The sequence below is a fragment of the Odocoileus virginianus genome, chromosome 12, assembly GCF_023699985.2.
Source record: "Odocoileus virginianus isolate 20LAN1187 ecotype Illinois chromosome 12, Ovbor_1.2, whole genome shotgun sequence".
NCBI lineage: Eukaryota > Metazoa > Chordata > Mammalia > Artiodactyla > Cervidae > Odocoileus > Odocoileus virginianus.
This window is the reverse complement of record NC_069685.1, coordinates 33,623,187-33,767,365: the sequence shown is the minus strand read 5'-3', so window position 1 is coordinate 33,767,365 and position 144,179 is coordinate 33,623,187. Positions and strand designations below refer to the sequence as shown.

The window sequence follows — 144,179 nt, the reverse complement described above, 5'->3', positions numbered from 1 at the left end:
CAATTTATAAGATTGCACATAATTTAAAAAATACAATCTGATATACAGAATATGGACATTACATGTTCATTTTAAACAACTAAATGGTAATTTTTATATTGAGTAATCTGCCAAATATGTAATCACTAGCAATTATTAGTTGAATTTATTGTATTTGTTGAATGATTTTGTTAAAGAGCTTCCCGTGTGGGGCTTCCTTAGTGGCTCATAAAGTAAAGAATCTGCCTGCAATAAAGGAGACCCAGGTTCAATGCCTGGGTCAGGAAGATCCCCTGGAGAAGGAAATAGCTACCTACTCCAATTCCATGGACAGGGAGTATGCTGGTCTGTAGTCTATGGAGTTGCAGACACAATTGATCGACTAACGCTTTTACTAAACAGCAGCAAAGAAACTGGTAAACTAAGTTCTAACAATGTGATATTATCTCCTGTCAGTTAAAAAAAATGCAACACCTTGCTTTATGAAGAAAAACAATCAACAGACACTATACAGTTATATTTAAGGAATATATGCAGTTTAAGGAATTTTTAAACTATTAGTGGGAGAAAATGGATGACAAATTAAATATTTCTTTACTATAGGATTTAAATATTAATATTATGTACAGGATACAGTTTTTTGCCTAAAAATTGATATTAAACTAATGAAATTATCATAGACACAGAAATTCAGAAAAAACAATATAGTTGTTATACAAGAAAACAATTTTATTTAAGTTATATTCAATGGTGCATATCAATTATGAATAACAGTACAATGTTACTAAATTTTGTATAAAATCTTAGTCAAGAAAGCACAATAATAATATTTCTTTTACAGAATGCTTCTTAAATTATTGAAAATAGTTCTATGAAGACATTTCATCCTGAATAAGTAAAAGCATTCTGTTAGTGAAATATAAGAAAGAAATTAAAAGTTCTAAACAAAGAGAAATAACATATTTTAAAGTGAGTCTTAAAGATAAACATGTTTTATTTGCTATGTTTACTATTGAGCATAAAATATCAAGGCAAAGTAGTAAAGAAAATTTGTAAGAAAACATTAGAGTAATCAGATGCCTTCAACTTAAGTAACAACTCTGTGCACACATAATGCAATGCTTTGTTTGGTTATTTATTTATTTTTATTTCAAATCAGGCCATATTACTGGCACAATGTTTTATATATGTACTCCAGACAAGTGACAAGTTTTGCTTAGCTGCACAATATATGTTCTAGAATAATCATAGCTGACTTCACTGAGCCGCTTTCTTGGTTTCAGGTCAGAGACAACCTGCCTTATTACCTATTTCTGTGTTCAATTAATAGTTTCAGTCCCCTTCTTTCATTATCATTTTAACATTTAATCATTCCTAATTAAACCGGAGTTGAGGATTCTTAACACTCTCCACCTCATTTATTACAGAAGTTTCTATTTTTTCCTACAAATGATATTGTATTTGCTACAACCTTAACATTTTCATGAACTATTTTGACAAAGATGTATGACTGGATACTAATTTAACTTTAACCATGCTTCATGTCTATTTCCAAATATGAAAGAGAAAATCTTCTATGGCTTGCTTCTAAGTTACAGATTTTTCTGCCTGAAATATATACATGAATTAGCTTCACCAATATTGTCATATAAATAAAGCTAACACAAGCAAATTTTGCTATGAGGAGCTAATGATCTGAGCCACAGTCAGCTCCAAGTCTTGTTTATGCTGACTGTATATAGCTTCTCCATCTTCAGCTACAAAAAATGTAATCAATCTGATTTCAGTATTGACTGTTGATGCCCATGTATAAAGTTGTCTCTTGTGTTGTTGAAAAAGGGTGTCTGCTAGGACCATTGAGTTATCTTGGCAGAATTCTGTTAGCCTTTGCCCTGCTTCATTTTGTATTCCGAGGCCAAACTTGCCTGTTACTCCAAGGATCTTTGGATTCCTACTTTTTGCATTCCAATCCCCTATCATGAATAGGACATCATTTTTTTTGTTAGTTCCAGGAGGTTTTCTAGGTTTTAACAGAGCTGATCAACCTCAGCTTCTTCAGCCTTAGTGGTTAGGGCATAGTCTTGAATTACTGTGGTGTTGAATGGTTTGTCTTGGAAACAAACCAAAATCAGTCTGTCATTTTTAAAGTTGCACTCAAGTACTGCATTTAAGACTCTTTTGCTAATTATGAGAGCTACCCCATCTCTTCTTTGGCTTAAACTAAAGAAAGAGGAGCAAACAACTAGGCCAGTTAAGTGTGACTTAAATCAAATCCCCTATGAATATACAGTGGAGGTGTAGAATAGATTCAAGGGATTAGATCTGCTAAAGAGAGTGCCTGAAGAACTATGAACAAAGGTTTGTAATATTGTACAAGAGACAGAGAATACCACCATCCCAAAGAAAAAGAAATGTAAAAGGAAAAGTGGCTGTCTGAGGAGACTTTACAAACAGCTGAGAAAAGAAGAGAAGTGAAAAGTAACAGAGAAAGAGAAAGTTACACCCAACTAAATGCAGAGTCCCAGAGAGTAGCAAGGAGAGACAAGAAGGCCTTCTTAAATGAACAATACACAGAAATAGAGGATAGCAACAGAAAGGGTAAGACCAGAAATCTCTTCGAGAAAATTGGAAATATCAAAGGAGCATTTCATCCAAAGATGGGCACAATAAAGGACAGAAACAATAAAGACCTAATAGAAGCAGAAGTGATCAAGAAGAGATGGAAGGAATGCACAGAAGATCTTAATGGCCTGGATAACCACAAAGGTGTAGTCTCTCACTCAGAGCCAGACAACCTGGAGTGTGAAGTCAGGTGGGCCTTAGGAAGTACTGCTGTCAACAATGCTAGTGGAAGTGATGTAATTCCAGCAGAGCTATTTAAAATTATGAAAGATGATGCTATTAAAGTGCTGCACTCAATATTTCAGCAAATTTGGAAGACCCAGCAGTGGCCACTGGACTCTAAAAGGTCAATCCTCATCCTAATTCCCAACAAGTGTAGTACCAAAGAATGTTCAATCCACCTGACAATTGTACTCATCTCCCATATAGTAAGGTTATGCTCAAAATCCTCCAAACTAGGCTTCAGCCTTACTTAAGCCAAGAAATTCCAGATGTTCAAGCTGGGTTTATAAAAGGCAGAGGAACCAGAGATCAAATTGCTAACATTCATTGGATCATAGAGAAAGCAAGGGAATTCTGGAAAAAATATCTACCTCTGTTTTATTGACTACGCTAAAGCCTTTGGCTGTGTGGATCATAACAAACTATAGAAAACTCTTAAAAATGAGAATACCAGGCCATCTTACCTGTCTTCTGAGAAACATGTATGTAGGTCTAGAAGCAACAGTTAGAACCTTGTGTGGAATAACTGACAGGTTCAGGATTGAGACAGGAGTACAAGGCTGTTTATTGTCACCCTGTTTAACTTATATGCAAAGCACATCAGGTGAAATGCCTGGCTGGATGAGTTACAAGCTGGAATCAAGATTGCTGGGAGTATCGACAACCTCAGATATGCAGATGATACCACTCTGAAGTCAGAAATCAATGAGGAACTAAAGAGCTTCTTGATGAGGGTGAAGGAGGGGAGTGAGAAGGTTAGCTTAAAACTCAATATTAAAATAATAATAATAATAAGATCATGGCATTTGGTCCCATTACTTCACGGCAAAAAGAATGGGAAAAGGTAGAAACAGTGAGAAATTTTCTCTTCTTGGGCTCCAAAATCACTGGAGATTGTGATTGAGCAGCCGTGAAATTAGAAGATGATTGCATCTTGGCAGGAAAGCTATGACAAACCTAAACAGCGTGTCAAGGCTGTGGTCTTTCCAGTAGTCATGTACAGATATGAGAAGACAGAGCACTGAACAAATGACACTTTCAAATTGTGGGGCTTGAGAAGACTCTTGAGAGTGCCTCAGAAAGCAAGGAGATCAAGCCAATCAATCTTAAAGGAAATCAACCCTAAATATTCATTGGAAGGTGAAGCTCCAATCCTTTGGCCACCTGATGTGAATAGCTGACTCAATGGAAAAAGAAAAAGCCAATCAATCTTAAAGGAAATCAACCCTAAATATTCGTTGAAGTACTGATGCTGAAGTTGAAGCTCCAATCCTTTCGCCACCTGATGTGAATAGCTGACTCAATGGAAAAGACTCTGATGCTGGGAAAGATTGAAAGCAGAAGAGGGCAACAGACAGTGAGATGATTGGATGCCATAACAGATTCATTAATGTACACAAACTTGGGCAAATTCCAGGAGATGGTGTGGAACAGGGAATTCTGGTGTGCTCCAGTCCATGGGGTTGCAGAGAGTCAAAAATGACTTGGCAACTGAACAACAATAACAAAAGAGCAAATTTTAGATCTTAGAGAAATGGCTTGATAATAAATGTAAAGGAGGAATTTTGTCATTTGACATGTTTGTTATTTTACTAATTATAGAAATATTTTTGAGCACTTTTGAGCCAGTCGCTATAATAAGCACTGGGAATGTGGTTGTAGTAGAGAGAAAATACATACCACATTAACAGAATAAAGGACAAAAACTATAAGATTATCTCAATTTATGTATAAAAACCACTTGACAAGATTAACATCTTTTCATGATAAAAACAAAAAAATTAGGAATAGATGGAAATTGCATCAATATAATAAAGGGCTTCCCTGGTGGCTCAGATGGTAAAGAATCTGCCTGCAGTGCAGGAGACCTGGGTTCAATCCCTGGGTTGGGAATACCCCCTGGAGAAGGAAATGACAACCCACTCCCATATTCTTGCCTGGAGAATTCCATGGGCAGAAGGGCCTGGTGGGCTACGGTACCTGGGATCGCAAAGAGTTGGACATGACTGAGCAACTAACAATAAAGATTAGGTATAAACATCACAGGTAACATCATACTCAATAAGACAAAGTTTTTCATCTAAGATCAAGAGCAAAGCAAGGAATCCCATTCTTGCCATTTACATTTAACATATTACTGAAGGCCCTCGCCAGATAAATCAATCAACAAAAAAGAAATAAAAGCTCCCAAGTTGGAAATCAGAAAGCAAAACGATACCTGTTCACAGATAATATGATCTCATATATGGAAATATTTCAATTTCAAAACATGAGAAATCTATTAGAACAAAAAGACACATTAAACAAAATTACAGAATACAATATCAACATGCAAAATAAGTTGTGTTTCTGTAAAATAAAAGTGAACAATCTGAAAATACATTATAAAAACAATCTCATTTATTCAATATAATAACATCAGAAACAATTAAATACTTTGGAATAAACTTAATCAGGGAGGCAAAAAAACTTGTTCACTAAAAACTACAAAACATTGATGAAAGAAATTAAGATAGATATAAATACAGAAAAAAATCTATATTTGTGATTTAGAAGACTTCATCTTTTTAAAATATCCATATTACCTCAATGATCTATAGAGTCAATGCAATCCCTATCAAAATTCCTTGGAATTTTTCCAGAAATAAAAAAAGAAAAGCAAATATTTACATGAAATCTCAAGGGACCCTGAGTAGCCAAAACCAATTTGAACAAAAGAACAAAGGCAGAGACCTCACACAACCTAATTTCAAACATATTAGAAAAGCCACAAAGGCAAAAGACTGTCATTTTGGCATGACAGATGTATAGACCAATGGAAAAGAAGAGACAGCCCAGATATAAACCCTCACTTATGCAGTCAAATGACCTTCAACACAGGTTCCAAGACCTAACATGGGAAAAGGACAGTCTCTCCAACAAATGGTGTGGGGAAAAACAAACTGAATATCCATGTGTAAAGAGTATGTTGGAACCACCTTACACCATATACAAAAATTAACTCCAAAAGGATTAAACACCAAAATGTAAGATTGTAAATACTTCTAGAAGGACGTGCAACGGGAAGACTTCATGATATTGGACTTAGCAAAGATGTCTTTTCATACGACAGTAAAACACAGGCAAGAAAATGAAGAACAGATAAATGAGAATACATCAACTTTTAAAGTTTTGCTCAACAAAGAATACAACCAGCTGAATCAAAAAGAAACATGCAAAGAGAGAGAATATTTGAGAATCATATTCTGATAAAGAGTTAATATTCAGAATGTATACATCCTACAACTAAAAACAAAAAAAAAAAATAAGGAAGAAATTTGATTCAAAAATGGACAAAAGACTTAAATAGATATTTCTAAGAAGAAAATATACAAATGACCAATAAGTATATGAAAAGATTCTCATCACTAACCATTAGAGAAATGCAAATAAAAACTACAATGAGAAATCACTCATAGCCATAAGAGTCACTATCAAAGCAAACAAAATAGAAGAAGCCCACAGAACAAAAAACAGTGTTGAAGATGTGCAGAAATTGGAACACTTTTTGGAAACCTAGTGCATTGTTGATAGGAATGTAAACTGGAGCAGCTGCTATGGAAAACAGAATTGAGGTATCTTGAGAAATAAAATATGTAATCAAGATGTTACCCAGAAATACCACTTTCAAATACATACCCATAAGAATTGAAAGCAAGATCTTGAAGAGTTATTTGATATCCAGGCTCATGGCAGCATTATTCACAATAATCAAGAGGTGGACATAACACAAAAGCCAATCAGTGAATACAAGACTGTGGTCTGCACATACAGTGGGATTATTTCCAGCCTTTGAAAAGCAGAAATCCTGGTACATGCTACAATATGGATGAAACTTGAAGACATTATGCTAGGTGAAACAAGATAGTCTTATGAAGATAAATACCATATAATTTCAGTTCAGTTCAGTCGCTCAGTCATGTCTGACTCTTTGAAACCCTCTGGATGCAACACGCCAGGCCTCCCTGTCCATCACCAACTCTCGGAGTTTACTCCAACTCATGTCCATCGAGTCGGTGATGCCATCCAACCATCTCAGCCTCTGTCGTCCCGTACTTCTCCTGCCTTCAACCTTTACCAGCATCAGGGTCTTTTCAAATGAATCAGCTCTTCTCATCAGGTGGCCAAAGTATTGGAGTTTCAGCTTCAACATCAATCCTTCCAATGAACACCCAGGACTGATCTCCTTTAGGATGGACTGGTTGGATTTCCTTGCAGTTCAAGGGACTCTCAAGAGCCTTCTTCAACACCACAGTTCAAAAGAATCAATTTTTCAGTGCTCAGCTTTCTTTATAGCCCAACTCTGACATCCATACATGACTACTGGAAAAACCATAGCCTTGACTAGACGGACCTTTGTTGGCAAAGTAATGTCTCTGCTTTTTAATATGCAGTCTAGGTTGGTCATAACTTTTCTTCTAAGGAGTAAATGTCTTTTAATTTCATGGCTGCAGTCACCATCTGGAGTGACTTTGGAGTCCAAAAAAGTAAAGTCTGCCACTGTTTCCACTGGTTCCCCATCTATTTCCCATGAAGTGATGGGACCAGATGCCATGATCTTACTTTTCTTAATGTTGAGCTTTAAATCAACTTTTTCACTCTCCTCTTTCACTTTCATCAAGAAGCTTTTTAGTTCTTCTTTGCTTTCTGCCATAAGGGTGGTGTCATCTGCATATTGAAGGTTATTGCTATTTCTCCAGGCAATCTGGATTCCAACTTGTGCTTCCTCCAGCACAGCGTTTCTCATGATGTATAATTCCACTTATATAAGGTGTCTAAAGTAGTCAAACTCATGGCAGCACAATGTTGAGTGGTGGTTGCCTGAGTCTGGCATGAGAGGAAATTAGGCATTTTTCAAAGGGTTTAGAGTTTCACTTCTTTCCTCCAATGCAAATGTTTTAGAAATCTGTTGCACAACTAAGAGAATATAGTTAATACTACTAAACTGCATAGTTAAAAATGTTTAAGATGCTGAACTTTTTGTCATGTAATTTTAAACACAATTTAAAAGTTCATCCTTAAATTTATCCTTATCTTAGAGGAGAAAACTATTACTTTCAAGTATAGTATCCAGAAAAGGTTAAAACTAGGCTCCACATAAAATTCTGCCTTCATCCAGCAACTATGATTTTTTCCACCAATAGTTACAATTGTGTCTCTCAGCAAAAGCCCAGGTTTTTAGACTGGATCAGTGCAACATTTTTCTTATTTGATTTGTTTTGCTTTTTTCCCATGGGTAAAGATTTCCCTGGTAGCTCAGACGGTAAAGCGTTTGCCTACAATGAGGGAGACCCAGGTTCGATCCCTGGGTGGGGAAGATCCCCTGGAAAAGGAAATGGCAACCCACTCCAGTATTCTTGCCTGGAAAATCCCATGGACTGAGGATCCCGGTAGGCTACAGTCCATGTCTTCGCAAAGAGTCGGACACGACTGAACGGCTTCACTTTCACTTTCACTTTCAAAGACAGTGGCAAGGTAGCTTCTGATTGATGTGACTCCAAAATTTATAATTTCTTCTACTGTATCATATATTTTCAAGAGTTTATTTCTAGATAGTAAATATATGCTTACTAGTCATGGACACCACCATATAGCTTTGAGGATCACAAGTAATTTTTAACTTCATGAATGGAGAAGGCTGATGTCATTGGTGTATTCTCTGCCCTCGTGAAAACTAGTTCCTAAATGGAGTCTAGTAGACACAAGATACCACTGTGTCTATATATGCAGACTAAAGGATGGCAAAGGTAGAGAAGGAAAGGACATAGCTGACTGACGATAGTATCCACTAAGATCCACATTTATTGCCTAGGCTATAGTAATGTCTATGATTATTGATGCTTGACTAGAAAATAAATGCACTCTCTCATCTAATTATGCTCCTTTTCCATGGCATAGAATCCAGCCAACCTTGATGGTAAGAAATTCCTGATTTGACTTTTTGGGCAATAAAAAGTCATGCTTTTCAGGTTTACCATCATTTTCCTTATCTTACACTCACCTCATTGCCGCCTCGGAAACTCATTCTTTCAATTGAATTTTTCTCAAGTTAATGTCTGAATGCTCTTATTCTCTAATTTTCTTATTTTCATTTCTTCTGTCTTCTTTTTTATTCATAATGTAAAAGTTATATTTTTCTTTTTTGATATATATGTATTTTTTTCTGTGAAACTATAGTTTTCTCTATCTCTCCTGTGACTTCACTGACCATGACTTTCCTGACCCTTATCTCATCATCCTCCTGCCCCATCTGCAGCCTTATTTTCTGGAGCATTTCCCCTCTGCTTTCACACAAGCTCTCTTACTTGCTTCCCAGAAGCATAGTGTTTAAACAAATATGCAGAGGAAATGGCAGAATAATGACTGGCATGCTCTCAGAATTAAAATGTTCCTATAATGACTATAAATATTTAGGCTTAATTTAATCTGCCTTTTGTCCTAATCCAAGATACAAATGATTAACATCAAGGATCTTGTCAAAATAAAGCCTAAAGCTAGTTACTCTTTTCTTCTTTTTACGTTGAAAAAAAGTGGAAGTGTTAGCCACTCAGTCATGTACGACTCTTTGTGACCCCATAGGCTGTAGCTTCCTAGGCTCCTCTGTCCATCTAATTCTCCAGGCAAGAATAATACAGTGGGTAGACATTCCTTTTTCATTGCAGGTAGATTCTTTACTGCCTCAGTCACTAGGGAAGACCTCTTTCTACTTTATATTTTCTCAAATACACACTTATAATACCATTTAACATTTATTTATTTTTGACATTAGAAGTGTTATTTTTAAACTTCATCCAAACAAAGGATGGAAGGCTGGACACAGTGTCAAAGAGGGCTTGTGCACATGAGATTTGCATTCCTGCTCAAGGAGCAAACATTTGGGTAGTTTGGGATTCTGTCCATCCATATGTCCAGTGGCCATGCCCACCTGCCCTGATGGAAGACCAGCCACCCTGCGCTGCAGACCCACAGTACCACTGACAGCTGAGTATGTGCCACCCCAGAGCCTTTGCCCAATGAGGGTTTACAATTCTGAAGATCATTTTGGAGCTTGAAATGTAGTTTTCTAGTTATTAAAATGTTCAGACTTTGCTAAGTTCCTGGTGAAGTCATAAGGTAAGTTAAAGGGACTTTGAAACAATTCCCACTTATTTTTAAGATCTTGGTTATCTTAAAAGAACAATTATATAATATGTAGCATAATATTACATATACATATATATGTGTGTGTGTTGGTAGTGGTGGTTTAATCACTCAGTCATATCTAACTCATTGTGACACAATAGAGTGTAGCCCACAGCCTCCTCTGTCCATGGGCTATCCCAGGCAAGAATACTGGAGTTATATATATACATATAACTTTGTCAACAAGGGTCCACATAGTCGGAGTTATGGTTTTTCCAGTAGTCATGTATGGATGTGAGAGTTCGATCAAAAAGAAGGCTGAGCACTGAAAAACTGATGCTTCTGGACTGTGGTGCTGGAGAAGACTCTTGGATTGTAAGGAGATAAAACCAGTCAATCCCAAGGGAAATCAATCCTGACTATTCATTGGAAGGAATATTGCTGAAGCTGAAGCTCCAATACTTTGGCCACTTGATGTGAGGAGTCAGCTCATTGGAAAAGACCCTGATGCAGGAAAGATTGAAGGCAAAAAGAGAAGAGGGTGACAGTGGATGAGATGGTTAGATAGCATCACTGACTCGGTGGACATGAATTTGAACAAACTCTGGAAGATAGTGGAAGACAGAGAGGGGCCTATGATTCGGCAGGTTGCGAAGAGTGGAACATGACTTAGCGACAAAAACAACAGCAACAAATGTATACATTTCATACATATAAGCTGTAAGGAACTTTATTACTAAGAAGAAAAAATAGAGTATCTGAGCATCTAGTAGACCAGTTATTTTACATTCATTTTCTTTTACATTAGTACAATATCATTTCCATTTGTACTCCACATGCATTTCCATCAGTGTCACCATCACTCCTATTCTGCAATTAAGTGATCTTGTTTTTAATTCCACTGGAACAACTTCACTATTAAGTATTATGTTTGCTCCTAAGTCTTGGCATTCCTACGCTTTCAAATTTGTCCAACTACTTGTTATGCTGGTAGTATGTTTAGTCCAAGGAACTGCCTCAAACCAGAAGTAGAGAAATAAATGCCTTGAATTTGCTTTGCAGCTTCCCATTTCCAAATATTCTTATGATATCACCCATTGACTGAACTCAACTGGAAAGCCCACTAATGTAACCAACTAATATCTTAAGCTCAAGAAAAAAAAAAAAATAGGGGGAGTTGGGTAGAGTGCATCTGGAGAACCAAAGGCAAAATGTTCACCACATACTCAGTAGCTTTTAGAATATGTTTCTTTTTTTTCCACTACTTATTAAATATCTATGAGAGACTATTATTTAGAGTTAAATGATTTTTTATTAAAAGATACTATTTTTGAAGACATTTAGATTTAGGTAATTTCATTTTTCTATTAAAGATTTCCACAGAAAATATTAATCAGAAAGAGTAAAAAGCATAGAAGATAGAGGAGAAAAATGTCAAGTAACATTTATTGTTAAGAAATTGGAAAAAAAATCTTCAAATAGTCTACACAAATATAGTGAGAAATATTTCTTTAATCTGAAAGCAAAAATTAGATTGAAAAGTATCAGTTTCTCACAATTAAAAGATACATATTTTCATTACAATATACTTATATATATATATATAGCCCCAATACAGGGCTGAGAAACAATTTTAATTTTTCATAGATTACATGGAAATAAAAGACTGGGTATTCATTTCCCAATGCAGGTCTTTCAAAGTATAACCAAGCTGTATAGTATAAAATGTCTATTTATATGTATGTGTGAACTGTGAAGTATGAAAGTCTCTCAGTCATGTCTGACTTTTTGTGACCCCCATGGACTATATGGTCCACAGATTTCTCCAGGCCAGAATATTGGAGTGGGTAGCCTTTCCCTTCTCCAGGGGATCTTCCCAACCAGGGATCAAACCCAGGACTCCTGCATTGCAGGCAGATTCTTTACCACTGAGCAACGAAGGAAGCCCATTTATAAGTATGTTCAACTGTTACTTTAGAAATACCTGGAATTCAAGGTCTAGACTATTGAACTGGTTTACAGAATATATTTAGTACACATTAAGGACATGATCTTGGTTGTTTGTCCAAAGTCACAGAATAGAGTCCCCAAAATTCCATGAGCAGAGGGGATTTCAGCAAAGTGTATAATCTAGATTTCAATTCCCTCTTCCATAAAGTGGAGAAATAATATTGTGCAACTATGTGTACACTGCATAGCACATTACCTGGTAAATGATAGAAAGGTAACAACAGATACAACAATGGTGGTGGTGTAATTATTTTTTGCCCACTGATGGATTAGATAAACACTAACTTATTAAGATTGATGTGATAGCTTCTCTGTGGATACTATACTCATTTTATGTACCAGCAAACCATTCCCTTTATAGCCAAGTTGTTTCTTGAAAGAAATTTTTCTTCCCATAATTTGTCTTTTTTCTTATATACAGGATTTCCTCATAATTATTTATAGACTTTTCCTTGCTTATTTACATTTCACTTATGTTGACCATAGTGTTCACTTTTTCAAAGTACAGATATATATATATATATATATATATATATATATATACACATATTTAATGTACTCCCTTTATCACCTACTCAGAGAGCTCAATAAAATATCTGCCTTTATGCTTTCTATCACTTTCATTCCATTTACAATTTAAAATTAAAAGACTGAGACTACAAAGTTTCACTTATATAAGATGAATAAGTTCTAGAGATCTACTATACAGTGTGGAGATGCAGTTAATAATACTGAATGATACAATTCACTAAGATAATAGAAGATCTTGTCTTAAATGTTTTTATCATAGATAAACAAGTATGTATGGTGGGAGAAAATTTGGAAGTGATGGGTGTGTTTATGCCACCCATTGTGGTGATAGTTTCATGGGCATGTGTGTGCATGCGTGCTCAGTCACTTCAGCAATGTCAAACTCTTTGCAACCCTATGGACTGTAGTCTGTGAAGCTCCTCTTGTCCATGGGATTCTCCAGGCAAGGATACTAGAGTGAGTTTCCATTCTCTCCTCCAGGGCATCTTCCCAACCCAAGAATCGAACCTGCGTCTCCTGCATTGCAAGTGATTCTTTACCTGTTGAGCCACCTGGAAAGACCTTCATGTTCAACTAATGATCTCCAAATTCATCATCTTGTATGAATTATTAAAAGGCTTTTGTATATCATTCATAGCTCAATAAAGTGGTTAAAAAGAGACAACTGCTGAATTTGATACTCAGAGGTTAGATACTGGATTTACTATATCTAGCAAATGTATTTATATTTACAGAAAGTAAAGAGCAAATTTAAAATATGAAGGGAGAAGGAACAGTCCTAATAGCAATTGATGCATATAAGTAGAACTAGGGCTTCCTTGGTGGCTCAGTGGTAAAGAATCCACTTGCCAAGGCAGGAGATGCAGTTTCAATCAGTGGGTTGGGAAGATCCCCTGGAGAAGGAAATGGCAACCCACCCCAGTACTCTTGCCTGGAAATCCCGTGGACAGAGGAGCTTTCCTGATTTTTTTTCCAGAGAAATATGTTTATTCCCCATGTTACCTTGAATATCATTTCTTGATAACATGGTATTTCAGTATTATTTACCTGCTAGTGTGATTTTCTTGATTTTCAAAGAAATATAAAGAACATCAGCATTATTTACTTTGACAACTTGATCATAGTAACCTAGGGCTTCTAACCTTCATTATATTAGTATATTGTGCTGATTGTATGGGAAAATGATAGGCACCAAAACAACTTCTTAAAATTATTGTTTGTGCTGAGGGATAGATGGCTTGCTGTGTAGAATAATATAGAAAAAGAGAGAAGAAAAATCAATTGTGAAAATATTGGAGCATATGAGTTTCTAGGTTAACAGTTCGCAAAATTATCTGTACTTTTAAGAATAACCTACATAGCTAGGAATTCTGCAGATAAATATAAATTAGCATCTTAGTATTTGAAGTGTCCTAATTGACAGAAAAACATCATCAGAGAATCCATAATAATTGAAACAACTTTCTTTAAAAAAAAAAAAAGTTCCGAGGCCAAGAACCCAATCAGAGTATCTTGCACATATTAGGGCCTCACATTCCCAGTCATGCTAGATCCAAACACTGTAACCACTGCTAATTCCTCACTCTTCCTCATAGTGAGTACCAAGTCCTATTCAGTTTATATCTGTAACACTGCTTCATTCAGCTTGTAATATATGCTCTCTCTTCCTCTCCATTGTTTCTGCCCTAGTTCAGATTTTCAATATATTTCCTGAGATGATTAAAAACTAACTGGTGTCTCTGCTTCAAGTCTTTCTTATCTTCATTCCTTTCTACACATTTCTCCCAAATTAATCTTTGTAAAGCATTGTCCCCTTCATATCAGTATCCCACTAAAAAGCCTGTCATGGTTCCCCATTGCTCCAGTGACCAGATAATTTGTCATCCAAACAGGAATACCTTTGAGAGTAAAAGAGTCATGATTAGTCACCCTCGGGCAACAGGATTATCCTGGCTGGATGGAGAAGTACGGTCATTCTACTCACTGACACAAACTGCCCATGATACTTTTTTTTTAATTTATTTTAATTGGAGGCTAATTAATTTACAATATTGTAGTGGTTTTTGCCATACATTGACATGAATCAGCCATGGGTGTACATGAGTTCCCCATACTGAAACCCCCTCCCACCTCCCTCCTCATCCCATCCCTCAGGTCATCCCAGTGCACCAGCCCTGAGGGCCCTGTCTCATGCATCAAACCTGGACTGGTGATCTGTTTCACATATGACAATATACATGTTTCAATGCTATTCTCTCAAATCATTCCACCCCCGCCTTCTCCCACAGAGTCCAAAAGTCTCTTCTTTACATCTGTGTCTCTTCTGCTGTCTCGTATATAGGGTCATCATTACCATCTTTCTAAATTCCATATATATGCATTGATATACTGTATTGGTGTTTTTCTTTCTGACTTACTTCACTCTGTATAATAGGCTCCAGTTTCATCACCCTCATTAGACCTGATTCAAATGCATTCCTTTTAATAGCTGAGTAATATTCCATGGTGTATATGTACCACAGCTTTCTTATCCATTCGTCTGCTGATGGGCATCTAGGTTGTCCTCATGTCCTGGCTATTATAAACAGTGCTGAGATGAACACTGGGGTGCATGTGACTCTTTCAATTCTGGTTTCCTTGGTGTGTATGCCCAGCAGTGGGATTGCTGGTTCATATGCCCATGATTCTTGACAAACTATTTATCTATTCAAAATTTGTACAACCTATTAAGACAAACTAAATTAGTTTATATCCTGACCACTCATCTCAGTCTTACTCACCTCAGTAAAATGTGGATTGTTAGCTGTCAGTTTTCTATGATAATAAAATAAAATAGTGTAAAAATATTGGGATATCTCTGACAGTCCAGTGGTTAAGATTGCACTTCCACTGCAGAAGACTCAGATTCAATGTCTGGTCAGGAAGTAAGATCCCTCATGCCACACAGTGTGGCCTAAAGAAAAAAAGGAAAAAAAAGAAATATACAACACTCAAGTAATGTTACTGTATTATTATCTGTTTTATCCAATAAATTTCATTAAATACTACAGAATACCTATTCTCAACACAGAACACTAGCTATCAATTCCATGTAGGTAGTTTTACTCCTCTTGACAGCTTTAAGCAATAAATAATTAGAATGTTGCTTAATTTTGTTTAGATAAGTCTCTATAGAAATTGTCTTCATTGAGACTTACCCTTTAACTATGATTAATCTAAAATAAGATCAAGAAAGTAATTATTTTGAATGTTTTTTAGGTATGTACAGAATGCATTGGGGTATACTTTGTTGAACTTACCACTGCAGATTATGAACACAATACTATTTTTAACAGTGTTGTGTGTACAAAGTTAAATTGTAAATTTTATTTAAATTGTTATATCATCATATTTTTCTTAAAAATTTACATTTCTCTCTCTTTAAAAACTTACCTTTAGTTAAATATGGCATTTGATGTCCCCTTCATCAAGCAATTACATACATGTTGAATTATATCTTGACTAGGAAGAAAAAAATAAAACCCTTACCTCCAGGAATATTTCTGGTATGTCTCAGAAAGATATTCTGCTACTTATCCTATAATCAATTCATTATTTCATAAGTAGATTTATTGAAAAGTACCCAATGAAATATGTTTGATCTAATTTCAGTTATATTATCACTATGCTTGACTTCCTACTTTTGCATTCCCGCCCCCTATAATGAAAAGGACATCTTTTTGGGGTGCTAGTTCCTCTTGTATGTCTTCATGGAACTGTTCAGTTTCAGCTTCTTCAGCATTACTGGCCAGGGCATAGACTTGGATTACTGTGATATTGAATGATTTGCCTTGGAAATGAACAGAGATCATTCTGGCATTTTTGAGACTGCATCCAAGTAGTGCATTTTGGACTCTTTCGTTGACTATGGTGGTGACTCCACTTCTTGTAAGGGATTCTTGCCCACAGTAGTAGATATAATGGTCATCTTAGTTAAATTCACCCATTCCGGCCCATTTTAGTTCACTGATTCCTAAAATGTTGATGTTCACTCTTGCCATCTCCTGTTTGACCACTTCCAATTGCCTTGATTCATGGACCTAACATTCCAGGTTCCTATGCAATATTGCTCTTTACACCATTGGACTTTACTTCCATCACCAGTCACATCCACAACAGGGTGTTGTTTTTGCTTTGGCTCTGTTTCTTAATTCTTTGTGGAGTTATTTCCCCACTGATCTCCAGTAGAATACTGGGCACCTACTGACCTGGGCAGTTCATCTTTAAGTGTCCTATTTTTTTGCCTTTTCATACTGTTCATGGGGTTCTCAAGGCAAGACTACTGAAGTGGTTTGCCATTCGCTTTTCCAATGGACCATGTTTTGTCAGAACTCTCCACCATGACCCATCCATATTGGGAGGCCCAAAATACCTGGAGCAATAGGCAAATTTGGCCTTAGAGTACAGAATGAAGCAGGGCAAAGTCTAATAGAGTTTTGCCAAGAGAATGCACTGGTCATAGCAAACACCCTCTTCCAACAACACAAGAGAAGACTCTACACATGGGCATCACCAAATGATCAATGCTGAAATCAGATTGATTATATTCTTTGCAGACAAAGATGGAGAAGCTCTATACAGTCAGCAGAAACAAGACCAGGAGCTGACTGTGGCTCAGACCATGAACTCCTTATTGCCAAAATCAGACTTAAATTGAAGAAAGTAGGGAAAACCACAAGACCACTTAGGTATGACCTAAATAAAATCCCTTATGATTATACAGTTGGAATGAGAAATAGATTCAAGATATTAGATCTGATAGAATGCCTGAAGAACTATGGATGGAGGTTCATGACACTGTACAGGTGGCAGGGATCAAGACCATCCCCAAGGAAAAGAAAAAGATATTCCCATTTGAAGGCCGAGTTCCAGAGAATAGCAAGGAGAGAAAAGAAAGCCTTCCTCAGTGATCAATGCAAAGAAATAGAGGAAAGCAATAGAAAAGGAAAGAAGAGATCTCTTCATCAAAGTTAGAGATACTAAGGGAATATTTCATGCAAAGATGGGCACAATAAAGAACAGAAAGTGTATGGACCTAAAAGAAGCAGAAGACATTAAATAGAGGTGGCAAGAATACACAGAAAAACTATACAACAAAAAAAAAGATCTTCACACTCAGATAATCACTATGGTGTGATCACTCACCTAGACCCAGACATCCTGGAAAGCAAAGTCAAGTAGGCCTTAGGAAGCATCACTACAAACAAATCTAATGGAGGTGATGGGATTCCAGTGGAGCTATTTCAAATGCTAAAAGATGGAACTACCACACAATTACACTCATCTCACACGCTAGCAAAGTAATGCTCAAAATTCTCCAAGCCAGGCTTCAATGGTATGTGAACCATTAATTTCCAAATCTTTAAGCTGGATTTAGAAAAGGCAGAGGAACCAGAGATCAAATGGCCAACATCCATTGGATCATCAAAAAAGCAAGAGAGTTACAGCAGAACATCTGCTTCTGCTTTATTGACTGTGCCAAAACCTTTGACTGTGTGGATCACAACAAACTGCAGAAAATTCTTCAAGAAATGGGAATACCAGACCACCTGACCTGCCTCCTCTGAGAAATCTGATGCTGGGATAGATTGAGGGCAGGAGAAGAAGTGGACAACAGAAGATGAGATGGTTGGATAACATCACTGACTCAATGGACATGAGTTTGAGTGAACTCCAGTAGTTGGTGACGGACAGGGAAGCCCGGCATGTTGCAGTCCAAGGGGTCACAAAGAGTTCACGTGACTGAGAAACTGAACTGATCACTATGCTGTGAATTTAGTTTATATTCAAACTCCATTCCCCACAGATTAAAATCAATTTAGTAAGAATCCCTTTTCTGTATTTCAGTTTATCAAGTTATATTTGGTAGTAATGGCATTTTTCATCTTTTCTTGTTTCCTTAGATATTTGATATTATAGAATAAAATAGGCATAGTGTCTTATTTTTCTCTTTTAAATTCTCCTCTCACTATGTCCATATTAGTGGAGTATTAATTCACAGTGATCTTATAATGTTATGTCCTTTTAGAAAGGAAAACTATATATTTTATTATTCTGTTTATATCAGTTTTGTTTTATGTTTATGATAGTAAAAAAATTATATTTTTACTTTGTAAGATTTCTCATTATTCAGTTCATGGTTGATATTCACCCTCAAATGTCTATGCAAAATAATAAACAGGTATATTTTATGTTATTAATAAACTGTACCAACCATTAGAACTCCCTACAAATGTCCTTTGCTTCAGTAGAGAAATGTATAATGTCATAAATTTTTTTAAAAAATCTATGATACTGTGTATGTAAATACTTTTTTATATTACTCTTTCAGAGATTGCTATTTTAATATTCTGGAATGCTCTTAACAGTGTACAACTGAGCCACTTAAACACTATATCCTGTCAGTTTTAAATGCTATTTATTTATTAGAACCTTCTCTTAATGGCAAAGAAACATTAATCCACACCTCTCTTCATTATTACAAATTTCAAATCAATAGTGCTTTAAATATTCATCAGTTTCCTCTTATAAAAAAAAGTCTAATATCTTTTGGGTCTGTATTCTGCATTCTTGAACCTCCACGTTCACTATAAGGGTCAAATCTAGTACAAAAGTCTGAATGTGTATGATAAAAGCAACCCAATACCTGCAAACATATTGGTTGAAATTCTCTATGAGAATTCACTACTTGCTTATTTTCAGGCTAAGTATTATTGGAGATACATAATTTCTTAACTAAAGTATATAGTTATTATGATAACCACATATGGATTGACATATTTTCTGATTAAACTATAAACATGAAGTTTGATTCTAATAGTTTTTAATTTAATGGAACTGTAGAATCCTAGTGGTGGTTGGTACCTTAGAGGTCCTTTGTAAGAAAAAGTTCTCTACCACATCTTTCTTGTATATTCATCTAACTTAAATAGCTAAGGAGCAAGGTCACACAAGATCTCTTTATTTGGGAAAACCTTAACTGTTGAAACAAGTTTAAAGAATAATAAAATAGACTTGGAGGAATTCCCCAGCCACCCAGTGTTTAGGATTGCACACTGCCAGGGACTGCAGGGGATTCTGTTCCTAGTTGGAGAAATAAGATCCCATATGTTAAGCAGTAAAAATAACAGTAATTATAATAATGTCAGTTATCTGGACTTGCTTGGAGTTTCAAATAATAAGGCTCCCTCCCTAAAAAAGAGAGTATATGTATATTCTCTGGGCTCTGTCTCATTCTGCTCACTTAAAGAAACCAAATTCCTATCCCTACCCCCATCAAGAATTGCTCAAGGATTTATAATATCAGTTGCAAGATGTCATTACTTATCTATGAAATGTGTAGAAGCAAAGTCTCACCAGGATTGCTTTTCTTTCTTTTTTTTTTTTTTTTTGTTTAAACCCTCAGTCACTTTTGGGGCTTTGGTCTTTTTTGCTATCTCCATTGTGGGCCTGATGACATTTTGTACACACTGCGATGCTCAGCCACAGATTTTCTTGATAAGTAACGCTGTAATTTGATTCCCTTCTATGCAGAGTCCATTACTCAATAAGAAATAACCCATCATTGTGAAGGAAACAGGGCCAGCAAGGCCTACCTCATTGGGACATCTCAAGTAAAAGTCATGGAAAAGTTCCTTTTGGAATTCTATAAAACAGTATTTGATTTGTTGGTAACTTCCTATATCATACTGAGTAATACTTTCTAGGAATGTATTTTCTAGAAATGTGTTGTATAGAAACAAAGGTAATATTAGTTTTCACTATTTTATGTTTGGAAAATGACTGTGGTGATTCTTTATGTAGAGAGTGAAGCGAGAAAGAGAACCAATATTCTGGAAGCAAGAATCTATGCAGACACAGGGGGTCTAACTAATTGTCTGATATTATTACTTTTTATTTACTAGAAAAAGTACTTTCACCATAAGTTATTTAACTATTTTTTGTTGAATATAATTGGCATACAACATTATGCTGGTTTTAGGTGTACAACATAATGATTTGACATTTCCATACCTTATAAAATGAGCACCATGATAAATCTAGTAACAGTCTGCCCACATAAAAAATATATTACAATATTACTGACCATAATCTTTATGCTGTATATTGCATTCTGGTGACTTATTTATTATATAACTGGAAGTTTATATCTCTTAATCTCTTTTTTCTGTCTTCTTTATGCCTTCTACCCTCTGAAAATCATCTAATTGTTCTCTGTATCTATGAACGTGTTTTAATTTTATTTAGTTTGCTTCTTTTGTTTTTTAGATTTCACATATAAATGAGAATATGCAATATTTGTCTTTCTCTGTCTGACATTTCACTTAAAATAATACCTTCTAGGTCCACTTATGTTGACACAAATGGCAAGATTTCAATACCTATGGGTGAATAATATTCCAATGTGTAAAAAAAATATGCTTTATCCATTCATATATCAATGGACAGCAAGGTTGCATGGCTACTGTAAATAATGCTACCATGAACATTAATTTTCAAATATCTTTTGAATCAGTGTTTTTGTTATCTTTGAGTAAATCCTCAAAAGTGAAATAGCTGGATCATATGACAGTTCTACTTTTAATTTTATAAGAAGCTCAATATTGATTTCCACAAGGGCTGCACCAATTTATAGTCCTACAAGCAGTGCACAAGGGTTCCCTTTTCTCAACATTCTTACCAACACTTGTTTGTAGACATTTTGATGATGGCCATTCTGATAGGTGTGAGGTGATGCATCACTGCGGCTTTGAATTTTCCGATGATCAGTGATGTTGAGCATCCTTTCAAGTGTCTTCTGGCCATCTATATACTTTCTTTGGAAAAATGTCTATTTAGGCCCTCTACCATCTTTTTTTATTCTGTTGCTTTATGCCATACATCAACATGAATCAATATGAATATATGCATACCTATAACCATAGGTATAGGAGGTTCTCTTCCCTCTTGAACCTACTCCCACCTTCCACCCCAAACCATCCCTCTAGATTGTCACAGAGCCCTGGTTTGAGTTCCCTGTGTCATGTAGCAAATTCCCACAGGCTATCTATTTTACATATGGTAGTGTGTATGTTTCCATTTTGTAAGACAGTTGCTTGTATTTTTGATGTCTAATTATATGAATTATTTGGATATTTTAGACATTAAATCTTTATCAGATATATCATTTGCAGATATCTTCTTCCAGTTAGTAGGTGATCTTTTCATTTTGAAAGTGGTTTCCTCTACCTTGCAAGGATTTTGTTTTTTTTTTTTTTAGTTTTACATAGTCTCATTTGTTTATTTCTGGTTTCGAGTCGCTTGTCTAAGAAGACAAGGCTAACTAAAGCAGGGAGAAAGAGTCATGAGAATGATAATTTCAGACAGGGTAAGCCACCTGATGTGACACGTTGACTAATTGGAAAAGCCCTTGATGCTGGGAAAGATAGAAGGCAGGTGGAAAAGAGGACAGCAGTGGAAGAGATGGTTGGATGGTATCACCGACTCATTGGACATGAGTTTGGGCAATCTCCGGCAGATGGTGAAGGACAGTGAAGTCTGGCATGCTGCAGTTCATGCGGTCACAAAAAGTTGGACATGACTGAGCGACTGAACAACAAGGAAAGGAGACCTCTTTAAAATGAAATATTTCCTAGAGACCTGAAAGTTATGATCAAGAAAGTCATATGGTCTCTTAAGGGCAAGGGTTTCAGGAAGAGAGGACAGGACTACTTAGCAAATTTCAGAAATAGAAGAAGCCATTGACTTATGTGGTGAGAGAGGAGAATGATGGAGACAAATTCTGCGATACAGAAAAACACTAGGAGGAGGAGGGTGAAGGATGATGCAGAATAACTCAGGACAGAGAACATAATTTCAACCTAAAACATTCCCTCAGGTTTCATCTTGAAGTTCATACCAATAGGATCATAAAATGTTTAATCTTTCTAGTTTGGTTTCTTTTCCTCAACACAATGTTTTGAGATTAGCGCCTGTTGATTAGTTATGGTGGATTATTTCTTATTGATGGGTAGTTATATATTGTAAGTTATATCACTAGTTTTCTACTTTTCTGATCATAATTATTATTTATAGTTTCTGCTCTGAGATCTGTCATGAATAAAGCTGATATAAGTGCTGTTCAAGATTGTTGACATATAATTTTTAGCTTTTCTTAGTTAAATACTATATTTTCTAGGGCTGTTATAGAAAAGTGTCACACATTAGGTGGCAATGTATAATAGACCATAATATAAATTTTCTATGAGTAATAGAACTTTTATCCTATTTAATTTTTTCAAATGTGTACTTCTAACATATAGAAATGTAATTGATTTATATATATATACATATATATATTGACCTAGAATCCTAAGAACTAAAAATTTCCTCATTTATTGTAGCAGATGTGTGTACATATTTAGGATCCCTATATAAACAGACAAGTAATCAACAGTTTATTTGTACTCTTTATTCATTCTACTTATTTTTCTTGAGTTATTTCTGGTAAGTGTTTAAATAGAAGATGGGAGGATAAATATTAAGGCATTTTCTCCCCCTGAAAATATGGGGAAATGGATCAATGTTGTTTCATCAGACATCAACGTTGTTTCATCTACAAAAGGCATTTTGTAGATGCCTTTTGAAAAATTGAGGATATTCTTCTATTACTTTACTGAATATTATTTCCTAAGTCATAAATATCTGTGTAATTGTGACACCTGTTTTTTTGTGTATCAATTGAGGGAGGCATGTGTGGTTTTTATCCTTTATTCTGTTAATGTGATGAAATAGTTTAATTAAATTTAAAATATAAAAATATTATTCAACCCCTGAAGAAACCTAATCTTTCATATTGTATCATAGTTTTATCATTATATGGTGAGAAATTTGATATCAGTGTTTCTGGAAGCTTTTTTCCTGCCCCTTTCTTTTCTTATAACATCTATCCCAACTTGGAAAAGAGAGTAAGGCGGGCTTTACAATGTGAGTTTGGCAGAGCTATTTGCTGCTCTGCTTTGAGACAGTCCATGGACAGAGAATGTTTTTTCTTTTTTAAATAATGAACACAAAATCAGCATTTGAGCCATCCTGCTCTAAAATTTTCACTGTGGGAAATATTTTGAATAGAAATTTAATTATTAAGTAGATATATTTCTAGTTATACTTTCTATGACTATTCCTAGTTGTTTGCCTTCACTTCCTTTTCAGCTTTTAGTTTAACTGCTTTTTTCCCCTAATGATAAAATCCTTTGGAAGTGGCCTTATTCTTTTTCAGTTTCAAATTAAATATAGCAATAAAGCCACAATTAAGAAGGATATTTTGTAACCCATGTTGATGATCTTGATCTTTATATATTTTTCATGTTTAACATTGACAGTGTAATTTCTGAATATGCTTCAGAGCACTAAATATTGTCAGCATTTCCTTAAAGACTAAATCATAATTTCATTTTTCCTCATTTGCATCATGTGTTGTTGAAAGTTAGTCTCTGTTCAAAATGAGCAGAAATTTTATAACAAAACAATGTTTATTTTCTTGTTGAGTGATGTATAAACAATAAATTGGACAAATCAATCTCTCATTGCATTGATTTTTTTCTAATCTCTTCCAATAAATTGTCAATTTCTCTTACCTTTCATTGTACCACTTGGCATGTGATAGAAAAAGTTTTGCTCCTATATAAATGACAAACTGTAGCAAAGCTCTATGTTTTTATGTGTTTCCTCTTTTCTCAGGTTTCCTAGACCATTGTGTTTTTTCCATGCAAGGAAACATAAAATTGTACACATTTCTCAAATGATAAATATCTGTTTTATTGTATTAATGTAAATACCCACTACTATTTCCAAGCCTTTTGTGTACCAAATAACTTTTGGTTTCAATGTCATACAAAGTATGCTTTTTTAGTTGAAATTATACTAGTGACAGTTAAACTTAACAGATGGAGTTCCAAAAATGTACATAACTCCAGTGAAGTATGGACAATGTTGACTTCCCTGGCAAAATATCCCATGCACATGTATTGTGACTGCTATGGGTATATTAATAAAAGTATACTAACAACTGGTAAGATTTTAATATGCAAACTAATTGTATTTAATTTTTCAAAATTTACAAATTTTAATTTTTTCTTGTCGTATGCTGCTAAGTCACTTCAGTCATGTCCGACTCTGTGTGATCCCATAGACGGCAGCCCACCAGGTTCTGCCATCCCTGGGGTTCTCCAGGCAAGAACACTGGAGTGGGTTGCCATTTCCTTCTCCAATGTGTGAAAGTGAAAAGTGAAAGTGAAGTCACTCAGTCGTGTCCGACTCTTCGAGACCCGATGGACCACAGCCCACCAGGCTCCTCCGTCCATGGGATCTTCCAGGCAAGGATACTGGAGTGGGGTGCCACTGCCTTCTCCGTCTTGTCATATAATAGTAGCTAAATCATCCCAAACATGGTTCAAGCTATTAGTAACCACTGCTATTAGAATCTTGTTCTTGAATTTAATAGAAATGTCTTTAGGGTTGTAATATTTAACATCATATTTCCTGTTACTTGGTGTAGTTAGACTTTATTTTGTATAATGGTTTCTTGAATTGATTACCCTAATTTAGTTTTGCTTTTGAATAATTGAATTGTAACATGCATTTAAACTATTAAATAAGTCAGTAAGATTTTTTTTAAAGATGTCAACTGCTCCCCTTCCATTTATAATTCCCTCAACACACTTTATTTGTAGTCTTTTATCTGATGCTTTTGAACTAATTTCTAGATACTAAGTATGTTTTTATTTCTAATTATCAGATTATTCTTCATTTAAAATCTTTGTTTCATTTTTGTTGTTTTTGCTTTTCATGTTGGAAGTTGAAGATTCAGCTGATTATTACCCAATACCCAACTAGTACACACAAACACACACACAGTTTTCATCTCCTCAATATAGTTTAGGTATAATATTTATTTGATCAAAATTCAATGATTAAAAGCTAGGTAGTTCAAGATTCCAGAGAAGTCCCTCAGATGTGGGGACCAGGCATCTGATAAGGGGGCAGCAACCACCTGATACTGACACTTTTAAAAAGTGAGAGCCTATTCTCGCCATACCAGTCTGGATGCTGGAATGAACAAATGGTACTGGATAGATGCTGGCAAAATCAGAAAACAATACAAGGAAAGAGAGTTGCTGCTGAATTTATCCTGCCTTCTTATCTCCTTTATGCCTTGATTTATAAAAACAGCTGTGATCTTGGATACATGTATCTTTTCAAATGAAAGTTTTCATCCTTTCTTGAGGTATGCGTGGAGTTCTATTTACAATACTCAAGCTGTGAAAAGAACTCAAATGTCCCTTTAATGACAATCGGTGTTAATATAATGTGGTTTGTATATGCAATGGAATATAACTCAGTAATGAAAAATGAAATATTGCCATTTGCAGCAATATGGATACATCTAAAGAATATCATACCAAGTGAAGTAAGTCAAATAAAGACAAATATATGATATCACCTATATGTAGAATCTAAAAAATAATATACATTTCTTTATACAAAGCAGAAACAGATTTATAAACATAGAAAAGAAATTTATAGTTATTGATGGGGAAATGGAGGTGGAGGATGGAAAATGAGAAATATGAGATTAACATACACAAACTATTATACATAGAATAAGTAACAAAAAATTTACTGTATAAAACATGGAACTATATTCAGTGTCTTATAATAATCTATGAATAAAGTAGATAGGCAAGGTTTACTATATAGAATAGATGAATACATTCAATATCTTATAATAATATGTATAATGTGCATATATGTGTGTGTGTGTGTGTGTGTGTGTATACATATAATTGAATCAGGTTACTGCAAACCTGAAGCTGACATAATGTTGTAAATCAACTATAAGTCATTAAAAATAAATAAGAATGTCCTTTAATAATACCTAAAAATTTATTTAAAGCACCAGCTGTAACCATCTATCTTCCATCAGAGTGACACAAATGACCATAGATGACCCAGATATGCAGGGTGTTAAAAAGACAGATTAAGAGGCATAATATTTACATTTTAACAAAATAATCAAATTAGTTAAGCTAAGTGTATACCTAAATATCTGGATGTCAAACATATTCTAATATGATTTCAAATAAACTTTTCTAGTTTCACTAATATAAAAAAAAAGAAGAAGAAGAAAACGTTTTTAACCTTGTAAACAGACTATCAAGTACCAATGTGTTCTTTCAAAATGGCTCCTGCATTCATTTCATCCATGTTACTGCCTCCGTCGGTACCCTGCTGCATGCATTATCATCTAATATTTGCATTATTGTAATATACCACAGAAATAGGACTCCTTTTGTTACTGTTGTCTCTGATCCAAACACACACTACAGCTACAGGAGAGTTTGTTAAACGTCACTTTCCACATATCATGCAAAATTTTTGGTGACTTTGCCCAAAATATACATTTTTCTAATATAAGGAAGTTATTTCACCCTTTTTCTGGGTATTTTCTTAAGCTCTGTCTTCCAGTTCACTAGTTCTTTCTTCTTCATTGTTTAATATAGTGAAAGTGAAAGTGAAGTCGCTCAGTCGTGTCCGACCCTTTGCGACCCCATGGACTGTAGCCCACCAAGCTCCTCCGTTCATGGGATTCTCCAGGCAAGAATACTGGAGTGGGTTTCCATTTTCTTCTACAGGGGATCTTCCCGACCCAGGGATGGAACCCAGGTCTCCCGCATTGCGTGCAGACGCTTTAACCTCTGATCCACCAGTGAAGCCCCATTGTTTAATATACTGGGTATCAAAATTCAAGTATTTACTTTCATTTCTTGATGTTGTTGCTGGTCAGTCACTAAGTTGTGTCCAACTCTTTGTGATCCCATGAACTACAGAACACCAGTATTCCCTACCCTTCACTATTTCCTGGAGTTTGCTTAAACACATGTCCATTAAGTCAATGATGCCATCCAACCATTCATTTTCTGTCACCCACTTCTCGTCCTGCCCTCAATTTTCTCCAGCATCAGGGTCTTTTCCAGTGAGTCAGCTCTTTGCATCAGGTGACCAAAGTATTTCAGTTTCAGCATCAGTCCTTCTAATGAATATTCAGGGTTGATTTCCTTTAGGGTTGACTGATTTGATCTTCGTGGAACTCTAAAAGTCTAAAAGTCTTCTCCAGCACCACAGTTTAAAAGCATCAATTCTTCACTGCTCAGCCTTCTTTATGGTCCAACTCTCACATCCATACATGATTACTGAAAAAATCATAGCTTTGACTATATGAGCCTTTGTTGGCAAATTAATGTCTCTGCTTTCTAACACGCTAAGTTTGTCATGAATCCCTAAGTAGAAATGAAGTAGCTCTCATAGTCAAAAAAAGAGTCCAAAATGCAGTTCTTTGGTGCAGTCTGAAAAATGAGAGAATGATCTTGGTTCTCTTCCAAGGCAAATAATTCAATATCATGGTAATCCAAGTCTTCACCCCAGCCACTAAAGCCAAAGAAGATGAACTTGAATGGTTTAATGAAGATCTACAAGACCTTCTAGAACTAACACCAAAAAGAGATATCTTTTTCATCAAAGGGTGCTGGAATACAAAAGTAGGAAGTCAAAAGATACCTGGAGTAACAGGCAAGTTTGGCCTTGGAGACAAAATGAAACAGGGCAAAGGCTAACAGAGTTTTGCCAAGAGAATGCACTGGTCATAGCAAACAACCTCTTCCAACACACAAGAACAACTCTACATATGACATTTTTGGATGGAAAATACTGAAATCAGATTGGTTATATTCTTTGCAGCTGAAGATGGAGAAGCTCTACACAGTCAGTAAAAATAAGACTAGGAGCCAAGTCTGTCTCAAATCATGAACCCTTTATTGAAAAATTCAAATTTACACTGAATAAAGTAGGGAAAACCACTAGATCATTCAGGTATGACTTAAATAAAATCCCTTGTGATTTTACAGTGGAAGTGACAAATAGATTCAAGGGGTTAGATCTGATAGACACATAGCTAGTAGAAATATGGATGGAGATTCATAATATTGTACAGGAGATGGTGACCAAAACCATCGCCAAGAAAATGAAATGCAAGAAGGCAAAATTGTTGCCTGAAGAGGCCTTAAAAATAGCTGGAGAATAGAAGAGAAGTGAAAAATAGAGAAGAAAAAGAAAGAAATACCCAACTGAATGTAGATCTCCAAAGAATAGCTAGGAGAGATAGGAAAGCCTTCTTAAATGAACAATACAAAGGAATAGAGGAAAACAGTAGAATGGGAAAGACTAGATGTCTCTTCAAGAAAATTAGAGTGATACCAAAGAAACATTTCATGCAAAGTTGGGCACAATATAGGACAGAAATGGTATGGATCTAACAGAAGCAGAAGAAATTAAGAAATGGCTAGAATACACAAAAGGACTATACAAAAAGATATTAATGACCCAGATAACCATGATGGTCACTCACCTAGAGCCAGACATCCTGGAGTCTGAAGTCAAGTGTGCCTTAGGAAGCATTACTATGAACATAGCAAGTGGAGGTGATGGAATTCCAGCTGAGCTTTGAAAATTCTAAAAAATGATGCTATTAAAGTGCTGCACTCAATATTCAAAACAATTCAAAGTGTTTTTTGAATGTTGAATTTTAAGGCAGTTTTTTCACACTCCTCTTTCACCTTCATCAAGAGTCTCTTTAGGTCTTCTTCACTTTCTGCCATTAAAGTGGTATCATCTGCTATCTGAGGTTGTTGATATTTCTCTCACCAATTTTGATTCCAGCTTGTGATTCATCCAGTCTGGTATTTCTTATGATGTATTCTGAATATAGATTAAATAAGCAGGGTGACAATACACAGCCTTGATATACTGCTTTCCCAATTTTGGGAACCTGAAGTTCATTGTTTCATGTCCAGTTCTAGCCATTGCTTCTTGTCCTGAATATAGGTTTTTCAGGAGACCAGTAAGGTGGTCTGGTATTTCCATCTCTCTAAGAATTTTCCACAGTTTGTTGTGATCCACAGAAAGGCATTAGTATAGCCAATGAAGCAGAAGTAACCGTATTTTTTCTTTTTTTTTTATTCCCTTGATTTTTCCATGATCCAGAAGATGCTGACACTTTATCTCTGGTCCCCCTAACTTTTCTAAGTCCAGCTTGTCCATTTGGAGTTCTCGGTTCTATTAAAGCTCAGTATGGCTTTTATCCATTTATTTATTTTTGTTGTGCTGGGTCTTTGTTGCATATAGCATGTGAGCTCTTCATTAAGCACAGGCTTCTCTTAATGCAAGGTATGGCCTCTAGCATGTACAGGCTTCAGTAGCTGTGTCATGTGAGATCTTTGTTGTAGTTGCATGGGCTTCTTATGGTGGTGTGGGGGCTTCTCGTGTTGTGGAGAATAGGCTCTAGGGTTCGCAGTCTTCAGTAGCTGTGGCAAGCAGTCTTAGTTGCCTTGCGTCATGTGGGCTCCTAGCTTCCTGGCCAGGGATCAAACATGTATCCCTGCATTGGAAGGCAAATTCTTAACCACTGGACCACCAGTCCCTTGGTTTCATATTCTAATCAATTTGTATTTTTTAAATTCTATTTGATTTTTTTCAAAATTGTCTCACTTTTGATACCTGCTCCTTTCTTAAATGCTACATGTTATTTTTCATGTCTTTAAATATATATACTTTAACAGTATTTTATTTTGTATATTTTAAAAACTAAAAAAAAAAAACACCTCAGAGGCAGGTACAGAGTCTTCCCAAGTATCCCCTCCTCCTGTTCATGTATAACCTCCCCTATTATTATTATCCCCAAACACCAGGTACATATATTACAATTGATGAACCATCATTTTTTTAGAGTTCACTCTTATTAAGTTCACCATGTATGTGAACAAATTTATAATGACATATATTTACAATTATAATATCAAGAGTAATTTCACTGTCCTAAGGATCCTTTGTTCTCTGTCCATTTATTCCTCTCTCCTCGCCTAAAAGCTGACAGTCTGATCTTTTCATTGTTTCCTCAGCTTTTAGTTTTCCATAATGTCATATATTTGGAATCATACATGATTTAGCTTATTTGATTGAGGTTTTTTTCATTTAATAATATGCTTTTAAATTCTCTCCATGTCTTTGTCTGGCTTGATATTTCATTTCTTCTCAGCACAGAGTAATATTTCACTGTCTAGATGTATCAGTACTTTAAAAAATCCAGTCTATGTGTTTATCTGCTGGCTTTCCTTCAAGGTGACTTGTTTCCAAGATTGTTTGCATTTTTTGGTATGACCCTTGTGTTTTTATTTGTAGCAATTATATCAGGTCTGTATTTACAACATATCTAGTTGTGCCATGAGTTTTGGTTGCTATCAATCTGAGAACATTTAAAATTTCTTCTGCCTTTGTATTTTTCTTTCAGTGTGAGGACTGCCATCTGATTAAAAGAAAACACCTTTTCTTTCACATTTTTTCTGTGCTGTGTCATTTTGTTGTTATGTTCATTTCTGCTTTGTTTTGTTTTCCACCCACACCCAAACAAAGTAGACACTGGCAAATCTCTCACCATCTCCTAGCGCACTGTGGAAAATTATCTGGTTTCCCCCACTTAATGCTATAATAGCAGATCCTTTCTCTACTTTCATGGTTTATCCAGGATATTTCATGTCTTTTAAGAACTTTTTAGTAAAATGCTTCTTGGCCATCAGGAGACAGTAAAGACAACCATGCAAATTGGTGTCCTCCCTAATTTGTGTTTCCTCTTTTATTAAAGATATAATTTTTAAAAAAACAGAAAAAAAATCCATATTTTCAATTAATTTTTGACTTACAGAAGAGTGGCAAAATTGTGCAGAATTTTCCTAAATCATGCACTAAATTGCCCTGGTATTAACATCTTTAACAACTGCAGTACAGTTATCTGAACCATGAAACTAACAGTAGGATAATCCTATTATCTAATCCAGACACTACCTGAATTACACAATTTTTTTTCAGTAATGTTCTTTTTTTTTTTTCCTGAGATCCCATCTGGATACCAGATTCCTTTGTTTCTTGGATTCTATCAGTTACAATCTGAAAACATCTCTATTTATTTAATTATTTGAGGAAGATGGAATTTTCCAGGCCAGAATACTGGAGTGGGTAGCTATTCCGTTCTCCAGGGAATCTTCCCAACCCAAGGATTGAACCCAGGTCTCCTATATTGTGGGCAGATTTTTTATCAGCTGAGCCACCAGTGAAACCCAAGAATACAGGAATGGGTACCCTACCCCTTCTCCAGGGGATCTTCCTGACCCAGGAATGAAACCAGGATCTCCTGCATTACAGGTAGATTCTTTACCAGTTGAGCTACCAGGGAATCCCTCAAATCTTTGCAACCCTATGGACTGTAGCCTGCCATGTTCCCCTGTCCATAGGAGAAATAATTCTAAAATATGTTTTTTCCAGTAGTCATGTATGGATGTGAGAGTTGGACTATAAAGAAAGCTGAGCACTGAAGAATTGATGCTTTGGAACGGTGGTGTTGGAGAAGACTCTTGAGAGTCCCTTGGACTGCAAGGAGACCCAACCAGTCCACCCTAAAGGAGATCAGTCCTGGGTGTTCATTGGGAAGACTGATGTTGAAGCTGAAACTCCGATACTTTAGCCACTTTATGCAAAGAGCTGACTCATTTGAAAAGACCCTGATGCTGGGAAAGATTGTGGGCAGGAGAAGAAGGGGATGACAGAGGATGAGATGGCTGGATGGCATCACCGACTCAATGGATGTGAGTTTGGGTAAACCCCAGGAGTAGGTGATAGACAGGGAAGCCTGGTATGCTGTAGTTCATGGGGTCGCAAAGAACAACTGAACTGAACTGAGAGAAACAAAGGATGCCAAATGGCAAAATATTGTATTGAGAAAGGAGAACAAACTTAGAGGTATCACACTCCCTGATTCCAAGTTACACTACAATGCTACAAAATCAAAATATATGGCACTGATATAAAAGAAGAAAAAAAATTCACATAGATCAATGGAAAAGAACAGACCTCAGATATAAATCCAAAGCTTTAGCTTTATGGGCAATTAATTTTCATGACCCAGATAATCATGACTCACCTAGAGCCAGACATCCTGGAATGTGAAGTCAAGTGGGCATTAGAAAGCATCACTATGAACAAAGCTAGTGGAAGTGATGGAATTCCAGTTGAGCTATTTCAAATTCTAATCAAAATGATGCTGTGAAAGTGCTGCACCTCAATATGCCAGCAAATTTGGAAAACTCAGCAGTGGCCACAGGACTGGAAAAGGTCAGTTTTCATTCCAATCCCTAAGAAAGGCAATCCCAAAGAATGCTCACACTACCACACAATTGCACTCATCTCATACGCTAGTAAAGTAATGCTCAAAATTCTCCAAGCCAGGCTTCAGCAATTCATGAACCATGAACTTCTAGATGTTCAAGCTGGTTTTAGAAAAGGCAGAGGAACCAGAGGTCAAATTGCCAACATCCTCTGGATCATCGAAAAAGCAAGAGAGTTCCAGAAAAACATCTATTTCTGCTTTATTGACTATGCCAAAGCCTTTGACTGTGTGGATCACAATAAACGGTGGAAAATTCTGAAAGAGATGGCAGTACCAGACCACCTGATCTGCCTCTTGAGAAACCTATATGCAGGTCAGGAAGGTCCAGGTTAGAACTGGACATGGAACAACAGACTGGTTCCAGATAGAAAAAGGAGTATGTCAAGGCTGTATATTGTCACCCTGCTTATTTAACATATATGCAGAGTACATCATGAGAAATGCTGGGCTAGAAGAAGCACAAGCTGGAATCAAGATTGCCAGGAGAAATAGCAATAACCTCAGATATGCTGATGACACCACCCTTATGGCAGAAAGTGAAGAGGAACTAAAAGCCTCTTGATGAAAGTGAAAGAGGAGAGTGAAAAAGTTGGCTTAAAGCTTAACATTCAGAAAACTAAGATTATGGCATCTGGTCCCATAACTTCATGGGAAATAGCTGGGGAAACAGTGGAAACAGTGTCAGACTTTATTTTGGGGGGCTCCAAAATCACTGCAGATGGTGACTGTAGTCATGAAATTAAAAGAAGCTTACTCCTTGGAAGGAAAGTTATGACCAACTTAGATAGCATATTAAAAAGCAGAAACATTACTTTGCCAACAAAGGTCCATCTAGTCAAGGCTATGGTTTTTCCAGTGGTCATGTATGGATGTGAGAGTTGGACTATGAAGAAACCTGAGCGTCAAACAATTGATGCTTTTGAACTGTGGTGTTGGAGAAGACTTGAGAGTCTCTTGGACTGCAAGGAGATCCAGCCAGTCCATCCTAAAGGAGATCAGTCCTTGGTGTTCATTGAAAGGACTGATGCTGAAGCTGAAACTCCAATACTTTGGCCACCTCAGGTGAAGAGTTGACTCATTGAAATAGACCCTGATGCTGGGGGAGGTTAGGGGCAGGAGGAGAAGGGGACGACAGATGATGAGATGGCTGGATGGCATCACCGACCCGATGGCCATGAGTTTGAGTAAACTCCAGGAGTTGGTGATGGACAGGGAGGCTTGTAATGCCGCGATTCATGGTGTTGCAAAGAGTCAGACACGACTGAGCAACTGAACTGAACTGAATCTATGACACATGAAGCAAGAATATACAGTGGGGAGTAAATGGCCTCTTAAGTAAGTGGAATTTGGAAATTTGGACAGTACATGCAAAAGAATCAAACTGGATTACTTTCTTACAAAAGTAATGATTAACAATGAATAACAACCAATTCAAAACAGAAAGAGTTAAACATAAGACCTGAAGCCATAAAACTCCTAGAAGAAAGCAAATGCAGTAGGCTCTTTGACATTGGTCTTAACAATATGTTTGCCTTCTTAGTGAAATAAAAGCAAAGATAAACAAATGGTAAAAATTTCAAGGTGGAAAGCTTTTGCACAGTGAAGGAAGGTATAAAATATTTTTCAAAAAAAACAATAACAGAAAAGCATTCTACTGAATAAGAAGATATTTGCAAGCAATATATCCAATAAGATATTAATATCCAAATGTACAAAGAACTCATACAACTGAACATCAAAAAAAAAAAAAAAGCTATTACAAAATGGGCAGAGGATATGGATGTTTCTCCAAAGAAGACATACAGATGGCTGACAGAAACATGGAAATATGTTTGCTAGACATATCATGAGAAAAATGTATAATAAAACCACAATGCAATGCTACCTCAAACCTGTCAGAGAGGCTGTTATCAAAACAAAAACAAATAACAAGTGTTGGCAAGAATGTGGAGAAAAGAGAACATTCATAAGCTATTGGTGGGACTGTAAATTGGTTTAGCCAATATGGAGACTCCTCAATTAATTAAAAATATAGCTACCATATGATCTAACAATTCCTTTGTTGGACATTTTTCTGAAAAAAAAAAGAAAGAGTAAATAGAAAACATATATACACCTCTATGTTCATTGCAGTACTATTTACGAAAGCAAAGCTATAGAAACAACTTAAGTGTCAAAAGTGGGATCTGGATATTCACTGCTCAAAAGCCAATAAAAATGCCAGATCGACGAAAGAAAAATTTGCTTTCTTTTGGATGCTGCCAACTGATGAGGGGAGGGCAGACATCTGTCCAAAGGCTAATTCCTCTCACTGACAGTCAGTGGGCAAGACCTTTTCGGACACACAGGGGAGCTGTATGCAGAAATAGCAAAATCAGTCTGACAGCAATCTTGAAATTGGTCTTTGATGGTCTAATCAGTGTCATCTTGATTGTTTTAGCTACAATTAATGTTCAGTTCCAGGGTCAGCATGTTTTCCACTTCTCTGAGGCCAATTTTTGGAACTGTGGCAGTTTACATCATGGCAACAGTCTGGTCATCATGAAGTTAAATTCTTCACCTGGGAGGATCGTGGGATATGGCTCAGAATGCTATCTACAGCACTTGAGAAGGAAATAAAGGTCCTTCGCTTGGCTTAATGACTAAACTATTATTATTTGGTCTCCTAATTGTTCTGCTTTTTTTCCTACATGTTCTGATTTCTTTGATTAAAATCGTTTTGGCTAAAGTTTTTCCACAGCAAAGGCAAGGACAGGACGTAAGGGAAGGGGCAAGGACAAGGCTCTGTTTCAATAAACAGATGAAAGAATATATTTGATGAAATCTTGCCATTTGAATGATGGACCTTGAGTGCATTATGCTAACTTAAATTTCATACAGAGAAATACACTATATGATTCCATTTACATGTATAATATAAACAACAAAATAAAGATAACTAAAAAGAAAAAATGCCATAGATACAGAAAACAAACTTGTGGTTGCAGAAGGGAAAAGGGTGGGGACATAAAAGAAATAAATGAGATATATTAGGAGTTAAATAAATGAATTCATGAATACATAAAATAATGCTATTTGGAAATTTCTGCCTAATAGTTTTCAGGAAAAATTTCATGAGCATGAATTAAAGACTCTAATCTCTAGACATAAAACTCTATGTATCAAAATCATCAATCACACAGTTTAGTTCAGTTCAGTCACTCAGTCCTGTCCAACTCTTTGTGACCCCATGGACTGCAGCACACCAGGCTTCCCTGCCCATCATCAACTTCCTAAGGTTGCTCAAATTCATGTCCATAAAGTCAGTGATGCCATCCAACCATCTCAATCCCGTGCCCCTTCTCCTCTTGCCTTCAGTCTTCCCCAGAATCAGAATCTTTTCCAATGAGTCTGTTCTTTGCAACAGGTGGCCAAAGCATTGAAGCTTCAGTTTCAGCATCAGTCCTACCAATATTCAGGATTGATTTTCTAGAACTACCACCAAAAAAAAAAAAAAGATGTCCATTTCATCATAGGGGACAGAATGCAAAAGTAGGAAGTGAAGAGATATCTGGAGTAACAGGCAAATTTGGCCTTGGAAAACAACATTAAGCAGGGCAAAGGCTAACAGAGTTTTGCCAAGAGAACTCACTGATCATAGGAAACACCCTCTTCCAACAACACAAGAAAAGAGTTTACACATGGACATCACCAGATGGTCTATAACAAAGCAGATTGAGTATATTCTCTACAGCCAAAGATGGAGAAGCTCTATACAGTCAGCAGAAACAAGACAGGGAGCTGACTGTGGCTCAGATCATGAACTCCTTATTGCAAAATTCAGATTTAAATTGAAGGAAGTAGGAAGACCATGAAACCATTCAGATAGGACCTAAATGAAATGCCCTACAATTATACAATGGAAGTGACAAATAAATTCAAAGGATTAGATACGAGAGACAGAGTGTTTGAAAAATTATGGACTGAGGTTCATGACATTGTACAGGAGGCAGTGATCAAGACAATCCCCAAGGGAAAAAAATGCAAAAAGGCAAAATGGTTTTATAAGGAGGACTTATACATAGATGAGAAAGAAGAGAAGCTAAAGGCAAAAGAGAAAAGGAAAGATATAGCTATCTGAATGCAGATCCAAAGAATAGCAAGGAGAGATTACAAAATACTTCCTAAGTGATCAATACAAAGATAGAGAGGAAAACAACAGAATGGGAAAGACTAGATATCTCTTCAAGAAAATTAGAGATACCAAGGGAACATTTAATGTGAAGATGGGCACATTAAGGGCAGAAATGGTATGGACCTAACAGCAGCAGATTATTAAGAAGAGGTGGCAAGAATACACCGAAGAAACTATACAGAAAAAGATCTTCATGACCCAAATAACCACAATGGTGTGATCCCTTACCTAGAGCCAGGCATCCTGGAATGCAAACTCATGTGGGCCTCAGGAAGCACCACTGTGAACAAAGCTAGTGGAGATGATTGTAATTCCAGCTGACCTATTTCAAATCCTAAAAGATGATGCTGTTAAAATACTTCACTCAATATGCCAGCAAATTTGGAAAACTCAGCAGTAGCCACAGGACTGGAAAAGGTCGGTTTTCATTTCAATCCAAAAGAAAGGCAATCCCTAAGAATGTTCAAATTACCACACAATTGCACTCATCTCACACGCTAGCAAAGGAATACTCAAAGATCACCAAGCCAGACTTCAATGGTATGTGAACAGTGAACTTCCAGTTGTTCAAGATGGATTTAGAAAGAGCAGAGGAACCAGAGATCAAACTGCCAACATCCATTGGATCCTTGAAAAAGCAAGAGAGTTCCAGAAAAATATCTACTTCTGCTTTATTGACTATGCCAAAGCCTTTGACTGTGTGGATCACAACAAACTGTGGAAAATTCTGAAAGAGATGGGAATACCACCCACCTGACCTGCCTCCTGAGAAATCTGTATGCAGGTCAGGAAGCAACAGTTAGAACTAGACATGGAACAACAGACTGATTCCAAATTGAGAAAGGAGTATGTCAAGGCTGTATATTGTCACTCTGCTTATTTAACTTAAATACATAGTATGTCACGTGAAATACCAGGCTGGATGAAGCACAAGCTGGACTCAAGATTGCCAGGAGAAATATCAATAAGTTTAATATGCAGATGACATCACCTTTATGGCAGAAAGTGAAGAACTAAAGAGCCTCTTGATGGAAGTGAAAGAGGAGAGTGAAAATGTTGGCTTAAAACTCAACATTCAAAAAACTAAGATTGTGGCACCCAGTCTCATCACTTTATGGCAAATAGACGGGGAAACATTGGAAATAGTAAGAGACTTCATTTTGGGGGGCTCCAAAATCACTGCAGATGGTGATTGCAGCCATGAAATTAAAAGATGCTTGCTTCTTGGAAGAAAAGCTATGACCAACCCAGACAGCACATGAAAAATCAGAGGCATTACTTTACCAATAAAGGACCATCTAGTCAAAGCTATGGTTTTTCCAGTAGTCAAGTATGGACGTGAGAGTTGGACTATAAAGAAAGATGAGCACTGAAAAATTGATGCTTTTGAACTGTGGCATTGGAGAAGACTCTTGAGAGTCCCTTGGACTGCAAGGAGATCCAATCAGTTCATCCTAAAGGAAATCAGTCCTGATATTCATTGGAAGGACTGATGTTGAAGCTGAAACTCTGATACTTTGGCCACCTTATGTGAAGAGCTGACTCATTTGAAAAGACCCTGATGCTGGGAAAGATTGAAGGGAGGAGGAGAAGGGGATGACAGAGGATGAGATGGCCGGATGGCATCACCGACTCAATGGATATGAGTTTGGGTAAACTCGGGAGTTGGTGATGGACAGGGAGGCCTGGCATGCTGCAGTCCATGGGGTCGCAAAGAGTCAGACACAGCTGAGTGACTGAACTGAACTGAATTCTGTTCAGGACATAAAAGTCTACAGTCAGAACTTCTTGTGCTAAAAAAGAAAGTAGATTTTGACAAAAAATAAGTTTAACTGTTGATGTGAATAGATTTCTCAGCACAAAGATCAATTTCTTCCTGTTGATCAAGAAGAAATTTGAATCAAGCAATCTGTGTAAGAAAATGTTCAAACTTCTCTCTCCTTGCTTTTGATGCCCTGTTCTGTTTTATTTAATGCTGTTTACACTAGTATTTTGTTAATGCTAATGAGTGTTTTGCTCATATTGATCTTTTTGAGACAGTATTTTATTTCACCTGTTAAAGCCCTTATTCAGGTCTTTATGCTCCCAGGGTTACTATAATACAAGTTTGAAAGGCTGTGCATCTTTTATGAGTCATTGTCTCTTTTTCATTTTCTTTGCTCAATATAATGTGAATTATATTGTTAGTGAATTCCAAGTATACATTCTTATTAGGATACTAACTATGGCAATGGTTAGCATTTATTAGAGAAGAAAAACAAGTGCTTCAGCTTAAAAATATAGACATTTATTTAATCATTACAAAAGATTAAATCAGTAATACAAATGTATGTGAACAATCATTGAGGCTCTGTGATTAAAAAGTTTTATTTTTAGGTATTTTTTAATACTCTATTTTTAGATATTTTTATTTTCTTTTTTAAATTTTATCTATTTTTATATTTTATTTTACTTATTTCTAGGTATTTTTAATAAGGGTTTTTTTTTTAATATTGTAAAAGGTGATGCAATATTTGAATGAGAATATTTTCTTCAATTCAAAGAAGAAAACTCATTTTTGGAACCTACTCAATTGTTAACATATGATACAATGAATATCCACAAATTAAGTATCATATAGGAAAGAAAAAAAAATTCCAAGTAGGTCAGCAATTGTTCATGGGGTTCTCAACATGCCAGCATATTTGAAAATTCAGCAGTGGCCACAAGACTGGAAAAGGTCAGTTTCCATTCCAATCCCAAAGAAAGGTAATGCCAAAGTATGTTCAAACTATTGCACAACTGCGCTCATTCCATACACTAGCAAATTACTGCTCAAAAGTCTCTAAGTTAGGCTTCAGTAGCTCATGAACTAATAGCTTCCAGATGTTCAAGCTGGATTTAGAAAAGGCGGAGGAAGCAGAGATCAAATTTTGCCAACATCCATTGGAACATAGAAAAAGTAAGAGAATTCCAGAAAAGCATCTATTTCTGCTTCATTGACCATACCAAAGCCTTTTACTGTGTGGGTCATGACAAACTTTGGAAAATTTTTAAAGAGATGGGAATAACAGACCACTTTACCTGCCTTCTGAGAAATTTGTAGGCAAGTCAAGAAACAACAGTTAAAACCAAACTTGGACCAAGAAACTGGTTCCAAATTGGAAAAGGAGTACACCAAGGCTGTATATTGTCACCCTGCTTATTTAACTTATATGCAGAGTACATCATGGGAAATGCTGGCCTGGCTGAAGCACAAGTTGAAATCAAGATTGCTGGGAGAAATGTCAATGATCTCAGATACATAAATGACACCACCTTTACGGCAGAAGGCAAAGAGGAACTAGAGAGCTTCTTGTTGAAAGTGAAAGAGGAAGTAAAAAAGCTGGCTTAAAACTCAGCATTCACAAAATAAAGATAATGGCATCTGGTCCCATCACTTCATGGAAAATAGGAAAAAATGGAAACAGTGACAGACTTTATTTTCTTAGGCTCCAAAATCACTGCAGATGGTGGTAACTACAGCCATGAAATTAAAAGGTGCTTGATCCTTGGAAGAAAAGCTATGACACACCTGGATAGCATCTTAAAAAGCAGAGACGTTAATTTGCCGACAATGGTCCATCTAGTCAAAGCTTTGATTTTTTCCGGTTGTCATGTATGGATGTGAGAGTTGGACTATAAACAAAGCTGAGCACTGAAGAATTGATGCCTTGAAACTGTGGTGTTGGAGAAGACTCTTGAGAGTTCCTTGGACAGCAAGGAGATCAAACCAGGCAATCCTAAAGGAAATCAGTCCTGAATACCCATTGGAAGGACTGATGTTGAAGCTGAAACTCCAATACTTTGGCCACCTGATGTGAAGAACTGACTCACTGAAAAAGACCCTGAAGCTGGGAAAGATTGAAGGTTAGAGGAGAAGGGGCCGACAGAGGATGAGTTGGTTGGATGGCATCACTGACTCGATGGACATGAGTTTGAGCAAGCTCCAGCAGGTGGTGAAGGACAGGGAAGCCTGATTTGCTGCAGTCCATTGGATCACAAAGAGTCAGACATGACTGAGCTACTGAACAACAACAACTTCACCAATTGCCAAATTTTAGTCTTATTTGTATTGCATATATGATTTAAACTAACATTTACCTTTTCCTAATAGATTTGTCCCCCAAGATATTCCTCCTATAGGAAACTTAAACACCTATATCAGCCAGTTGTGATCATGTCCCATCTTATTTTTTATGATAATTTTCCATGTTGCTTCCAATTTATATTTAATGTACCAATCAAACAATATCACTGCATTTAAGACCACCTTAAATGTAATGCTATTCATTTTTCTCTAGAAACAACAAATAAGATCAAAACTAAAAACCAATCAAAGTATTTTTTTCAGTCTCCTCATGAACTTTCATCTCCTAAAAGTCCCTTCCATAAAGTTCATGCTAAACTCCTTAAGTGATTTTGTATTTACCTTGTTTGGGCTATTTCTTGTTTTCTAATTTTAGGATTAACTTAATGCCAAAAAAAAAAAGTCTATCATTGTTCAAATGATCATAAACAACAGCCTTAAGTAGAAAAAAAATTGTCTTAAACTGTTGAAATTTACAAATGAGATTAAGTTTCAATGAAGACAAAGTACTACTCATTATTTTCTTGTAATGTATATTTATTGAACATCTAGTTTGTATTTAGCATTGTTCTCAGCAGTAGGCCCATCAATGAATGTGACAGATAAAAATATCTGCCACTATGGAATGTAGATTCTAGTACAAGTAAGGAGGCAGTAAAAAAAAGACCTGATCTATATAAAGTCTATAGTAAGCTATTAATGCAATGCATAATGTGTTACTGGGAATAAAATATACAAGAAGGAGATAGAGAATATTTGCAGAGTGGGATTTGCAAAGTTAAAATGCAAATGTGACCATGAAAGGAGCACTGAAAATGTGCTGTATGAGTGAAGATGTGTAGGAGAGTAAGGGAACTCTCTGCAGGTCCTGCAGAATAATTTCAAATATAAGAATGCCAAGTAGGAGATCATTTGATTGTTGCAAAAAAAGCAAAGATGAATGTGTATAGAAATAAGTGACTCAAGTTGCTGTTGTTGATTAGTCACTCAGTTGTGTCCAACTGACATGCAACCCCATGGACTGTACCACACCAGGCTTCCCTGTCCTTCACCATCTCCCGGAGCTTTCTCAAATTCAAGTCCATTGAGTCGGTGATGCCATCCAACCATCTCATCCTTTCTTGTCCCCTTCTCAAGTAGTAGGAGTAAACTAGGTCAGAGATGTGTGATGAGATTTACTGAGGCCTCATAGGTCACTGTGAAAATACTGTTTTTTCTCTTAAACAGGTGGACGATGCCCATGGGCTCTGAGAAGGTGAAAACCAATCTTATTTGGAATCAATATGTTCTTTTTTATATCAACACAGTTTCTAAGAGAACACAGTTAAGCGGTACTATTTACAAAAGTCAGGACATGGAAGCAACCCGTCAATAAATGTCCATCAGTAGAGGAATGAATAAAGACAAAGAACAAAGTAATGCAATTTTCATCAACATGGATGGACTTAAAGATTGGCATACTGAATGAAGTAAGTCAGAGAAAGGCAAATATCATATAATACCATTTATATGTGGAATGTAGCAAATGAACTTATTTACAAAAAAGAAATAGAGTTATAGATGTTAAAAAAAATTATGGTTACTGGGGGGAAGCAGGCAGAGGGATAAATTGGGAGACTGGGGTTGACATATACACACTACCATATATAAAAACAATGACTAATAAGGGCTTACTTTATAGTACATGGAACTCTACTTAATATCCTATAGTGACTTACATAGGAAAAGAGTCTAAAAATGAGCGGATATGTGTGTGTGTGTGTGTGTGTGTGTGTGTGTGTGTGTGTATAAAATGGATTCAATTTGCTGAACAACAAAACTAACACAACATTGTGAATCAACTATAGTCCAATAATTTGTTTTTCAAAAAAAAATAAATATATATATATACATATATATATGTATATATATAAAAGATTCAATTTGCTGAACAACAAAACTAACACAACATTGTGAATCAACTATAGTCCAATAATTTGTTTTTCAAAAAAAAAAAAAAAATCACATCAGAGTTACAAAATAACTACATTTTTCTTAAATGTGATGGCTTTTACTAGCCCCAAATCATTCTTCTTCTTTTCTGGACAAAAATGATCGAGATATCTGATCATGAATTGCCCTGTTAATTATCAGTATCTAATCCAAAAGAATGAAAGGCAATGCCAAAATGCCAAAAGAAAGGCAATACTAAAGAATGTTCAAACTACCACACAACTGTACTCATCTCACATGCTAGCAAAGTAAGGCTCAAAATTCTCCAAGTCAGGCTGCAACAGTATGTGAACCGTGAACTTCCAGTTGTTCAAGATGGATTTAGAAATGGCAGAGGAACCAGAGGTCAAATTGCCAACATCCACTGAATCATTGAAAAAGCAAGAGAGTTCCAGGAAAGTATCTATTTCTGCTTTTTTGACTATGCCAAAGCCTTTGACTGTGTGGATCACAATAAACTGTGGAAAATTCTTCAAGAGATGGGAATACCACCCACCTGACCTGCCTCTTGAGTAATCTGTATGCAGGTCAGGAAGCAACAGTTAGAACTAGACATGGAACAACAGACTGGTTCCAAATTGAGAAAGGAGTATGTCAAGGCTGTATATTGTCACCCTGCTTTTTAACTTATATGCAGAGTGCATCATGCAAAATGCTGGGCTGGATGAAGCAAAAGCTCAAATCAGGATTGCCAGGAGAAATATCAATAACCTCAGATATGCTGATGACACCACCCTATGGCAGAAAGCAAAGAAGAACTAAAGAGCCTCTTGATAGGAGTGAAAGAGGAGAGTGAAAATGTTGGCTTAAAACTCAACATTCAGAAAACTAAGATCATGGCATCCGGTCCCATCACTTCATGGCAAATAGATGGGGAAACAATGGAAACAGTGAGAGACTTCATTTGGGGGGGCTCCAAAATCACTACAGATGGTGACTAGAGCCATGAAATTAAGAGATGCTTGCTCCTTGGAAGAAAAGCTATGACCAACCCAGATAGCACATGAAAAAGCAGAGGCATTACTTTACCAATAAAGGACTATCTAGTCAAAGCTATTGTTCTTCCAGTAGTCAAGTATGGACGTGAGAGTTGGACTGTGAAGAAAGCTGAGCACTGAAGAATTGATGCTTTTGAGCTGTCTTGTTGGAGAAGACTCTTGAGAGCCCCTTGGACTTCAGGGAGATCCAACCAGTCCATCCTAAAGGAAATCAGTCCTGATATTCATTGGAAGGACTGACATTGAAGCTGAAACTCTGATACTTTGGCCACTTGATTTGAAGAACTGAGTCATTTGAAAAGACCCTGATGCTGGGAAAGATTGAAGGCAGGAGGACAAGGGGACGACATAGGATGAGATGGTTGGCTGGCATCACTGACTTGATGGACATGAGTTTGCATAAGCTCCGGGATTTGGTGATGAACAGAGAATCCTGGTGTTCTTCAGTCCATGGGGTTGCAAAGAGTAAGACATGACTGAGCGACTGAACTGAACTGAACTAATCCAAAACAGATTCTTGTTTTTCAAATTCCTGCTTAGAACACTTCCTCCATGTAAATGCTATCTGACAGCTTTCTCTGATGTGAACGTTCTCCACATACCCCAAACTAAATCAATCTAACTTTGACTACAAGTGTATTCCTGGTGGGATTAGACAGTTTTAAGCACAAAAGTGATGATGTTATAACTTATACTTTATAGATCATCCTGCTTGTTGTGTTATCTGTAGGGTGCACTTGCACAAGGCAGAAAAAGGGAAACAAACTAGAAAACTAATGCAACAGTTCAAAAGAGAGATAATATGGCTTTGACAACAGTGTTAGTACAGAGGCTTGGTGAGATATTTGCTACTTATTTGCATATGAATATACCTAGAGAAGTGTCAGATATGACCCCAAAATACTGGGCAAACACTGCTTTGAGAAAATATTGCAACTTGCTGAAATTGAGAAACCCAAATGATAAGCGCATTTAGAGGGGCATTTTGCTTTGGACCCAGGAAATTTGAGATATACAAATGTGAAGCTATTGAGTATCTGATGTAATATAGGAGTCTAGAGTTCAGGAGAGAGTTTGGGCTGGAGATGTAAATTGATGAGTCACACCGGTATAGATGGTTCAGAGCCAAGAGATTGGGAAGGATCAATAAGGGAGTGGCAGAATTTTTCTTTTATTTTAATTTTCCAAATTGGTGCGCTGTATTTTTATTACCCTGATGAGATTTGTCTTTGCATGACATCAGTGTTGTGGTCTCCATAAGACATAGTGAGTTTTCAGAATATCTAACATTAAGATCATGAAATTGCTTTCAAATGTCCAGGGTATTTGTTTAGAATTTTTAAAAGGCAAAAATCCAAAACTCAACTTCATAATATTCATATTCTTACTTTTATCTTAATATTTAGGTTTATACATTATTCTGACAATAACTGTTCAACTAAGTAATACTAGAGCTATCACTGGAAAAAGTCTAGGATGGGTGAAAAATTAATTCAGTTTTGAAGTCATATTTTCACCTGTTGCTGCAATTAGTGAAATAGTCAAATGTTTTCTTCAATTTTTGACATGATAATATGCATTTTAATCATTTTAAACTGCAGATCATCTCTCAGATATACTTACTGATATTGACTGATAAAAATTAAGCTTCTAAAATTTCTAAACTTTTTTTTGTAGTTAGTTGCTTAATTTTAACAGAATCAGGTTCTATTTTGACTGACATCCGCCATATATTTGCTAAATGTGAATTGGGACCTAGGAGAATGGTGAATTCCAATAATTTATACTAGATACCAGTAGTAATCATCTTTGTTGCCTTCTGGGTAGTCTAATTCTACCATCCCATCTACTGGGTCTGTAAGTTTTGTCCAGGTATTTACTCTAGTATTTTATTCTAATTTAAGACTTAGCATGTGTGTGCTTAGTTATGTCCAACTCTTTGTAACCCCATGGACTGTAGCTCATAAGGGTCTTCTGTCCATGGAGTTTTTCAGACAAGAATACAGGAGCATATTGCCACTTTCTACTCCAGGATATCTTCCCCACCAGGGGGACTGAACATGTGTCTCTTGTGTGTCCTGCATTGGCAGGTATATTCTTTACCATTGTGCCTCCTGGGCAGTTCAAGATTAAGTGAGGCTTCTTTAGAAAAGTATTTCCCTAACTTGCAAAATCATTGATGTATCCACATTTAGGAAAAAATAAAAGAAATTATTTAATACCTAAAGACTTGATTGCATGACTATGGGATTTGTTTACAATTCTCATATGTCACTGAAATCTTCTGAAATGGTATTTAAACTAAAAATTGAGTATGTGAGAAATAGAGTTAGGATTTACTCTATGCCTTGCAGATAGTGAGGATTGTTACTTTTTATTTCACTCACACCTCTTAACAAAAGAGGGATACTTACTTTCATCATTTTACTTAAAGAATTTGAGTTCCATAAAATGAAGGCAATTTGTCCAAGGTCAACCTAAGAGCCACAACAAAGATTTAAATAAAAAGTAGCCCAATTAGAAGTCAATTCCATTTACATTTCATGAAAAGGCATGCTTCAACTTGTCAAGATTAGATATTTTATCAATTTCATGACCCAGATAATCATGAAGGTGTGATCACTCACCTAGAGCCAGATATCCTGGAATGTGACGTCAAGTGGGCCTTAGAAGGAAATACTATGAACAAAGTTAGTGGAAGTGATGGAATACCAGTTGAGCTATTTCAAATCCTGAAAGACAATGCTGTGAAAGTGCTGCACCTCAATATGCCAGCAAATTTGGAAAACTCAGCATTGGCCACAGGACTGGAAAAGGTCACTTTTCATTCCCATCCCTAAGAAAGGCAATCCCAAAGAGTGCTCCAACTACCTCACAATTGCACTCATCTCACATGCTAGTAAAGTAATGTTCAAAATTCTCCAAGCCAGGCTTCAGCAATATGCGAACTGTGAACTTCCAGATGTTCAAGATGGTTTTAGAAAAGGCAGAGGAACCAGAGATCAAATTGTCAACATCTGCTGGATCATCGAAAAAGCAAGAGAGTTCCAGAAAAATATCTATTTCTGCTTTATTGACTATGCCAAAGCCTTTGACGGTGTAGATAACAGTAAACTATGGAAAATTCTGAAAGAGATGGGAATACCAGACCACCTGACCTGTCTCTTGAGAAACCTGTATGCAGGCCAGGAAGCAACAGTTAGAACTGGACATGGAACAACAGACTGGTTCCAAATAGGAAAAGGAGTACATCAAGGCTGTATATTGTCACCCTGCTTAATTAACTTATCTGCAGAGTACATCATGAGAAATGCTGGGCTGGAAGAAGCACAAGCAGGAGAAATGTCAATAACCTCAGATATGCAGATGACACCACCCTTATGGCAGAAAATAAAGAGGAACTAAAAAACCTCTTAATGAAAATTAAAGAGGAGAGTGAAATAGTTGGCTTAAAGCTCAATGTTCAGAAAACTAAGATCATGGCATCTGGTCCCATTTCTTTATGGGAAATAGATGGGGAAACAGCAGAAACAGTGTCAGACTTTATTTTTGGGTGCTCCATAATCACTGCAGATGGTGATTGCAGCCATGAAATTAAAAGACGCTTTCTCCTTGGAAGGAAAGTTATGACGAACCTAAATAGCATATTTAAAAGCAGAGACATTACTTTGGCAACAAAGGTCTGTCTAGTGAAGGCTATGGTTTTTCCAGTAGTAATGTATGGATGTGAGAGTTGGACGGTGAAGAAAGCTGAGTGCTGAAGAACTGATGCTTTTGACTCATGGTGTTGGAGAAGACTCTTGAGAGTCCCTTGGACTGCAATGAGATCCAACCAGTCCACCCTAAAGGAGATCAGTCCTGGGTGTTCATTGGAAGGACTGATGGTGAAACTGAAACTCCAATACTTTGGCCACATCATGGGAAGAGTTGACTCACTGGAAAAGACCCTGATGCTGGGAAGGATTGGGGGCAGGAGAAGAAGGGGATGACAAGAGGATGAGATGGCTGGATGGCATCACCGACTTGTTGGAAATGGGTTTGGGTAGACTCCGGGAGTTGGTGATGGACAGGGAGGTCTGGTGTGCTGTGATTCATGGAGTCGCAAAGAGTCAGATACGACTGAGCGACTGAACTGAACTGAAACGGCTGCACTGATAAGCCTAGGATGAGTTTTTGTTACTGCCCCCCCACCCCACCCACCCCACCCACGCACATTTTAAAAGAAACTGGCTTTTCACCAATTCAGTCAAGAGGCATTTACTGAGTGACTGCCACGTTTGGTTAGGTGCCGGTAATGTCAAATAGGCTTCCCAGGTGGCACTAGTGGTGAAGAATCCACCTGCCAATGCAGGAGATACAATAATGTTGTTCAATCCCTGGGTTGGGAAGATCCCCTGGAGAAGAAAATGGAAATCTACTCCAGAGCAGCCTGGCAGGCAACAGTTCTTGGGGTTGCAAAGACTCAGAAGTGACCAGTGCACACGCACACAATGTCAAATAAAATAAAACATTGTCCCTTGTTTTAAAGAAAGCACAACTAGAGGACAGAGACCTTGTAATTTAATAATACACAATGCAGTACATAGAGTCGTACATAAAATTGTACTCTGGGATCAGAAACAGGATAACTAAGTTAAACTCCAAAGCAGTGGGGGAGATTCAGAAAGTACATGAGTCCGTTCAATCTTTAGAAATCATCCAGATGAAGAAATGAATAGTCATTACATGCAGGAGAAACAGTGCATGTGAAGACAAGTATGTGAAGCATTTGATGGAGAGTCTCATTTGCGCAGCTGTGGGTCATTTGCAAGGCTGAGGCATACATAACCAACAGAGGAGCAGCCATGAGGTTTCAGACACAGGCATGGGCTAGATGATGAAGAGCTTGGGTACTAAGCAACAGGCTATAAATATGTACTTATATTTTCTATGGAATTGAAATTTGAAGAATGAAAATGCACAATATTTTAAACTACAGAATTGTAAAAAGCTGACTAAAGCAAACCCTGTGTCAAGAGCAGAGCTTTCAATGATTTACTGAGATGCCATATGCTAAATTGCTTTGCAACTTCTACTTGTTATTTCCAAACACCTTTATGGAGTAGTGTCTGTGCTGAGAAAATAAAAATTACTCTAGTGAAATATATTTGGGTTATCAGGTTTCCTTGGTTGTAGATAAGATTTTGATTAATAGGTACATATGCAGAATTAAAATTATTATTTCACAGCATCAGTTAACCTCTATAGAGGTTTTTGGGGCAATTATTTTAAAACTAAATAACTATATTTATTTGTTTTTCTAGCTGCTTTCTAAATTACTTCGTGCTGAGGAAACATGTTACCTTGTATGAGTTCACGGGTGTGATTACAGGAATGGAGAATGTCATACGTAATTTTTAGAGAAAATCATATCATACTAATATTAGAGAATTCATTAGAGTATATCTAAGTGAAACAGCTTTTAAATAAATAAATGGAAACACAAAGACTTAAGGGAAGGGATAAAGGTCACAAGAAATTTAGTGAAAAGTCTAGAACTCAGCTCTAGTAATGGATTTATTATTTTTTTTACACTGCATCTTAGTTAGATTTCTGGGTACCTTACCTAGACATTGTTTTTTTTCAGGTAATGAATAAGTCTTCAATTGCCTTATGTCAATATGTCTTATGATTTATGTCAGCAATGTGTTAACCATGAACTTCCAGATGTTCAAGCTGGTATTAGAAAAGGCAGAGGAACCAGAGATCAAACTGCCAACATCCGCTGGATCATCGAAAAAGCAAGAGAGTTCCAGAAAAATATCTATTTCTGCCTTATTGACTATGCCAAAGCCTTTGTGTGGACCACAGTAAACTATGGAAAATTCTTAAAGAGATGGGAATACCAGACCACCTGTCCTATCTCTTGAGAAATCTATATGCAAGTCAAGAAGCAACAGATAGAACTGGATATGAACAACAGACTGGTTCCAAATAGGAAAAGGAGTACATCAAGGCTGTATATTGTCACCCTGCTTATTTCACTTATATGCAGAGTACATCATGAGAAATGCTGGGCTGGAAGAAGCACAAGCTAGAATCAAGACTGCTGGGAGAAATATCAATAACCTCAGATATGCAGATGACACCACCCTTATGGCAGAAAGTGAAGAAGAACTAAAGAGCCTCTTGATGAAAGTGAAAGAGGAGAGTGAAAATGTTGGCTGAAAGCTCAACATTCAGAAAACTAAGATCATGGCATCTGGTCCCATCACTTCATGGCAAATAGATGGGGGAATAGTGGAAACAGTGGCAGAATTTACTTTTCTGGACTCCAAAATCACTGCAGACGGTGATTGTAGCCATGAAATTAAGAGATGCTTACTCCTTGGAAGGAAAGTTATGACCAACCTAGACAGCATATTAAAAAGCAGAGACATTACTTTGCCAACAAAGGTCCATCTAGTCAAGGCTATCATTTTTCCAGTGGCCATGTATGGATGTGAGTTGGACTATAAAGAAAGCTGAGTGCCAAAGAATTGATGCTTTTGAACTGTGGTGTTGGAGAAGACTCTTGAGAGTCCCGTGGACTGCAAGGAGATCCAACCAGTCCATCCTAAAGGAAATCAGTCCTGGGTGTTCATTGGAAGGACTGATGCTGAAGATGAAACTCCAATACTTTGGCCACCTGAGGCGAAGAGCTGACTCATTGGAAAAGACCCTGATGCTGGGAAAGATTGAGGACAGGAGGAGAAGGGGATGACAGAGTATAAGATGATTGGATGGCATCATAGACTCAACGGACATGGGTTTGGGTGGACTCCAGGAGTTGGTGATGGACAGGGAGGCCTGGTGTCCTGCAGCTCATGAGGTCACAAAGAGTCAGACAGGACTGAGCAACTGAACTGACTGACTGTCTTACGTCAAATATAGGTACTGATGGAGAGTAATTTTATGCACTGAAAAGAGCACGTCTCACAGTGTTTCCAAATGCCTAGAATCTTCTTTTACTCAGTTTTAAAGTATTCTTATTACCAATGGTATCTTAAAGACATTATTCAATGATAAAGTATGTATATTTTTCTCCTTTTTTACTATAGAACTATTATAGAACTAACAGTCCTACTATAAAACTAACAGTTCACTAGTACAGATCTTCATACACAGAAGACTGTTAGTTGATTAATTTTGGTAGTGCAATCTTAGGATAATCATACTTTATTTAGTTTTTCCAAAATGATAACTGATATAGAAATGAAAGGAATACATAAAATTTGCTAGAAGAAATCACAAGTTGGTTTGCTCTTCTCAAGATAGTTGCTGTTTCATTTTCAGTTGTAGAAAACCTTACAAATTTAATTGTGTAGACATTTTAACATAAATACTAGGTCTCTATTTCCTTCTTTGCATTTTTGATGAATAATCTGGGTAAATCCTACTGAAATAAAATAATTACAAAAAAAAATTTACCCTGAAAAAACAATTAGAAAATAATACTAAATGAACATTTTATAAGGATAATTAAAATGCATCTATTTTGCCTTTGAAAAGGGCATCATCTCATAATTGCAGTTATTCAGACTTAGCAATTTTTAATAAATATTTTTTCTTCCTTTCCTTTTTGTTGTAAGAAGTATGACTATATTGTACTTGGGTTTAATTTTTTATCATTTTTTAAAATATTTAAATATATGTAAATATATAAATTGGCCTCACTGAGACAGAGTGGAAATAGGTACTAATCTAAGTAACTTTGGCTATGGATAAAATACATAAGACTAAAGGCAAAATAATTGTATGCAACAAGCTGCACTGTACTCTAGTTGATAAGTGTTTTTTCCCACAGGGATTCCAGTTAAGAATTCTGAACCCATTATACATGTATACTGTAATTGAGTAAACCTGTACACGTCGAGTGGGTAGTTGGAACCAGATTTCTCATCGTTGGGTTGAAAGTTGCAGAAATAAAACGAGGAGGCTAGAATAACCTATGTGGTAATGTATTAGAGGTGAAGATATCAATATAAACTCATGTTCACATCATACAAATTATTGCATATAGAAACATTTAGAGATATGTTATATACACACATACTTTGTTGCTCTATCATCTGAGTGGGTGTAGAAGTATTGACACCCCTTTAGCAATTAGCACATGCAGCACTCAGAATTGGTTTCTAATACCATTATCCCGTAAAACAATCCAGACATCCTTGAGAAATAGTTGTTTTTGGGACTGAGGAAGGAAGATAGAAGACAAGTTTGGAACAAAGTAATAGTGCCAGATAGCAAAGACATCCAAAAAAAAAAAAAAAACGCCATATATTGATATAAATAATGATTCAATAAATAGATGATTGCAGGAGAAAAGACAAACATTCCATATGGAATTCCATATAATTTATGTAGATAATCTGCTCTGAAGAAGGGAAAGCATAACTCCCCACTTCTTAAATGTGGACTTTGCATAGTGACTTTCTTCTGAAGTTTTCATAGGGGATAAAATAGAGAGTAATTTACAGAGATGAAACTTTCCAAACACTACACAGCCATGTGATCAAAGTCTAGATCAATAATGAAAATCAAGTTAATATATAAGCCCCTGATATGACAAAACGACACTGATACTTCATCTCTGTGCTCTTTCCCCCAACCCCCCATTGTCAGGGAAATTTAATGTCAGGAGAATTTCTATGTGCTGCATCTCATAAATCCTCTGTTCCTTATCAGTTTCTGGCAACACAAACGAGTGGAACAAGTGGAACGGCCGGCCACTCCCAGGACTGAGGTCATAGGATGAGACAGGCATGAATCTACTTCAGTAAACATTCTCTCTACGACAAAACTGATTAGTCTCGATCCTCTTTCTTGAGATATGGATTGTTTCCTGACCTTGCGACCATTATTAATCCCTTGTTCCCTTGGTAACGGTTGCTGTACCTTTTTCTGATCTTTATCATTGCCCAAAAAAATTTCTTGTACAACAGCCTATATATACTCACAGAAAGATCATTAAAGCACCCTTCCTCCACCAGAGGCTTGCGTCCTGGTGTCTTTCTCTCTCTCTCTCTCTCTCTCTCTCTCTCTCTCTCTCTCTCTCTCTCTCCCTCCCTCCGGCTAATTCTCTGGAGTGTAGAAATCCGCAGAGCTCACTCTCCTGTCCCGGCTTCCAAGATCTCCTCAAGAGGGCGCCCTGTGCCTTCATGAGCAGTGCAAGCCCTGTTCAAGGGTTTTATTGGTTCTCTGTGTAAACCAGGGAATATTAGCTTCTTTCTCTCTTTCACTTTCTTATCGTTGACTCCGGACCACCAGGTTCCCGTCCATTAAAGGACCGCAACACCCCATAACTTCAGTTTAATTGTGAGAAGCACAACAGACAAATTCCCATTGGCAGACATTCGGCAAAATATGTGACCAGCAAACTTCATGATGGTCAGTCACCAAAAACAGGTAAAGTCTGACAAACTCACAGTTAAGAGAAGCCAAAGGAAACACAACTACAGTAAGAAAATGATCTAAAAATTTTAAATTTTTCTCAGTAGTAATGCAATAATATTCAATTCACTAATTGTGACAGTGTTACCATAGTAATGTCAGTTTTAACAAGGGAGACTAAATATGAAATATATGAAAACACTATATTACCTCCACAGTTTTTTTAATCTAAAATATCTCTAAAACTTCTATTTAAAATATGATCATCTAAGAGGGAAGGGAAGGGCAATATAGGAGTAGGGGAAAAGAAGTTGTTATAGAATTATATGATATCACATGTGTGAAATTTTGAAAATTGTAAAACATTATGAATTTAAAGAGTCTTATATTGAATTAAGAAAAGAAGAAAAAAAATGATAATCTAGCAACCTAGAATCTTATCCAACTTATAGAAAGTGAGCATGTTTCACTTGAGCAATAATAATGATAATGCCTATAATAATGTTAGCAAATATTTATTAAAAATTTTATGTGCCAGCAATAGTTCTAAGCGATTTGAATGTATCCTTCTTGTTCAATTCTGAAAAACATTAAATATAATTTTATATATGACATTTATGGTAGTGTCTCACTTGACAGAGTGTCCAATTTTTCCCAAGATTTTGGTCTTGATTACTCTTTTCTTCTCCCACCTCAGTAAAACTGAGCAGTGATTATGATTCCCCAAGAACTAAATCATCATTTACATCTAATGACATCATTTCAGCATCTAACCTTTTCCTGAAATGCTACCCATAGGAGTTTTTTCTATTAATATATTCACCAAATCTTAAGGTTTCCTTGTAGAAGAATAAAATTAAATTAATTTCCTTCTTCCATATTCCCTGCTCCAAATCTGTTTGCTTTTTTTTTTTTTTTTTTTTTGCTCCCACTGTGCATGAATACTGATTTACACCCAATCACGATTTTTGCATCAGGTTTCTTCCTCCTTTTTTCTCCCTCCAAAAATACTCATAATGTTATCACTGTTTATAACTTCCTGAACTACCCCATGGCATTGCTGCCTCTGCATCCATTTCATTGGCCAAGATGCCTACAGGAACCTTAAACTAACTCCAGCTCCTCCCACAAACACCTGCCCTAAAAAGAACACTCAGAGTAACTAGCAGAAGTGTACCTTATGCTGCTGTTAGATAAGATCCCTATGAAAGTGAAAGCCACTCAGTGGTGTCCAACTCCTTGCGATCCCATGGACTATACGGTCCATGGAATTCTCCAGGCCAGAGTACTGGAGTAGGTAGCCATTCCCTTCTCCGGGTGCTCTTTCCAATGCAGGGATCAAACCCAGGTCTCCCACATCGCAGGCTGATTCTTTACCCGCTGAGCCATCAGGGCAGCAGGGTTTGCCAAAACCGTGCTCTTTTAGTTTGAATCGACCACTCTGGCCTCAGTCCAGGAACTCCAAGTACTCTATCCACGTTCCACCCTTTACTCCTAGTAAAGGCATGTACCTGGGGTGCTGTGCATGTTCCCCAGGTACTGCCTTTCTCCCTATGTGCACTTGGCCTTGGCCTCCCCTCCCCCTATGGTTTCTGGAGGCATCTCAGGTGCTTCTTCCAGGACTGGGGAGTAATAAACTGCTTTATCTTACTTTCTCTTGTGGTCTGTTGTTGAAACAGGATATACCATCCAGCGCCCTATACTCCATACCAGCATGAATTTTGCAAATTCATAAGTCACTGGTGGCCATTTTTTTACTTTTATCCTCTCTTGGCAATCTTTGGTAGTTATTTTGAAAGGTTATTGCTGAACCACTAAAGACGCTGGGATTCTTGCCCTCTGGAGGTCAAGAATTCAATCCCAGGGCCAGAGACGAGGCTTGATCACTCAGCACTTTTGTGTAATAAGGTTTTATTAAAGTATAAAAGAGATAGAGAAAGCTTCTGACATAGACATGAGAAGGGGGCAAAAAGAGTGCCCCCTTCTAGTGTTAGCAATGGAGTTATATACTTTTTTAAATTAGTTATTACAATGAATCAATTGACTGATGACACAGACAGTAAAATATTTGTCTGCAATGCTGGACACCGGGGTTTGATCCCTGGGTTGGAAAGATCCCCTGGAGAAGGAAATGGCAGCCCACTCCAGTATTCATAGAAAATTCCATGGATGGAAGAGCCTGGTAGGCTACAGTCCATGGGGTTGCAAAGAGTCAGATACAACTAAGCAACTTCACTTTCTTTCTTTCTATGTACTTTTTAAAATTAGTTATTACAATGAATCAAAAGAATGTCTGGAGGTTGTAAAGATCTTACTAGAGCCACTCCCATAATTAACATTTTAAGACAACAGGATTAGCCAGGTTTTTTCCAGAAACTGTCCCCTAGCAGGATACATTATTGTTTTATAATCCTTAGTACAGAGTTTAAACTGAGTTGTTGTGTAATCATCAGTTCCAGTCTTGGACAGTTCAAGGTTTTATGCGACTAAGACCAAGATATGTAGAGGAAAAAAACACTTGTCCTTTCCTCCTCTTTCAGAATTCCAGACCCCTATCTCCTCCTCGAGAACCCCAGACCCCTCTCTCCTTGGGGACCCCCAGACCTCTTATCAACCTGCCTAGGAATTGACTCTCTAAATTTCTTAATTCAAGTCTGTGGTTTCGACCTTCCAATTTATCTTCCACAGCTCCAGCATTTAACATTCTGAAACAAACATTAGCACCTCAGCAGATACCTGGATTAAAAGCTTTGATATTTCTATAATGCCTGAAATCCAAACTCAGCATACTTTATTAGCTGCTTTAAATTTGTTTTCAAAAAGTCTTTGGTGGGATTTTGTTATGAGTTAGATTGTGTTCCCCCAAAAATATGCACAAGTCCTAATTCTAGTACCTGTGAATGTGACATTATTTGCAAAGAGGGTCTTCAGTGATATAATCAAATTCAGGTTGGGTGTTATTATATCAGATGGGCCACAAATCCAATAACTGGTGTCCTTAAAAGGATAAAGATATTGGAAAATATAAACAGAGAGGACACAGAGAGATGAAAGTCATGTGATGTCAGAGGCAGAGATGGACATGATGCAGCTGCAGGCCAAGAAATGCCAGAAGCTAGAGGAGACAGGAAGGATTCTTCTCTAGAGCTTCAGAGCGAGCAATGATTTCAGTTTTCAAGTGTCCAGAAATGTAAGAGGATGTCTTTATTTTGTTTTAAACCTCCAAGATAGCTGCACTTTGTTAAGGCAGCCCTAGAAAGTTAATAGAGAGTCCTTCCTTTTCAAAAAACCATACTGTGTGCTTTACATGCCCTTGATGTTGGTTGCCTGATAAAAATGTCTGCACTCCCATTCTCCACAGCATACTCAATTAATCCTAAACAAACTCCCTTCACCATTTTAGGTGAAATTATCTGGTTGTATCTGTGTTTCTTGAAAACAGTTATAATCATTTACTAAAACAATTAAAAATATTTACTTGTTCATGTATTTCACTGTTGAACTGTAATTTTCTGTAGGAAATATTTCATTCCTAGTGAAATTGCTAGGTGGCATTTTAAGGGGCTCCAAGAAGATCTGGTTCTTTACTTCTCAGCACAGAAATAATTCAGTGAGAGGTGAAGTAATAGATAAAAAATGGTTTCTAGCATCGGATGTGAAGGTCGCATGCAGACATGCCAGAGGGAGTGGCCCCAAGAACTTACTGGGATACAGTTTTATAATCAAAGGAAAAGTGGAGAGGGAGAAAACGTCACTTTCTTCCTCATTCTTGAGTAGACATCAAGCTTCCATCATCAGCACCTCCTCCAGGTTGGGCAGGAGAGTTTTCTTGTCCTTATAAGGTCTAGCCAGGACTGACATGGCATTATGGAAATAGTATTTCATATCTTAGTACAATGAAGTTCTTTCACTTTGAAATGTTGCCTTTCCACAATTTTTATTTTTTAATGTATGCAGAGAGCATGTCCTAGGGATCATTAACTTACTGAGCTCACTGTGCAAGACGACGGTTCCATGACATCATTCTATCGTTTTGGGGTATGTCTCACGCTTCCGCTGCATGCGGTGCTGAGCAAGACTGCTTATATTCATTGTTAAGCAATCCTGCTTTCTTGGCGGGTGGGTGGGCTAAGTTGCTTCAGTTGTGTCCAACTGTTCGACCCCACGGACTATAGCCCGCCAGGCTCCTCTGTCCATGGGATTCTCCAAACAAGTATACTGGAGCGGGTTGCCATGCCCTTCTCCAGGGATCTTCCCGATCCAGGGATCAAACCTGAGTCTCTTACATCTCCTGCATTGGCAGGCAGGTTCTTTACCACAGGCATCACCTGGGAAGCTTTCTTGAGAGATCATTAACTTACAGGTGTCGCCCATACATTTTTTCTTTGCTTACAATCCCCTAATGGGATTACCTATTTAATTACCTACTTTGTTCCTTTACATTGTCCCTGTCACTAACACCTAGGTAAGTATCTGGCACAAAATACTATCCAATAATTTTTATTAAATGATTTAATGAATGGCATTTTCCATGTGTTCAAATGTATTATATGGGCTGACCACATACACAGATACTTAACACTTTGAAATAAATACAAATAACTTAAGAACATATTCTAGAAGATTAAAATAATTGTTTGAGATAGTAGAAAATTCTATAATATTAAATTTTAAAATTTAATATTAAATTTAATATTTAGAGCATCAGCTATATCCATCTCATTAAAATTAAAGCCTTTTTTATAATGAAATCAATAATTTTCTCATTTAACTTAAAATAGCATATGTTTATGTGAATAGTATTTACTTATTGGAATTGTCAAGGGAAATAAAAAGCTTTCCAATCTAAATAAGATACATTAACATCTAGCTGTATACAGATGTTCAGAGAAGCCACAGAAAGATAATTGCACTTTGCTACCAATTTAGCAATCTTTCCTGCTCTAATTAAAGTAGGAAATAAATTATCTGGTGAAGAAATTGCTCATAGCATTAATAGTACAAATGCCTAATTTAAATTATTGAGATATATGCTCTATTCTGTACCACATTAAAGGATTGTCACAAGTTTAGACTTAATCTAAACATGTTTAAGAAAGTCACACCAAAGGTAAATATTTTATACTATTGATATTAAAGGAAAATAAAACAAGAAAGAAGTAAATTATATGAAAATTGTAAGCTATCTCCTATTCCTAATCTAAAGGATGAGAAAAAGAATGAAACACAGAACAGGGACACAATTTGTCAAATGTTTCATCGAGAATAGAAAGTGATACAAGGACATTCTTGAGATAATCAATGAAATGTCAGCCATGGGCGGAGCATGGCTAGTCTCACTGCTACAATGTACAATTGATTGCTCCGGACTCTGTGGGGAATTGCTCAGCATAAGAGGAATACAAATTAGATCTCTCCATAGTTCAGACATGTGCAAGCCCCTCTCTCACATGAAGGAAGAAGCTGTGAATTTGAAAATATCTTTGAGCTTATTATTTCATTCTCTGCCTGCACAATACAGTGAAACAGGGTAACATTCCCAGCACCTGGAGTAGGTAAATAAAATGAGAACAGTGGGTGGTGGTTAGAGAATAAATTAGAGTGATGAGAGAGACACTGGTAAATAGTGCAGAACGGGGATATGAATCACCAGAATTTCAGGAAAATAAACAGTAATTGGAAGAAAATGCAGAACTCTAATGTGAGTTTAGTGTTTACAGATCCTGTTGTTTTCCCTCTAGCCTAAAAGTTAGATGGAAAGACCAATAAAAAATAATTGGCACTCCTGCTTGGCTGTTCCTTTCACTCGTGTAAACTATTGAAATAGATATTAGAGAAGATTTTCGATGAGCTATTTCTCTTGGTACATTAAAGACAGTGATGTCCCATCAACAGCTCTGACAAAACCTATAACTGAAAGCAATTTGGACTGTTGGTAAAGATGTGGTGACCCAGGGAGGTAGCTAGAGTTCATGAATGCCACCAATGGCATCCTGCACACACTTAGGGAGTTTCATTTCTCCAAAACTCACACTGATGTTAATAATGCTAGAGAAATTGAGGAAAACTTTCTCTTAAAATTTTGAATGGCTTTGACCCATAAATGCACATTTCCTTTATGTGTGATTTAGGATAGTAACAGATTTGAACATTAATTCCATGATTAATTGGCTGTGACCCTAGTCAACTAACTTTGTGGAATTCGATGTCTTTGTTGACAAAACAAGAATGTTAAAACCCTGCCTCATACCTGCCTTTGCTTAAGTGAGGTGACATTTGTAAAGATAATATCCTGTCATTTTTGTTTATTCACTAATTTGTGTCCTACTCTTCGGCGACTCCGTGGACTATAAACTTCCAGGGTCCTCTTTCCGTGGAATTTCTCAGGCAAGAATACTGGAGTGGATTGCCATTTCCTTCTCCATGGGTTCTTCCTGACTCAGGGATAGAACCCCCAACTCCTGCATTGCAGGCAGATTCTTTACAACTGTCACCTGGAAAGACCATAATAATTCTAGGTCCTATAGTAATCTTTCTAAATACCAGTGCTCTTAATTCATTAAGGTATACCTTCTCTATCTACTTCTCAAATTGTTTCTAATGATTTATCTTTTTTTTCTTTTTGCTCAAAAAGCAACTTTTCATTTAACAACTTTATGTACTGTGTTTCTTTTAATTTCTTCCATTGACTCTATTATTTCATTCTTTCCACACTTTTACTTTAATTTGCTATTTATTTTTTTTTTATTCTAAGGGGAATTCTTGGTTCATTGATTTTCAGTCTTGAGTCAGTCATTTTATTTGTCATTTTATTATATGCTTTAAAGAGATTATCTTTCTATTAAGATTATATAATTGAATCAGTTGAGGTTTGACATGAAAGATCTTTTATTAACATCATTTCACAGTGTTATTTAAAGCCCACTGTGACTTGTTCTTTGACACATGAATTATGTAGGAGTGTATTGCTTAATTTCTAAGCATTAAATATTTTCTAGGGTTTTTTGTTGTTGTTGTTACTGGGTTCTAGTTTAATTCTACTGCAAAGGCACACTCTGTATGCTTTATATCTTTATATATGTAATCAATTGAGAAAATAAAATTTAATGGGCAGTAATTTTGAATATGATTTCTCAACAGAAGAAAACAAAACAGAACACTTTTTAAATGCTGAATGAATATAAACTCTCATCTCAGAACTCTAGTTCCAGTGCAAATACCCTTCAGAGAAATGATGCTTTTGAACTGTGGTGTTGGAGAAGACTCTTGAGAGAGTCCTTTGGACTGCAAGGAGACCAAACCAGTCAATGCTAAAGGAAATCAACCCTGAGTAGTCATTGGAAGGACTGATGCTGAAGCTCCAATTCTTTGGCCACCTGATGCGAAGAACTGACTTATTATAAAAGATCCTGATACTGGGAAACACTGAAAGGAGGAGGAGAAGAGGATGACAGAAGATGAGATGGTTGGATGGCCTCACTGACTCAATGGACATGAGTTTGAGCAATCTCTGGGAGTTGGTGATGGACTGGGAAGCCTGGCGTGCCGCAGTCCATGGGGTCAGAAAGAGTTGGATCTGACTGAGTGACTGAACTGAACTGAAAGATAGACCCACACTGAAGAAAATTCTAGAGAGAGTACTGTAGGTGGAAGAATCAGTGCTTCTCAGGCTGTCTGATTCATTGAAAGTTGCAAGTTTTCTTAATGTTCCTACAGGACCAGTGTCTGAAATTTAATGAATAGCAAGGCTCTACAAGACTTCCTTTTATGCTTTATTATTTACAAACTATTAGAAACAGATCAACAAGATGGTGATGATAGGCTTGCACCTGAGTGATATCACTGAGTACAGCCTTCCATGATGCCCTTGTTTAATAGCTTTTGCAATCATATTTCTTTCTATAAACTTAAGTTTTTCATAAGATAATAAAAAGCTTTATATAAGCAATGTAATCAATGCATGTTTCTTTTCACAATTATAATCAGTGATTTCATGTTTTCTTTTTTAATGTAGAATTTTCAGTTGTTCACACTTAATGCCTCTTTCTCTGTAGTCTTCTATGCTTCCTTTCTTTGTCAAAAAAAAAAAAAAAAAAAGGAATGTTGAATTTTCAGTGGTACATATTTAACACTCTTTTCTATGATATTTTCTAATGATGTCTTTCATTTACTTTTTTGGATCACAAGGGAATGGATCACAGGAAGAGTGATGTTGAAACCCTGTTCATATTGCTCCTTTAGTGGCCAAGGGAAAACATTCTGTATTTAATAGTTCTGTAGCAGACACACCAATCCTGAACCATAACTGGAAAATTATGAGACCGAGATTTTGAAGAAAGACTTTTTCCTTTGTGTTTTTGTCTACTACTTCTTTCTATTTCACAGTAAATGCAGTTTGAGCTGGGGAAAAAAAAAAGATTGGTTTGAACATACAAAATAGACTAACATCATTTTCTACTTTTTGTTGCTTTATATTAGTTAGATTTTCTTCCAAGAATCAAAATTATTCCAGATACTTTAAACAGAAAGACCTTTAATCTAAGAATTAAAAAAAAAAATAATTGGAAAGGCTAAATGAGCAAGAATCAGTAGGTCACTACTGAACCTATTGGTTATGGGATAAGAAAGTCAGGATGAAAATGCCGCCCTGAATCATCAGTTGCCTTAAGCATCCAGGAAGGTGTTAACTGAAGGAGATACCTATGCCCTCATAGGTTTTTCTTGCTGAATAAAAGAATAAAACATCAGTCAGATGGTTTTGGCTTCCTTTCTGCCTTATACATCTTCTAAGTTCATAAAATCAAAAGAGCTAATCTGCATCTTGAATATTTAGCAAGAAAGTCTGAAAGATTAGTTTTTAGACATAGAGCAAGGCATATAGGAGAAGCAAAGAGAATTAAGAAAGCATATTCAACATGATGAAAATGTCTTGATTTTAATAAGGAACACTTTCCTTTTCAAAAGTGTTGTTAGTTTTGCTTTTCCATTTTGAAAGATAAGAGTATACTTAATGGTGATGATATCTCTGTTTTATTAATCACCAGTAAAAACATTGACCAAAATCTTGCCTTGGATACACACTGGATTTTGATCTGAATATCTGGTACATTTTTATTATATCCTGGGTGCATATCATTGATTCATGTTCACCTCTGAAGTTAGAGACTTCTGACTAATTTTATGCTTTGAGTTATACATAGTACTGTTACAATCCCCATGCAAACAACTGATGACTCTAAATTTACATATATTGACATTTAAGATAATCCAATCATATTCCTATCCGAGCTGCATGTTTTTCTTTTCCATAGTATAATGTTGTTGTTGTTGTTTTTCCTGAAAATCCAGGCAGTAGTTTTATAGAAAACAAGAGAGGGTCTATGTAATTCACTGTCTTACTTTACTCTTTTCCTTAAAGTCCATCTTGCCAGTTTTACAGCAATTATTAGGATAACCTAATGGATTTAATAGCTAAAAATATGGAAGGACAGAGTACCTGACTTGGAGGACAGAGTGCCCATCATGCTTGATAATGATGTGAAACATCATCCTTGATAATGATGTGAACCATGCCTAAGAGCCTACATTATTAACAGGTCTCTTTGACTTTTAGATAGAAAATCTCTCTCCATCTTAGCCTTTCAAGGATTCATTTTGATCTAGGCTTCAATAATGGAAAGCAACATAGGATCAGGCTCAATTTCCCATAGTATAACTTCACCTGAGTCTTTCATCACAGTTCTGTACTTTTCCCATCTCTATGAACTCTGAGAAGGGAACTGGGATAAAAGGCTAGCTTTTAACTGACTTTGCTAATTTATAAATTGCTCATAATTATACATTGCTTAATAATATCTCATTAGCATGTTTGTCATATGAAAAATGTTATAATAATATTAGAAAGGAAACAAAAAAGGAAATAACATTCTTTTCCTAACTTATAAGCACCATAACATGCAAGGAATATTATTTGGAACACTTCATTTTACTTGCTATATTCCCTTTATGTATTTCTTATCACGTTGACTTTCTTCCCTACACTAATGATAAATGACAGGGAAAGGTAGTAATGGAAATCTGGCAATGACTGTGAATGTACATATCAATCTGGACAAAAAGTAATGTGAAGTGACTGAATTAGGATTGTAATGAGGATGGTATAATTTAATGATTTTCTAGCTTTGTTAAAAGAGATGGATTTTGCGCCATACCTAGTTTATTATAATTTTTGTCATAAAAATGATTCACTGAATAGCAATGCCTAAAACATACCTCATTTTAAAATTATACTTCTATTGCATACTGACACATCTTCAAGTTTAAAATAGACAATCTGATTGACCTGCAAATAATCCTGCATCATTCAAACAATTGAGAATAAATATCCTGGCACAAAATCCCAGCTTAAATATTTACTTTAAAATTTTTTCACTCTTTTTAAAAATTAAATTTAATAGAAATGACCTGAAGTATAATTTTCCACCTACTTTTTTAATTCCAATTTAAAATACATGCTGCTAGGTTCCTGTAATTTCTAAGAAGTATATATATATATGTATATATATATATAGAATACAATAGATACATATATTGTATTTTTCCATATGTTTGACATCCTGTCTTATGATTTTTGATATTTGGAAAGATGAGAGTGAAGACCTTCTGAAACAAATATATCAAATTATAGTCAGACTTTTATAGATATTTAACCTTCTCCCTGTTTAGACTACTAGTTGCTATGGTGATGAAAAGTGCTGAATCCTTTAAGGCTTACTGGAACAATGAGATGAGGTTATTTTCTAATTTGTGTAAAAATCATAAGACTTATACTTTAAAGCAAAGCTAAGGAAGTTAAATAGCTTCTATTAGCTATGGAAGAAGAGGTCCCAATATAAAAATATATACTATAGAAGCAACGATAGGATGTTATTAAAGTGTCATATTGAAAAGATAATATGAATTATTAATAAACCAGAAAATATAGAAATGAATAAGCTTATGTTGATCTAACCATCTTCCCATCCAATATAGTCTTCAAATGAGTGGGAGTAATAATGGAAAAGCCAGTGAAGTAGTGCTTTATAAGTTGAGACTCCAGAACTAAAATTTAACTTCAAAATAAAAAATAGCTGAGTCATAAATGTGGTTCAGTAAGTTCTCTTTCTTGAATTTATAATTACCATAGCTAAAAATAAATAAATTGAAGTAATATAACACTTCAGTGTTAAAGGTGTATATTCACCAACAGTTAGCTGAAAAACAGAAAAAGAAAAAAATAAAACAACAAAAATAATAAAAATCTGTCCCTGATGCCTACCACAGAATGGGCTGAAACTGTGTGCTCTAGACCTTCTCAGATCTTAGCATACATTCTTAGTCTTGATATTAAAGAGTGAGAATAAAACATTTCTTCACAGAGATTACCCTAAATGAGTAGCTGTAATCATTATCATTTTCATAATAAAAAAAGCAAAAGAGTTAATGGAACAAGTCTCATAAGCACTGATAGCCTAGCCTTGTTAAAACTTTTCATATTCGCGCTAGAATGTCCTTCAAACTGATCCATTCAAACTGAAATCATTTTTTGTGAATAGAGAAATAATATGGCAAGAAAGCATATGATATCTTTGCCCTAGGTGCAGTTATTCAGCACTCAGTAACTGTTAGGTAAATAGACAAAATACACAAAGGCCTATAGATATATTAAGAAAAATAGATTTCTAATTGGACAAGAAGGCACATTGATGTTAAGGTTGTAGAAGAAATGCAATGGCAACGATGCTGAGATTTTCATTCCAATTCAGAATCATTGCATTCCCTGTGATGTGGATGCATACTAATATATAGAGTTGTGTCAGCTGAAGGTAACAACAACAACCTTAAGAACAAAATTACGTTTTCAGTTGATGATGCTCTCCCAACAGTTTAACACCTAGAGAATTTATTTGGACAGCACTCAGTTGTCAAAAGTCTGAAGTACTTTATTTTCCACTTGTTAAAATCTGATTGTCCACTTCACTATCCATCTCCAAAGCCCATTTGTCTAGTAACCTTGACCAGATTAAACCTTGTTCAATACATCACACATTGAGGGTGGGAGCAAGAAGATGAACTGTGGGTAAGAACTCACTGAAGTTGATAGGAATCATTTATTTTAGCAACATGATAACATAGCCACACCACGATAGGACACATGAGATTCTAGATGACTTTCAGGACAAAGTTTAGCACCAGTGACACTTTCCAACCTCAAGGACCCCTTCAAACTTGCAAATATTTTCTCCAGGTAGCTGATATTCCTTCTTTGGAAATATAAAAACAATCCTTTCTGCCCAATAACATTTGGGTATGGAGTATTTCATAGAAGTTAACTAATATAATGAGGTAATGAAGATATATAGAATAATGTTCTTCTGAGTTAAGCAATGTGCTCTATAGGATTTCTACACATACACGTGTTTACAGTAGTATTTCATGCCAAAATTCTATACTATTTTTCTTTTTACTTCTGCTTCTTTGTCTATAGAGCATTATAATTCATGTTACAAAATGTGCATTGTGAGAAGTACACGAAATAATTGTATCAGTAAGATGATATGTATAATTTACCAGTATATTTCCAATATAAATTACTTTTGTGGTATTCCTAAGACTTAAATTATTTGGTCCCAGTCATTCAAATGTGCAGATGCATGTGCATATACTATGGAAAAGACCAAATTTTCTTTCTATGAACTGAGGGAAAAATAAGTAGAGAAATAGGTAAACATTTAGAAGTGGCATATAGTTAAATCAAGAGAAGTGAACATTTAAAAGACTTAAATATTAGAACAATTTTACACAGTCTGTCATAAGCTAGCAAGATTTGTGGATAAGAGTTCATAAATGCAGCATTTTTCTTTTACTTTTGATAATGTCATTGATCAATGTCTTTTCTCTTCTTTATTGCTATCAGTTAATCTGAAAAATTATAAATTATACAGTATGGCAACATAGACTCTGAATTTTTAAATACTGTCATTTAAATTTGCACCTTTTGTTGAGAAAAAAAATCATAATAAATAATCAGAAAGTGTGTGTGTGTGTGTGTGTGTGTGTGTGTGTGTGTGTGTGTGTGTGTTTTCTCTCCTAACTTAACTTCTAAATGCAAAACATGGAGCGAGTTCTTCCTCTTCCCTTAGTTGAAGATTCTGACCTTTCTCTGATTACTCTTGATAAGTACAGTGGTTTATAATAACTCTTAAGACATAGTTACAGATCTGAATCAGTCCTTAGAGTTCAGTCACACTTATTTAAGGTTACAATCTTATATAAAACTGTAGTTACTTCTACTTGCATCACTGGAGCTTGCTTCAGGAAGAACATTTTAGAAGACTTTGGTCTGTCTAGCTTCCTTACTGAATCACTCTCATCCTTCCTCATTTGCCCTCTCAAAGTGCCTGACTCTTCTGGGATAGAACAAGGGAGAGGAAAGATAAGGGCAATGGAGAAGTTCTTAATCAGTTCTTTCATAAACATATTGCTTATTCTTTGAGTTTGACATTGAAGAGTAAAGGTGGCATTTACTTTCAGGGAGCTTGTTCCAGGATCAAGTCAGCATTGTCTTTTTGTTTGATTTCCTGCATCACTTCAGATATTGCCTCTTTGGTAATCCACTCCACCCCAAAATTGTGTTCAGATTCCATAGTAACTTCAAGTGATCCTCTTGTGTATAGTTCTAGAAACTTCCAGCTAGAGTTTTACAGGTGATCACCTTGTTTCTTGAATTTTTCATCCTCTGCATTTCTGTGGATAAACTCTCTGAATGCAAGCTGCCCAACACAGACAAATCTTCTTCAAAACTGAAGAGAAAATAGTCACCAGACTTGTTTTAACATGCTCTTGGCTAGAGTCTATGATGATGTTCTTGTTTCAAGTTAGCCAAGCCACGGTGCCCAGGTTTCTATTAAAAAAAACAATTGAGATCATTAAAATGTGAAGATTTAGGGAAGACTGTGGAATAGGAAACACTGGGAGCCTGTGTCTCTACCTAAACAACAACTGTACTTCATAATCTATCGGCAGTAAGTCGATTGGAGATCTTGGTGTATTGAAGGCTTGCAAATTCCAGGGGAAAGCTTGATTGAGAATTGAGGTTGATTTTTGTCAATCTCAAATATTAGCTTGGTAGCAGCTACCTCTCCCCCATCTCTTAGCCCAGTGGGAGGTAGTGCTGAACAATTTTCTGGAGCACACTGCAATCAGCATGCAGGAGTCAGGGTGAGGAAAAGGATTCTGCCTTTAAATAATGAAGAATTATCCATCAATTGCTGGTTGCTCCTTCTGATCACAAAAGGTGAAGAAGCAAGCAGCTACTGTTGTTATATTTACCCCAAAAACTCAGCTTCTCTGTACATAGGTGCTGAGTCAAATTCAGGCACAGAGTTTTGGGTGAGGTAGAAAAGGATAGCTTTATCACTTTGCCAGGCTTTCCTGATAGCTCAGATGGTAAATAATCCGCCTGCAATGCAGGAGACCTGGCTTTGATCCCTGGGTTGGGAAGATCCCCTGGAGGAGTGTAGGAGACAGGAATAATAAAAGAAAAGCAGGTCCTGGCAAAGGCCGCAAATTTATAATTATTGATAAACTGGATGCTATAAGGCATGAGACTCTTGGAACAAGTCCAGAGGGAACAATTCATAAACTTGAAAACAAGATATGATCCTGGGTTGGAAAACCTACCCCAGACTGTGTCTCAACTGGTGTCTCAGAGTCATATGTTCTACATATCTGGTGGAAAATCTATGGATAAGAATGTTAGTCTTAGTTACTGATTCATTATTGATTACTGTTTCTTAATTACTCAATGATTAATGATCATTTTGTTCTTTGGCCCTGAAGGCCACATGAGTTATAGTTTAACTCCCCGCATATTCTTTCATTCATGGCTGAAAGTATAATAAAGCTGGCTTGGATTCAGTTTCAGCACCTTCACCTTGGAGCGGTGTTGGTCCCCTGATCCTCGCTTTTCTCTGAATTCTTGTGTCTCATTTCTCATTCTCTCGCCATATCGCGCTTTCAGAAACCCTGCTTGTTGATGGCCTCGACAAAGGAGAGCATGGCAACTGACTCTAGTATTCTTGCCTGGAGAATCCCCATAGACAGAGGAAGCTGGTGGGCTACAGTTGATGGGGTCTCAGAGAGTCGGAAGGACTGAATGACTAAGCAGAGTACATTGCTTTGCCAAGCAAGCAGGATCAGAGTGGGCTCAAGCCCTTAAAACCATGTGTCCATCAACTTGAAGCATATAGTGAGAAGTTTTATATTAATTTTCCAAGAAGGGCATAATCACCTCATGAACATTCTTCTGATGAATTTGTAGTGGGATGGGAGTTTGTGATGGACAGGGAGGCCTGGCATGCTGCGATTCATGGGGTCGCAAAGAGTCGGACACGACTGAGAGACTGAACTGAAGTAGGAGTCTGAATTTAGCAATGGGAGTAAATGATCTGAGCCACAGTCAGCTCCCAGTATTGTTTCTGCTGACTGTATAGAGCTTCTCCATCTTTGACTGCAAAGAATATAATCAATCTGATTTCAGTATTGACCATCTGGTGATGTCCATGTGTAGAGTCTTCTCTTGTGTTGTTGGAAGAGGGTGTTTGGTATGACCAGTGCATTCTCTTGTCAGAACTCTGTTAGCCTTTGACCTGTTTCATTCTGTACTCCAAGGCCAAATTTGCCTGTTATTCCAGGCATTTCTTTACTTCCTACTTTTGCATTCCAGTCCCCTATAATGAAAAGGACACCTTTTGGGGGGGTGTTAGCTCTGGAAGGTCTTGTAGGTCTTCATAGAATTGTTCAATTTCAATCTCTTCAGCATTATTGGTCAGGGCATAGACTTGGATTACTCTGATTTTGCATCATTTGCCTTGCAAACAAACAGCGATCATTCTGTAGTTTTTGAGATTGCATCTAAGCATTGAATTTAGGATTCTTTTGCTGACTATGATGGCTACTCCATTTCTTCTAAAATATTCTTACCCACAGTAGTAGATATAACGGTCATCTATGAGTAAAATTCACCCATTTCTGTCCATTTTAGTTAGCTGATTTATAAAATGTCAACGTTCACTCTTGCCATCTCCTGTTTGACCACTTCCAATTTGCCTTGATTCATGGACCTAACATTCTAGGTTCCTATGCAATATTGCTCTTTACACAATCAGACTTTACTTCCATCACCAGTCACATTCACAACTGGGTGTTCTTTTTGCTTTGGCTCCGTCTCTTCATTCTTTCTGGAGTTAGTTCTCCACTTATCTCCAGTAGCATATTGGGCCCTACCGACCTAGGGAGTTCATCTTTCAGTGTACTATTTTTTGCCTTTTCATACTGTTCATGGGGTTCTCATGGCAAGAATGATAAAGTGGTTTGCCATTCCCTTCAGCAGTAGACCGCGTTTTGTCAGAAATCACCACCATGACCCATCCATCTTGGGGGGCTGTACATGGCATGGGTCATAGTTTCATTGAGTTAGACAAGGGTGTGTCCCATGTGATCAGATTGGTTAGTTTTCTGTGACTGTGGTTTTCAGTCTGTCTAACCTCTGATGGAAAAGGATAAGACTTAATTCAGATTTAAATTGAAGAAAATAAGGAAAACCTCTAGACCATTCAGCTAAGATCTAAATGGAACTGCTTATGACTATACAGTGGAAGTGACAAATAGATTCAAGTGATTAGATCTGATGGACAGAGTGCCTGAGATCTATGGACAGCGGTTTATGACATTTTACAGGAGGCAGTGAACAAGAACATCCCCAAGGGGGAGGGGGAAATGCAAAAAGGCAAAATGTTTGTTTGAGGAAGCCTTACAAACACCTATGAAAAGAATAGCAGTGAAAGGCAAAGGAGAAAAGGAAAGATATACCCATTTAAATTCAGAATTCCAAAGAATAACAAGGAGAGATAAGAAAGCTTTCCCCAGTGATCAATGCAAAGAAATAGAGGAAAACAATAGAATGGGAAAGACTAGAGATCTCTTCAAGAAAATTAGAGATACCAAGGGAATATGTCATGCAAAATAGGCACAATAAAGAACAGAAGGGGTATGGACCTAACAGAAGCAGAAGATATTAAAAAGTGGCAAGAATACACAGAAGAACTGAACAAAAAAGATCTTCAAGACCCAGATAATCATGATGGTGTGATCACTCACCTAGAGCCAGACTTTCTGTAATGCAATGTCAAGTGGACCTTAGGAAGTATCACTACAAACAAAGCTAATGGAGGTGATGGAATTCCAATTGAGCTATTTCAAACCCTAAAAGACGATGCTGTGAAAGTGCTACACTCAATATGCAAGCAAAGGTGGAAAACTCAGCAAGGCCACAGTACTGGAAAAGGTCTGCTTTCATTCCAATCCCCAAGAAAGGCAATCCCAAAGAATATTCAAACTACCACACAATTGCACGCATCTCACATGGTAGTAAAGTAACGCTCAAAATTCTCCAAGCCAGGCATCAACAATACGTGAAACATGATCTTCCAGATGTTCAAGCTGGTTTTAGAAAAGGCAGAGGAACCAGAGATCAAATTGCCAACATCCACTGGATCATTGAAAAAGCAAGAGTTCCAGAAAAACATCTATTTCTCCTTATTGACTATGTCAAAGCTTTTGACTGTGTGGATCACAATAAACTATGGAAAATTCTAAAAGAGAAGGGAAAACCAGACCACCTGATCTGCCTCTTGAGAAATCTGTATGCAGGTCAGGAAGCAACAGTTAGAACTGGGCATGGAAGAACAGACTGGTTCCAAATAGAAAAAGGAGTATCTAAAGGTTATATATTGTCACCCTGCTTATTTAACGTATAGGCAGAGTACATCATGAGAGACGCTGGGTTGGATGAAACACAAGCTGGAATCAAGATTGCCAGGAGAATTATCAATAACCTCTGATGTGCAGATGACAGCACCCTTATGGCAGAAAGCAAAGAAGAACTAAAGAGCCTCTTGATGAAAGTGGATAAGGAGAGTGAAAATGCTGGTTTAAAACTCAACATTCAGAAAACTAAGGTCATGGTTCCATCACTTCATGGCAAATAGATGTGGAAACAGTGGAAACAGTGGCAGACTTTATTTTTTTGGGCTCCAAAATCACTGTAGATGGTGACTGTGGCCATGAAATTAGAAGATGCTTGCTCTTTGGAAGGAAAGTTATGACCAACCTAGACAGCATATTAAAAAGCAGACACATTACTTTGGCAACAAATGTCTGTCTAGTCAAGGCTATGGTTTATCCAGTAGTCGTGTGTGAATGTGGGAGTTGAACTATAAAGAAAGCTGAGCACTGAAGAATTGATGCTTTTGAACTGTGGTGTTCAAGAAGACTCTTGAGAGTCCCTTAGACTGCAAGGAGATCCAACCAGCCCATCCTAAAGGAGATTGGTCGTGGGTGTTCATTGGAAGGACTGATGTTGAAGCTGAAAATACAATACTTTGGCCACCTGATGTGAAGAACTGACTCATTTTAAAAGACCCTGATGCTGGGAAAGATTGAAGGTGGGAGGAGAAATGGATGACAGAGAATGAGATGGTTGGAAAAAAGAGAAAGAATGAAAACAACAGTAAGAATAAAAAACCCAAAGTTAGTAAGTTAGAAGGAAAGGAATCATAGAGATCAGGGCCAACATAAATGAATGGAAGCAAAGAAAATGATAACAAAGATCAATGAAACTGAAAGCTGCTTCTTTGGGAAGATAAGCAAAGTGAGAAGCTATTTGCCAGTTTCATCAAGAAAAATGGGGGGGTGGGGGAGAAACTTCAAATTGATAAAGTTAGAAATGAAAAGGGAGAAGTTACAACTGACACCACAGAAATACAAAGGATCGTAAGAGAGTACTACCAGCAATTATATGCCAATAAAATGGACAACCTGAAAGAAATGGGCAAATTCTTAGAAAGATACAACCTTCCAAAGGTGAACCATGAAGAAATAGAATCTATGGATTTACCAATCAATAAGTTATGAAATCGAAATTGTGATTAAAATCTTCCCACAAACAAAAGTCCAGGACCAGATGGACAAATTCAGCCAAATATTTAGAGAAAAATAACACCTATTCTTCTCAAATTCTTCCAAAATCTGACAGAAGAAGAAAAACTCCCAAGCTCCTTTTACAAGGCCACCCTGATACAAAAACCTATGATAACACACACACAAAAAGAAAACCATAGATCATTATCATGGAATACAGATGAACATACTGCAAAAATCTTCAACAAAGTACCAACAAAAGAATCCAACAACACATTAAAAGGATCATACACAATGATCAAGTGGGTTTTATACAAAAATGCAAGGATTCTTCAATATACACAAATTAAACAATGTGCTGCACAATATTAACAAATTGAAGAATAAAAGCCATATTATCATCTTAATAGATAAGATAAAGATTTTGATAAAATTCAACACCCATTAATGATAGAAATTCTTTAGGAAATGGGTATCAAGTGAAACTGTTGTTATTGTTTAGTCACTGAGTCATGTCTGACTCTTTTGTAAACCCATAGAGCTCACCATGCCCCTCTGTTCCTGGGATTTCCTAGGCAAGAATAACGAGTTGGTTGCCATTTCCTTTTCCAGAGGATCTCATGACCCAGGGATCAAACCTTCATCCTCTGAACTCACAGGCAGATTCTTTACCACTGAGCCACCAGGGAAGCCCTTAGGGAAACTACCTCAATATAATAAAGGCTGTATATAACAAACCCACAGGAAATACAATTTTCAATGGTGAAAAACTAAAACATTTCCTCTAAGATCAGGAACAAGACAAGGATGTCCACTGTCACCACTATTATTCAACTTAGTTTTGGAAATCCTAGTTACAACAATGAGAGAAGGAAAAGAAATAAAATGAGTCCAAACTGACAAAGAGGCAAAAATGTCACTGCACGTACATTAAAAAATCCTAGAGATACCACCAGAAAGCTACTAGACCTAGTCAATAAATTTAATAAAGTTACAAGATACAAACTTAATACACAGAAACCTCTTGAATTTATATACACTAACAACAAAAGATCAGAAACAGAAATTAAGGTTGTAATCCCATTTACTATCACAATAAAAAGAATGAAATACCTAGGAAAAAGCCTACCTAAAGATCTGTATGTAGAAAACTATAAGACTTTAATGAAAGAAATTAAGGACAACACAAACAGATGGAGAGATATATCAAGTTCTTGGATTGAAAGAGTCAATATCATGAAAATAAGTAGACTACACAAAGCAATCTGCAGATTCAATGCAATCCCTATCATGTACCAATGCAATTTTTCACAGAATTAGAACAAAAAAAAAAAAATTAAAATTTATATGGAAACACAAAAGACCTCAAATAGCCAAAGCAATCTTGAGAAAGAAAAATGGAACTGAAGGAATGAGATTTCTGACTTCAGACTATACTACAAACCTACAGCAATCATAATAGTATGATACTGGCACAAAAACAGAAATATAGATTCATGAAAGAAGTTAGAAAATCCAGACATAAGCCCATGTATCTATGGTTAATTAATCTATAACAAAGGAGGCAAGAATCTACAATGGAGAAAAGACAGTCTCTTCAATAGTGTGGCTTGGAAAACTGGACAACTATATGCAAAATTAGAGCACTCCATAACACCATACACAAAAATATAGTCAAAATTGAACAAAGACATGAATATAAGGCCATACACTATAAAACTCTTGAGGAAATCATAGGCAGAACACACTTAAAAGTAAATCACAGCATGATTTTTTGGACCACCTCTTAGAGTGATGAAAATAAAAACAAATGGGACCTAATTAAACTTTAAACCTTTTGCACAGCAAAGGAAGTTATGAAGAAAACAAAAATATCACCCTTAGAATGGGAGAATATCTTTGCAGATGAAACCAATAAGGGTTTAACTTCCAAAATACACAAACAGTTCATGTAGCTCAATACGAAAGAACAAACCACCAATCAAAAAATGGGCTGAAGATCTAAGCATACATTTAACCAAAGATGACACACAGATGGCCAGCAAACACATTAAAAGATGCTCAACATCCTGATTGTTAGAGAAATGCAAATAAAACTATAATGAAGCTATCTCCTCACACCAGTCAGAATGGCCATCATGAAACAGTCTTCAAATAATAATGATGAAGAGGGTGTGGGTGAAAAGAAACCCTCCTACACTGTCAGTAGGAATGTAAATTGGTAAAGTCACTATGGAGAACAAAACGGAAGTTCCTTAAGAAACTAGTGATAGAGCTAAGATATGACCCTGTAAACCCATACCTAGGCATTTATCCAGAGAAAATTATAATTCAGAAGTATGCATGCACTCTGATGTTCATTGCAGCACTCCTAACTATAACCAAGACATGAAAGCAACCTAAATGTCCATAGCAGAGGAATGGATAAAGAAGATATAGTGCTTGTATATTATGGAATATTAATCAAAATGGAACAAAATAGTGCCATTTGCAGAGACATGGATAGAACTAGAGATTGTCATATAGGATGAATTAAATCAAAAAGATAAAAATAAATATTGTATAATAGCACTTACATGTGGAATCTAGAAAAATAGTACAGGTGAACTAATTGGCAAAGCAGAAATATAGTCATAGATATAGGGTACAAACTTACGATTACTAAATTGGGAAGGGGGAGGCAGGATGAATTGGGAGGTTGGGATTGAGATATACACACTACTACATATAAAACAGATAGTTAGAACCTACTGTTTAGTACACGGAACCCTAGTCAGTGATCTGTGGTGACCTACATTGGAAGGAAATCGGGAAAAGAGTGGATATATGTACACATATAACTGATGCATGTTGCTGTACCCAAAAGCTAATACAACATTGTAAAGCAACTACACTCCAATAAAATGTAATGAAAGAAAAAAGACAAGGGGAACAAAACACATAGGAGAAATTGAAAAGTCACCAGAAATTCTCAGGAAAAGGAGCACATTCAGAAAATACAGAAAGGAGCAAAGAAAATGTTTGAAGAAATAATGGCTTAAAACACCCCAGTTTTATAAAGATATGAATATAAGCGTTCAGAAATTTCAACAAACTCCAAGTGAGATGAACTTATAGGGACCTATACAGAGATACATCATAAACAAATTTCAAAAGCCAAAAAGAAGAGATATTTGAAAGCTGCGAAATTAAAAAAACCTAATACAATTATCAGCAGATTTCTCATTAGAAACGTTGGAAGCCAAAGGTAGTTGGGTAACATGCAAAATGTTAAAAATAATATAAAACAGTCAAGCAAGAACTGTATATCTATCCTTCCAAAGGAGGGAAATTTCAGATGAGCAGAATCTCAAAGAATCTTTTTTTTTCATTAGACTGTCCCTAAAAGAAATGTTGAAGGGAGTCCTGTCAGCTGAAATTAAAAAACATTAGACAGTAATTCGAATCCTTATGAAGGAACAAATATCTAGGTAAAGATATACATTCATAATTTCAAAAGGTAGTAACAATGTAGACGTGGTATGTCACACCACCCTTTGTTTTCTATATAATGTGAGAAACCGATACATTAAAAAATGTTCATCTAAAAGCTGGTATTATTTCAACTTTGGTTTGTAACTCTATATTTTGTGTTCTATGCAATTTAAGAGATTACTTATTTTAAATAATCAATAATTTGTATTTTGAGGCACACATTGTAAAGATCAAATTTTGTGATATCAACAACTGAGAAGAATGGGGTTGGGGCTAGAGCTATAAAAGGACAGAGTTTGTGTGCATTACTAAAAGTAAACTGCTATAAATTCAACCTAAATGTTGTAACTTGAGGATGGAAAATGTAATCCCAGAAACAAAATAGCTATACAATACACAAAAGAAAATAAAAAAGAAAAGTAAGCATTTTTACAACAAAAAATCACCTAAGCAGAAAAGAACACAATAATGCGGGAAAAGAAAGGCAAACATTGCTAAAGACGTATGGAAAAACAGCAAAATAGAAGAAGTATTATTACCTTATCAGCAATGATTTTAAATGTAAACAGAAAAAGATACTGCACACCAATAGTAACCACAAGAGAAAAGGAATGACTATGCAAATATCAGACAAGATCAACTTTAAATCAAAAGTTTACAAGACTATAAGATCATAAAATGTTCAATACAACAAGAAAATATAACAATTTTGAGCATAAATGTATCTGTCAGCAAAAGATATGAAGCAAAAATTGAAGGAAATAATATGTAATAGTACATTCTCAATAGTCCATCCCCCCATCCTTTACCTCGCATTCAATATGCCATCTTCAATAATGGTAGAACAACTGGATAGAATAAAAGTAAGAAAACAAAGAACTTGAAGAGTTCAATAGATGTATACAGAATGCTCAACGACAGCTACACATTCTTTAGTGTACACAGAATGTTTCCAAGAATACACTATATTTTAGGCCACACAGTAAGTCTCAATAGATTTTAAATATAAATGGGATATAGGATCTGTCTATTTATTTATCAAAGGGATGACATTAGACATAAACAAGAAAATTCACAAATCGCAGGGAATAAAGCATTATTTCCTTCACTGTATTGCCTTTGTTCTTTTGACAGAAGTCAGTTAACTGTGTTTACCAGGGATTACTTATGGGCTATCTATTCTGTTCCATTGATCTGTTAATCTATTCAGTTCAGATCAGTCGCTCAGTCGTGTCCGACTCTTTGTGACCCCATGAATCGCAGCATGCCAGGCCTCCCTGTCCATCACCAACTCCCGGAGTTTATTCAAACTCATGACCATCGAGTCGGTGATGCCATCCAGCCATCTCATCCTCTGTCGTCCCCTTCTCCTCCTGCCCCCAATCCCTTCCAGCATCAGAGTCTTTTCCAATTAGTCAACTCTTCACATGAGGTGGCTAAAATACTGGAGTTTCAGCTTCAACATCAGTCTTTCCAATAAACACCCAGGACTGATCTGCTTTAGGATGGACTGATTGTATCTCCTTTAGTCCAAGGGACTCTCAAGAGTCTTCTCCAACACCACAGTTCAAAAGCATCAATTTTTCAGTGCTCAGCTTTCTTCACAGTCCAACTCTCACATCCATATATGACCACTGGAAAAACCATTGCCTTGACTAGATGGACCTTTGTTGGCAAAGTAATGTCTCTGCTTTTTAAAATGCTATCTAGGTTGGTCATAACTTTCCTTCCAAGGAGTGAGCATCTTTTAATTTCAAGGCTGCAGTCACCACCTGCAGTGATTTTGGAGCCCCAAAAAATAAATTCTGACACTGTTTCCCCACCTATTTCCCATGAAGTGATGGGACCAAATGCCATGATCTTAGTTTTCTGAATGTTAAGCTTTAAGCCAACTTTTTCACTCTCCTCTTCCACTTTTACCAAGAGGCTTTTTAGTTCCTCTTCACTTTCTGCCATAAGCGTGGTGTCATCTGCATATCTGAGGTTATTGATATTTCTCCCAGCAATCTTGATTCCAGCTTGTGCTTCTTCCAGCCCAGCATTTCTCATGATGTACTTTGCATTTAATTTAAATAAGCAGGGTGACAATATACAGCCTTGACATACTCCTTTTCCTATTTGGAATCAGTCTGTTGTTCCATGTCCAGTTCTAACTGTTGCTTCCTGACCTGCATATAGGTTTCTCAAGAGGCAGATCAGGTGGTCTGGTATTCCCTTCTCTTTCAGAATTTTCCACAGTTTATTGTAATCCACACAGTCAAAGGCTTTGGCATAGTCAATAAAGCAGAAAGAGATGTTTTTCTGGAACTCTCTTGCTTTTTCAATGATCCAGCGGATGTTGGGAATTTGATCTCTGGTTCCTCTGCCTTTTCTAAAACCAGCTTGAACATCTGGAAGTTCACAGTTCACGTATTGCTGAAGCCTGGCTTGGAGAATTTTGAGCATTACTTTACTAGCACGTGAGATGAGCATAATTGTGTGGTATTTTGAGCATTCTTTGGGATTACCTTTCTTTGGGATTAGAATGAAAACTGACCTTTTCCAGTCTTGTGAGTTTTCAAAATTGCTGGTGTATTGAGTGCAGCACTTTCACAGCATCATCTTTCAGGATTTGAAATAGCTCAACTATTGTCAATACATATCAGCTTCATTACTGTAACTGTATAGTAAGTTTTGAAGTCATGTGACTCTTTCAAATTTGCTCTTCTTTTTTAACATTATATAGGCTATTCTGAGTCTTTTGCTTCTTAATATAGACTTTAGAATCAGCTGTCAATATCCATTAAATATATTACCATCGTTTTGACTAGGATTGCATTGAATCTGTAGATTAAATTGACAGGAATTGACATCTTGACTGTATTAAGCCTTTAAAAATTCACCTGCATTGGGAAGATCCCCTGGAGGAGGGCATGGCAACCCACTCCCAGTATCCATGCCTTGACAATTCCCACGGATAGAGGTGCCTGGTGGACTATAAAGAGTCAAACATGACTGACAGACTAAGCTCATCCATGAACATGGAATATCTCTCCATTTATTTAGTCTTTTGATTCTGCTCATCAAAGTTTTGTAGTTGTCTTTGTATCAATTTTGTAGATATATTGGTAAATTTGATGGGTAAGAATTTAGTATTTATGGGTGCCGTTGCATATGGTATTGAGTTTTAAATTTCAAATTCTACTTGTTCATTATCAGCATATAGGAAAGCAATTGACTTTCATATATTAACACTGTATCTTGCTGTAACCACTTATCAGTTCTAAGAATTGTCAATTTTTTTCAGGTTTTCTGCATAGATGACCATACTATCTGCAAGCAAAATAAGTTTTATGTCTCCCTTTCTTTCCTTTTCTTATGCTATTGCATGAGCAAAAATTGTCATTGATTTGGGTTATTTTCCAATGTTACTAGATTCACAATAATACATTGTCTTATATCAACAACTACTCATTTAAAGGGTATATCATTAAAGGGACTTAACAGTGAAGTTCTTACCTCAGTCTAAATTTAGGTGCTAATCCCATGTTTATCAGCTTCAACTCAGGAATATATTTGTGTCTTTCATCCACATCCACCCATGTTTTATTCTGCTCACCTAGAATATATGAACTATTCTTAGCAGGCAAACAGTTTTATGTTCCCTAGGCAGATGAGAGGAGAAACATTATTATGGCTTTAACAGATAATTACAATCAGGAATTCTAAAACTTGGTTGCTAAACACAGTAATTATTACAACTTACTTTTATAACTTTATAATTATGTTAAAAACAGAGATTAGTACTAAAAATGCACCCCTTTATTGCTTTATTATTGTAAGATTTTACTTTCAGTGGAATGTTTAAAGTCATATAGGTCAATTGCATCACTAAGGTGATATTACTATATAATGGAGTTACTATATAATATATATATATAATATATACTATATATATAATATATACTATATACTATATATATTATATATATATTATATATAATGGAGCTACTATATAATGGAGTGTAAATACTCGACAACTCATTTAGTAACTTGAAATTGATTATTGTAGGAGATTTTACAAGTAAAATATTAAAGCTAGGCTTTTGTTTTGTTTTGGAGGTATTTTTTAATCTACTAGCACCCACTTTCCAATATGATTTTCTTCTATATCTTTCATCCATACAGCAACTGAAAAGTTAGATAATCCTATTTTTTACTGTATCATGGTTAAATGTAATCTAAGTTTAGATGCAAAATTATAAATAAGAATATATGATGACTATCTTTAAAAACACAAAATAATCAATAAAAATATAAAGTATTTCTAATCCATTTATAACTCAAATGTAGGGTTTCTTTAATATGACATCTTCAAATCCTGAAGATTTAAAATTTTGGAAAAAATGTATTTATCATCACATGCATTTTAATTAAAATTTAATTTTGAAGAATAAATGTATGTGATTATATAAATTAAAATATTAAATTATATTTAAATTAAATTAATGAAAGTGAAAAAGTGAAAGGCTAGTCACTCAGTTGTGGCTGATTCTTTACAACTCCATGGACTGTAGCCCACCAAGCTCCTCTGTCCATGGAATTCTCCAGGCAAGAACACTGGAGTGGGTCACCATTTCCGGGATCTTCCTACACAGGGATTGAACCTGGGTCTCCTGCACTGCAGGCAGATTCTCATCATCTGAGCCACCAGAGAAGCCCAATACAATTAAAGTAAACCATTGTTGTTGCTGAAGCTGAAACTCCAATACTTTGGCCACCTCATGCAAAGAGTTGACTCATTGGAAAAGACCCTGATGCTGGGATGGATTGGGGGCAGGAGGAGAAGGGGACTACAGAGGATGAGATGGTTGGATGGCATCACCGACTCGATGGACATGAGTTTGAGTTAACTCTGGGAGTTGGTGATGGACAGGGAGGCCTGGCGTGCTGTGATTCATGGGGTCACAAAAAGTTGGACATGACAGAGCAACTGAACTGAACTGAACTGAAATCATTAATTAAGTTAATGGTTTAACTTAATTTATGTTTTACTTTAAATGCATTTCTTTGAAAATGAATCACTTCAAGAATAAGATAGATTTAGAGATTTGCTGAGATTAAACAAATGTGAATTCAAATCCTAGTTTTAAATTGGAGTGATAATTGGTATGTTAGAGTTAGTGTGATAATTAGAAGAGGTAGTCAAACAAATATCTTAGTTATCTAAAGAGCTAAATTGTCACTTTAGCTTTCTAAATATGAGGCATAATTATATTTCATAGGAAAATATAATGCAATATTAAAAGACAGTCATTTAACAAATAGAATTTCTCTTGGTACTGTCAAATAAAGCATATACTGAAAATGTTATAAGGTGCAAGGACCATTAAATTTAGTCTTGCAGTAGCACTGAGGTACACTCATATTGTGACACAACCACAAGTAATTTTAAGAGAATCTGTATCTGTTGGTCCTTTAATGGATCGGAACCTGGTGGTCCGGAGTCAAGGATGAGAAAATGAAAGAAGGAAGGAGGCTAATATTCCCTGGGTTACGCAGCCGGCCTTCACGCTCCAGGGAATCAGCCAAAAATAGAGAGAGAGGACGAGAGAGAGACAAAGAAAGAAAGAAAGACATAGGGACCCAAGCTCTGATGGAGCAGAGATGTTTTAATCAACATGGTGTGGGCATATATACTGTCTTACAAGGTAGTTACTCTCAGCAAAGATAAAGATTAAAATTTCAGACTTACAAAACATAAGGCAATCCCTATTAAAGAGAGAGAGTTGTAAACAATCGCTTTTAATGTATGGTTCATAAGAAGGAGGAGGGTACTTATCACCGTATTGAAAAACTAACGAAGGAAATGCCTCCATTCCTCAGTCCGGGAAAGGCTTGCCTCTGCTCTTAATTGCTGAATGTTCAGGAATTAATAAGGAACAGAGGATTCATGACAGATCCAAAACAGCCCACAGGAAGCCTCCCGTTAAATGCTTCCTGACATGTATCAGCTTCTCAGCTTCCAAAAGTACAATTTTCTAAGCATGGCCAGACTGAGAACACACCACACTTCCTGTTTTCTTTCCCCTTTCTCTCTCTTACAATAGTCATTCTCCCACTTTTCAGAAGAGAAGTTCCCCTCTGCCATCCAGGAGCTTGCTGTCTTAGACACAGTTTCCATGTTGAAACTTTTGGGTTAAAATCTCTCCTGTGAAAGAATATTTGCATTTTAAAAAAGGATTTGTGTCTGGGGTGTGACTTATTTCATTCAGGCTACAAATTCAAGGTATGGGTTACATTAGAATAAAAGCCTCAAAGTGAGACTGTTGTCTAGGGGATATCTATCAGCAGGCTTAGTTGAACTGAAAATGAGTTCAGAATTTTTCTCATGACTGAAACTTAGTCTGACTTGGCTGATTTGCTTGACAATAGGGCTTTCTTTGCCAATTAAATAGCACCATGACATAACTTATAATTTCAATAAGATAAATCAGCAGCTTCAAAAAATTTCAAGAAAAAACATACTTAATCCAAATATACAATGCAAAATAGGTTAGAAAATAGCCTTTGCAACTATTAAACTTACAATGACAAATAATAGATGTCAATTTAAAAATGTGTGAGGGGCTTCATATTTTTGCAAAATTTTAATAAGGTGATGATAAAAATAGTATTTGAAGACCAATATTGCAATATATAAACAATTAAATAGGAGATAAAATTAATATTTTGGCAATTGATATAGTTATACCAAATATGAAATTCTATTGTTCATCTCAGATAGAATGTATATATTCAAGAACATTATCATTATTTACTAGCTTTTTTTTTTTTTTTAACATTTCCAGAGAATTAGCGGGTAGCTCAGTGGTAAAGAATCCACCTGCCAATAAAGGAGATGCAGACTCAGCTCCTGGGTGAGGAAGATCCTCTGGAACAGGAAATGGCAACACAGTCCAGTATACTTGCCTGGAAAATAACATGGACAGAGGAGCCTGGAGAGCTACAGTTCATGGAATCCCAAAGAGCTGGACATCGCTGAACAACTGAGCATGCACACAGCCATGCTACATTTGTAAATTTGGACAGTAGTATTTATTTACTGATACAAGAGACCCTGAGAGTTATTTCTTTTTTTTTTATTTTTGACTAATGAAATATATTTTAAATAAATAAATTTGAGTTTTTCTGTGTGATAGAAATTATTACAGTTTTGGCAATTCAGGAATTACTATTTTTAAAACATTATTTCTGCTTTCATTTAAGTCATACATTAGGTTACACATGAAACAACACATTACAAGTCTCCAGTATATGTTAGGAGTCAGGCCAGTTGAAATTAAAGAATTGGTCTCTCACACTTGGGAAATCATTGTTGTTCCCACTCCTGTTAAATACACACTGACACCAGAGAGACTCCAATATTTTTACCTTCAGTGGTTCTGATTGGTTAAAACTTTTCATAGTGGAGTCTTGTCCAGGAAACAAAGTGGAAATGGTGCATTCCAAGTTGAATTCTGTAAGGAAGAGATATGGTATAAAAGAAATTCAATCACCAAAAGCAATGAGATTATTGACTAGAAAGAGAGAGCAAAAAGCACAGAAATGGAAATGATGTACTGTTTGATAGTTTCTAGGAGATAGGGTTAAATGTATAAAGTATCTAGTAAAGGGGCATGGAATTTTAATTTAGGAAAAGTTTGGTTCTCATTTGGTTAAGCTTCTAAATAACTGAAATACTATTAAGAGGAAAGGGGCTGATTTTTTATACATATTAATATTTAATTGTTTAATAATATTATGATTGCAATGTATTCAGTTAATCATGTGTTGATAAAACACACAAGTAATGTTGGGAAATATTTTTATTGATATAGTGTTTATTCTAGATATATATTTTCTAATGAGAACTTATGACTGCAAATCATGAAACATTCGCTTCTACTAGATGAAGGTCTTAATCCAGAACCAGAACAAAACTATGTAATTTGAATCAAAATTTTTCCAGAGACCTCCTGGAAAAATTATAGAAGCAGATTTTTTCATTAAGTTTTGGATCCATGTTTTTCTTTGCCTTTTTTATTAAGATATAATTATATTAGTTTCAGGTTAAAAAAATACAACTATGTATAGTGATAAAATGAATGCTTTTTAATAAGTAAAAAAGCTAGAGTGAATTATTTTGATGTAAAACATAAACCATCCTTATTTTAATATAACAAAGAAAATAAAGATACATAAAATATAATAAAAATATTTTTTCCAATATCTTCCAAAATATGCTTACCACTTTGGTAATGTGGGTAAAAGAAATTATATAAGTATTGTTGAAAAATGAGGGGAAAAAAACAGACAATTTAAATGTCATCATTGTTCAGACACCAGGTCCTGCCTGTCTCTTTGCAAACCCATGAACTGCAGATTGCCAGGTTTCCCTGTCCTTCACTATCTCTCAGAAATTGCTCAGATTCACATTTACCTGAGTCGGTGATACTTATCTAACCATTTCATCCTCTGCTTCCTTTTCCTTTTGCTTTCAATCTTTTCCAGCATCAAAGACTTTTCCAATGAGTCGATTTTTCATATCTGGTGACCAAAATATTGGAGTTTCAGCTTCAGCATCAGTCTTTCCAATGAATATTCAGGATTTATTTCCCTTAAGATTGACTGGTTTGATTTCCTTGCAGTCCAGAGGACTCTCAAGAGTCTTCTCCAACACCACAGTTTGAAAGCATTAACTCTGGTGCTCAGCCTTCTTTATGGTCCAGCTCTCCCATCCCTGCATGACTCCTGGAAAAACCATAACTTTGACTATACAGACCTCTGTAGACAAAATGATGTCTCCTGGGTTCAATTCCTGGGTTGGGAAGATCCCCTGGAGAAGGGAACAGCTGCCCACTCTGATACTCTGGCCTGGAGAATTCCATGGGCTGTATAGTCCATGGGGTCACAAAGAGTCAGACACGACTGAATGACTTTTCACTTCACTTCTTCTATATTTGTTATAACTTTCCTTCCAAGAAACAAGTGTGTTAATATCATGGATGCATTCACCATCTGCAGTGATTTTGGATCCCAAGAAGCAAAATCTGCCATGGCTTCCATTTTATCCCCTTCTATTTGCCATGAAGTGATGGGACTGGATGCCATGGTTGTAGTTTTTCTAATGTTGAGTTTCAAGTTGGCATCCTCACTCTATTCATTCACCCTCAAGTTCCTCTTCACTTTCTGACATTAGAGTGGTATCACCTGCATATCTGAAGTTGTTGATATTTCTCCCAGCAATCTTGATTCCAGCTTGTGATTCATAGAGCCCAGAATTTTGCATGGTCAACCCTGCATGAAAGTTAAATAAACAGTGTCTTTTTAACATTGTTAGTTTCAGGATCACTATAAAACCCACTTCCTTAACTATGCAGCAATGTTGACTAAGATTGAATTTTGAAAATTATATTTGCTCTTCTACTAACAGCTTGAATCTTCTTATTAATAGTTTTGGAAAGAAAGCCATCCCCTTTTCATTTTTATCTCCATCCGTTTGGTCTTTGACATAACAAATGCAATAAAACAGCACGAAGAAAAATTCATTGAAGTATATGCATTGAGATGGTTAAAATAACAGTTAAAATAACAATTTTCCCAAAGTCTTTGTCATTTATTTCTGAATATCTGACAGATATATTTGAAAGATATGTATTCATATAAAATAAATAAAACATAGCTGACAGTTAATTCAATTCAACACTTTTTATGACTATAAGTATGCACATATTTATCATTTCAGACATACCTTGAGGTTTATTAATCTTCATTTTTCCAAATCACAAGTAACTATGCTCAAAATAATAATTAGAAGTACATTTTATTGCTGATTCCTACATACCTTATTTAACACAGATCTCAAAGAGAAATATTATTCATGACTAGATCTTAAAACAGAAATATACGTTTGTACAACCTATGTTTTCGTGGGTACCAACAAATGTTTATTCTTAAAATTTAAAATGAATTATATCAATGATTTAGTGAGTTATCTTATTCCTGAAATCCTGAGGTGCTCTGACCACTTCTTGGAGAGAGAAGGAACACAGGGGGAAAGGCAGATGCTAGGGAAAATTTCCCATAACATTAGTCAGGCTTCACAATACAAAACTTCATAAAAAATTTCGATGTTGCCATTTCATTCTGGGTGACTTCACAGCAATAGGTTTCACTCAATTTTATAATGCTTTCCAGAAAATGCCTTTGCTTAGATTGAATGCTATGGATTTCTTTTGCAGATATGCATTTAATGTTCCACTTAAGACATAAACAGAATGAAGTATGCCCTGGGTTAGAGTACTTGAAATTTGTGATCATTTTGTTTTTGTTTTTTAAAGTGCAATAACTCTAACTTGCATTACGTTAGATTGGCATTTTAGGAGAGTTGTTTTGTTGGAGATTTTTATATTACAAACCTATAGGACATTTTCATTGTTAAAGACTAGAGGAGAAAATTTTTTATTTTACATTTTGGCTTATTAATAGCTCACTTTAAAATGTGTGGAAGAGTCTTATCATGACAAAATCCTGAACTATTATCTCTAAATAGTAATTTACTAAAATATATCTGATAATCATTCTAGTGGAAAGCTATGTTGAGAGATATCAGATATGCTAACTTTGTTCTTGGAAATGGAAGATATAATTCAAATAGAAAACAAATGTGAAAAAAATATTATATGCTACTTTGGATGATTCATTAAATTTCCTTTATATAATAACTCAGTTCTTTGTTGAGCCATAATCTGACATTTTACTATTTTATTCAGAGAAATGTGCTTCTATTCATGTCATTAAGTAGAAATTCAAATTGCAGCAATATTATTAAGCAGACTATATCCATTATCCATTTTATTATGTTTTATGATATATATGAACACGCTAGAGTATATTAGCCATTGAGATAATGAGTAGATATTTTGTGGTTAGAATTTTAATGAATAAATGGCATTTACATTGGTTATTTATCTACTCTTTTATTTAAGGAAATTGTGCCTGTAGCAGTTACCAAGGGCTAACACTTCATCACTTTATACAGACATAGTGAAGGCATTTGGTAGGTTAACAGGACAAATCAGAACTTTTGCATCAGCCTCTTTATCTCACTTCTGAAGATTTAGAGTGTTAGAGATGCTGCTCTATTTGTGACAAATTAAAGAAAGATGAATGCTACACATGCATGTGTACTCCAGAGTTTAAATCACTATGGTTCAAAAGGTGACTGACTTTTAAGACCTAAGAGTTCTTGGGCCTCTTATTTCCTACTTCACTCTCAATTTTCTGCTGTGGAAAAGTGAATGACAGTAACTAAATGTTAGGATTGTTATGAGGAGTAAAGAATTAGTATGTATATGAAGCATATACAAACTTCAAGACACATCTTACGTATGTGTAGAGCACCCTTCTCCTCAACATCACCACCACCATCAAAAACATTGACTAGAATAATAAATAATGAAGGGCTAGTTGTAAAAACAACTCCATATTTTCCATGTCATGATTCTGCATCTATCTTATTTCACCAACATTGTTGCAAATAGGTATAGGTAAAACTATGAAGGAGATTAAAATAACTTCTGCACCACTCAACTGGTCTTGGCAGAGAAATGTGTTGCTGTGGGCTCTTTGATTTTGGTTACACGATGCCATTTTATTGCTCTATTGCTTCTCTATCTTTCTCCATATATCAAAGGCAATCGGTAGAAGTGCTAAATGTAACTGAGTCAAAAAGCAAAGCAACAACAAAAAATGTTGCATAAGCAGTTGCTGTTATGAGAAAGAGTAAAGTGAGTACATTCTAAAAAAAGAAGAGCATACAGTCATCTCTCCGTGTTCATGGGGATTGGTTCGAATACCCCGTACTCAGCTACAGATATAAAAACCCATGGATGCTCAAATTGCTTATATGAAAATAGGATAGCATTTGTGTATAACCTATTCACATCTTCCTATAAACTTTAAATCATCTCTATATTATTATACCAAAAATGCCTAATATAATGTAAATATTATGCAAATAGTTAAAAGTACAGTAAGTTGCTGATGTGTAGAAAATCCAAGCTTTTTTGAACTTTCTAAATTTTTGAAAAGTATTTTTCAAGTTGCAGCTGGTTGAATCTAAGAATACAGAACCTGTGGATACAGAGAGTAGACTGTATAATCTAATGATGAGCAAAAAGAAACATAAGTCCTGAATTCATCATAGGCAGAAAATGACAAGTATGGATGAAAGAGAGATAATAGGGGTTACAGGAGCTTAGAGAAAGGAAAGTCCACTTTTTAAGAAATGGTGTGGAGAGCGGAAATACTATAGAAAAATTAACAAGACTCAGATAAAAGTTGACTTAGGGAATGCATTTTATACAAGGTGAATGACTTCTGTGAGGCATAACAGCATGTGAAGGGGATAATATATAAACTGGTTTATATGGGATAAAAGTTATCACTGGAAATTATGGGGTTATTTTCCTACTTACTTATCACTGGCTATATGTCAGGCATTTCTGTAAGCTGTTTTCAATTATAAACTAATATATTCTTTAATAGTAAACACAAGAATAATGGGTGATTATGTAAATCTTAGACAAAGTGGACTTTGAGATGAGTATTATTCAGATGAAAAGAAAAACACACCATAATATTAAAATATAAAGTAATAGGGAAAAGAAAATCCTCAATGCCAATATCCATAATGATAGGAAATTTTAAAAAATCAGAAAACATCTAAAAGAATTAAAGGATTTTCATAGATCATATTCTTGGCCACTAAATAATTCTGAATAAATTTTATAAGACTGAAATCTTATAGAGCATGTTCTCTGAGCACAACAGAATTAAATCAGAAATCAATCACAATAAATATCTGGAAAATCCACAAATATTTGGAAATTAACCACATTTTTTACATAAATCAAATTTTGAAGAAAAAATTACAAGGAAATATAAAAGTTATTTCAAACTGAACAGAAATTTAAACACAAATCAAAATTACAGGATGCAGTAAATCAGTGCTTACAGGGAAAAGTTTAGCTGTAAATCTAATTTTCATACTTAAAAAACCCCAAAATTTATGATATAAATTCTCCATCATAGTGAAATAAAAGTGAAAGTGTTAGTCAGTCATGTCCGACTTTTTGCTACCAAATGGACTGCAACCTGCCAGATTCCTCTGCCAATGGAATTTTTCAGGCAGGAATACTGGAGTGAGTTGAGATTTTCAAACTAGAAAATAGTGAAAAAGCAAATTTAAACCCAGAGAAGTTAGAAAAGAGAAAATAGACAATAGGAATTCCAATCAACGAAATACAAAAAGGGAAAAATTAATAAAGCAAAATGATAGTTCTTTTAAAAGTTTACTAAAATTCATAAACTCCTAAAAGAACTACTCTATAAACAAAAGAAAACCAGTTTTCAACATGATAAATTAAGGAAGAAATCTTACTAGAGAAACTATATGCAAGAAAGGATAAGAAAAGAACCTTAAGGACAATAAAAATAGGCAATTTCCTTGAAAAACATACAGCACTAACATAGGAATAAATTGAAATTTCCATATTTCCAGCAAATTCATTTGCTTTTAAAATTAAAACCAAACAAACAAAAACCTAACCAAAAAGAAAGTATGATGTTTATTTTTAATTGAAATATATTTGATTTACAATGTTCTGATTGTTTCTGGTGTACAGTAAAATGATTCAGATAGATATAGATTGGTAGACTCTTTTTCACTAAAGACCATTACAGGATAGGTGATATACAGTGGGACCTTGTTGTTTAGCTCCTTTATGTATGGTGGTGTATATCTGTTAATCCTGAACTGCTAATTTATCCCTCCCATCCCCTTTAAACCATAAATGTGTTTTCTATATCTGTGAGCCTGTTTCTGTTTTGTAATTAAGTTCATCATATCATTTTTAGATTCTACATATAAGTGAGATAATATGGTATTTCTTCTTCTTTGTGACTTAATTCACTTAGTAGGATAATCTCGAAATACTTTCATGTTGCTACAAATGGTACTATTTCATTCTTTTTTATGGCTGAGTAATAAAATGACTTCTTGTGAAGAAAGTTCCAATTCCAGGTGGCTTCACTGGTTGCCTTTTAAGTATTCATAGAAAAACTAATACTGATTTTACATACAATTTTTGAATAATAGAGAAAAAGGGGAAATTCTCAGTTTATTTGAAAAGGCCAAAGCCAATGTAGCATGACTCGGACACTAGAAGAAATAAATTACAGGTCATCATCCCTTATAAATAAAGATGTCAGCATCATTAATAACATATTAATAAAATCTAGCAATACATAAGAAGCTCCATGTTGTGACCTAGTGGGTTTATCTGCAATAAAAATTTGTCTTAGCATTGAAAACTAATGTAATTTATGACATTAACCAGTAAATCGGGGGGGGGGGGTGATCCTTCCAAAAGCTGCAGAAAATGCAAAATTTATCAACCAATCAATATTGAACTATCATCAAGCTATGAATTAAATGTATATCCTCAACCTCTATTAGAAAAGAAACACTAAGACTAACATCTTATTCAATGGTCTCTTATACAATGCTCTCTACTTTACATGGGAAAAAAGATATTTGTTATCACAACTTCTATTGCACTTTTCTATAATAAATATTAGCAATAGGATTCCAAAATTTGTAACAAATTAAAACACCTAATGAAATAATAAAGAAAAAACAAGTTTGACTAAAATATAAACACCTACTTTAAATACAAATTGATGCCTTTGAACTGTGGTGTTGGAGAAGACTCTTGAGAGTCCCTTGGACTACAAGAACAAACCAGTCAATCCTAATGGAGATCAACCCTGAATATTCGTTGGAAGGACTGATGCTGAAGCTGAAGCTCCAATACTTTAGCCACCCGATGCGAAGAGGCAACTCATTGGAAAAGATCTTGATGCTGCGAAGTATTGAAGGCAGGAGGAGAAGGGGACAGAGGATGAGGTAGTTGGATGACATCACCAACTCAATGGACATGAGTTTGAACAAGAAGCTCGCAGAGATGGTGAAGGACAGGGAAGCTTGGCATTCTGCAGCCCATGGAGTTGCAAAGCATCAGATACAACTGAACGACTAAGCACACACACATTGAGCATAGTTTATACAATTTTACGCTACAGCCTTGGACCAAGGAGATAAGTTCCTATTGGAACTCAGGATGTGCATCCCAGATAGCTGAGATGCACATGAAAGGAATGATTTCAGGGAGCTCAAACTCTTACATATTCTCATATATAGAAAAGTGCTAAATTCCTTGACATTGGATAGCTGGTTTTCTTTATTCACACACAAAAAGAACTTTTGATATTCAGATTACCTACCCTTTATTGAAAACTTCTATATAATCTGATTTCCTCCCCCACTTCCTCAATGTAGTTCTCTCAAGGTTGCTTGAGATGCTATCTCCTGGGCTTGAAAATTCCAACAGAATAAAAATTCCAACAGAGTAAAACATTAACTCTCTAAAAAATAAAAACCAAATTACACTGCAAAATTTATCATTTTGTATTTATGCTCTTATAATATAGTTAACCTAAACAAAGATTCTATTGACTTAAAAAAAAAATCAGAAAAAAAAAGTTCAATTGACACAGAGTGGTGATCCAAACAGCAAAGTGAATTTTTGTCACTAATTACTCAGTGTTTTACAATGCACCTCCTTTGATCATATAAAACAATTTGTCTCACATATCAAGTAACAATACCTTGATAAAAGACAAATGCACTCACTCACACATACAAACACACACACACACACACCCACATACAATGCAGAATTTTACCACTCAGATACAAACACTTTAGATTTCTGATGTCTCTAATTCCTCCTTTATTTACTCTATCTTATACTTTAAATCAACATTAGATTTTAGTTTGAAAAGCATTTTAATGGTGCATTGACATTGTTTCACTAATGATCTGAAGTTTAATAAATATCAATATTTCTTCAAATAAATATGTAGAAAATAATATGAAAAACATAAATTCAACTGTAGATTAATACATTAAAATGAGAAATATTAGGTGAATCCATTCAATTTTTTCAAATAATATTTAATTTAGTCAGATTTATATTTGCTATAGTAATATAGCATTTTATAGCATTATAATATGCTATATTATATAATATGCTATATCATATCAGTTCAGTTCAGTCACTCATTTGTGTCCTCTTGGACACAACTCTTTGTGACCTCATGGACTGCAGCATGCCAGGCCTCCCTTCACCAACTCCCAGAGCTTACTCAAACTCATTTCCATGCAGTCAGTGATGCCATCCAACAATCTCATCCTCTTTTATCCACTTCTCCTTCCACCCTCAATGTTTCCCAGCACCAGGATTTTCTTCCAGTGAATCAGTTCTTAGTATCAGGAACCTAGTTGGGGCTTCAGTTCAGTACCAGTCCTTCCAATGAGAGGGTATTCAGATTATTCAGTTCAGTCACTCAGTTGTGTCTGACTCTTTGTGACCCCGTGGACTGCAGCATGCCAGGCTTCCCCGTCCATCACCAACTACCGAAGCTTACTCAAATTCATGTCCATCAAGTTGGTGATGCCATCCAACCATCTCATCCTCTGTTGTCCCCATCTCCTCCTGCCTTCAATCTTTCCCAGCATCAAGGTCTTTTCAAATGACTCAGTTCTTCGCATCAGGTGGCCAAAGTATTGGAGTTTCAGCTTCAACATCAGTCCTTCCAATGAATATTCAGGACTGATTTCCTTTAGGATGTACTGGTTGGATCTCCTTGCAGTCCAAGGGACTCTCAAGAGTCTTCTCCAAAACCACAGTTAAAAATCATCAATTCTTCGGGGTCCAGCTCCCAAATCCATTCATGAGTACTAGAGAAACCTAGCTTTGATTAGATGGACTATTGTTGGCAGAGTAATGTCTCTGCTTTTTAATATGCTATCTAGTTTGGCCATAGCTTTTCTTTCAAGAAGCAAGAGCCTTTTAATTTCATGGCTGCAGTCACCATCTGCAGTGATTTTGGAGCCCCCCAAGCTAAAGTCTGTCACTGTTTCCACTGTTTCCCCATCTATCTGCCATGAAGTGATGGGACCAGATGCCATGATCTTTGTATTCTGAATGTTGAATTTTAAGCCAACTTTTTCACTCTCCTTTTTCACCATCATCAAGACACTCGTTACTTCCTGCTCACTTTCTGCCATTAAAGTGGTATCATCTGTATATCTGAGATTATTGATTTCAGCTTGGGATTCATTCAGCATGGCCTTTTGCATAATATACTATACATATAAGTTAAGTAAGCAGGGTGACAATATACAACCTTGATGCATTCTTTTCCCAATTTTTCACCAGTCTGCTGTTCCATGTCCAATTCTAACTCTTGCTTCTTGACCTGGATACAAGTTTCTCAGGATGCAGGTAAGGTGTTCTGGTATTCCCATCTCTTTAAGAATTCTTCATAGTTTATTGGGATCCACACAGTCAAAGACTGTAGTCAGTCAAAGGAGTACTCAATGAAGCAGAAGTAGATGTTTTTCTAGAATCCCCTTGTTTTTTCAATGATCCAGCAGATGTTGGCAATTTGATTTCTGGTTTCTCTGCTTTTTCTAAATCCAGCTTGTACATCTGGAAGTTCTCAGTTCAAGTACTTGTAAAGGCTAACTTGAAGGATTTTAACCATAATCTTGCTAGCATGTGAAATGAGCACAATTGTACAATAGTTTGAACATTCTTTGGCATTGATCTTCTTTGGAATTGGAATGAAAACTGATCTTTTCCAGTCTTGTGGCCACTGCTGAGTTTTCCTCATTTGCTGACATATTGAGTGCAGCACTTTAGCAGCAGCACCTTTTTGGATTTGAAATAGCTCACCTGGAATTCCATTACCTCCACTAGTTTTGTCCAAAATAATACTTCCTATGTCCCACCTGACTTCACATTCCAGGATGTCTGGTTCTAAGGGAGTGGCCACACCAATGTAGTTATCCAGGTTATTAGCACCTTTCTTGTACAGTTCTTGTGTATTCTTGCCACCTCTTCTTAACATATTCTGCTTCTGTTAGGTCCTTATCATTTCTGTCTTTTTTTGTGCCCATATCTGAATGAAATGTTCCCTTGATATCTCTAATTTTTTTTAAGCAATCTCTAGTCTTTGCATTCTGTTTTCCTCTAATTTGTGCATTGTTCACTTAAGAAGACTTTCTTATCTTTCCTTTGTTATTCTTTTGAACTCTGAGTTCAGTTGGGTATATCTTTCCCTTTCTCCTTTGCCTTTTGCTTCTCTTTTCTTTTCTCAGCTAATTGTAAGGCCTCTTCTGACAGCAACTTTGTTTTCTTGCATTTCTTTTTTCTTTGGGATGGTTTTGCTTACCGCTTCCTATACAATGCTATGGACTTCTCCCCATAGTTCTTCAGGCAGTCTATCATATTTAATCCAGCTATCTATTTGTCATTTCCACTGTATAATCCTGGGCTTCCCATGTGACACTAATGCTAAAGAACCCACCTGCCAATGCAGAAATCATAGAGATGTGGGTTCAGTCCCTGGGATGAGAAGATACCCTGGAGAAGGGCAAGGCAACCCATTCCAGTATTCTTCCCTGAGGAATCCCTTGGACAGAGGAGCCTGGCAGGCTACAGTCCATAAAGAGTCAGATACTACTGAAGCAACTGAGCACACACTATATAATCATAAGTGATTTCATTTAGGTCATACCTGAATGGTCTAGTGGTTTTCCCTATCTTCTTCAGTCTAAGTCTGAATTTTGCAATAAGGAGCTCATGATCTGAGAAACAGTCAGCACCCAGTCTTTTCTTTCGGACTGTACAGAGCTTCACCATATTCTGTGCAAAGAATATAATCAATCTGATTTCATTATTGACCATCTGGTGATGTCCATGTGTAGAGTTATCCCTTGTTTTGTTGGAAGGGTCTGTTTGCAATGAGCAGTGTGTTCTCTTGGCAAAACTCTGTTGGCCTTTGCTCTGCTTCATTTGGCAATTCAAAGCCTAACTTCCTGGTTACTACTTTTGCACTCCAGTCCCCTATAATGAAAAGGACATCTATTTTGGGTGTTAGTTCTAGAAGTTCTTTTAGGTCTTCATTGAACCATTTGACTTCAGCTTCTTCAGCATTCAAGGTTGAGGCATAGACTTGGATTACTGTGATGTTGAATGGTTTGCCTTGGAAGCAAACCCACACCATTTTGTCATTTTTGAGATTGCACCCAAGTACTGCATTTCAGCCTCTTTTGTTAACTCAAGGATTACTGCATTTTTTTCTAAGGGATTCTTGCCCACAGTAGTAGATATAATGGTCATTTGAATTAAATTCTCCCATTCCCATCCATCTTAGTGCATTGATTCCTTAAATTTGATGTTCATTCTTGCCATCTCCTATTCGACCACATCCAATTTACCTTGACTCATGGATCTGACCATTCCAGGTTCCTACAGCAGTATTTATTTTCCAGCATTGGAATTTACTTTCACCACCAGGCACATCCATATCTGGATGTCATTTCCTCTTCGACTCAGCCTCCTCATTCTTTCTGGAGCTATTTCTCTGCCCTTTCCCAGTATCATATTGGACACCTAATGACCTGGAGGGCTCATCTTCCAGTGTCATACATTTTTACCTTTTAATACTGCTCATGGGATCTCAAGGCAAGAATGTTGAGATGGTTTGTCATTCCTCTCTTTAGTGACCCACGTTTTGTCAGAACTTTCCACCATGACCCATTCGTCTTGGGTGGCCCTGCATGGCATGGCTCATTGTTTCTTTGAGTTACATGTGATCATTTTGGTTAGTTTTCTGTGATTGTGGTTTTCCTTCTCAAGGCCATGGAGTTAAAGTTCTTACTTCTTTTATCTGCCATCTGATGGATGAGGATAGGAAGCTTGTGCAAGCTTCCTGGCATGAGGGACTGGCTGTGGGGAAGCCTGGATCTTGCTCTGGTGGACAGGGCAATGTTCAGTAAACCTTCAATCAAATTTTCTGCTGATGGGTGGGGCTGTGCTCTTGCCTTGCAATTTGCCCTGAGGCAGTCCTATCTTGGAGTTTGCTGTGTCTATGATAGGGCTATAGATTCTATGGTAGCATACATGGCAACCTCCTCCAAGAGAATTTATGCCAACATGTTGCTCCTCCCAGGTCTGTTGCTGCCAGTGCCTCTGACCCAGCAGGCCGCTGTCAGCCCATGCTTCTGCTGGAGACTCAAACACTCACAGGCAGGTTTGGCTCAGTGTCTTTAGGGATCACTGCTCCTTTCTCCTGTGTCTGCTGGCCACAAGATTTTGTTTGTGCCCTCCAAGAGTCTGTTTTCCCAGTTCTCTGGAAGTTCTGCAATCAAATCCCACTGGCCTTCAATTCAGGTCCCCTGGGCATTCCCAACTCCTTGTGGGAAATCTGATGTGGAGCCTAGAACCTTTACAATAGTGCAAGAACTTCTTTGGTATAACTGGTTCTCTAGTTTGTGAGTTGCCCACACAGCAGCTCTATGGTCAGGCTAATAGTGACATCTTCCAAGCGGACTTACGCCACAAGCCATGCCTCATAGGACTGCTGCTGTCAGTGCTCCTGTCTCTGAGGCAGGCCCCTGCTGACCATGCCTCCACAGGAGACCCGCAATCTCTTACAGGCAGGTGTGGCTCAGTCTCTTGTGTGGATCATTTCTCCCTTTCCCTGGGTCTTGGCATGGATAATGTTTTGTTTTGGCCTCCTAGAGTCTGCTGTTGGAATGGGGTTTGATTTTAATGTGATTGTGCCCCTCCTACTCTATCATTTATGCTTCTTCTTTGTCCTTAAGTGCTGGGTATCTTTTTAGGGTGGGTTCCAATATCCTCCTGTTGATGTTTGTTCAGCAGGTAGTTGCAATTTTGCTGTTCTCAAGGGGGAAGATGAGCACACATCCTTCTGCTCTGCCATCTTGTAGTTTAACTAATGTCCTCTATGCAGGGTAATATTTACCTAAAAATTACCACTATATTACACTGAAACAGAATCTTAGTATGAAAGCTATAGCTTTCTAGTTAGAAATGGAGATTGCTTATTAGTCTTTCAGCAAGAAACATTTGGAAAGTGGAAGAGCTATCAACAATACTTTTAATGTTGGGATCCAAAATAAAGTGGGTGGAGCAAGGTGTTCACAACACACCTGGAGTTTAGTCACAAACTCTGTGTTTTTAGAAAAAGCACAAGTTGAAATTACATAAACCTGTGAGTTTGTCAAGTTTGCTGCTTAGAAAGTCCCTAACCAAAATTGCTGATATACTCAATCTTCAAGGATTTGCAGTCATGCTGTCAAGGTCACCCAATCCCTTTAGGAGTTTCCTGTCTATGGTTTCTGCAGTTTTTCCCTTTAAAACCCCTTGTCCGCAGCTCACCTCCCCTGAAACATGCTTTCAATTACTATTGAAAGCTATGTATCCCAGGTAAACTCTGGAAACAATGAAGCTACCCTCTTGTTTCAATACAACTCTGATTACTCTCTGGAACTTATTTCTAAGTTAGAATGGTATTCTTTGGTGTCAGAAGTGGGATCTGCAGCAATTACCAAACACTTACCCATACCATCCCAGACAAAATCATGGTACCTGCATGAGCAGCCCCTTGAGCTCAGTTGCTCCTTGTCAGTGTCGAGAATTGGCCAGGAAATCCAAGGCTTTCCATACCTTGATCAGTTTCTTTTGCTTTTCTGGTCTCCTTTCCCATTAGGTTCAGCCTCATTGGTCCTTGATAGGGGATTTACAGACAATGTTTTTTTCCAGTTTTCTACTATAAGACATAATGTTTTTCTGGCCTTCATAAGGACAGAGCTTAATGGACTAACTCAATGGTCCTAGAAGAGAATTTATAGGTAAGGGTAATTTCCACATCTCTGTTAATAGATAAAGAACACAAGTAAAAATGGGGAACCCCTGTGTTTCTGGTGAATTTGAAGATCTTGCTTTGTCATGAAAGAATTTGGAGATGAAGTAAATAAGAAGTGGATTTATTTAGAGAGAAACACACTCAACAGACAGCGTATGGGCATCTCAGAAAGTGAGAGTAGTGTGGTTAGTTTTTATGGGATTAATTTCATAGGCTAATGAATGGAAGGATTATTCCAATTATTTTGAGGAAGGAGTGGGCATTTTCAGGAATAGGGCCACAGCCAACTTTTTGGACTTTAATGGTTAGCCTCAGAATTGTCATGGCATTGGTAGGTGTGTCATTTAATGTATTATAATGACCATATAATGAGGCAAAGTCTACTGGAAGTCAAATCTTCCCTCATCTTAGACCTACTTGGTTCTAATCAGATTCTGTCATGTTCTATGTCCATCATATTCTTTTAACAACTGTGCTCTGCCCCTTCCCTCTTCTTTCTTCTGTTCTAAAGAGATTATAAGTGACCAACCTCCCTCCAGAACAAAATATTTTAAAACTTTGTTGAACCATGGGATCTACTTGATATATTTAAATTGGTTTGTGTGTTCAGTTACAAAGACAAGGATATTGGACTCATCAAATTCAATAGAAAGTTTATTTTAATTAGTATTTTGAGAGTTTCAAAAAATCAAAAATTCATTTTGCCCTTATGCCTCACTGAAAGAAAATAGTTCTAAATTAATCAATCCATTGGAAAAGTTAGAAAAGGCTAGTCCTTAGCAAAAATGCTGCTCACTTTCATCCTACTGCCCCTTCTTTTTCTTATGCTGTTCCACTCCCTCCCCACTATGTTTTTCCTCTGCCTCCTCCACCCTTAATTGTCCCTTTCAAAGTTAAGTCAAATAAGAAAAAAGGACCTGTGACCTAGTGACACTGAGGAGGTTACTCACTTGAGAGACAACAGAAAGTTTCTCAGGTGAAAGATACCAGGAATATTCAGACTATGTAATAAGCTAAGGGGCTTACCTGGCAGCCTTCCTCAAACTGGCTACTTCAACAGAATTTTTAGAATAAAAATGAAAACATCACAGAGGCCTTTGCTTCCTTAAGCAATTGAAAAACTTGGGAAAATAAGAGAAGCAAATCTTCATACCATGCACCAGTCCCAAAGGGAAATCCACTTGTTAATTAATAAGTTGTTCTAATATGCATACATAAGGATTGGTCACCTAGTACGCCTAATACTCAAGGCACTTGTGACAGCTGGAGGGGGGAACAAAAACATAAAAGGGCTGAAACGACTCCAGGGTGACACCTAAAGGAGGTAAGCTCACAAACAACACACTAGCCCAACACACGGTTTTCAACAATAATTTTGTCTTAATAAACCAACATTAAAATGAGAAATAAAGTCACTCAAATAGGAAAAAAGAGAGGGGACAGCAGGCAACCATCCTCCAACTAAGACCCCAGCTGAGTTTTTGTGCATATGAAACTTACACTTGCAAGTGAAACCATGGAACTCAGATTGGGACTTGAACCTACAGTGTTGGAACTTGAACCTCACCAAAATCCAGTTTGGGACTTGAAATATCCAAAGCCTTTTAGTTGAGATCACACACAGTCCTGGTTTCAGGACTTAATGAAGCTCAGGTTCTGGATGTCTCATTGCAGAAAGAATTCAATGAGAGACAAAGTGATAGGTAAGAGATGGATTTATTTAGATAGAAACACACTCCATAGAAAGAGTGTGGGTCATTTCAGAAGACAAGAGCAGCCTTGAGATACAGTGTGGTTAGTTTTTATGGGCTGGGTAATTTCATAGGCTATTGAGGGGAATGATTATTCCAACTATTTCAGGGAAGAGATAAAGATTTCCAGGAACTGGGCCAGTGTCCACTTTTTGGACTTTGATGGTTGGCCTCAGAATTGCCATGGCATCGGTGGATATGTCAATCAGCTTTCTGATGTGTTATGATGGGATGGGTGTATACTGAGGCTTGAGGTCTAGTGGAAGTAGATTCTGTTATCTTGGACTTATTTGGTTCTAATCCATTTACATTAGGTCCTTGGACTAAGTTATTTTAAAGTTTGTGCCTGTCCCCTTCTCTCCTGTTTCAAATGTATTTACTTAAATATAAACTAAGGGAGATTGTGCTGGAAAATGACTGAGATGGGGCTCTTTGAAAATTCAAAATTTATTTTTGTGTGTGTAGTTAAAGAAAGTCAACTTGATAAAACATCTTTTCAAAGTTTTGACCCTGAAGGAACAAAAGTCCTTCTGGGGAAAGTTTACATTTATCTCTCTTTGCCTTTGAAATGTAAATGTTCTACAAATTCTCCTCAGGAAACTCTTATCTAGACCACCTAGAATTCCTGGGACAGAGGGGAAAAAAGGAAAAACAAGACCTTTTTTAACACAAGTGTAAAAACTTAATTTATTCCAACTGCTATTTATAATTGATGAATTTTATATTTTAATACCTGATTCATGACTAAGTTTTAAAACAAATAAACAAAAAAAGAGAAATCTGTCTCTATCAAGATGTGTGAATGTCTATATATTGAGATTATAAAAGTTTTTAAATATGTTTTTACCTTAGGATGGTACTGACAAAATTATTTTATAAATGATCTACATTTTCATTGGTTTAAAGGAAATTAAGTGCTTAAATAAATTATTAGGAATATAATAGAAACTAACCCAAATAAGTTTCAGGTTCATATAATCTGGGCAATTTCAATATTAAATTAATATTTCCTATTAAAGTTAGGTTAAATTTGCTGTTTTAATTAATACAGATGTGTCTTTCAAGTAATAAAAATTAAGTATAAAAGTTGCATTGTACTTAGGTTTATTGAAGTTCAATAAGCTCATGTTATCTATGTTACAGAATTTGTCAGCAGGAAGAAGAATGTGGTATGATGACTTTTTTGTAAGTAAATTTTGTGTAAACAGCATAAGAGTTTTCAGGTGAACTGTATAACAATAGTTATGTACTGTGATATGTCTACATAAAATTAGTTTATCTAGACTTTACTGATAACTTGAAACTTTAGAGTTTTAGTAAATTAAATAATGTCTTGCTCATTTCCAAACATGATAAAATACTGAAACATTAATTACTGAACATTTATTTCTACTTTATTGACTGTGTTAAAGCCTTTGACTGTGTAGATCACAAAAAACTGTGGAAAATTCTTGAAGAGACAGGCATACCAAACCACCTTACCTGCCTCCTGAGAAACCTGCATGCATGTCAAGAAGCAACAGATAGAACTGGACATGAAACAATGGACTGGTTCAAAACTGGGAAAGTGGAAACAGTAACAGATTTTATTTTCTTGAGCTTCAAAATCACTGTTGACTGTGACTGCAGACACAAAATTAAAAGATACTTGCTCCTTGGAAGAAAAGAGCCATTATTTTGCTGACACAGGTCCGTATAGTCAAAGCTATGGTTTTTCTGCTAGTCATGTATGAGACTAGCAGAGAGTTGGACTAGTAAAGACTAGTGACAGTTGGACCATAAAGAAGCCTGAACACCAAAGAACTTATGCTTTTGAGCTGTGGTGCTGGAGAAGACTCTTGAGAGTCCCTTGGACTGCAAGACAAACAAGTCAATCCTCAAGGAAATCAATCCTGAATACTCATTAGAAGGACTGATGCTGAAACTGAAGCTCCAATATTTGGCCACCTGATACGGACAGTGGACTCATTAGAAAAGACCTTGGTGTTGGGAAAGATTGAAGGCAGGAGGAGAAGGGGATGACAGAGGACAGATGATTGGATGGCATCACTGACTCAATGGAAATGAACATGAGCAAGCTCCGGGAGATGATGAGGGATAGGGGAGCCTGGTGTGCTGCAGTCCACGGGATTGCAGAGTCAAACACAACTGAGTGACTGAACAGCAACAATTATTGAACATAGGCTTCTCTCACAGAGACAGAAAGGTATTTAGAACTATTGAGAAAAATATCTGGTACCATATCGAGAAATTTTCTATAAAAATGCATATGCTTTTAGAATTTATAAATAGTATAAGTTTGCCAATCTAAAGAATACTAATAAAAGAGTTGATACTTGCTCATTCTTAGTTTACATTATAAATAAAAGTTTTTAAAGATTAAGAATTCTGAATACTATATATAATTAAAACTACAATGTAGTAAGGAAAAATTTTTATACACATTTTGTTAAAGAAAAAAATATTATTAATTTTTTCCTATGGTTATAAAAGTAGACTAAGAAAAATGAAAGACATAGTACAAAATCTGAAGGTCAAAAAGGAAGTTTAAGAATGCTTGTGGAAAAGAAACCCTGAAAATATTGTTTCATGAGTGGTCAGAACTGATTATAATTAGAATAAATTTAATTAGGTAATTAAATTTATTAACATAAATTAAGTAGATACATTTTTATATTAAAAGTGAGCTGATGTCCAACTAGAATTTGATTTTCTCTATTAAGGAAGCAAAATTTTTCTGGACTATTGATGTTTCTGATACATGATATAAAACTTCTTTACCTTTTAAGCTGTTGAAGCTTCCTGTGTTTATCTACTGAAATATTTTATTACCTCTTTGGTTATGTGAATAAGTATTGTTTCATAGTAACCTATAATCATGTTTGACCAAATATTTTTAAACCTTTTGATATCTTTGACAGAATTCCCCAAATCAGATTTTAAATAAATTTCTTTTGACTTCTCACTAACTTTGGGAAGATTCAGAGGGCCACTGTATCATTTCAGAGAAATTAAAATAATTAGGTTATTTGTTATGTTACACGGGAAGCATTATCAAATGATGAAACTTCTTAGGTTATATTGTATAGGTAAGTTTATTAATATAAATGTCCTTGAAATTATATGAGGTCCCTAAAATCTGTATACCCATCTGAATGCAGAGTTCCAGAGAATAGCAAGGAGAGATAAGCAAGACTTTTTAAGTGAACATTGGAAAGAAATAGAGGAAAACAATAGAATGGGAAACACTAGAGATCTTTTCAAGAAAACTAGAGATACCAAGGGAATATTTCAAGCAAAAACAGGAACAATAAAGCACAGAAACAGTATGGACTTAATGGAAACAGAAGATATTAAGAAGAGATAGCAAGAATACACAGAAGAAGGAGGTGATGGAATTATAGCTGAACCATTTCAAATTCTAAAAGATGATGATGTTTTAAAGTGTTGCACTCAATGTGCCAGTAAATTTTGAAAACTCAGCAGTTTCCAGGCCACAGGACTGGAAAAGGTCGGTTTTCATTTCAATCCCAAAGAATGTTCAAACTACAACACAGTTGCACTCATTTCACATGCTAGCAAAGGAATGCTCAAAATCCTTCAAGCTAGGCTTTTACAGTATGTGAATTGAGAACTTTCCAGATGTACAAGCTGGATTTTAAAAAGGCAAATGAACCAGAGCTCAAATTGCCAACACCCATTGGATCATAGCTAGAGAATTCCAGAAAAACATCTACTTCTGCTTCATTGACTATGTTAAAGCCTTTGACTGTGCAGATCACAACAAACTGTGAAAAATTCTTCAAGAGATGGGAATACCAGACCACCTGACCTGCCTCTTGAGAAATTTTTATGCAAGTCAAGAAGCAACAGTTAGGACCAAACATGGAACAACAGAATGGTTTCAAATTGTGAAGAAGTACATCAGAGCTCTATATTGTCACTCTGCTTGGTTAATGTATATGCACAGTACATCATGTGAAATGCCAGGTTGATGAAGCACAAGCTGGAATCAAGATTGCTGGGAGATACACCAGTAACCTCAGATATACAGATGACACCACCTTTATGGCAGAAAGTGAACAGGAATTTAAAGCCTCTTGATGAAGGTGAAAGAGGAGTGAAAAAGTTGGCTTAAAACTCAACATTCAAAAAACTAAGATCATGGCATCTGATTCCATCACTTCTAGCAAATAGATGGGGAAACAATGGAAACAGTGAAAGATTTTATTTTCTTGGGCTCCAAAATCACTGTGGATGGTGACTGCAGCCATAAAATTAAAAGACGCTTGCTCCTTGAAAGAAAAGCAATGACAAACCTAGACCTTGTATGAAAAAGCAGTTATTACTTTGCAGACAAAGGTCCCTGTAGTGAAAATTATGTATTTTTCCAGTAGTCATATACAGATGTGAGAGCTGGACAATAAAAAAAAGCCGATACTGAAAAATTGATACTTTTGAACTGTGGTATTGGAGAACACTCTTGAGAGTCCCTTGAACTGAAAGGAGATCAAACCAGTCAATCCTAAAGGAAATCATCACTGAATATTCATTAGAAGGATTGATGCTGAAACTGAAGCTCCAATACTTTGACTACCTGATGTGAAGAGCTGACTCATTGGAAAATACCTTGATACTGGGAAAGATTGAAGACAGAAGAAGGGAACGATAGAGGATGAGATGGTTGGATGGCATCACTCGACTTGATGGACATGAGTTTATGCAAATTCTGGGAGATAGTGAAGGACAGGGAACCCTGGCAGTCCATGTGACCTTGGGGTTGCAAGGAGTCAGGCACAATTGAGCAACTGAACACCACCAAGAAAAGCTATATATATCCTGGTATAACGTTATAATTCTAGCTATTATTTTTAAATGTATATTGTAGAAATAATCAAATGTATTTATCAATAGCATTGTAATTAGATCCTTTGCCATGGCATTTTAAGTCTTTTGTCATTTATAGATAGCTATTGCCCTACTGTTTTAGAAAAATGAGGACTTTCAAGAAGATTCATAAAAGGGGATTTTTGAGAAATAAACATTTTTGACAACTTTTAGATCATACTTCCCAGGTCGTTCAATGGTAAAGAATCCACCTAATAATGCATGAGATGCAGGAGATGCAGGTTCAGATCTCCTGGAGGAGGAAATGACAACACATTCTAGTATTCTTGTCTGGAAAATCCCACGGACAGAGGAGCCTAGTGGGCTATAGTCTAGAAAGTTGCAAAGAGTTTGACACAACTGAGTGACTGAGCATGCACTCATTAAACGGGCTAGGAAATTTTAGAATTCTAACAGAAGATCTGATGGCTTCATAGACTGCTAACAAAAGAGCAATATCAATAAGAATTAGGTGCATAGAAATGAATAAGCTAATTAGTATGATTATAATTTTTGTCTGAAATATAACTTTTTAATCTTTATTTTACAGTTATGAAAAACTTTTCCTTTAAGCTAATCATGACTTGTAACAGCTTGAGAAAGTACATCTTTGTAAACAAAAATTAAACATTTAACTTTTTCTGTGATCCTCCAGAATTTAGAAAATCTTAATTGAGTATTCTTATTTTTATGGCAACATAGTTATTTACATAAGTTCAATAAGAATCTGTTCTCCTTAAAAAAAGACACAATGGGAAGCATTGATTATATTTCAAGGCTTTGACAGGAATAATATGTTTGAGAGAGACATGCCTGGACTTAGATATGACCAGACAGTTTTAAAGAACAAAAATGGACTTTATAGAGCCACAAATGGATAAAGATGTGATACATACATACAATGCAATATTACTCAGTCATAAAAAAAGAATGAAGTTGGGTCATTTGTCGAGATGTGGATAGACCTTCAGTGTATCACACAGAGTGAAATAAGTTAGAAAAAAAGAAAAGAAAAACAGATACTGTATATTAAGGCATACATATGGATTCTAGTACTCTTGCCTGGAAAATCCCATGGATGGAGGAGCCTGGTGGGCTGCAGTCCATGGAGTCGTGAAGAGTCGGACACAACTGAGTGACTTCACTCTCACTTTTCACTTTCATGCATTGGAGAAGGAAATGCAACCCACTCCAGTGTTCTTCCCTGGAGAATCCCAGGGACGGGGGAGGCTGGTGCGCTGCTGTCTATGGGGTCGCACAGAGTCAGACACAACTGAAGCGATTTAGCTGCAGCAGCAGCATGGATTCTAGAATACTGTTACAGATGAACCTATTTCCAGGGCAGGAATAGACAGAGATGTAGAGAATGGGCATGTGGACACAGAAAGGAAGGTGGTGGGGTGGGATAAATTGGGAGATTGGGCTTGACATATATACACCACCATGAGTAAAATAGATAGCTAGTGGAAATGCACTGTCTGGCACAGGGAGCCCAGCTCAGAGCTCTCTGGTGACCTATAAGGGTGAGATTGGGGCTGGAGTAGGAGGGAGGTCCAAGAGGGAGGGTATATATATATATATATATATATGTATACTTATATACTTATATATATGTATACTTATAGTTGGTTCACTTCACTGTACAGCAGAGACTAACATATTATAAAACAGTTATGCTTTTTTATTTGTTATTACTATTATTAACTATAAATCAATATATATTATAAAGCAATTATACTCCAATGAAAAACAAAGCCTCATGGTAAAACAGTCTGATGCTTTGCCCACAGGGTTCCCAGCAGCTTTAGCAGGCAAGTAAGAAAAGTAATTTCTTGACAAGTCTGAGAACCCTAAGATATGTTGAGTACTTGAAAAGAAAGAAATTCACCCAAAACTTCAGGCATTTGAGACAAAATGTGACCTTTAGCATGACTTTCCTGGTCTTGAGAGACTTTTTAAAAGTTTTAAGATTCCTTGTGAAACTTTTAGCAAAGGTAAATTAAAGGAGACTGGGTGATCATTTGCTCTTCTCATTACACTTATGTAATTAATCAGGCCACATTCACTAAAACCAGACTTATTTTGCAAATTAATTAGTCTTAATTTGGCTATATTTAGTAAGAATAAAGTTATTTTAGACAGAAAAAATGTTTCAGTGAACATTAAGTTCTAATGTTGTTAACTGTCTTTAAGGTTTGCTATTACTGCCTGAGACTTAATTCCTAGATAGTTCCTTGTTACTATGTTACCTTATTATAAAGTTTAATTAGGCTATTAAAAGGACAGTCTAAGCTGGTTTCTGAAGCCTATCACTATAATTTACCTTTGGTTGAAGACCAGATGTCCCCTGATATGCAACAAGGAGATTATGCATCCTGGAAAATGCATCATTTAGAGCAGAGGTCCTCAACCGGGGGACCAGGCACAGGGATCAGTTTCATCAAGACAATTCTCCCATGGACTTCAGAGGTAGGGGTGAGGGGGCAATGGTTCAAATGATAATGCAAGCTATAGAGAGCAGCAGATGAAGCTTTGATCAGTTGCCCCGCTGCTCATCTCCTGCTGTGTGGCCCAAGAAAGGAGAGTTGGGAACTCCTGATTTAAAGGGCTTTGCCCAATTTAGATAGAGGGATCCTAATCAGGTACTCTTCACTAGCTCATGTACAGCAAAACTGAAGGGAGCTGATTCTTGGATTCCTATTTTCCACTCAAAGAAAGGCCCCTCCACTCGACTAGTTTATAGAGAGGACGGCTGACTTCAAACTCTCCTTAAAACAACAAACGGAAAAGAAAGGGCATCCACACCAGGTAGAGAAGAAACCATTTGAGTAGACAGTTTTCCGAAAGAACCATATCAGACCAGTACAGTCATGCTCAGTGACCAAATTTTCAGATTGCTCCTCAAGATCTTTACCCTTCCAGTCCTAACCTTTTAATTCCTTAGTTTAAATTGCCTTCTCCCAGTGTGACTGATCTTTATTTGGGTTCTAGTTACTAAACTGTATGACTTCTTTTGTCATTTGACTACCTTCCAGCATATGCATCCTGTCTCCAACTCACATAAACATTGTCCCTGTCTCTTCAGACTCTCCACACTGAATGACCAATGACTCCAGGTAAGCAATGACCAAACTCTGTCCTAAAACCCCAATAAACTTGTAAAGAGATGCCCAGCAAACACTATCCGCATAGCCCAATTTGCTCACTTGGCTGCTTAAGACCCCATGAGCCCCAGGTCCCTCTGTGGGTAAAGATGGTTCCAGGGCAGGGAGCCATGCTCCTGACAGAATGAAAAGGGACACTTGAAACCCACTCTGAACATCCACACTGCCTTAGGCAGCTTTTAATCAAAATGGATAAAGGCGAGGATAAAATTAAAATCCCCCGAGGAAAGAACTGACAGTGGATCTGGGGTGGTTAGGAGGGACTCAGAATAAAATGGAACCAGGCATTCATGACAGATCTGGGGTACTGTACTTTGTGTTTTAAGAAAAACCACGAACTGAAAATACACGAACTTTTGACTCTTGGTTCCTGCTCAGAAATCCCCTAAGAAAATATCCTACTACCACCAATTATCAAGGCCTTGCAGTCAGGCTGTCAAGTTCACCCAATCCCTTACAAGTTTCCCAACTGTGGTTTCCATGGTTTTTGTCCCCATTCAACTCCCTGGGAGCATACTTTTTGTTACTGCCAAAGACTATGTGTCCCCAATTTACAAACCCTGGAAGCAATAAAGCTGTCTTGTTTCCAAAACACACGGCTTTTTTTCTTGAATTTATTTCTAATTTAGGACAACAATTTAATATTCCATTTCTACATTTTTTTTTCTTTAGCCAGAGCTAATTAATTGAACAGCAGAGTAAAATGAAACAGTTTTTCCTTTAAATATTAAAAAAATAATAATAACAAAAAGTAACAAAGTAGAATCTTGATAAGGTGCTTCCCTGGTGTGCTAGTGGTAAAGAAACCACCTACCAGTGCAGAAGATAAAAGAGACTCAGTTTCAATCGCTGTGTCGGGAAGATCCTCTGGAGGAGGGCATGACAACCCACTCCAATATTCTTGCCTAGAGAATCCTATGGCTAGAGGGGCCTGGCAGGCTATAGTCCACAGGGTCACAAAGAATGGGACTTGACTGAAGTGACTTAGCAGGCATGCATGCAGAATCTTAGTAAACAAATGAATCACTTACAAAATCTCCTTTTTATGCCACATGCCACCTGGAGTATTCAATTCAATGGCCAATAATGTGACTATATACAACATTAACTAACTAATTATATCTTGCATATAACTCATATGTTTTATAAAAATATATTATAAGCAATGGAATATGTTATAGATTGATGCGTTTATCTTCCAGAGTTTTAAATTTATCATTTAATGGGTTATGTTATGGTTATCAATTTTCTGAAAGAAAAGCTTTAGTCATTATTAGGAAAACTAATGTAAAGCATTCTCACAAGACATGAAGAAAAAATGAATTTCAATCATTATTTCTTAAAGTATAAACACCTATAGTATATTGTAATAGAAAAAAAACAATATTTAAAAATTCTCCTTATTGCATATTGTTTTCAAAAATACAAAATTCATTCAGATTATATCAACAAAAATCTCTTGTCCTTCTCTGGTATGTTAGTCTACAGTTGATAATGTGTTATTCATAAAGTTGATAAATACTGGAAGTTAAATGAGGCTTGTGTACGCGTATGCTAAGTTGCTTCAGTTGTGTCCGACTCTTTGCAACCCTAGGTACTGTAGCTGGCAAAGCTCCTCCATCCATGGGATTCTCCAGCCAAGAATGCTGGATTGGGTTGTCATATCCTCCTCCAGGGGAACTTCCCTACCCAGTGATCGAACCCATGCTTCTTACATCTCCTGCACTGGCAGGTGGGTCCTTTACCACTAGTGCCACTTGGGAAGTCCAAATAAGGCTAAGGAAAACTAGTTTTTATTGCCCCATTCCCTCTCCAGACCTTTCTCCTTCATTATTGATATAATTCTCATTATAGAAACAGTTAAAATTTTAAATGGAAATGAGATGACACCATATTAGTCTAAATCTCAGGCAAGGAAAATAGAAAATGATGTATTTCAAGGATTTCTACCCCCCCCCCAAAAAAATAAAATAAATAGATGATAATGATGATATAGATATATTTATTAATAGATATATAGATACAATAGTCATTGAATAAATAGCAGTTGTAATGAACTCTCCCTTGTAACATACTCCATTCATTCTGTTGGAAAGATGACCAAAGTGAGCAGATCCATTTGGAAAAAAGAAGACACAAGCAACACAGTGATCACTGCCGTATCTCTCAGGGCATTTTCATTTTCTCTAAATTTACTCCCTTATTTTCTCATATATACTATACTTCATGATCAGATATGAACTGGAAACAGAAAAATAACTCTTGTAGAATCTCTACATATTTTGTGGTTTACCTTCTATACATATGTTTAGAGATGCTTAAACATTTCTTAAGATTTGCAAAATTGTGGATCATTGCTGAAAAGGCCTGAGGTTTGTTCATTTTGCAGCTGAATTTGCATGTACACACATACAGAAGATCTTACTAGAGGATACAGTAAATAGCTGATAGAATATTTATACACTTTACATTTCCAGTCTGTTGTTGCTGTAACCTCGGTAGACACGAAATTTGGTTCCCAAGTTATATTAGTTTAAAATGTATTCAGCTATTTGTACCTCAGAGTAAGGATTACCAACTCAGCCAACCCCACAGATGGGGGCCTGTCACTTACAACACCCAAGTTATGGTAGCAATTTGCTTCAATAAGAACATCTGAGGTTCCAAGACTCAAAGAACACCTGAGGCTCCAAACTAGAAAGCCAGCATCAGGCTTAGATGAGACAACATAAATATTTCCACTGATGGTAGCAAAAGAATAACTCCTGTTTGGGGGTGAATTTTCCCAGAAGCAAACCCTCAGACATGGATTTGAAAGCAATAATTTTATTGTTAGATAATCTTGGGAAACATCAGTAGTGCAGAGTGGAAGTAGGATGCGTAGGAAATGGAGCCTGAGAGTGAGGAAATGACTAGTTTACTCGATGGTACCTATGAGGGGTATTCGTCAGCCTCAGACTTTTCCTACAAAAAGAAAGTGTGTATCTTTTCCTATCAGACTCATAACATATTACAGAAGCACAGCATTTTAAACAACTCAAAATTATAATCTTCAGTTCAGTTCAGATGCTCAGTCATGTCTGACTCTTTGCAGTCAAATGCTCTACCCCTGAGCTATACCCCCGATGTCTGACTCTTTGCAGCCCCATAGACTGCAGCACACCAGGCTTCCCTGTCCACTACAAACTCCTGGAGCTTGCTCAAACTCATGTCCATCGAGTTGGTGATGCCATCCAACCATCTCATCCTCTGTCATCCCCTTCTTCTCCTGTCTTCAATCTTTCCCAGCATAAGAGTCTTTTCTAAGACATCAGTTCTTCTCATCAGGTGGCCAAAGATTTGGAACTTCAGTCAGTATCAGTTCTTCCAATGAATATTTGGGACTGATTTCCTTTAGGATTCACTGGTTTGATCTTCTTGCAGTCCAAAGGACTCTCAGGAGTCTTCTCCAACACCACTGCTCAAAAGCTTCAATTCTTCAGCAGTGCTCAGCTTTCTTTATGGTCCAACTCTCACATCCATACGTGACTCCTGGCGGGGGGGTGGTGGACATAGCTTTGACTAGACAGAGATTGGTTGGCAAAGTAATCTCTCTGCTCTTTAATATGCTCTCTAGGTTGGCCATAGCTTTTCTTCCAAGGAGCAAATGTCTTTTAATTTCATGAGTGCAGTTGCCATTTCCAGTGATTTTGGAGCCCAAGAAAATAAAATTTCACACTTTCCATTTTATCCCCATCTATTTGCCGTGAAGTGGTGGGACAGGATGCCATGATCTTTGTATTTTGAATGTTGAATTTTAACCCAGCTTTTTCCCTCTCCTCTTTCACATTCATCAAGAGGTTCTTTAGTTCCTCTCCACTTTGTGTCATAAGGGTAATATCATATGCATATCTGAGGTTATTGAAATTCCTCCTGGAAATCTTGATTCCATCTTGTGCTTAATCCAGCCCAGCATTTTGCATGATGTACTCCACATATAAGTTAAATAAACAGGGTGATAATATACAACCTTGTCTTACTCCTTTTGCAATTTGCAACCAGTCCACACAACTCAAAATTATTATTTTATACATGCCCAAATGAGTTTCACATAACCAAGGTCATTGGTGGGGCTATCTTCCTGATTCTGAAGGCCTTGGGGTAGATATGTCCTTTACCTTTTCCACTTTCTGAAGCCATCCTCATTTCTCTGCTGTGTTCTTCCATCCACAAAGCAGCAGCAGTGTTTGATCTTTCTTCCATCACCCTCTCCTCTGTCCATCTTCCATATTTAAAGGGCCCTTGCCATTTGTGTGTGTGTTAGTTGGTCAGTCATGTCTGACTCTTTGCAGCCCCATAGTCTGCAGCCAGCCAAGCTCCTCTGTCCATGGAAAATTCTCCAGGGAAGATTACTGGAGAGGGTAGCCATTCCCTTCTCCAGTAGATCTTCCCCAAGCAGTGATCAAAGCTGTGTTTCCTGCATTGCAGGTAGATTCTTTACTGTCTGAACAACCAGGGAAGCCCAATTAATCCAGGATAATCTATTTTAAGGTCAGCTGATTAGCAACTATAATTTCATTTTCACTTTCTCCCTTCCATGTTCAGAGTTTCCAGTGATTAAGATATGGAAATCTTGAGGTGGTTATTGTGGTCTATAACAGTGAGGAAATTGGGGTATTTATATAGCATTCTCATCCGCCGTTAGTTCAGGGCTGCTCATAAGAATTATTTTATGGCAATTTATTTTGGCCCAGCTATGGCTGAGCATTCTTCTGTAGCAAGGTGAGTAGTTTCTGTTAGGTCTCAGAAGACTGCATTAAGAATAGCATATACGAGTCTGTTTAGTTCTGCTATTGTCTTTTGCTTTCCATTCTTTGCATTAGTCAGACCCATCCATGCCTCTGTAATACTGTTTTGTCATTAACTTATCAAGCAGTAGTCAGTCAGAAGTTGTTAATTAAAAAGAAAAACTTACCAAAGAAGAATTAGAGATAAAAGTTATACCACTAGACATTATTGATCTAGTTGGTTCCCAAACTGGAATTTATAAAAACCAACATCTCCCTGCTCTATTACACATTCTAGATTTCCCTTCACAGCCAGCGCTTGATCTAGTGCAGGCTGCTCTTCACACATAGTAACTCAGACTTTCAGCCCTCAAGAGCTTAGCCTCTGGCCATTGGACCCTTGTGGGGATATGGTTGCTGTGTTTATCTGTACATGATTAACACTGAGCAAGAAAAAAATAGGAAACATCTACTTAGCAAGTGCTTGAGTTTTAGGTGTAATTCTTCCTGCCTTGGTTATGAAGAATCAACCACTATCTCCAATGAAACTCTCAGTTAATTATTACTGCCTCTATAGTAAGTTGCTTCGTTCTTTGCTAGTCCAGAGGCATGTGGCTTAGTCACTAAGTCATGTCCAATTCTTTGCGACCCCATGGACTATAGACTTCCAGGCTTCTCTGTCCATGGGAATTATCCAGGCAAGAATACTGGAGTGGGTTGCCATGCCCTCCTCAGAGGATCTTCCTAAACCAGGGATTGAACCTAGGTCTCCCAGATTGCAGGCGGATTCTTTACCATCTGAGCTGTGACTATGTAGCAGTTATAGCTACTGGTTTAGTGGAAACTTTACTGTTGACCAGAGGTATATCAAGGGCTTCCCAACTGGTGCTAGTGGTAAAGAACCTGTCTGCCAATGCAGGAGAGGAGATCATAAGAGACACAGGTTTGATCCCTGAGTTGGGAGGATCCTCTGGAGGAGGGAATGGCAACCACTCCAATATTCTTTCCTGGAGAATCCCATGGACAGAGGAGCCTAGTGAGCTATAGTCCAGAGGGTTGCAAAGAATCAGATATGACTGAAGTGACTTAGCATGCACACACACAGATGACAGGGTTCTTTTGTAGATTTGACTATAAAAGTGCACACTGTCTAGAAGTCAGAAACAATAGTAAACTAATTGCATAGTTGTTGCTTTCTATTATCATCATGCACCTGGAATTCCTAACCATATCAGGGATAGAGAACTCATCCCTGTTAGGAATAAACACATCCACCGCATCTCCCTCCACCTTCTGCCTCAGTCTTAATGATTTGCCATTACTATTGTCTAGTCGCAGCATCTATCACCTACGGGCTAGAAGCTTTAATTCAAGAAATATTTTTCCAGTGCAAATTTCAAAATAGATCACTGGTATTAATGGTTAAAGGGGCCACGCAAAATTCTACATTTAAAAAATTTTTCTGGACCAGTGTATTTCAGTTGTTGGAATCAAGCAACATATAACAACCATTGGCCCCATATATATATGTATATACACACACACATATATATACACACATATACGGGCTTCCCAGGTGGGGCTGGTGGTAAAGATCCTCCTGCCAATACAGGAATGTAAGAAACATGGGCTCAGTCTCTTGATCAGGTAGATTGTCTGGAGGAGGACTTGGCAACCCACTCCAACATTCTTGCTTGGAGAATCTCATGGACAGAGGAGCCTGACCAGCTACAGTTCATGAGTCTCAAAGAGTCATATATGAGTGAGCGTGCATGCATGTATATACACATATACATACATATTGTTGTTGTTCAGTCACTTAGTCATGTCCATCTCTTTGCAGCCTCATAGACGGTAGCATGCCAGGCTCCTCTGTTTTCCACTATCTCCTGGAGTTTGCTCAAATTCATATCCATTGAGTCAGTGATGATATCTAACAATCTAGCCTCTGTCATCCCCTTCTCCTCCTGCCTTCAATGTTTCCCAGCATCAGGATCTTTTCCAATGTGTAAGCTCTTCACATCAGGTGGCCAAAATGTTGAAGTTTCAGCTTCAGCATCAGTCCTTCAATAAGTATTCAGGGTTGATTTCCTTTAGGACTGACTGATTTGATCTCCTGGCAGTCCAAGGGACTCTCAAGAGTCTTCTCCAGCATCACAATTCAAAAGCATCAGTTCTCTGACACTCAGCCTTCTTCACGGTCCAGCTCTCAGATCTGAATATAACAATTGGAAAAACCATAGCTTTGACTATATGGACATTCGTCAGCAAAGTGATGTCTCTGCTTTTTAATAGATTGTCTAGGTGATTAGCTTTTCATCTGAGGAGCAAGTGGCTTTTAATTTCATGGCTTCAGACAATGTCAACAGTGATTTTGGACCGCAAGAAAGCAAAACCTGTCATTATTTGTACTTTTTCCCCTTATATGTACCATGATGATGGGATTGGTTGTCATGATCTTAGATTTTTGAATACTGAGTTTTCAGCCAGCTTTTTCACTCTCCTCTTTACCTTCATCAAGACCCTCTTTAGTTCTTCTTCATCTTCTACCATTAGAATGGTATCAGTTTCATATCTGAGGTTGTTGATATTTCTCCAGGCAATCTTGATTCAAGCTTGTCATTCATCCAGCCAGTCATTTTGCATGATGTATTCTACATAGAAGTTAAATAAGCAGGATGACTGTATATAGCCTTATTATATTTCTTTCCAAATTTTCAACCAGTCAGTTGTTCCATGTAAGGTTTTATCTGTTGTTTCTTGACCTGCATACAGGTTTCTCAGGAGACAGGTAAGGCGGTCTGGTATTCCCATCTCTTTAAGAATTTTCCACAGTTCACTGTGATCCAGAAGTCAAAGGTATTAGTATAGTCAGTGAAGCAGAAGTAGATGTTTTTCTGGGATTCCCTTGCTTTCTCCATCATCCAATGAATGTTGGCAATTAAATCTCTGCTTCCTTTGCCTTTTCTAAATCCAACTTGTACTTCTGGAAGTTCTTGGTTCCTGTATTGCTAAAGCCTGCCTTGAAAGATTTTGAGCATAACCTTCCTAGCATGTGAAATGAGCATAATTGTACAGCAGTTTGAACATTCTTTGTCATTGCATTTCTTTGAGATTGGAATGAAAAACTGAACTTTTCCAGTCCTGTAGCCACTGCTGAGTTTTTCAAATTTGCTGCTACACTGAGTGCAGCACTTTTGACAGTGTCATCTTTCAGGATTTGAAACAGCTCACCTGGAATTCCATTATCTCTGCTAGCTGTGTTCCCAGTTTGTAAGCAAAGCCTCCTAGGGCCCACGTGACTTCACTCTAAGATGTCTACCTCTAGTTGAGTTACCACGTCATCATGGTTATGTGGGTCATTAAAGCCTTTTTTTTTTTTTTTTTTGGTATAGCTATTTTTTTATTCTTGTCACCTCTTCTGAATCTCCTCTGCTTTCACTCAGTCCTTTTCATACAAGAATGTGCCCATTCTTGCATGAAATGTTCTCTCGATATCTAAAATTTTCTTGAAGAGATCACTAATCTTTCCCATTCTATATACATATATAATAAGTTGTTCATTCCTGCTAAATGTCACCACTAAGCCTTAGTTGCTTAGCTAAAGAGAGATAAGCCTTTATAAGTGATCAAAGAAAAAAAATGGAGGAAAACAATAAAATGTGAAAGACTAGAGATCTCTCCAATAAAACTAGAGATACCAAGGAAACATTTCATGCAAAGATGGGTACAATAAAGAATATAAATGGTATGGACCTAATAGAAGCAGAAGATATTAAGAAAAGGTGGCAAAAACACACAGAAGAACTATACAAAAAAAGACCTTAATGACCCAGATAACCACGATGGTGTGATCACTCACCTACAGTCAGACATCCTGGATTCCAGTCAAGTGGAACTTAGGAAGCATCACTATGAACAAAGCTAGTGGAGGTAATGGAATTCCAGCTAAGCTATTTCAAGTCCTAAAAGATGAGGCTGTTAAAGTGCTGCACTCAATATGCCAGCAAATATGGAAAACTCAGCAGTGGCCACAGGACTGGAAAAGGTCAGTTTTCATTCCAATCCCAAAGAAAGGCAATGTCAAAGAATGTCCAAACTACCGCACAACTGCACTCATCTCACATGCTGATAAAGTAATGCTCAAAATTCTCCAAGCCAGGCTTCAACAGTACATGAACCAAGAACTTCCAGATGTTCAAGCTGGATTTAGAAAAGGCAGAGGAACAAGAGATCAAATTGCCAACATCCATTGGATCATAGAAAAAGGAAGAAATTTCCAGAAAAACATCTGCTTTATTAACTTCGCCAAAACCTTTGACTGTATGGATCACAACAAACTGTGGGAAATTCTTCAAGAGATGGGAATACCAGACCACCTGACCTGCCTCCTGAGAAATCTGTATGCAGCAATTCAAGAAACAACAGTTAGAACTGGACATGGAACAATGGACTGGTTCCAAATTGGGAAAGGAGTATGTCAAGGCTATATGTTGTCATCCTGCTTATTTAACTTATCTGCAGAGTACATCATGAGAAATGCTAGGCTGGATTAAGCACAAGCTGGAAACAAGATTACTGGGAGAAATATCAATAACCTCAGATATACAGATGACACCACCCTTATGGCAGTAAGCAAAGAGGAACTAAGGAGCCTCTTGATAAAGATAAAAGAGGAGAGTGAAAAAGCTGACTTAAAACTCAACATTCAGAAAGCTAAGATCATGGCATCCGGTCCCATCACTTCATGGCAAATAGGGAAACAATGGAGACAGTGGCAGACTTTATTTTCTAGGACTCCAAAATCACTGCAGATGGTGACTGCAGCCATGAAATTAAAAGACTCTTCCTCCTTGGAAGAAAAGCTATGACCAACCTAGACAGCATGTTAAAAATCAGAGACATTACTTTGCCAACAAAGGTTCATCTAGTGAAAGCTATGGTTTTTCCAGTAGTCATGTATGGACATGAGAGTTGGACCATAAAGAAAGCTGAGTGCCGAAGAACTGATGCTTTTGAACTGTGGTGTTGGAGAAGACTCCTGAGAGTCTCCTGGATTGCAAGGGGATCAAACCAGTCAATCGTAAGGGAAATCAATCCTGAATAATCATCAGAAGACTGATGCTGAAGCTGAAGCTCCAATCCTTTGGCCACCTTATGCAAAGAACTGACTCACTGGAAAAGACCCTGATGTTGGGAAAGACTGAAGGCAGGAGAAGAAGGGGACAACAGAGGACGAGATGATTGGATGTCATCACCAACTCAATGGACATGAGTTTGAGCAGGCTCAGAGAGTTGATGATGTCCAAGGAAGCCTGGCGTGCTGTAGTCCATGGGGTTGCAAAGATTCGGACATGACTGAGCAAATGAACTGATCTGAAGCCTTAGCTGCACCTTTTAAAATTCACTAGAATATTCTTTCATGCTGCCATCTTTCAGGTAAGCTAATAAAAGAAACATTTACTGATGGAAAAATGGATCCTAAGACATTTGTCAATTGCTGTATCTTCTTTGTTATGAAGCAGTATTTTTATCCAAAGTGTTCTTAAGTAACATTCTGTTCTAAATCAGATACTCTAAAAATTTCACAGTGTGCTGCTGCCATCCTGGATAAGAAGACAAAGTCAAATCTGGCATGTATATCAATCCCAGAGAAGAGGAAGTACCTCTGTCTCCAGGATAGAAGAGGCCTAATAAAATCAGTTTGATACCAATGCAACTGTACCAAAAACCCAGGAGTCAGTTCTTCTCTTGTGGGAGGTGGTGACCTAGCATGTCTCTCCAACATGAAAGCTGATTCAGCTACTCTCACAACTGAAAGTTCATTTTATGTCATGATGGACATTGAGAAGAGACACAAAGATCTACATATTTTGTTCTATTTTCTGTGGGTCCATCATCAAACCTCCTTCTTGCTTTATTTATTTTCAGGTCCGTGACAATCCAGTCAGATAATTCCCTCCTATTCATGAGTCAAAATACATACTCTACTTATCTTTTTATCTTTAATTACATCCCCTGTATCAGGTCAATGAGCAGCTGAAAGGTTTGGAAAGATTTCTTTCTGCCTCTTGGGGGCCTATTAAGCAGCAGAGCTGCAGTTCACTTTCAGTTCTCTTAAGTATATTGAGACTCAATCTCAGATATTCTCCTCTTGTTATAGGAAACTGCTCAGAAGGCTATGTGCATGCTGTCTCATCAGTCATGTCTGACTCTGTGCGATCCTATGGACTAGAGCCACCCCCCTCGCTCACCAGGATCTCTGTACATGGGGATTCTCCAGGCAAAAATACTGGAGTGGGTTGCCATGCCCTCCTCCAGGGGATCTTTCTGACTTAGGGATCGAACTTGCATCTCTTATGTCTCCTGTATTGTCAGGCAAGTTCTTTACTACTAGCACCACCTCGGAAGCCCTCAGAAGGATATCAGGGTTAGCTAAAAGGGAAAAACCTGGTAACACATGAGATCTGAGCCTCTTATCCTCTGCATCTGCTTGCTCCCTGCCTGAGTGTACCAATTTCATTTTATGAGTGATGCTGTTTATACTCAAATTTCTGAGACGGTGGATCTTACAATATGCAGTTTAAGATGCCCCAACTCTGGACATAGGCAAATGGTGTGTGAAGGTCAGATAGAGTGTCTACTAGGGCCCAATAGCGATATCAAGAGCTGACTTTCAAGTGATGAATGATTCCTTGCTATAGCAGCATGACTCTGAATCACACCCTGGAGTATATTCATCCCTGCAAAGCTCCTATTTAGACTGGTCAGAGAGTCCACACACTGGACTTTTATTCCTTTTATATTCTGGCATCTGCTGGGTCATATGAACTAAATTGGAGTCATTTGAACATCATTCTGAATGTCTTGCAGAACACTCTCTTGCTCAGGCCCATTTAAAATTTGTAGCTTTATGACTCACCCAATAAATGGGTTGAAGTAGTAAGCCTAAGTGATTTATATATTACCTTCAAAAGATAAAGAGGATCAGAGAGCTCCATGCTCTTTGTAGAGGTAGGATGTGCAAGATGAAATAACTTTTCATTACATTAGAAGAGATGTTTCAGTATAGACTAGAAAAGGGGAAATTTTTTCTTTGAAAGGGGCCAAATAGTATATTTTTGGCCATAAAGTCTGTGTTGTAACTGTCCAACTGGATATCATGGTGGAGCAGGAGAGTGGCCTTAACCTGGGGAAATACTGTGAATGTGCAGGGAAACTCTCTTTAATTATCCTTTCTCAAAGAAATTAAAAAGAACCCAGTTATTAGATTAGCAGTAAATTCAAAGTCTAAGTTGATCATTTTTATTAAAAAAAATAATACTAACTGTGGACAGCAGCTGAAACTGGTTAAATTTAGGTCTGTGTTATCTGCCTGTGATCCTTCAGGTTTCTGTAGACATCAAAGCTATAAATTAAATAGTGGTATGATGGTGACTACAAATCTTACATCCTTTAATTATTTGAACATACATCTGATATTTTTCACTTCAACTGTAATAAGATGTTGTTTCTGATTTATTATTTTGTCCTGGTTTGAGGTGAAGAAAGAGGAACAATTTCAAAAATGTTCACTTGGTCTTTTTTTATTATTATTATAATGTGAATGACTTCACAGGTCAGAGAAGCCATGTGAGCAAATCATTGTTGTCTATCTATTCCTATGATAAAATCAAGTGTGGGGAAACTTATAGCATTCTTCAGTAGACCAGTAGACCTATGATGAGATGGTTTTGGAATTTGATTCTATCATCAGTGCTTTGTAGTTAGAGCACTGTGTTATTTTTATTCCTGTGATATTAACATCAGCTAATATCCTGCATCCAACCAGTCCGTGAAATTCCCTGGTTTCCTTTCCCAGTGGATAGCTACTCTCATAAATGGGCTTGGGTCCTTTTGAGGGAGGAGTAATGATTATTGATATTTGCTATGACATTTTGCATTTCCTCAAAGGTATCTGGCTTCTAGTTTAGTTACTGGGGTCTAGGCTGAGAAATAGCTCAAGTCTGAAAACTCTCAATGGATTGTGATTGTTCCTTGTGATATTTAATATCAGCCTTCTTTTGTTTCACATTCCTTTACTTGTGATTTTTTCTGGTTAATTGTGTCAAGCAATAACCTAATTAACTGCCTATCTATTTTGCTTCTATGGAAAAGCAACCTGGTCTCTTGTCACAGTTGGTGAGGCCTATGGTTAAAGTGCATATGGATTGACAGTTATCTTGCACCTAATGATCATAAATTGACACCCAAAGTCTATTGTTCCAGAATGCTGACCTCTGCACTAACTTTAGGAAGACAAATTAAAGCTGTATATCTTACTGTCAATCCTTGCCCACAGAGGATAGCTTTCTCAGATATGCCAATGCTTCACTAGTACATTTCTTATCTTTGTATGAAGGGGTGCTTCCTGGATCACCCTGGGAATCATTCTTAGCCATCAGGTTCTCAGGTCTTAGGTAACATTCATTCCAATATGCCCACATTTCAGAGCCATTTGAGTTGAAAATCTGTACCTTGCCAAGACAGTTATGGCAGCTCTAACTCGTTCATTAACCATCATTTTTTCCAAGCTTCAAATAGCTGTTCCAGGTACATATTATGACTTCAAGCATCCTTACTCACATGATAAAGTTTGAGTCCTCAGAATACTCACCAATATTAATAAACTTCCCCTTCCATTCTTGTATCCTTCTTTCACTGATCCAGCCCCAACCAGTTTCACTTCCAGGCATTAACTTGCATTTGTTGCCAGTGTATGCTAATCACATCTGTCAGCTCCCTGGTGAGTAGATTTTTCTTCTCATAGCAGAGATGGTCCTTTGGGGCCCAGTTGCTAATGTTCTGTTCTTGCTATTGATGTAGAAACAATGAAAAGAGTGAGTAGAAGATCTGGAAGACCTTAAACATAATCATGCAAAGCATCTTTCTCAACTGAGAGCTATTCATGGTCTCAAGGAAATGAGAGACTATGTACTCCTAAAAAAAGGAAAAGAGCCATTTCTGCCAACTCAAAACATTTAGAAGATTTGTGAATTCAGTTTTCAAGCACTTCCCCCAAAAATACCAATCCAAGGTCTCTGAGTTCCCCTCTTTTCAAAATATTTTAGCATAGGAACCAGCAATTTAACTTTAGCTTCCTTTATAATTCCACTACTTTTGTTATCAAACCCTGGGCCTGATTTCCATCATAGTTTGAATTTACCTGCAGGAGATGAGAATTTCTTTAAACAATAAAGTTACAGCCTTTCAGTTTTCACACTGTGCCTTGGATCAATAGGCCTCAGACTATTATTTCCTTCAAAGTTTCTATGGCTATTGACAACTGTCAATGTCTTCATCCTTGTCATTGCCATTCCTCTCTTACCTTTGAAGTTCTCATTCTACTGCGTTAAACAGTGCATCCCTTTTCTGATATGCATCCCTTTTTATCCCCATTCTCAAGTGAAAATATAAATAATTGCTAAATCTTATGTATCTTAGGGATGATTACAACAGCAATGAATTTCTTGCTAACCATCTGACCAGTGAGTAATCTAGTCATAGACTTCCAGTGTAAGGGTCTATTCCCAAGGGTACTTATGCTACTGATTGTCTTAGTTAAGCTCTTATCTCAATAACAGGAAAAAAAGGATTTTAAACACTGATTTGAAAACAGTGAATATATGAATAAGTGCAACTTGGCCTTGACCCCACTTGTAACCGATGAAAACTGTGAGGATCAGATCTTAGAGTTGTCCCATCCTAAGAGTGGAAAGCTGGGATATATTCTTCTAAAGAGAATCTGTCACCCCTCACCAAAGATGCCCATGTCCTAATCCTCAAATCTGTGACTATTTTATGTTACATGGCAAAGAGAAATTAACATTGCCTATGGAATTAAACTTGTGATTCACTTAGTCTTAAAATAAGGAGATTATCCTGTGTTATCCTCCTGAGTCCAGTATAATCATCAGGAATCAGGTTCATGGAAGGCAAGTTTCCCACAGACCAAGGTGGGGACGGTTTTGGGATGAATCAAGCGCATTACTTTTATTTATTATTGTATCAACTCTTGATCATCTGAGGTGGAGCTGATATAATAATAAATAAATGTAATGTGCTTGAATCATCCCCAAATCATCCCCACCTTGGTCTGTGTGAAAACTGTCTTCCATGAAATTGGTTCCTGGTGCCGAGAAGTTTGAGGGCTGCTGACATAGAGGGAGATAGGGAAAGAAAGAGTCGGGTCAGAGTGACCAGTTGTGATAAGAAGATACCTCACTGTTATGGGTTTAAATATGGAGCAAAGAGGTCATAAGCTAAGGATATGGACAGCTCCCACCAACTGGAAAAGCAAAAAAAAATAGATTACCCTTGCCTCTCCACAAAGGAACACGATGTTGCCAATACATTGATTTTTTAACTCAGTGACACTGTGTCAGATCTCCACCTACAGAACTGTAAAATAATATATTTGTAATAGTTAAGCCACTATTTTGAAGTAATTTGTTGTAGTAAAGTAGGTAAGTAGTAATCATCCTCAACATTTATGCCATGATCTGTACAATGACTGTACCTATTTCTGCAGCTTAAATTAGCTCTCAAGCAGAGAGTTTGGGTAATCCCAGTAAAAAACAGAAAAAGTGAAAATAGGGATGAATCTTATAGCAGTGTCTGCTATAAGACTGTTTGCATTTGCTTTTGTAACTAACATTATTTTTTAATAATTATCAAAAGTATTGAGCTGGAATAAACATTTTTAAATGGAAAAGATAATATGTTTCCATGAAAAACTGAAGAACAGAAACTAATTTTTTGGCTAATTATGAAATGATGAAGTAAAGTGATTTGGCACAAAAATTGAGTATGAAAATGAGTTACTAATAATGGCCTGCTGGAAAATAAGATGGATGGACATGCCTGCATTAGTTTTCTATCGGAGCATAACAAATTAACACAAAACGAGTGGCTTATAACAGCACACATTTGTTAGCACATATTTCTGTTTATCAGTTTGGCACAGCACAGCTGGAGTCTCTGCTCACACTGAAATCAAGTTGTCAGCTTAATGGCTTCTTATTTGAAGCTCAGGATTCTTGTCCAAGCTCACGCCTGTTGTTTCAACAGTAGATTTCTGTTCCTTGCAGGTGTCTCACTGGAGTCTCTATTGTTTCATTAACTGTAGGCCAGAGACTACTCTTAATTCCTAAGGGTGACCCTCAGGACATCACTGAAGAATTGTTTTTGAACTGTGCTGTTGGAGAAGACTCGAGAGTTGCTTGGGCTGCAAGGAGATCAAGCCAGTCAATCCTAAAGGAAATCAGTCCTGAATATTCATTGGAAGGACTGATGCTGAAGCTGAAATTCAAACACTTTGGCCACCTGATGTGAAGTACTGACTCACTGGAAAAGACCCTGATGCTGGGAAAGATTGAGGATAGGAGAAGAAGGGGATGACAGAGGGTGAGATGGTTGGATGACATCACTGACTTGATGGGCATGAGTTTTAAAAAACTCCAAAAGATAGTGAAGAACAGGAAGCCTGGCATGTTGCCATCCATGCGGTGATAAAGAATCTGACATGACTGAGCAATTAATAGTTTCAATTTTTTTTTTTTTTTTCATGCTGAGGTGTTAGGACAAATCACTGCCTTCAGGGTAATGGCAAGATGGGGAAAAGCATCTGATTAAAATATGTGGTTTCCCAAAAGCAATTATAGAAACTCTTTAGCCAAAGCTAGATCAGGATATTAGCCATATATTGTTAATGCATTTATATAGGCTGTACATTTTTTGAGAAATAAAAGTATCTATAAAGAAATTTTGAGAAGATATTCAGTAAATATCTACATTGTAATTTAACCAGTCCAGTAGAGAGCTTCAGTTCAGTTCAGTTGCTCACTAGTGTCCAACTCTTTGTGAGCCCATGGACTGCAACACGCCAGGCCTCTCTGTCCATCATCAACTCCCAGAGCTTGCTCAAACTCTCTCTAGTAGAGAGCTTAGATTTTACCATTCATGATTGCTGTTTGGAAATTGTTTTTTACGGAACATAATATGAGTCTCAGTAACATTTTATTGAGAGAAGTTAGGAAAAAACCTTCAACGTTCTCTATAATCCTTTTTTTAAAGGCATTGCTAATTATAGTGGTGTCTTTTTACAATAACTTGGAGAAAAATTGATTTTTCACTGTAAAAGGAGCGATTGTTTCATTTCTATTCTGTGGTCATGGTGCATTATCAATCTACTTAATTCATCATTTCAATTTCCAAAGCTTAGAGTCAAATCTATGGCCTATTGTTTGTTTATATTGCATTTATATCATGCATTTATATGTCCTAATTGATTCACCAGTGTAAACCCCTACTCCTCTTTTTATGATCACCTTATGTTCTCTACATTTTTCACATATTTTATTGTCAGGGGATTGTGTAATTTCCTCCGTTCTGTCTCGCCACAGCAAAAATTTGAAGTGATGAACAGACCAGTGTTATAGCTCAGTTTTATTTAGAAAGCAAAGGAAAATACATCCTTGAGCTCTGAGGGTGGGCCAACCCAAAAGACAAGAAGAGAAGAGAAGCCCCTGGCTCAATTTTGGCTCTTCTTTTTATATGTTTTTTTTTTTTTTTTCCTCCCCTTGAGCCTGCCCTATGTAGATTGGGTTAGCCAGGAGGACCGTTTGTTTTACCTGAGGTTCTCACTCTGGTCCTCGGACCTTCCTTTGTTCTATTTTCCTGGGGTTTTCCCTTCTTTGTCTTTTAGCCACTGCCATTTGGACTCCTTTTTCCTATTCTAACTACCTAACATTATGATCAACCTTATAGGGGTATGCAGGATGGATGAATATAGTTAAATATCTGCTGTTTGAAATTTAAGATGTTTTGCTGAATTTGGGCTCAGTTTAGGCTAAATTTTGATACATATATCTTTCTGGGCCACATCAGCTTCCATCATAACTCAGAAGCTGAATTATTACTCCCAGTCTCTGTGACTAACTCAAGATAATGGAATGCCAATTTAGTAACAGCATATGTTTTCTCACAAATATAAGTACTCTAAAAGCTCTACAGTGTGTTCTTTCCATAAGAATTTTTACAAAATATAAAAGCTAAAAATGATGAAAAAGCTAACGCCTTCAAATTTATTTCCAAAATAACATTATTTGCTTCTCACAGATTTGTCATTATATGCGATTTATAAAAATATGCTTTCAAATAAGTAATAAACACCTATGTATGTAACCTCCCCACAATGGCAATTTCAATGTGAATGTTTCAGTATGTATTATAAAATCAGGTTTGTAAGTAACAGAAGTTAATGTATTTCAGTGCAAATTATGCAAACCCCATTTTATTTCCATGGTAGTAGTAAACTGACATATAATTGCACATATTCACCTTTAATTAGCTGTCAAAACACCAATGGCTGCATTTATCCAATTTGCAAGTGCAAAGAGAAAGCATATGAAAGAGATTGCACACCACACTTGTAGAATTCACGCTTTGCCTACTTTTGCCATTTAGTTTCAGGTTCTTAGTAATGGAACTAAAGTATACAATGCTTGTTATGCTTGTTCCTAAACATAAATAGCATGTTATATTGTAATTGTTAGGGACTGAGAGAGGGAGAATAATGATCAGAATGGATCAATAATAGATGTATTGTTGCTTTTATTTTAAAGAATTTTACTTATTTATTCCATGGAAAGACAAAAAAGAGAAGAGCAAAAGTATTGGAAATGAAATGCAGATTATACAGGACACGGTGAATAAAGGTAACAGCCTTAAACAGAACTAATTTAGTCTTTAGAATGAATTTGCTCATGTCTTGCATTACTGCTTCTTAAACATCACCTAAATCGCAGCCTGCAAAACTTGAAATAAATGCAAAAGCACATATTTGTAAGCTGAGAAAGGAGAGCCTTCTCATATGATACTGCTTAAGCATTATAAAATGAAGTATTTCTTATTAAAATACAATCAGCTTAAATGATTTAATCATATGCAAATTAAAGTTACTTTTTTAAAATCCAAGTGTGTATAAGTGAATTATTACTTTGTATGAACTATGGTTTACATATTTATTTAATTACTTATGCAAATTTCTCAGTTCATTGTTTCTGAGAGTTTCTAATGAAATGTCCTATTTTAAACTATTTCATTATGTTTTTATTTTGTCTGTTTCATTACTGTAGAGAAACTCCTCAAATACAGTGTGTATATTTTACTGTGTAATTTTGAAGACATAAGTGACACTGAACTAGAGTATTATACTTAAAAACTTTCTCAAAACAGAGGGTTTGTAATCATAAAAAAATTTTGTATGTATAATACATACTGGAAGTGTAGAAATAAGTATAAAACAATGAAAAGTGTTAGTCACAAAGTCAAGTCTGATCGCTTGTGACCCCATGGACTATAGACCACCAGATTCTTCTGTCCATGGGATTTCCCAGGCAAGAACACTGGAGTGAGTTGCCATTCCCTTCTCCAGGGCATCTTCCAGACCCAGCAGTTGACCCTGGGCCCCCCTACATTGCAGGCAGATTGGACTCTTTACCACCTGAGCCACCAGGGGAGCCCATAAAACAACAAGGCTTGTTCAATTGAAAGATATGAAATCAGACTTTTTGAACCAGAAAAAAACTTAAAGATCATTCATCAATTTTCCAAATGATTAGTCCATGCTTTTCTGAATGAATTCCCTAAGTCGTATTGTGTTATAAACTTGTATATTGTGATTGAATAAGCTTCAACCTACAAATTTAGAAGGGCTTCCATGGTGACTCAGCTAGTAAAGAATCTGCCTGCAATGCAGGAGACCTGGGTTCGATTCCCGGGTTGGGAAGAGCCCCTGGAGGAGGGCATGGCAATCCACCCCAGTACTCTTGCCTGGAGAATCCCATGGACAGAGGAGCCTGGCGGGCTACAGTCCATGCAGTCGCAAAGAGTCAGACATGACTGAGTGGTGACTAAGCACAGCACAGCACAAACTTAGAAACATGTTGCTTTTCTTTATTTTCTTTCTCATCTGTACACACACAGACTCTTTATCATATTCTTTGGTGCCAGGTGATTAGCTGGCCCTATATCCTCTTCCCCTCCAGGTAGGAAAAAGCAGGTGTAGCTGCTTGATCTCCACAGCAAAGTGACACAGCAGCTGTCTGCACATCAGATTCCTATTTTATAGACTATCATCACATTGCCTAGTGGTTTTATTAACTTTTCATTCTCTGTTAATATCTATTTTAATTAATGTCCTTAGACTTTTTGACCTTTAATATCTACTGTACTCCCACAATGATTCTACCAGATGGCTTTCTTACACTTATAGAAACTACTGCATCTAATTTCTTCCAAGTGTGTTTCTGTCATGTGCCAAACTGCCCTTATCACCAGTGATATGAGTTAAATTGTATTATAAAAAATTATTCCTAAATTTTAAAAAATCAATGAAATTTCTATAAACATTGCACCTAGCCACATGTATTCCCTAAACTTTTCTCAATATTAAATATTATAGAACATAACAAATTTTTAAAGGTCAATCTGTTAAAGTTACAAAAAAATGTGTAGCAATCTATTCTTTATTACACAGAGTGGTTAGCCTTTCCTGTAAGATTTCCCTGGCAAGAAAAGTTCTATGATGAGACTGATTTTTCTCATGTGCAGCCCCTACCATGATATCTGTTACTCTCTGTTTTACTTGGAGAAGGCAATGGCAACCCACTCCAGTACTCTGGCCTGGAAAATCCCATGGACGGAGGAGCCTGGTAGGCTGCAGTCCATGGGGTCGCGAAGAGTCGGACGATTGGGCGACTTCACTTTCACTTTTCACTTTCACGCATTGGAGAAGGAAATGGCAACCCACTCCAGTGTTCTTGCCTGGAGAATCCCGGGGCGGGAGAGCCTGATGGGCTGCTGTCTATGGGGTCGCACAGAGTCGGACACGACTGAAGTGACTTAGCAGCAGCAGCAGCAGCTGTTCTACTTAGCCTAGGAGATGTGAGAAATACGGAAGAATTGAAGAGGGAAAGCCATGCACCATAATTTCATTTGGTGTAAATGCATACTTAGTACTTATGGGACTAGCATATATGTTAATCAGACTGACTAGAGTTTTTGATTTACTGACCTAATATAAATATATTTATATTGGGTTGGCCAAAAAGTTTGCTTGGATTTCTCTGTAACAACTTATCGAAGAACCCAAATGAACTTTTTGGCCATCCCAATGTTTGTGTAAAATATAGATAGATAGATAGATAGATAGATAGATAGATAGATAGATAGTTGAAAATGGCATGACTAGAGAAAATAAAGTTTGTATTTTGGGTCCAACTTATAGCTTATACTGGAGAAAGTGGTAGCAACAAATCAGCAAAAATTGAGTAGGTACTTTGAAGAACAAAAGTGTTACACATTTACTTTATTGAAAAGGGATTTGAGGATTGAGGATTTTATGTAAATTATGCTTTCTATTTAAATATTGATAATTTCCCTCTGTTTATCTAGCTGATTTGAAGTGCAAATTCTTTTATAAACCACTCAGAACAGTCTCCTCAAATATAAGAGATTTTGCTCCAGATATTATGGCACATTGGCACATAATAAATGGAATGTTTTCTGTATGTAATCTGTGTCTATGAGTTTGTTTTATTTTTTGTCTGTTTTGGTTTTCCCCATATGAATGAAATCATACAGTATTTGTCTTTCTCTGTCTAACATTTCACTGAATATAAAAACCTTCAAGTTCCATCTATGTTGTCACAAATGGCAGGATTTCATTCATTTATATAGCTGAGTAGTATTCACTTGCATATAGATACACACATTGTTACCCATTTATCTATCCATGGATGCAAGTTGTTGTCACATCTTGGCTGTTATAAGTAATGCTACAGTGAACATTATTGTAAATAATAATGTTTTTGAATTGGTGTTTTTATGTCCTTTGGATAAATACCCAAGTATGTAATAGTAGGTCATATGGTAGTTCTATTTGTGATTTTTTGAGGACTGTCCATACTTTTTCCAAACTGGCTGCACCAGATTATAGTCCCAGCAACAGTATACAAAAGATCCCTTTTCTCTGCATCCTCTCCAATACTCATTAGTGATCCTCTTCTTGATAATAGCCATTCTAACAGGTATGAGGTGATATCTCATCATGATTTTCATTTACAGTTCCCTAACGATTAGTGATGTTGAATATCTTTTCATGTGTCTGTTGACCATGTGTATGTTTTCTCTGGAAAAAAGATGTCTATTCAGATTCCCTTCCCATTTTTAATAAAGGTGTTTTTTGATGTCAGTGTTGTTGAGTTCCATGAGCTCTTTCTATTTTTGAATAGTAATCTCTTACTTGATACATGATTTGAAAATATTTTCCCCCATTCAGTAAGTTACTTTTTCTTTTTGTTGATCACTCCCTTTATTGTTTTTAGTTTGCTGTAGTCCTATTTGTTTTACTTTTGCTTTTGTTGTCCTTGGTGTAGAGGTAGATCCAGAAAAACATCTCTAAGACCAATGTCTGTGAGACTGCCATCCATATCTTCTTCTAGGAGTTTAATGCTTTCAGGCCTTACATTTAAGTATTTATGCCATTTTACAGATGGCATGATAAAGTGGTGCAGTTTCATTCTTTTGCATGTAGCTGTCCAATTTTCCCAACACCATTTATTAGAGACACTGACTTTCCCTTTATATACTTGGATTCTTGTCATAATGTTAATTGACCATGTGTTTCTAATGCATTGATACTGGCATCTGTTATTGTCCTGGGGCCATACACATTTTTGTTTTGTTTTTAATCTCTGCTTTTTATTTTATTTTATTTTTCCATTTATTTTTATTAGTTGGACATTTATTTTTCTGGAATTGAGCTCCTGCATAAATGACCCAATCAAAAAATGGGCCAAAGATCTAAACAGACATTTCTCCAAAGAAGACATACAGATGGCTAACAAACACATGAAAAGATGCTCAACATCACTCATTATCAGAGAAATGCTAATCAAAACCACAATGAGGTACCATTACACTCCAGTCAGGATGATTGCTATCCAAAAGTCTATAAGCAACAAATTCTGGAGAGGGTGTGGAGAAAAGGGGCCATACACTTTTGATTACTATAGCTTAATATTAATATTTTGAAGTCAAGAAAGGTGATACCTCTGGCTTTGTTTCCTTTCTCAAGATTGCTCTATTTAGGGTATTTTTTGATTTAACACAAATTTTAGGATTAGGGTTTCTGAGAAAAATACCATTGGAATTTTGATAGTTATTACACTAAATATTTAGATTGTTTTGAGTAGTATAGACATATTAGTAATATTAATTCTTTCAATTCATAAAGAATATTTTTCTATTTATTTGAGTTGTCTTCAATTTCTTTCATCAGTGTCCTGCAGTTTTCAGAATACAGGTCTTTCACCTACTTGGCAAAATTTGTTCCAAAGTATTTTATTCTTTTTGGTGCATGTGTAAATGTAATTATTTTCTTAGCTTCTCTTTCTGATAGTCCATTATTTATATATAGAAATGCTACAGATTTCTGTATATGGATTTCATATGCATTAAATTTAAATGACTTCCTTAAATTGTGGTTCCATGCTTAAGATTTTCTGTATATAGGATCATGTCATCTGAAAACAGTGACAATTTTGCTTCTTTTTTAATTTTTATGTCTTTTATCTTCTTCTCTTGTCTGACTGTATCAGATACTTCCTACACAATGTTAAGTAAAAGTGATAGAGTGTATATCCTTGTCTTATTTCTGATCTTAGTAATGAGGTTTTCGGCATTTCATTTTTGAGTATGAATGTAAACTGTGGATTTGTCATATATGGCCTTTACTATATTGAGGCATGTTTGCTTTATACCAGTTTTTTTGAGAGGTTTTTTAAATGATGTAGTTGTTAAATTTTGTCAAATATTTTTTTCTACAACTATTGACATGATCATACAAGTTTTTATTAATGTGGTATATCATCTTGGCTAATTTGAAGATGTAGTCATTTTAGCATCCTTGGAATAAATCCCACCTGATATATGATCCTTTTAATTTATTGTTAGACATGATTTGCTAATATTTTTTTTTGAGAATTTTACATTTATTTAACAGTAAGTTTATTAGCCTGTAAATTTTTGTTGTGGTTGTATCCTCATCTGGTTGTATCCTCATCAGGGTGATGCTGCACTCTAAAATGTGCTGGACAGTTTCCTGTGCTTAAGTTTTTTTCTTAAAGGATTTTGGAAGAATAAGCATTAAATCTTCTTTGAATCGTTTGTAGAATTTGACAGTGAGCCAGTTTGGTCTGGGGTTTTTGTTTGTTGACAGACTATGGCTTACTGTTTCAATCCCCTTACTAGTAATTCATCTAATTCAGATTTTGTGTTTCATGATTTAGTCTTAGAAGATTGTTTACAGGAAATTGCCCCTTTCTTTTAAGTTGCCCATTTTCGAAATAGTCTTTTACTATCCTTTGTATTTCTGTGATTTCAGTTGTAATTTCCACTTTTCATTTATGATTTTATTTGATTCCCCCTTCCTTTTTTCCTTGGTTGGTCTAGCTAAAGGCTTGTCCATTCCGTGTACTTTTTCAAACAACTACTTTTTATCATAGTTTCATTGAGCCTTCTACATATTTTTGGTCTTGTTTGTGCTTAGCTTGTGCTTGGATTGTGCTTATTTTCATTCTAATCTATAATATTTCCTTTCTAATCTATAATATTTCCTTTCTTTTACTAATTTGAGGCTTGCTTTGTCTTTTATTTCTAGTTCCTCGCTATGTAAAATTAGACTATTTATTTGAGATTTTGCTAGTTTATTGAGGTAGGCCTGTGTTGCTATAAACTTCCCTCTTAGACTTGCTTTTCTGCACCCCATAGATATTTGGGGTTCTGTTTTCATTTGTACCAAGCATTTTTTCATTCCCCTGTAATAAATTAGGTGACCAATTAGTTGTTCAAGATCATATAGTTTAGTCATGTTTTTGTGGTTTTATCATTTTTTTCTTACAATTGATTTCTAGTTTCACACTTTTGTCAGAAAAAATGTGTGATGTGACTTCACCCTTCTGGAATTTACTGAGATTTGTTTTGTGACCTAACGTGTCACATCCTAGAGAATGTTTCATGTGCTCTTGAGAAGAATGTATATTCTACTGCTTTTGAATGAAATGTTCTGTATATGTTTGGTTAATCTGATCTAATTTGTTATTGAAGTCTGCTATTTCTCTATTGATTTCTGTCTAGATGATGTATGCATTGATTTAAAAGCAAAATACACATTTTTAAAGATTTGAAAAACAAGTATAAAACTATGTCCAGGGTAAAAAAGTTTAGATTTATAGATTTTTTTCATTCTTGTTTATATTCTCAAGTGCCACACCATTTTTTCACTATAATTATTTTCATTACTCTTCTTCACAGCAACTTTTCTTCTTTATAATAAATAGAATTGTATTGAAGTATAATAAAAATAACAAAATTTACTCATGTATCTACATAATTCAATGATTATTAGTAAATTTGCAGAGTTGTACATCAAAACAATTCAGTTTGACATTGTCATCACCATAGAGAGATTTTTTTCTGTTCATTTGCAGACAATACTTCTCGCCTGCTTAGCCAGGAAACAACTAATCTACTTTCTACCTCGACAGGCAGACCTTCCATATAAATAGAACCAGGCAGTATGTGATCTTTTAAGTCTGGTTTCTTTCTATTAATGTAGTATTTTGAAACTCATCGTTACTTTATCATATGTGGGTGATGCGCTTCTTTTTGTGTCTGAATGGTCTTCCATTATACCACATTGTGTTGGTTTCCCACAGCTGCAATAACAAAATATCACACTTGTGGTGGCTTCAAACAAGAGACATTTTATTCTCTCACAATTCTGGAGGCAGGCGCCTAAGGCGAGGGTTCTGGTAAAGCCACCCTCTCTCTGAAGATTCTAGGGGAGAATCTTTACCTGCCTTATCCTAGCTTCTGGGGATTGCCAGGAATCCCTGGTGTTTCGGGGCTTGTAAAGGCATTACTACAGTCTCTGTCTCCATTGTCACATGGAGTTCTTCCAGCTTGTCTCTGTCGCCTCTGTTTTCTTTTAACATCAGAGGATGGCGATTGGAGAGAATAGCATGGAAACACATACATTATCATATGTAAAACAGAAAACCAGTGTGAGTTTGATGAATGACACAGGGCACACAAAAAGGGTGCTCTCTGACAACCTGGAGGAATAGGATGGAGAGGGAGGTCAGAGGGTTTCAGGATGGAGGGCACACATGTATACCTATGACTGATTCACATTGATGAATCTGAATGACCAAAACCATCACAGTATTGTAAAGTAACCATCCTTCAATTAGAATAAATAACTTTAAAATAAAAAGAATTTTTAAAATGCCAATCACTGGATTAGGTTCCAAGTTAATTTAGCATGACCTTGTTTAACTGGTTACATCTGTGAATAACTTATTTCCCAAATAAGATCATGTTCTCAGGTTCCAAATGCACTTGGATTTTATGTGATACAATATGCGACCAGCACACACATTTTATTTATCATTTACCAGTTGATGGAAATGGAGACATTTCTAGCCCTTGACTGTTATGAATAATACCACTATGAATATTTGGGTGTATGTGGTTATGTAAACAAAATTTTAATTTCCCTTGCATAAATACCTTAGTGCAGAACTTCTGTGTGGTATGAGAAATTTAAATTTTACTTTAAAACTATAGGGTACAGAAACAGTGTTTAACTATAAAATGTATCAACTAGGCAATATACTAAGCCCCTGGGTGTATTATCTCATTTAATTCATATGAAAACCACATGGAATAGCTCTGTAATTAGCTCTGTAAAACCACATGTAATAGCTCTGACTCAAGCAAAGTGAATGTTTTACATTCTCTTTAAAAAGGCCCAGAAGTTTATGCTTGCTTCATTTTCAAATGACCTCACATGGATAGTTACCTGATTAAGATAAGCTTGGGAAATACCAGGAGGTTCTTATCATCCTGGCTGTTTAGTCGCTAAGTTGTATACTCTTTTGTGACTCCTTGGTCTGTAGCCTGCCAGTCTCCTCTGTCCATGGCATTTCCCAAGGATAAGTACTGGAGTAGGTTGCCGTTTCCTTCTCCAGGGGATCTTCTTAACCCAGGTCTCCTGATTGGTGGCAGATTCTTTACCACTGAGCAACCAGGGAAGTCCCAAGTTTCCCAGAGCCCATCAGAAAAATTAATGAAAAAAAAAATTTTTTAATGAGCTTGATTACACAGTCTGGACCACAATATATAGTCCAGGTAATCTAATTAATAATACTTCTGTTCTAACACCTTATGCATGTGTTCCAACTATGAAAAATAATTAATCTTACACTATGACATTTTATGCTGAAGTTCTAAGATGTCCATTTTTTTTTACACAACCTGCCTATCATTTCAGCATCATGATTTCTATCTACATATGATATCTTCATGTTTAAAAGTATTGATAGAGGATGAATGCAAATAATTTTTTATATGTTTATTATATAAAAAACTCTCTTCTGTTTAGGTCTCTCTTACAAAAATAAAATATTTTACTTATTTTATTCCCAAGTTCACTGTACTTAATAGATTGATTAAAGTTATAATTCAAATGTCAAGAGATAGATTTTAGGTGACACAGACAGGTGGCAAAAAGCAATTTGAAAAACATTTGAAAATTGAAATAATGTCCAATAACAGACTCTTTTTCAAATTGTCAAAGATTCATAGTCACAGAGGTAATCTTGATTAACCTTATGGAAAAAGTTAAGTTATAAATCTCTTTTATGTTAGATTCCCAGCCAGACAAACCTACGGGTTCCTCTGATGGCACATGACCTACACCTGACCTCTTAGCTCCAAGTCCTCAGCCTTCTCTCTGCTTTCTTTTCCCAACAGACCCCAGTGTTTTTTCACTTGGCATTTTTATTTGACTTAACATCATTTCTCTTCTTAGATTATGAATTGCTTCTATATTGTAAAATGCCTTATCGATTCTCTGTACTTACGAATGGCATTTACATGAACACCCTTTAAATCATCTCACAGATTTTTCCTTCCACTCACATGTATTCCTTAAGCCGATAGACTACCTATTAACTGCTGGGACAAGTCGTGCCAAAATGGAACTCAACATAGGCACCTTTTTACAGATGAAAGTCAATCAATGCTCAATCATGAACAAATATAGGAGCTGCCATGTGATCTTTATTTTCTGGAAAATTATGTGTTCTTTTAAGAACTTCAAAAATTGAAATAATCCATTTTTTATTGGTTGTAAAAATACATAGAATAGTAATGGTATGTTTCATCATGCAGAAAATCTACTGAACAAGACCAACGATATTGGGTTCCACTTCAACACATTCTGAAAAATTACATTACAGGGCTCTCAAACACAAATTCCAACCAAAAAGTCATGTTTGTTCAGAAGCAACAATCTAAAGGACAAAGTGAATGTCGCCTTACCCTAGAATCTCCAAAGGTTGTGCTTCCTATGATTTAACTGTAGTTTTTCAGGGATGAATCAGCTTTCTTAGTAATTTTAACCTCCTGTGACAACAATGCAGAAACAATTGCTTGTACCACATAATTGACAATTCAATAGAAAATATAGAACTAGAAGATTTTACTATTTTCTATAATGACAATTAAAACTAAATCTGAAGTTTCTTCTTTTCAATAAAAAAGATAAACTATCTAGAGTAATTGATTTCTAAAAGTTGACTTGAAAGGACAAAGTGTATAAATTTTGAATTCCACTTTTAAGCGTGCCACCTTGCCAGAGAGCTGTTTCAATCACCTAGTAAACTCTGTGGTAAGTCTTGATTTGCTTCACGATTTGTTTTTATATTCTGAGAGGGGATAAGACTGAGACACAGGGCATCTAGTATTCCTATTTCCACCCCAGGTTCACTATTGGTACAAAGCTCATTCTTTATTCATCCTGCTCCATTATATTTAGTCTTTGGATGCTGATCTGTGATGCTTGTTTGAGTTAGACTTCTGTCTTCTCCTTCCTGCATGAGATTGTGTTGCATAAAATTGGTTTGAATTACCTAAAATTCACTAAAATCCTCTACCCAATCTCATGATTGCCTATTACTTATAAACTTAGATTCATAAAGCAATGAAAATATATATCTTTTCAGCACTTTAAAGGCAGGAATTTTTGTGTGTTTTATTCTCTTCTTTATCCCCCAACACATAGAAAAGTGCCTGGCACATGGATACTTGCCTATTAGGTTGGGGCAAAAGTAATTGCAGTTTTGAACCATGAATTTCAAATCATTATAAGTAGGTTCAAACACGTCTTTATTAACCAAAATAGGAACCATTGCAATCAACATATTTTTACCAATGAGAAATGTTTGCTTATTCCTGTAGCATAAAAATCCACACTTCAGGATTTGATGAATTCTTGGAAGGCATTTTCTGCCTCCTGCTGGATTGTGGAAGCATATTCCCTGCAAAAAGTTGTTGAGATGCTTGAAGAAGTGGTAGTCAGGTGGCAAAAGGTCAGGTGAATATGGTAGATGGGGCAAAACTTAGTCCAATTCGTTCAACTTTTTAAAAAATATTTTTTTTTAATTGAAGAGTAATCGCTTTACGATATTGTGCTGGCTTCTCCATACATCAACAGGAATCAGACATAGGCACACACATGTTCAACTTTTGAAGTGCTAATTGCGCGATGTGCAGTTAGGCGTTGTTGTGGAGAATGGGGCCCATTCTGTTGACCAATGTCAGCCTCAGGCATTGCGGCTGTTGGTGCACCCATCAATTTGCTGAGCTTACTTAGATGTCATGGTTTCACCGGGATTCAGGAAGCTGTAGCGGATCAGACCAGCCGCAGACCATTAAACAGTGACTGTGCCCTTCTTTTGGGTGCAGATTTGGCTTTGGAAGGGCTTTGGACTTTCTTGTCAGTCCACCCACTGAACTGGTAGCCGCTTTGTCATATAAAATCCACTTTTTGTTGCATGTCACAATCCAATTGAGAAACGGTTCATTATTGCTTAGAATCAGATGAGATGACACTTTAAAATGACAAGTATTTTGATTTGTGGTCAGCTCATGAGGCACCCACTTATCAAGCTTTATCACCTTTCCAATTTGCTTCAAATGCTGAACAACCATTAGCATAGTAGACATTGAGTTCTTTGGCAAATCTCAGTTGGTTGTTGTCAACTTCTGATGACTGGCCACTACACTCCTCATCTTCAAGCCACTGTCTCCTCTATAAAACTCCTTGAACCACCACTGTATTGTATGTTAGCAGTTCCAGGGCTAAATGCACTATTGATATTGTGAGTTGTCTCTGCTGCCTTATGAACCATTTTGAACACAAATAAGAAAATTACTCTAATTCGTTTTTTGTCTAACATCATTTTCATAATCTAAAATAAATATAAAATATTTTAAAATTTAATAAATTTAAAATTTTAATAAATATAAAATATAAATATAAGCAGTGAGTAATAAGTCATTAGGAAAAAAACTCAAAAAGAGGGAAATGCATATTAAAATGATGTATGTCATAACCACATTTATTAAGGACATATTCCAATATAAAATGACAAATTTCAACAATGCAAATGTCACAATTTCATTTGCACCAGCCTAATATAAATATTTGTTTAATAAATGTATTAACCCTTTTTCTCGATTTAATTACCACTTATGCTTAAATATACTTCTACCAAACAAGACCTATGCAAGATTTACCAAATAATATCCAATTCTTGCCTCAGCTACATTTGGCCTTGTCCGTAGTAGCCCAACTGCATTGTAGGCAGATTTTTTACCATCTAAGCCACCAGGGAAGCCCGACTAATATAGTAGCCCAACATCATTTGTTATGAACCTAGTAGGAGAAAATTATTTTCTAAGGGCAAAATACTAAGTTTCAAAAGCATGAAAGACACTAAAATTTCAAAACATTGACCTTAAAACTTGTAATTAAAGAAAACAAAATAAATCTCACAAGATAAATTCTTGCTGAAGACAGGGTATATTTCTAGCAAGAGGCATGAATGTATCTTTTGTTAATTAGCATTTTATAACAGGATTTACCATAAGACAGTAATTTGAAAAGAAAAATAATTCACTTTAATATTACAGGAACTAAAATCAGTGTGAAGTGTTTTTTCTAAAAAATGGAATAATGGCTTTTGTGTATATTTATTCATTCTATCCGTGTCCTTTATGTCATTGATCAGTTCGGTTCAGTCGCTCAGTCGTGTCCTACCCTTTGCGACCCATGGACTACAGCACGCCAGGCTTTCCTGTCCATCACCAGCTCCCAGAGCTTGCTCAAACTCATGTCCATCGAGTCGGTGATGCCATCCAAACATCTAATCCTCTGTCATCGCCTTCTCCTCCTGCCTTCAATCTTTCCCAGTATCTGTCTTCTCCAATGACAATAATGAGCAAGTGTTTTAAAAATGGAGGATATATCCAAAAACTATAAAACTCCTAGAGGAAAACATAGGCAAAACACTCTCTGACATAAACCACAGCAGGATCATCTATGATCCACCTCCCAGAATACTGGAAATAAAAGCAAAAATAAACAAATGGGACCTAATGAAACTTAAAAGCTTTTGCACAACAAAGGAAACTATAAGCAAGGTGAAAAGACACCCTTCAGAATGGGAGAAAATAATAGCAAATGAAGCAACAGACAAAGAATTAATCTCAAAAATATACAAGCAACTCCTCCAGCTCAATTCCAGAAAAATACAAGACCCAATCAAAAAGTGGGCCAAAGAACTAAACAGACATTTCTCCAAAGAAGACATACAGATGACTAACAAACACATGAAAAGATGCTCAACATCACTCATTATCAGAGAAATGCAAATCAAAACCACAACGGGGTACCATTACACGCCAGTCAGGATGGCTGCTATCCAAAAGTCTACAAGCAATAAATGCTGGAGAGGGTGTGGAGAAAAGGGAACCCTCTTACACTGCTGGTGGGAATGCAAACTAGTATAGCCACTATGGAGAACAGTGTGGAGATTCCTTAAAAAACTGGAAATAGAACTGCCATATGACCCAGCAATCCCACTTCTGGGCATACACACTGAGAAAACCAGAATTGAAAGAGACACATGTATCCCAATGTTCATCGCAGCACTGTTTATAATAGCCAGGACATGGAAGCAACCTAGATGCCCATCAGCAGACGAATGGATAAGGAAGCTGTGGTACATATACACCATGGAATATTACTCAGCCATTAAAAAGAATACATTTGATCAGTTCGAATGAGATGGATGAAACTGGAGCCCATTATACAGAGTGAAGTAAGCCAGAAAGAAAAACACCAATACAGTATACTAACGCATATATATGGAATTTAGAAAGATGGTAACGATAACCCTGTATGCGAGACAGCAAGAGAGACACAGATGCATTGAACAGTCTTTTGGACTCTGTGGGAGAGGGTGAGGGTGGGATGATTTTGGAGAATGGCATTGAAACATGTAAATTATCATATGTGAAATGAATCTCCAGTCCAGGTTTGATGCATGAGACAGGATGCTCAGGGGGTTCAGGATGGGGAACACATGTACACCCATGGTGGATTCAAGTCAATGTGTGGCAAAACCAATACAATGTTGTAAGTAAAATAAATAAATAAAAAATAAATAAATAAATAAAATTTTAAAAATGGAGGAGACATTTTTCAGAGAAGAAGATATAAAAGGAGGTCTGTGATAAGTAACTCTACAAAGTAAAGACCATGCATGCATACAGTGCCTTGGAAATTTTCATGGATAAATACTGGTTTAGCTTAATTAATATTTTCTTAGCTTAATAAGGTCTTCATTTTATGTGTCTAGGGAGATTTTATGATTCCTCTATCTGGTGCTGATGGCTTTGCCTCTGTCATAATTATTTCTTATCTGAAAGTGAAGTGAGCAAAGCAAACCAAGAAAATGCTTAACAAGGCAATTTATACAGATTCCCCCTGTTCTGCTTCAGAAACCTCAAGATTTTTCCTCTTCCTCTTATTTAGTCAGTGTCTCTCAAGCCTCAATATGGTTTGAAATTATTCTTATCTCTCATTTTTGTTTTATCTCTCCTTTTTCTTACCTACTTTAAGCGTTATTAAAAAAAAAAAAACTGTGTTGACAAAAACAGGTATTGTCAACAATTATTTATATTACTATTTGTGAGAGGTTCATCCTCATGCTAACTCATTCATTTTCATCAGATCAGTATTTACTTTCCATCTTACAGAAGGAAATTAGAATAAGAAAGTGACTTTATTTCAAATCACTAATTTAGTAAGTGAAGCTGGACTTGAATGCACCCAGAATTTGAACTCTTCCATCCTTCTGATTATAAGAGTTAGCACACTGTCCAGTGTAAAAGAAGAGATTAAATCCATGGTTGAGTAAATGATTACATAGGTGTATGGTTCTGTAAATATTTCTGAAGTTGGTAATTTTTTTTTCAATAAAGCATGCCACGTGTCTTTATATTGCATATTTTTGCAGAAATCCATTAAATATGTAAGTGATCAATGTTGTTAGTGTATATTGGAAACAGAAGAGTAAGTAAATAGAAAGTCTCAAAAACAATTTTAACACAAAATACTTTGTCATTTTTACTACTATTAATTTATTTTCTATATAAATCACCTGCGATTCAAGTGATAAAGAATCGTCCTGCAATGCAGAGACCTGGGTAGGATCCCTGGGTGGGGAAGATCCCCTGGAGAAGGAAATGGCAACCCACTCCAGTATCTTGCCTGGAAAATTCCATGGTGTTGACTGGTACTTAATGGTGACATTTACTAGGCTATTCACTAGGAACAACTAAGGAACAACTTGCTAAGGAACAACTTAATCTGATGAAATATATGTTCACTCTGTTTTTATTTTGCTTGATTCATTTATGTTAGCTGTATTTATAATAGTACTACTTAATTTAAAGAAATACAGGCATACCTTGGAGATGTTGCAGGTTAGATTCCATATCAGTGCAATAAAATGAATCCCACAATAAAGTGAGTCACATGAATTTTGGGGGTTCCCACTGAATATAAAAGTTATTTTTACACTAATAGCCTAAGTGCAGTAGCATTATGTCTAAAAACAAATGTGCACACCTTAATTTAAAAAACACTTTGCTGGGATTTCCCTGGTGATCTAGTGGCTAGGATGCCACCTTGCAATGCAGGAGACCGGGTGTGATCCCTGGTCAGGGAGCTAAGATCCCACATGCCATAGAGCAACTGACTCTCTGAGCCACAGCTGCTGAATCCTCACACCACAGCCAGAAAGTCCAAGCGCTGCAAAGGTCCCACATAATGCAACGAAGATCCCAAATGCAGCAACTAAGACTTGAGGCTGTCAAATTGATTAATTAATTAATTAAAACAAGAAAAACCATTTTTGGCATTTGCTAAAAATGCTAACCATCATCTGAGCTTTCAATGTGTCATAATAAAATTGCTGGTGGAGGCTGTTGCCTTGTTGGCTGCTGGATGATGGGGGTGGTGGTTGTTGAAGATTGGGTGGCTGCGACAATTTTATAAAATAAAACAGGTTGTCCTTCTCCTTGATCACAGTATCCTTGTACTGCTGGTACTTGGACACGGAGTCTTTCATGTCAGCCTGGGGGAACTTCATCTCATCCAACCCTTGCTGGTCAACCAGCACACCTTGCTCTGCACATGATTATGAACTTCTCAGAAATATGCTTGAACATCTCAGGGTGGCAGGGCTATTGCCAATGAAGGTGGTGGACTTTTACACCCCCTGGGGTGGGATGTCACCGACAGCTGCTTTCACACAGCTGGGGATTAACTTGAGAAAAATACCTGCAGTTCTTTCTTTTTACTTTATCATTTTAAATTGAAGTATAGTTGATGTACAGTGTTTCAGGTGTATAGCAAAGTGAATCATACACACATATATGTATATCCTTTTTAGATTATTTTATATTACAGGTTATTACAAGATACTAGATATAATTTCCTGTGGTATACAGTAGGTCCTTGTTGCTAATCTATTTTATACATAGTAGTACCTGTTAACCCCAAATTCCTAATTTACCCCCTCCTTTCCTTTCCCCTTTGTAACCATACATTTGTTTTCTATGCCTATAAGTCTGTTTTGTAAATAATAGCTGCTGTTCTTGTTTTGAGTTAAGTATTTGCCTGCCCACCTGCACGGACATGCTTCCCCTGAAACCAGCAGCCAAGGTCAGGCAGTAACCATGGTGGGAGTCACAGATGGCCCTTGAGTTCTTGGAGTGGAACATCTGGTGAGTGAGCTTGGGCACCTTGAGGACCCAGTTTTGCTGGCTGCCACTGCTGGTCAGTGGGGTGAAGCCAGGCATGAAGACTTGCAGGCAAGGGAAGAGCACCATGCTCATATCTGGCTGTCACAGGTCAGCGTTGAGCTGGCCTGGGACGCACAAGTGGTGCGGTCAGCTTTAGATTCCTGTAGCAGATGGGCCTCATTATCAATGCAACAGGTCTCATGTGTGTTTTCTAAGAGCTGATGGAATGAGAGCATGGCTGTAGGGCTCTGCCATCGGTGACACCTTGGGCAAGGTCTGCTGACAGATGCCTGTAACAAATATGATAATGAAAAAGGTGGAAGTATTGAGAAAACTGCCAAAATCTGACACAGAGACTATGAGACAATGTTGTTGGAAAAAATGGTTGATGCCGCAAGTCTTCAATGTGTACCAAACAAACAAACCAAGTGGGAGAAACTCAACGTGAAGCCCAGGGAAGGAGCCATGCGTGTAATATGTATTACATAAGCCAGTGGAGGAAATGGAAAAACTATATTATCATTTATTTGGTTCTGCAAGTTTTGTAAATTCTACTAACTCTGTATTTGCTTCACAAAGGTAAGTCACTAAAATATAGCTACACTTAAGAATAGAAAAAGGACTTCCCAGGTGGTCCAGTGGTTAAGAATCCACCGTGCGATTCAGGGGTCATGGGTTCAATCAATCCCTGATCTGGGAGCATCCCACATGCTGAGAAGCAACTAAGCCTGAGTACCACAACCGAGCCCGTGCTCTTCGGCAAGAGAAGCCACTACAATGAGGCCTGTGCGCCGCACGGGAGGGCCGCCCCACCTCACCGCAAGTAGAGAAAGCCGGTGCACGCCAACCAAGAGCGCAAAAGCCTGTGTATGCCATTCTGGCATGGCCAAAAATGAATAAACAAATTTTTAAAAAGAATAGAAAAAGACATAAAATATTCAAGAAAAATAATGAGCATATAGAATTATAATGAATTCAGATTACTTTGCCATCATCTTTAGAATTCATCTTACCTTAGAGAACCCAGCTGAATACTGTAGGTGCTGTTCCATGGGTTTACTGTATAAATCATTGATGATGAATGTTAGTCATTATTAAGATTACACCTAAGGGAAAATTGTTTCTATATAAAAGCTATTGAATATATATACTTTTAAATTTTTTAAATTAAAAAACAATATTAATGATATATAATTTTGCTAATGATCTTCTATTGTCAATGCTTTACCTCAATCAGCCAAGTATTGATCCCAAGGAACAGGAAGTAATAAGGTCTAGTAACATACACAAATTGGATTATGAGAGGCTAGGTTTAAGATAAAACAGAGTAATGGAAAATAG

At 36.5% G+C, this 144,179-nt stretch overlaps 1 pseudogene; it reads right to left on the bottom strand.

Moving 5' to 3' along the window:
- Positions 1-137,345: 137,345 nt before the first annotated feature.
- LOC110147159 (tubulin beta chain-like) lies at positions 137,346-143,074 on the bottom strand (annotated as a pseudogene).
- Positions 143,075-144,179: the final 1,105 nt, after the last annotated feature.